General features: G+C 33.1%; 5 protein-coding genes and 2 pseudogenes across 7 annotated transcripts in view; 5 read left to right on the forward strand and 2 right to left on the reverse strand.

Moving 5' to 3' along the window:
* The first annotated feature begins 1,899 nt into the window (after window positions 1-1,899).
* LOC148601724 (pleckstrin homology domain-containing family B member 2-like) lies at window positions 1,900-12,337 on the forward strand. Its single transcript, XM_088555249.1, has 5 exons — window positions 1,900-2,009; window positions 3,417-3,562; window positions 6,152-6,261; window positions 6,737-6,847; window positions 10,243-12,337. Exons 1-5 carry the CDS (start codon window positions 1,943-1,945, stop codon window positions 10,304-10,306), a joined length of 498 nt encoding a protein of 165 aa, XP_088411375.1. The 5' UTR covers window positions 1,900-1,942; the 3' UTR covers window positions 10,307-12,337.
* Window positions 12,338-20,468: 8,131 nt separating this feature from the next.
* LOC148601725 (DDB1- and CUL4-associated factor 17-like) lies at window positions 20,469-67,201 on the reverse strand. 2 transcript variants are annotated; one of them, XM_088554380.1, is made up of 15 exons: window positions 67,046-67,201; window positions 64,115-64,176; window positions 63,473-63,514; window positions 62,481-62,565; window positions 60,516-60,655; window positions 58,474-58,543; window positions 56,634-56,711; window positions 54,045-54,152; window positions 50,408-50,507; window positions 47,852-47,988; window positions 45,944-46,059; window positions 43,321-43,414; window positions 37,613-37,696; window positions 35,450-35,605; window positions 20,469-20,667 (listed from the first exon to the last, which is right to left on the reverse strand). In XM_088554380.1, exons 1-15 carry the CDS (start codon window positions 67,148-67,150, stop codon window positions 20,476-20,478), a joined length of 1,569 nt encoding a protein of 522 aa, XP_088410506.1. In that variant the 5' UTR covers window positions 67,151-67,201; the 3' UTR covers window positions 20,469-20,475. The 2 variants fall into 2 exon arrangements, with proteins under 2 accessions (XP_088410506.1, XP_088410507.1); XM_088554381.1 differs by lacking the exon at window positions 67,046-67,201 and adding an exon at window positions 66,753-66,980.
* On the forward strand, window positions 25,781-30,117 carry LOC148601726 (uncharacterized; annotated as a pseudogene).
* On the forward strand, window positions 31,229-33,635 carry LOC148601727 (uncharacterized; annotated as a pseudogene).
* A 22-nt stretch (window positions 67,202-67,223) lies between the features above and the next one.
* Window positions 67,224-87,124, forward strand: LOC148601728 (uncharacterized). Its single transcript, XM_088554379.1, has 11 exons — window positions 67,224-67,525; window positions 69,526-69,654; window positions 70,073-70,258; window positions 73,103-73,325; window positions 74,097-74,213; window positions 75,701-75,880; window positions 77,280-77,486; window positions 77,771-77,917; window positions 79,391-79,485; window positions 81,977-82,119; window positions 83,035-87,124. The coding sequence occupies exons 1-11, from the start codon at window positions 67,310-67,312 to the stop codon at window positions 83,159-83,161; spliced, it is 1,770 nt and encodes a 589-aa protein (XP_088410505.1). The 5' UTR covers window positions 67,224-67,309; the 3' UTR covers window positions 83,162-87,124.
* Window positions 87,125-88,946: 1,822 nt separating this feature from the next.
* LOC148601729 (uncharacterized) lies at window positions 88,947-114,761 on the reverse strand. Its single transcript, XM_088554955.1, has 12 exons — window positions 114,193-114,761; window positions 111,813-112,001; window positions 106,593-106,676; window positions 106,292-106,366; window positions 105,347-105,587; window positions 104,435-104,535; window positions 102,912-102,999; window positions 101,100-101,207; window positions 98,561-98,696; window positions 97,308-97,367; window positions 93,509-95,335; window positions 88,947-91,812 (listed from the first exon to the last, which is right to left on the reverse strand). Exons 1-12 carry the CDS (start codon window positions 114,702-114,704, stop codon window positions 91,649-91,651), a joined length of 3,585 nt encoding a protein of 1,194 aa, XP_088411081.1. The 5' UTR covers window positions 114,705-114,761; the 3' UTR covers window positions 88,947-91,648.
* Window positions 114,762-114,970: 209 nt separating this feature from the next.
* LOC148601730 (condensin complex subunit 1-like) overlaps window positions 114,971-144,179 on the forward strand; it is a 34,104-nt gene continuing 4,895 nt past the window's right edge. Inside the window, exons 1-34 of one of the 2 annotated variants that reach the window (XM_088555211.1) lie at window positions 114,971-115,109; window positions 117,313-117,438; window positions 118,035-118,110; window positions 119,050-119,108; window positions 119,568-119,746; window positions 120,333-120,478; window positions 120,818-120,945; window positions 121,306-121,429; window positions 121,649-121,796; window positions 122,423-122,545; window positions 123,623-123,697; window positions 124,195-124,329; window positions 124,752-124,857; window positions 126,343-126,493; window positions 126,907-127,038; window positions 128,207-128,274; window positions 128,454-128,566; window positions 129,332-129,585; window positions 130,325-130,409; window positions 130,754-130,890; window positions 131,972-132,104; window positions 132,558-132,642; window positions 133,555-133,725; window positions 134,560-134,750; window positions 135,292-135,403; window positions 135,866-135,989; window positions 136,578-136,733; window positions 137,328-137,505; window positions 138,161-138,255; window positions 138,808-138,888; window positions 139,400-139,583; window positions 140,375-140,528; window positions 141,838-141,887; window positions 142,942-143,077. In XM_088555211.1, coding sequence (XP_088411337.1) covers window positions 117,321-117,438; window positions 118,035-118,110; window positions 119,050-119,108; window positions 119,568-119,746; window positions 120,333-120,478; window positions 120,818-120,945; window positions 121,306-121,429; window positions 121,649-121,796; window positions 122,423-122,545; window positions 123,623-123,697; window positions 124,195-124,329; window positions 124,752-124,857; window positions 126,343-126,493; window positions 126,907-127,038; window positions 128,207-128,274; window positions 128,454-128,566; window positions 129,332-129,585; window positions 130,325-130,409; window positions 130,754-130,890; window positions 131,972-132,104; window positions 132,558-132,642; window positions 133,555-133,725; window positions 134,560-134,750; window positions 135,292-135,403; window positions 135,866-135,989; window positions 136,578-136,733; window positions 137,328-137,505; window positions 138,161-138,255; window positions 138,808-138,888; window positions 139,400-139,583; window positions 140,375-140,528; window positions 141,838-141,875 — 4,059 coding nt within the window. In that variant the 5' untranslated portion in view covers window positions 114,971-115,109; window positions 117,313-117,320 and the 3' untranslated portion in view covers window positions 141,876-141,887; window positions 142,942-143,077. Of the gene's footprint in view, window positions 115,110-117,312; window positions 117,439-118,034; window positions 118,111-119,049; window positions 119,109-119,567; window positions 119,747-120,332; window positions 120,479-120,817; window positions 120,946-121,305; window positions 121,430-121,648; window positions 121,797-122,422; window positions 122,546-123,622; window positions 123,698-124,194; window positions 124,330-124,751; window positions 124,858-126,342; window positions 126,494-126,906; window positions 127,039-128,206; window positions 128,275-128,453; window positions 128,567-129,331; window positions 129,586-130,324; window positions 130,410-130,753; window positions 130,891-131,971; window positions 132,105-132,557; window positions 132,643-133,554; window positions 133,726-134,559; window positions 134,751-135,291; window positions 135,404-135,865; window positions 135,990-136,577; window positions 136,734-137,327; window positions 137,506-138,160; window positions 138,256-138,807; window positions 138,889-139,399; window positions 139,584-140,374; window positions 140,529-141,837; window positions 141,888-142,941; window positions 143,131-144,179 lie in introns of those variants that run through there. The other variant, XM_088555210.1, reaches the window with a different exon arrangement.

Below are 144,179 nucleotides of genomic sequence, written 5' to 3' on the forward strand. Positions count from 1 at the left end.
AATCCAGGGACAAAGACCAGACATGGAAAACAGACATACACAACATCGAACATAAAGTAACTAAAATCATACATACAAAGTAACAAAAGTAAATGAGCAACTCGGACTCCACTAAAACTGGGAGCATGGACCAGGTGCACCGGTGGGGTAAGCGTCCTCTGCTTGTCTAGAAACACCCGCCGAGTTGCTAATAAAAAGTTTAAATTTTTAAAATTAAATTTACACAAAAATTCAAGCACTAGCAATATGAACTCTCACAAAAAAGGGGGGTGACACGAAAGATGATCCGCCTGTGGTACCCGTCATATTGCAAGCAAGTGTGATCCGGTAACAGTGTAGAAACAATAATGTATTCCCGACACCTGTCAATATGGGGTCCCAAAGTTCTTTATTGCGCCAATTATGGTCGACGTCCTATACACTAGTGTGTAAAATGTAAGACCAAAACTATGAATGGCTCAAAAATATTCTGATGGAAGTGACGAAATGCATAGAAACGGAAGTACACGATTGCGCAAGTGGGGATGCGCTGTTTTGTCTTTTAAGAGACTGTCTATGTAACAATCAGGCAATTCCTATGATGTGGTTGGCCCATGGTAATTTTTATACCACTGATTTTTTTGTTCCACTGTAATGTCTATACAAATAATAAAAAGATTTTTTTAAAGCGACAATGGATGGATCGGATGACGATTTTTTAAGTACCCTAACAAAACAACAAAATTTTGCGCAAAATACTGAGTTACTTCCCTTTTTCAATGAATTTCAATGCTTTCTATGACATTCAACTTTGAAAAAGGATGCATTTGTGATATGAAATGGATGAAAATATTTTGAAAACGAAATTTGTCATTTGTCATTTGTCATTTGTCATGTGCAACCCACTGCCTGGTTTTTGCATTGACACACTCTTACAATACGTCGATGGATACGATTTCACATTTATTCAATTATCTAATAAAAATTTGGAAATTATTGGCTGTGTAGAAATGTATTGAAGATTCATAAACAAAATTATTTAAAGATTATTTTTTTTTACATTATTATACTTGGACTTTCTGTAGATAAGAAAGATCTAATGAGATCAAATTAATATTTTATAGTCTACTAAAGCGGAAACGTGATTCGTCACTAAAAATGACGCTCTGCCATCTCCTACGTGTCCAGTAATGACATGCTCTAGGCCACAGAAAACGTGCTAAGCGGTGACGTCTGGTAAGAATGGCGCCAACGACAGGACGACGTGATCGAAAACCAGCTGCTTTTAGTCTATGAATGAAACTAATCAGATGTAGAAACAACTTTAGGAATCAACAGAATACATTGATGATTTTTTTTCTGACAAGCAGTGGCGGATCCAAAGAGGGTACGGGGGGGGGCGGGTAGCACTGCCCTTTTATTGGAAAATTTGTCATTTTCATTTGTAAAATTGACGAAAGATGGCAAAAAATGTCCTAACACCCTCGTTTTATGAGGAACCTTTTCAAAGTGTCTTGATTCGGCCCTGCCAAGTAAGGCGAGTGATATCAGTTACCTAGCTCACTAAAATTTTGACCTAATATTTATTTTCCCTTTTTAACTGAGTTAGAACTATACTAGAATATAGGATTTTGGTACATTTATCCCAGTAAGAAACTGTGAACAACATTTTGTCCTTCGCTTGACAAACGATCCCTTAGTGATTTTATTTATCGACCGACCGTTTTTTAGAGTACATGGTCTATTAACATAGTCCAATAAAAACTGGACATTTAATATAGGTCTCGGCCTCTTCAGTATTACAAAATAAATTTAACAGTTCAAAACCTGACACAATGACCATATATTTGTTAATCCTTTAATCTTTTCACCAACGAGTTTAATCTATTATTTATAGCTTTTATTACAAGAATATATAGGAACAAAATGGCAGTTTGTTATTAGCAGAAAGAACCATGAAAGAATGGCGTCTCTACAAATTCAGGATAAGGATGTTATGATACTAAGAGCAGGGTATATTTACCGTCAACGTAAGTTTTAAATATTGATGACAGATAACTTTTTTGCAAAAATATACACCCCCTGAATATCTCATTTTAGATTCCAAACTCCATCTTTGTATGCAGTATTAAGAATACGAACACAATCCCAAATTTTACATGGATATGACTTGGGTTTTCTGGGACTGCCAGTGATGATAGGGTAGTAAAATAAAGAACCACGCACTTAAATAAAAAATCGAAGACCGAAGTCTTCACAGTTGCTAATCGTCAAATATCCTATGCCACTAATTTTGGCTTGCTTCCAACATCCGATCGATATGGCACGAATGCAATGTGCTATAATCGGGTGACTTCCGCTAAAATCTTGGTTCCCAAGATATGATTACTCTTTCGTAACCGTGATGATCCGATTTTTTTTTCAATAAAAACAACTGGTTACTAGAAAGTGCGTGTAATGTTTTCGTTCCACAAGTTTCTCATTTTTTTTAACATATAGTTATGCAAATCATATGCAAGTGTGAAGTACTGAAATTACCAGCGCAAGAAGTCGTTATCAATATTAGGGACTTAAAAATTTAAGAATGTTACATACTGTCTAAACCCATCAATAATTCGGGTTCACTCAGGTCAACCAATAGGTTGAAATGCATGCTTGTACATTTAGTATAAGCAACACAGGTAAACAGACTATTTTTTTTTAGAGTGAATTGTATTGTTTCTTATTCCGGGAGTCAACCGGTGATGACACACATTTTACCTTGTAGGCAACCGTAATCTAAGAATCGGGTACACTTCCAAATTTCACTTTTTACTTCTGTCGATGAAGAGAAACCTGGTCCCTAAACCTCCATATTTCAATTCAGTTAGGCTTCCGTTATCATATAATTTAGGAGTCCTTATATAAACACTCTAGTGCTTGTTTGTTTGTTTCTAGTTTTGTTTATTTGTTTTGTTTTGTTTTTTTTAACAAAAAAAAATGTAAAAAATAGAGAATCTATTATCAATACTTATTTCACATTCTATCATATTATGAAAAAAATACTTGGGGTACCGATTTTTGTAAAGAACATTTTCCCTCTAAGAAGCTAAGAAGGCATTTTAAAATTATGTTTGCAATTAAACAATGTACAGAATTATTCAAAAATTCTTTAAGTAATGACTGTTATATTTTGTTTTTGGTCTATGAAGAAATAACCTCAATTACGTGGTGCACGCTGAATGCCCTGCGCTGCAGGTTATTTTCAAATGTGCACCACATTCATTTTGTAAATGAATTTGCAAGAGGACTATATAGTTTTGATTTTACCTTAATCCAATGAAGATTTCCTCTGTGCGTATGTATCCCAGGGTCATGAGTAAAAATTGTCCTAAATTGCTGTTTCAACGACTACCAGAAAAGTGTATGATTTTACAAAACGGGATTATTTTTTGTAGGAACATTTTTTAAGAAATGGAAACGAAGCTGGCTGGTTGTATGTTTAGGAGGTTCAGTACGTTACTATAGAAACAGAAATGCTTCACGTCCACAAAAATCATTTGATGTAAAAAATGACTGCATAGCTGTTAAATCAGGGAAACAGGTAAGATGCCACTTGTCTTCCGGGAGTTTAGACGACCCGCGAAAGACGAGGTTACACGCGCTCGTCTTAACTCGTTCTCTCAACCAATGAAACATCTTAAAAGTGGCACCGTCATTGACATATTCATAATCGCGGCATTCCCTGGGAGAAGCTAACAAAATAGACATCTATATGTTTTCACTGAATAAAAGGTACTTCCACTCGTTGAAGATCAGAGATCTCTCGTTAGAGAAATTCTTGATCTTTTCACCACGCTCAACTCGTGAAAGAGACTTGAATTTCTCCAACTCGTGAAAGATAACCCGATCTCATGTAAGAATGTATCAGTTTACAGAGATCTGGAACACCACGGTTTTTATTTGATCATTCGCAAAGCATTCATTAAATGTCACCCGGCACATTGAGAGCTGAAGAATGTACTTTTTCTATATTTACAGCTCGTATGTCGGTCTAATTCAAGGCGGTTCTGGATTGAACCATAGACTTGAGCTTTATAGGACTATGATTGAACAACCCAACGCCTTTATAAACTTCTATATACACATGAAATATCTTATATAATAACTCTTCCGATTGGTCCGCGGTATTCCTCCTAATATGTTTCTTTCCTATGAGTGGTGACTTTCAAAAGTCAAAGTTTGTTCATTCCAGCAACACACACAAAAAAAACCGAGCATATTGAAGGAGTTTTATAATAAACTACTATAAAAATGTATTGATACTAACCGTCTTTCAAGTAATAGCTTTACCTAATGTTGGAAAAAAAAGAACGAAACTTTAAATTGGTATTTTGGTGGCCAAATATTTTTAACCAATGAGCATTTGGAACGTACGCAAAATTAGTCCTTCTCAGAAATTACCAGAAATTTTATATAAAAAAAATTAAACAGTTTCTGAAAGGAAAAACATCTCTGTACATTTTATAGATGCATTTTTGCTTCTTGTTATGTGTAGCCTAATCTTCATAATGATTTCTAAATATACCCCTATCTTGTGAAAACACTGGGATTTCCCATGCTATTTATAGACCCTTCACTTCTGGTGACCAGTACTGCACAGCAAGTCTGCTAACCTCACATGCCATTCTGAGGATTATGAGCTGACATATGTAGAATCATGCTGATATATAGTTCTCTGCAGGTTAAAGTTAAGGTAGTCAAGAGAAGCCATTGAATATTTAGAAATTAACATAGAAGCCTATGGGAAGTGGAATTAGTGATTTCTAGCCTAAAAGGATCTGTATATGCAGTTATATTTACGCCCATTGTAGAACATGTCCGCGAAATGTATATGTTTCTAAGGTTTTTTTTTTTCATCAGAAATATCTTTTAACATACACACGATAGTTCTGTCTTTTTTAGTTACTGTCTCCGCTAAGTAAATTACATTACTTTCTTCTTTTCTTTTTCTATTATTCTTGTGTGCCTCATTTAAGAGCAGACACCCCGTGCCTTGTGCGGATTCCAATCCACATTTCAGTCAAACCAGCGATTTGACCAATCAGCAACCGTTATTTTTTTTACGGCTACCCAAGTTACGTGTTTACCTTCTGATTATTCGTCTCGCTTGCGAGACGGGAATAACTAGTATTCGATCCATATCCCAGGAGACAACTCAAAAGCTGAGTCCGCACCCTCTTAGGCCTTCTTCGATTTATTCGGGTAATACATAGAATGAAACAATAAGAGGTTAGAGGTCAACTTTTTTTTAACTACTGAAAAGTTTATCAATTCAAACCTTATTAATCATCATATAAAGGTCTGTAAAATTGGTTCGTAAAATGACATAAATAGCATCGAGTTTACCTTGAAATTTCAGAAATGCATACATAAGGAATCTAAGTGTTTGAAGCTAAACTGGTTGTGCCTATGGAGCTATTTTTTTCTGCGGCTGTGCAGGTCTCGGTTAAACGGTTTCACAAATCTTAACTCTGGAGATTGACATATCATTTCCGATCTTCAATCTACAATGATAAGAGGATATAGAAAACCATGATGGTACAAACAGTACATTATACTGTCAGAGTGGTGATTTGGGCTATGATCTGTCTATGTTTCAGCCAATGTCCGATTCTCAGGATTCGTAATAAAATGAAGCATACAGCCATTTTCTAAATTTTCCCATTTCCGTACTATAGCCTTTATGATTTCAAAAATAATTTCACTCTCATTTTCAGTCAATCAGTCTTGTAATATTTGTTGTTATTTATTCTTTATACAAAATTTAATTTCGTTTTCGTAAGACAACGACCTGCGGAGGAACCAGAAATTTTGAAAGTGGCTAGGGGGCTCACCAATTGGCCTAATATGGATATGCTCTAATGATTTCCAGATGTTTTCTACATAATCCACACGGGCTTGCCACCACTATCACTAGTATATACTGTCAAATATGCACCCCCCTTTGACGTTAACGAAGAATTATGTTGGATTATGCACAGGGCTTGGGGACTTGCTCCCACTATCAAATATGCAGCCCATTATTATTCGATTGCATGATCCATACACAGTCATCTAATGACGGTGACCTATGACGAACTTGTTACTTGTTCAATCGAAAGTATAATTTTACAATTGTTTTGTTTTTTAGTGCAAAACCATGTTGCCACCGAAAGACATAGACACGGGATGCTTAATGGAGCTTGTGATGACTGGCGATAAGACATTAAAAGTGTGTGCAATGGACCCCGACCAAGCACGGTAAGACAATAGACTTTTGAGTAGATTACAGTCATGGCAGTACTATTGTGTAGAATTGTTGTGATTATTTGCATTCAGGGATCCGATCGGTTTAAAAGATGTTGATAAGGAGACAAAAATGTTTCATTTATACGTTGCAGATATGGTGAAAGGTTTTTGTAATAGAAACATTTTCTTGGAACGAAATTTATGTCTGAGGCTACATGCGTTGAATACTTGAGCGATGCTTTGAAAAAAAAAGCGGAGGACGCTTACCCTACCGGTGCACCTAGTCCATGCTCCCAGTTTTTAGTGGAGTCCGGGTTGCTCATTTACTTTTGTTACTTTGTATGTATGATTTTAGTTGCTTTGTGTTCTTTGTTGTATGTGTCTGTTTTCCATGTCTGGTCTTTGTCCCTGGGTTATATTCTTTTGATTACCGCTATAACCTTGGTTCCCTTGATTACTCTTTGATTGTATATTTTCCACATTTCAGAATGTGGCTCCACGCTATTAAAAGGGCTCAGTCAGATAAGGAGCTACCGACACCACGACACGAGAGAAGAAACTTGAGACCAGAAGAAATTGCAGAACTGGAGGAATCAAGGTGGTAGCAATTAATTATGGTTACTTCTATCCTCAAATGGGGACATTGTTCACAAATTAATTACAATGTATATTAATCCTTATTAAAACGGTGACAAACCTAAACTATGGCAAGCCAAAGTGGACAAAAATCAATATTTTGTAATATTAGAAATATTAGAAAATATATTTTAGCATTAATTTGTAATATTAGAAAATGAATTTATAACATTGAAAATATCATTATTTAATATTAGAAAACACATATTTTGTAATATTTTTTTTAATATTACAAAATCAATTTTTAACATCAGAAAATATTTTTTAATATTATAAATTCATTTTGTAATATTATAAATTTATTTTCTAATATTACAATTCCTGATTTAGTAATATTATAAAACATTATACATTTTGAAATATTACAAATTTAATATGTAATACTAGAAAATGAATTTGTAATATTAAAAAATCACTTTGCTATATTGCAAAATCAGTCACATTTTTTAATATTAAAAAATGAGTTTCTAATATTAAAAAATCGTTATTCAATACAACAAATCCATATTCTAATATTAAAAAGTCGTATTTTGATACTAGAAATTTGATTAATTTTTTAATATTAAAAAGGTGTTTTGTGATATTAGAAATCTAATTTGTAATATTAGAAAATGAATTTGTAACATTGAAAATATCATTATTTAATATTAGAAAACACTTATTTTGTAATATTCTTTATTAATATTACAAAATCAATTTTTAATATCAGAAAATATTTTTTAATATTATAAATTTATTTTGTAATATTAAAAATTCATTTTCTAATATTACAAATTCCTGATTTAGTAATATTATAAAACATCACATATTTTGTAATATTAGAAAATGAATTTGTAGTATTAAAAGATCACTTTGTAATATTGCAAAATCTGGCACATTTTTTGATATTACAAAATGATTTTCTAATATGAAAAAATCGTAATTGAATACATCAAATCCATTTTCTAATATTAGAAAATCAATTTTTAATATTAAAAAAATCGTTTTTTAATATTAGAAATTCAATTGAATTTTTGATATTTAAAACTGATTTTTTAATATTAAAAAGTGTTTTGTGCTATTAAAAATCTCTTTTGTAATATTAGAAAATGAATTTGTAATATTTAAAAATAATGTTTTAATATTAGAAAATACTCATTTTTGTCCACTTTGTCTTGCCATAATAAACTGTCTCCAAGCAACAGAAAACTGTCATTTGCAACAGTTGACCTTCAGGTAACAGTTCTTAGATTTGCGTTCTTACACATACGGTAAAAAGAAACAATTCAATATAAATGCGGAAGTTCCATGGACTGCTTCTGTTTTCCTTTTGACTAATTTATCTTTGCTGTTTGGTATGATTATTGTCTCATTGGCACATTCTCCATTTGCACTTTCATTTCTACATATTCCAAATTAAAACAAAAGTACATTAAATATAGAAATACTGCCTAAACCAAAACCCAAAATAACCGATAACTTGTGAAAACCAGACACTGTTTGAATCATTTTTAGCTCACCTGGCCGAAGCTATTGCCATCATCTGGCGTCCGTCGTCGTCGTCGCTAAAATTTTTTCAAAACTCTTGTTCTCTGAAACTATTGACCAATTGGAATTAATCTTGGTATGAATGTTCCTTTCTGTATCCTACATAGAACTGAAGTGGGGATTTTTGATCCGTCGAAAAACACGGCCGTCGTTACTAAAAATAGAACATAGGGGTCAGACAATAGTTTTTCGCATATATCTCCAAAACGGTTAGGTTTATCCAAATTCTTTCAATAGCTGAAATGATCCTTATTTTAGGTCTACAAAAGTCTTCTGGCATAAAATTTGTCAGACGCCTTCTTATAAGAGTTATTGCCTTTGACAGGGGAAAATGACAGTTTTTTTTTTACAGTTTTCAGCCAATGTCTTGAAAACTATGATAGATTTAGACTTCCATTTACTGAAATGATCCTTATGATAAGTCCTATCAAAGTTTTCTTGAGTCAAAATTGTTGGACAACTTCTTGTTTAATTTGTTGCGCTTGAAAGGCAAAATTCAACCAGGTGAGCGATTCAGGCTCCTGGGAGCCTCTTGTTTAGAATTACTGTCTTAACCAAAACCCAAATAAACCGATAAAGACAAAGGATACTGCAAACACTGTGAAGTCAGCCTCATATATTACCTACAATTTGAGATCGACAGGAAAACTGTTAACCAAACTATATGACAAACGCGATGACTTCTCATTCCGTATTTTCAAATTTCCTGTCATCTGTGGCAGCATTCCTTCTGCACTTGCGTATCGAATCTTCATATAATGACTCTTACGTTATGGCAGAGATTTCCGAAATTACGTAGACTTTTTGATCCGCGTTAGACTCCTTACAACTAGGCTTCTGTTGCAGGATTATATTGCTGCAAGATTTAACTCACCACCACAGAAGTCATGAACTCTTGGTCGTTATGGTGTATCCATGTGCACCATGAAACCGATTTATTCAATGTGTCATAGTTTTCCTTTCCTCTTTCGTTTACACTGGACGTGACCTTTTATTAGCAACTCGGCGGGTGTTCTAGAAAAGCAGAGGACGCTTACCCTTCAGCTGCACCTGGTCCATGCTCTGTTTTAGTGGAGTCCTTAATTTGTAAAATAAAACGTGAACTGCCCTTATAGACCAAATAAGCTTCCTCTAGTATGCTATTATCAGATATTTATATCAGAATTTGACTAATCAAAAGAGAGTGTTATACATTTTTAACAAAACTTACATATTTTAATACTTTATCTTTTATACCTATATGCTCTGAGTATATCTTGTATATAAATCTGGCCCGGCGACACAAAAGTAAAAACAAAATACTGAAGTGTCAGTCTCTGTAAGAATAAGACAGCGATTGAAAAAACACCGTTTTGAAAGTATTATTTGACTATTTGCACTATCAGAATCCTGAAAATAGCTTAGATTTTTTTATATAATTTTGTTAAATTGAGTTTTAATTTCATTGAAATGCACAGAAAATATGCATTTCAAGGGTAGATAACTCTGTCAAAAATATCATTTTTTAACATTCTATTGAAAACTTTCTAACCAAATCCAGTGATGAAGAGTATCATATTTTCAAGTAGAGAAATCATATTTTGGTGAAATAATATTGTCAGATCGGTGGATTTTTGACATGTATGTTCCTGGTTTTTTTCCTTTTTGGCTGATTCTTTCAGAGACTTACACAGAAGTTTTGTGGCACATGGGCCTGGTTTGGAACAAATTACACAATACTGATATTGGTTGCCTTTTAGAATTAGTTGTTTGATTACGAAAAGAAAAATATCCAAACCTCATTTTAAGAACTCTCGTATGATCTGGTCTCATAATTTTTTTTCTTTTCAGTTGTTGGTATTGTTGCTGCCGGAAAAATAAAATAGAGTTATTAAGAGATGTGACTTCTAAATAGTGTAAAATACGTGTAGTATTTACATAGACAATTTTTCTGAAAAATGCAGCAGCAATGTTGATTTTTGCTCGAATCCCCCGTCATTTTTTTGCAAGATTTTTAGCAGGAGGTAACCTACAGAAGAGGTTGGACAGTGGTTTACCATATATGTTGTTTAGGTGAAACCTGTGTGTCGAAAGACTGCAAGAAATCCATATAAAAACAAGTCCTGTGCAAAAGTTCCTCGATCTTTGAATTTCGACCTTTGATCTTCCAACGTTAAAATTAAGGAAATTCGGTGCCAGGCATTGTCGCAGCTTTTACTTTAGGAGTCGCACTATTTGTTGTTGCTGTTGTGGCTTAAGCTGTATCGATCACCTCACACCGTAGACTGTGTCGATCAGCCGTTCAGCGCCGTAATATAGACATTGTCAACTAGTAGTTGTCGATATGTGCAACTGTCGCAAGTGTTAGGCCACTCAAAATAAATTTCGTTTTCTTCCGACATTTTCGTTGAAACTTAGGTTGTGGGGCTATTTTTTAATTTTGTTTCTTATTTTTAACGATAATATATAATTAGGTGCGGTTTGATTAAGAAACATGCTAATTTTCTTTATAAACTTTGTATTTTTTAAATGAAAGTCAAGAAAATTTTAATGCGAGAAATCTTTTTGACTATAGAAAACCAGAATAAGTGAAGCTGGATGGATAAAAATTGTGACCTATGGAAAATTTTAATAAAAATTTAGTTCTCCAAATGAACAAGGAAATAATTTTGAGTGACTTAAGCGTTGGCTTAAAGATGTGAAACTCCCAAAGTGAATTGCTGAATGTAATCCCCGGTCACGGTGCCACATAACTTAAAAAATACTTATATATCAGGGAATATTCTTAACTAATATATTAAAACAAATCTTGATAGAATTAAACCTCTAACTGTCATGATTTAAACATTAGAAGTGCAAAACCACTGAAAATGAGGAACACTTCTTTCTTAAATATACGCTAACTAAAGAATTTTAAGACTAAATTTTTTCAATATACTTCATTTGAAATAAGAGGATAAAACTCTCTGTAGGATGTTTATTTTCTTCTATAAATGTTCCTTCTTGGAACATGTTAAGTTAATCAGCTCCTGTTAAGGATAAAACTCTCTCTAGGATGTTTATTTTCTACTATAAATGTTCCTTCCGGGAACATGTTAAGTTAATCAGCTCCTGTTAAGGATAAAACTCTCTCTAGAATGTTTATTTTCTCCTATAAATGTTCCTTCTTGGAACATGTTAAGTTAATCAGCTCCTGTTAAGGATAAAACTCTCTCTAGAATGTTTATTTTCTCCTATAAATGTTCCTTCTTGGAACATGTTAAGTTAATCAGCTCCTGTTTGATGTAGTCTTTAGGAATGAAGGCAGAAGTGCCATAATTTTTCATGTAATCTATAGACATATATGTATCTACTCCTATTTAGTATCATTATTTGTATTTTCTTTTATTCTTTTGTTTTTGTCTCAAACATAATGTGTTTATTTAAGGAATAATTGAATTATAATGAGTGTTTCTAATTTTTCAACAGGTTATACAATATAACCAGGTTTGCGGCAGTTTACACTTACGTCAACTGGTCCTTGTTAAAAAATTAGAAACACTCCTAATAATTCAGTTTCTTATATATTAAGAATTGATTCGTGATCCAACCGTTATTTCGAATGGGATTATTTGAATAGCAGAGTGCGAACCCAACTATGTTATATAACGACGTCATAGTACCAAGCCAGGTTATGTAGAATAATCTCGTTTGCTCAAAGAGAACCTACCAATCAGAAAGCTTGTTACAAATCAATTTAGATATGACATTAAAGACTTTTTTGTGACATCAAATCCAGGCGTAGTGGTCGCCTTGGAGGTTAAGAATGAACTCGGACTTAAGTATTTTTATAAGTTTCGTGGCGCTTATTTCAGTTCTTATAATTGAAACATGTTGCTATAACAGTTGTTCTCATTTGTATTTTTTACATCATTTTTACAGAAACTGTCAATGTTAGTTCATATCAATAGTGGTTTTCAAGAAAGATAAATTAATGTTGTGTATGTATATTGTATAGAATAATAAAATCACTTCAAAAAATATTTACAAGTGTTTTAATTCAATATAATGCCCTCACATAGATCGTGCAAAAAGGAGAAGGTAGTCCGGCTTTTCGTAATATATATAATACAAAATAAATGTAGAATGGGCGCATGTAAAAGACCACCAGATGACCAGCTATAAAAATTCAGCCAAGTGTCCTTTACTGCGAATTTTGAAAGTGCTCTGGCCCTATTAAACTGGAATATCCAAAGAATTTTACGTTTAACATTGATCTATTTTATTCTGTACCACCGTGGTCTTTCAAATTGATATCTAATTAGCTGAAAGGGGGAGATATTTTCCCTGGTGATAAGATTATACCGTTTGAATATTTAATGTTATAGCCACTTTTTCTATTTTTTTATTATTTCCCAAACGATTTGAAAAAAGTACTGAAAGTTCTCGGTACTTGACAATCGGAACTACTCGGCCATTTCCTCTACACTAAAATTGTGCAACTAGAAAGGTTGAGGAGTTCCGATTGGGTACTTGATTGTTTTTTTTTCTTCCGATGCGGTATATTTTCATTCTTTACCCTTTGACCTTAAAGACGCTCTTCTATGAAAACGCAAGTCACCTGATCGAAATTCTGCGTCCCGATTGGTCATAAACTGATAACTTCCATGAAAAAATAGCTATTATGGCGTTCGAAAAGATTGTATCGAGAATGAATTGAAATTGCATGCCATGTGTATTTTCTGTATGCTAGAAACCACAAATTCCACTTCCCATAAGGTACCAGTATCGTATTGCATATCCCTGAGCGGGTGTACGTCAAAACATGGATGCCATAAAAATATAGTGCATTTTCTTTTTGACTCTCTACAAACTAATGTTTTGTCAAAAGACATGAACAATGACTTGAAAAATAGAGCAAACATCACACTGTAAGATGAAGAACTTTTTTAAAAGAAAATCTAACATAATATCATAAAAATGTTCCACTGAAAAGGTTGGTTAGGTGAGTGCAAAACGAAAGTGAAAGTAGGGAAAATGGCTATTTATAGTTCAAGACTACTTTTCTGTCCAATCTTCGTGGACTCACCCTATTTTCTTTGCAGGAAATTATTTTTTCACATGTCCTTAGAAATGCTACATAAGTGAAAGTTTTATTGAATCAATTTACATATTTTTTAAAAAATCCTAAAAATATGCACTTCACTATAGAGGTCTATGGGAAAATTAATACGATACTGAGACCATAAGCTTCTATGCTACTTTCACAATATTCAATGGCTTCTCTGGACTTTACCTTAACTTTAACCTGCAGAGGACTATATATCAGCATGATTCTACATATGTCAGCTCACAATCCTCAGAATGGCATGTGGGGTTTAGCAGACTTGCAGTGCAGTGCTGGTCACCGGAAGTGAATGGTCTATAAATAGCATGGAAAATCCCAGTGTTTTCACAAGATAGGGTTATATTTAGAAATCGTTATGGAGATTAGACTTCACATCACAAGATGCAAAATCACCTATAAAATGTACAGAAATATTTTTCCTTTCAGAAACTGTTTAAATTTATAAAATAAAATGATAACTTTTTTTCACAGCACTATGAGGAACAGGGGGTAATTTCTGCATAGGACTATTTTTGCGTACGTTCCAAATGCTCATTGGTTGCATTGATGGTCTGTAACCTAAAAATGAAATGTAGAAAATTATAAGTAAAACGAGCAGAATTTTACTGGTTCTTATTTTAAAGATAGTACTTGTTTCTCCATTGTTGTTAATGAATGGTCCTTCCGCGCATGCATGATGTTTCATTGATATATATATATAGCCTAGCTGGCCGAGTGGTCTAGGGCGCTGGACTTAGTGCAGGCGGTGTTGCCATAGATGTCACAGCAGTACGAGTTGGAGTCCCGCGGAGGGTACGACCAAAAATTTGCATCGCAAATTTGGCAGTTCTAACATCGATGGGAATTTATACGTTTACATATCTTCCCTGTATCAATTTGATCCGATGGAGCAGTGTAGCGAATAGAGTCGTCACATTCTGAGACGTTTGTATAATATTAATTTGTTGTGACATGCATCATTAATTTGATCTTCTATCCTACATAATTACTTCTAAAATGAACTGTCCCGTACTACCATACATCCTGTACTAAGGTATAGCCCTAGATAAATCCTACGAGGAGGAAAGACCCGGCCAGCGAAAGCTATATTTTATATAGCCTAGCTGGCCGAGTGGTCTAAGGCGCTGGACTTTGTGCAGGCGGAGTTGCCATAGATGTCACAGCGAGTTCAAGTCCTGCAGAGGGAACGACAAAAAAATTGCATCGCAAATTTGACAGTTCTAACATCAATGGAAATTTTTCAGACCTTTCTATAGGATTACATATCTTTCCTGTATCGATTTGATCCTATGGAGTAGTGTAGCGAATAGAGTCGTCACATTCTGAGACGTTTATATATATATATTTATTTAAATTTTACATAGAATGATTAATTTGTTTCCTTTATTTTACGTATAAAGACGGTGCCAAAATATTCACCTTCAATAGGAACACAAGTAATGCAATCGGGTATACTCGGCCATTTCCGCTTCCCTAAAAATAACGTGGCATGGTTCTATCAGGATCTGAACAGTTTTATTTATTTCATTGTTAAATGCACAAAATAAACAAAAACGAAAGAATCAGATAGGATTTTTTGAAAAGTAAAAAGAATGCCATATTTTCTTTGACGAATAATGAGCAATTTTCAGATTTTTTAGTCTTTACAAGATAATAATTTGTCATTAAATATTCCTTTTTTATCAAAATGTTCTAGATGCTTGTTATAAAAACAGCATATTTCATGAGTAATGTTTTTACAAAAATTGTAAATAAAGTTATTTTTTGTGACACAACTGATCTGAGACTTGAGAACAAATAAATATTGGTCCAACTTCTTTATTAAAGAAATTACAATAGTTTCCTTAACAGTTGCTAATTTTTAATCAATTCCTCTTCTAACGGACAATTTCAGATTTAAAAAGAACTAAATAAATAATAAGCGAAAAAAAAACAAAACAAAACAAAACAAAAAAACAAAACAAAACAAAACAAAAACAAAAACAAAAACAAAACACACACAAACAAACAAAAAAATAAACTAGAATTTCTTAAAAAGTAACCTTATCTCACAGCAAATTTGTGATTGCATTTTTCTTTATAAATGGTCAAAATTCTGATTGGTTGGTAGTAAAAGCATCTACTTTAGGACTTCTCTTATTTTATTCTATTCATTAAGGATATTGTTGAGGATATAAATGCATCAATAAAGCTTTGTAGATGAAACAAGTATTTGTAACAAACCAAATGTGCCACCAAATATCTTAAACCGCGACTTCAACAAAATTCAGTCACTTAAATGTCTAGTTTTAGTCTTTTCTCTTTCGTCTACCCTGAGCCCGACTTTTTATGAGTAACTCTGTGGGTGTTTCTAGAAAAGCAGAGGTCGCTTACCCTACCGGTGCACCCGGTCCAAGCTCCCAGTTTTTAGTGGAGTCCGACTTGCTCATTTACTTTAATTACTTTTTATTATTTTGGTTATTTAATGTTCTTTGTTAAGTGTGTCTGTTTTCCATGTGTGGTCTTTGTCCCTGGATAACATTTTTTTTTATTTCCGCTAGAATCTCGATTCCCTTGATTACTCTAGTAAAGTTTAAGCCACAAAATTTGAGAAGCATGATCATTTCTATGAAAACTGTCCCCTTGTGTATCATCCATTATCTATGAATCGAATTGACAAGAAAATGTCATAAACATTGGGATTATATTGTCAAATGATCGTACTTGGCATGATTATGCAGAATATATTAAGAACACAAAATAATAAATGTCCAGTATATCATAATAAAGGACCCGACTGGGACAAATATTTCATTCTAGACAGGTTGAATTGTAGATCCTTTAACGAACATTTATTTTACGTAACATATTGTTCTTGCGGTTTTATTGAATCTACAACACATTACTTACTTTTTGTAACAAGTGCTCTGAACACAAAATGAGACCCATACTTTCAAATTTACAAAAACTTCTAAGATAAAGCTGGTCCAATTCAGAATATGTATGTCAAGGTCGCAGTATTTTCACTTTCGATCTAAGCGATTGCAGAAATAAGGAGTTTTAATGTTCAAATCATTGTGTTGATCTAGTTAGAAGTATTTGACGTATTCATTTGATTTACCATTTGTCCCGTGTCAAAAAAGGCAATAAATCCAACATGGCTTAATGGATTAAAACGAAAATTCGACCACTGGCAAATCCCATCATGCTGAACACTTTTACCCAGTCAGAAATTTTAACGGTTTTGGAGATATATGCGAAATCTACTTTCTGACCCCTGTTCTATTTTTAGTAACAGCGGCCATGTTTTTCGACGGATCAAAAATCCCCACATCCGTTCTGAGCAGGATACCCTAAGGAACATTAATACCAAGTTTGGTTCCAAGTGATCAACTAGTGTCAGAGGAGAAGAGTTTTGAAAAATTGTTAACGACGGGCGACGACGACTTCGGCCATGTCAGCTAAAAAGGCAGGATAGAAAATTTGATTCTACCCTTACTCCCCATAAAAATATAATGCTTGCTCCCTAAGTAGAGGAATTTAGAATGAATAGGGAATGGGTGTTTAACTAAGAATTGTTCCTTCTCTCTCATATTACTCTTTTCCGCATTTTATTAGCAACTCATTGGATGCTTACCCTACCAGTGTACTTTGGCCATACTCTCAGTTTTTAGTGGAGTCCAGGTTGCTCATGTACATGTTATTTTGGTTAATTCATGTTTGTTGCGTGTGTCTGTTTTCTGTGGGTAACCATGGAATATATTCTTTGATTTTCGCTCGAAGATTGGTTCCCTTGATTACACGTTGGTTCTTCAATCACTAAATAATTCATATTAATGCAAAAGAAATGGTCAAAGTCACTATTTTCGTACCAAAATGGCTACAATCTGAATTAAGTAATTATTTTCAATGTTTAACATTCATTTTGCCACATAAAACAATACACACAAATGAACACAATCAGCTAAATACTTTTCATGCTTTTAAAAAGATGATGTTTTGCAGCTGCAGGTTAGCCACCCGCTAGTCTGCCAAACATCTCATAACTAAAAACCAATTTTTCCATCCGAAAATCTAGATAACAAGAGGCTCCCAGAAGCCGGATTCACTCACCTGGTTAAATTTTGTCTTTCAAGGGCAATAAATTTTTGTAAGGAGTTGCCCAACAATTTTGACTCAAGAAGACTTTGGAAGGACTTATCATAAGGAACGTGTAAGCAATTGAAAGTTTCTTTCTATCTATTATATTTTTCTAGATATTGGCTGAAAACTTTTGAAAAATGTCATTTTCGGCGGGTGTTTCTAGAAAAGCAGAGGACGCTTACCCTACCGGTGCACCTGGTCCATGCTCCCAGTGTTTAGTGGAGTCCGAATTGCTCATTTGCTTTTGTTATTTTATATGTATGATTTTAGTTACTTTATGTTCTTTGTTGTGTATGTCTGTTTTCCATGTCTCGTCTTGTCTCTGGATTACATTCTTTTGATTGGTTCGCTTGATTACTCTTTCATATTTCAAGGGCAATAACTATTACCAGGAGTCATCTGACAACTTTGATCCCAGAAGACTTTTGTAAGCCTTATAATAAGGATCATTTCAACAACAGAAAGGATTTGGGTAAATCTAACGGTTTTGGAGATATAATATGCGGAAAACAAGAGGCTCCCAGGAGCCTGAATCGATCACCTGGTTTAATTTCGTCTTTCAATGGCAATAAATTTAATGAGAAGTTGTCTATTAATTTTGATTCAAGATTTTGGTAGGACTTATAATAAGGATCATTTCAGCAATTGAAAGAATTTGGCTAAATGAAACGGTTTTGAAGATATATGCAGAAACTATCGCCTGACCTTAATATTCTATTTTTAGTAGCAGCGGCCAGGTGAGCTAAAAATGAAGTGTAAAAGGAGTATTGGCTGTCTTTTATAGCTCTGCTGGAACAGACATCATCAATAGTAACAAGGATGTGCATCGAAGCCCTGCTGGAATAAATACCATCAATAGCAACAATGATGTGTATCATAGCCCTGCTGGAACAGAGATCATCAATAGTAACAATGATGTGCATCATGGCCCTGCTGGTAGATACATCATCAATAGCAACAATGATGTGCATCATAGTCCTGCTAGAAGAGACATCATCAATAGCACCAAGGATGTGTATCATAACCCTGCTGGACGAAACATCATCAATAGTAACAAGGATGTGCATCATAGCCCTGCTGGTGGAGTCATCATCAACAGCACCAAGGATGTGCATCATAACCCTGCTGGACGAAACATCATCAACAGTAACAAGGATGTGCATCATAGCCCTGCTGGAAGAGACATCATCAATAGCAACAAGGATGTAGATCTTGGATGAGACACCACCAATAGTAACGAGGATTTGCATCATATCCCTGCTGGAAGATACATCATCAATAGCAACAAGGATGTACATTATGGCCCTGCTGGAGGAGACATCATCAATAGCAACAAGGATGTGCTTCGAAGCCCTGCTGGATGAGACATCATCAATAGCAACAAGGATATGCATCATGGCCCTGCTGGTAGAAACACCATCAATAGCAACAAGGATGTGCATCATAGCTCTGCTGGAACAGACATCATCAATAGCAATAAGGAAGTACATCATATTCCTGCTGGTAGAAACACCATTAATAGCAACATGGCTTTGCAATCATAGCTCTGCTGGAACTGACATCATCAATAGCACCAAGGATGTGCATCATGGCCCTGATGGAAGAGACAACACCAATAGCAACAAGAATGTGCATCATAGCTCTGCTGATGAGACATCATCAATAGCAACAAGGATTTGCATCATGGCCCTGCTGGACCAGACACCATCAATAGCAACATGGAGGTGCATCATAGCCCTGCTGGAAGACATCATTAATAGTAACAAGTATGTGCATCATAGCCCTGTTGGTGAAGACATCATCCATAGCAACAAAGATATGCATCATGGCCCTGCTTGAGGAGACATCTTCAGTAGCAACAAGGATGTGCATCATGACTTTGCTCAATGAGACATCATCAGTAGCAACAAGGATGTGCATCATGGCCCTGCTCGATGAGACATCATCTATTGTAACAAGGATGTGCATCATACACAGAGGCTCAATAATAATGCTTGACATTCGTAAATCTATCAAAACAAAGTTTTACTTCCATGAATTTTCTTCTGAATTAGGCAGAGTATATTTTCTTCTCAAAGGAGGGGCGAAAATTTCATGTTGAGTAAGAATTTTTTTTCCATATGAAAATCTAAATTGTTAAGAAATGGGGAAAATATTAAATAATAATTTCTTTCTGTCAATGGCTTAGTAAAAAAAATCGTTTTTGTTCTAATTTGGAATAATTTTTTTCAAAATAATTCCAGCCCCCTCCCTCTAAATACAAAAATGCTTGGTGCCTTATAACTGGTGAATGAATATGTTTTGAATACAGTGTTTCATAATCTATACACATGTATTTCAACTGAGGATGCCTAATTTTAAATGTAACTCTTACTATTTGTATCATACATGAGATTCAACACAAATAACCCCTCACAGGAAACATTTCAAATAACTCTGCCCCTCACAGGCAACATCTCAAATAACTCTGCCCCTCACAGGCAATATCTCAAATAATACTGCAGTGAAACCTGTATAAACCTTAGGGGATGACCATTTGATTCAGAAAGGGGGGGTTGCAAATTTTGTGGGGTTAGAAAATTTATTTTCATCCAAATGTGGGCAAGATTATTTCCATAAATTTCACTGTATGAAGTATCTGGGCTAAGGTTAGAATATTTATTTATTTCCTAGGAAGTATAGGCCATTAATGTTAATTTTCAACTTTTTCAGGGCAAGTATATTTATTCCAAAATCTGCCAGGCTCCCACTTTAGAATCAAATGGTCAGTCTATTATGAATTTGGTTAAGACAGGTTTTACTGTACAAATTTAAAACAGGTTGACTAAGTGGGAGAAAAAAAACAACATTTCGTTTTATCTATTTCTTGTCCTTTGATAACAATGATTCTGTCTGTTTCTTTTTGACTGGTTTCCTGTTTTAAGTCCTTTCTCATCCTCATCAATCTCACAGGTAAGCCTGTACATGACACAGGAGTAATTACCTGACCATAGTTTATTTATTTGTATTATTGTATCTAAGTCAATAAACGTTCTGTGCTCATTCACCTGAAAAAAATCAAAAAATATTTAAGTGTCAGTCCCTGTAAAAATCAGGCAGTGGGTGAAACATGGTATGAAAAAAAAAAACCCATCATTTTGATAGTGTAATTTGACTATTTGCACCAAGGAAAACAGACAAGATTTTCCATATCATGCTGGACTACTGAGTTACAATTTCATTGAAATGCACTGGAAATGGACATTTCAAGAGCAGATAACTCTATCAAAAACCTTATTTTTCCAAGATTCTATTGAAAAATTTCTGAGCAAAGCCAGTGATGCAGAGATTAAATAGTGTTATTCCCAAACAGAGAAAGTGTCCTTTAGTGATATTACATTGTCAGATTTGTGGGTTTTTGTTTCTGATTTTTCCCATTTTGCCTGATTCGTATAAACACTTACACTTAGGGTGCACTATACAGTTACATTAAGGCGCACTGTTTTGCACACCAAGTTACCCCGGTCAAATTCTGTAAAACTTAAAATTCAAAGTTGAAATTCAGGGGATATATTTAAATGTAGTTAAGCATTTATACATAGACAGATGTAATATATGTAATGGTAAACAGGTGTAATTTAAAAGAAGAATGGTATCCGGAACGTTTCAGTCCCCTACCATATTAGCTTCTCTCCTCAGCATCAGATGGCTGATTTTCAAAATATCTTATTTCCCACGAACTTTTGGAACTAAAATTGTGAGAGAATGAATCGAAAAGGGTCTTATTATTTTTACCCTTTTTCCACCTACTCCATGCATGCTTTCATCCAGTGGTAGTGTCTAAGTGCCTGATATTTTATAAAACATAGTAATTGGCTGTTAGTTTTGGAAAGGTAACATTGAGTATGTTACCATGGCTACTGGATGTTATAACAATAATCACTAAATTACTTATTAATGACTTGAACCTCCACATACCAAGGATTTAAAAAATATGCACTTTTTTATGACAAAATACTAGAAATTTCTGAGCGAACTGCCTCAAAACAGCTTTATTTCAACAAAATGAGACCAAATTTTCAGAAAGACCTAACTGTATTGTACTACCTTAAGGAGGTAGACCTAGGGTAAGGGACATAACTCTTACAAATCATTGGAATGTTTGTATTCAGCATTTTACATCTATCTCATGTAAGCATCAAAGTAACTTGGACTGATTTCTGTTTCAAGTGAAAGCTTGGTAGGCTTTGGTGAAATTGAATATAATACACACATATCATTGATTTCAAGAGTTATGTCTCTTACCCTAGGCCTATCTCTTTAACTGTTTGGTTGACTTTGGTTTAATGTCCTATGGTAGATTTTTCAAGCATTTCAGGAAAATGACATTCTACCAATCCACTACCCTACTGTGTACTAGTCAGTCATGCTGAGTCACACTTTATTATGCTAGCTCACATAAGCAACAACCAACCATTAGGCACTGACCATTTTATTAGAGAGGGGGCCCAGGGATATTTTTGAGAAAAAAAAATTGGGAAAATAAATCATTCATCCATTGAAAAAAAATAAAAATAATGATTCTATAGTTTCCACTACTACTTTAAAAAGCAGATTTTCAAATACAAATATTAATTTAGGTTGCAGCTGAAATTGAAATATTTTTTGTTTGCTGACATCAAATCCATGCAACACTCTCAGGATAAAAATGGTCAGTGCCTTAGACACCCCACTCAAACAAATCATTTTGAATCCTAGTCAAACAGTTGTCACTCTGTCCCCCAAATACAGTGTGCTTTGCAGAGAAGTAGTGGCTACCAAGTCTTTGGTGTGAACCAGTCAGGATTTAACCCATGACCTACCCCACTGAAAGTGAACACACTACCCCAGGACCACTGAGGGGCATCAACCTGTTTACATTTTTATCTGGACTAATGTATCCTAAATTTATAGTAGTATGAAATACAGCTTGATATGACCACATAAATTAAACTATGAACAATTGGGGCAAAATATAAAGACCACAAGCTGGATAACATCTGATTGATTCGTGATTAAATGTGTGACAGTCCATAGGTTTCAGACACAGAATGAAAATGGCAAAAAAACTTAAAAAATTGGCATCTAATATCATGAGAATGGATATGGTAAAGAGACAACAACCTCAACAGGATGATAAATATCAGCTCAAGACCACCCATGGGTCTTCAATGAATGACAGGAAACCCTCACACCAAAAGGCAGCCTGCAGCTAGCCCCCAAACAACATTATACAAAAGTACAGCCAAAAAGTTGAACCATATACTCCGGCCACATAAAAGTGAAAAGAAAAAAACTCATACAGAGGCTGGAAATTCCTGACTTGGGACAGGCGCAAAAATGAGTTGGGGTAAAAGTACTTTGACATGATCACAACTCTCCCCCTTTCACACTGTAGAAAAAATATTACACAACTAAACACACCTAAAAATCAGTTCAAAGAGGTCCAAGTCCCTTGTTACAACGGAAATAAAGTAACTGAATATAAATTACACAAATGCACAAACTAAGGACAACCAGCAGTTAACTGATATGCCAGGTCCAGACCAGTTCAAACCTACAAAAAGTTATGTCCCCATTATATCTAAAATCAATCCCAGTTCTTCCTGTGCAGAGAATCATGGTACATCATACAATATGGGCACAACCCATGTCATGCCAAAAACTGCTTTTAATATAGTGTTTTAATTTCTGTGTAAGGACCCTATGAGCGAATCAATGTTAATACCAAAAAATGCTATCCTTAACAATTTGCAAATAATATCATAGCTATATCCCTTATGAATGAACCTATTCAACAGTTTAGTTAACTTATTATGTGAGTATCAATATTTCAGCACTTTCAGAGTATTACCATAAAACAAAGGGTGAGAGATACCCTCACGTTTTAATCCTTTACAAGTACATCTGTATTTGAGAGTGAATTCCTTGTATTGGTTGAACAACTTTGTGAATGTTTTTATGAGCTTGTGATATCGAAAACCTTGATGTAGTTATTTCTCGGTTATACACTGTTATGTAATGATTCCTTTCACTTAAATCTGAAATACTGTTACAAATAAGAGCAAAATGAACCAATTCTGATTAGTAAACACCATATGACGGTGACAAGGGAACGTTGCCATCTAAAAACGGATAGTTGACAAAAGGGAATGAAAAATCATCCCATTTATTGTAGATTGCTTGGAACATAAACCTATTATCAGCAGTTTTTTTTTCTGTCTATTTTGAACAGAATTATTAACATGGGCTTAAAAATAAAAATCTTTTGAGTGCAATATTGTTTCATGCCTGTATTACCTGTTTGGAAAAGAATGACCTTTGTTAATTAACAGCAATCTGATTCAGTGAGAATTTAAAAAAAAAAAAAAAAACAGTAATGTATTTCTTACTTCACACATTGATCATGTTTTGATATGGTTAGGCATTATGATTCTCACATCCTTCAAAACACCACTTGAAAGTCTCACTGCCAAAAGGTCACCCATCATGACATAACAACTAGTCCTTAACTGAAGTATGAAAAACAAATTTAGATAAAATCTGTGCACTAACAGTGAAGAAATACTGTGAAAGGTAATAAATAGATGTATGTCAATAGGACACAGATTCCCCCAATCATCCCTAAAATGCACAAGAATATATAAAACAAAACATAAATGAGGCACAGAGCACTAAGCCTCGCACACAATACAAAACTGAATACTAAATAGCTAAACAATAAAACTGTCCCAGCAAACAGAAAGTTGATGGACAACCAACCCACAAGATAACATAAGATACACTTGATGGGCAACCCCACTAAAAATATAACACACAATACACATGATAGGCAACCAGGCCAAAAATGATAACACAAGATGCACTTGATGGGCAACCTGGCCAAAAAGAGAACATGAGATGCACTTGATCGGCAATCAGGCAAAAAAATGATAACACAAGATGCAGTTGATGGTTGGCCAAAAATGGAAACACAAGATACACTTGATGGGCAACCAGTCCAGATGCACTTGATGGGCAACATGACCGGTAATATAACACATATCATAAGTGAGTCTCGCGAGATTTTGACAAATACATTCAGTTTGGCCGCAGCTACTGAGCAGGTAGCACAGACTTTTCAAGCTCTAGTAAGTGTATTAATGTGCATTGTAGAAGTATTTTTTGTTTTGTCTTGAAAGTTTGCAAAGGTGGCAACGTTTGTGTTGAACTAGCAAGAGGCAAGTTATTTTCTTCTTATATGGTTAGTAGTGACAAGTGTAATCATTTTAGTTTAAGTACAGTTTTTGAGAGACTGAGCATTTTCATCGAATTTCAATTTGTTTATATGGATTAAGACGGCCTGTTGTTAAACTTTTTTGTTTTTTCGATGATTGAAATACTCAGTTTTCATTGTGTGTCTTCTAGTTAGGGATTTTGTTTATCCATGTGTATGTTGAACCAAGGAGCTTAAAGTCTCTTGTTGGTCAAAGTATTTTTTATTTGCGTCAATTGCACTTTGTTCTGTTGTTTTTGTTGTTTTGTTTTTTTCTGAATTTTAAGTAGCTGTCTTTGTAAGAATCATGCAAAATCTGAAAAATGTGATACACTCTAAAAAAGGCTACATATTTTTATTTTTGTAATTAAGTTGTTTTATGGGTTTGTACAATGAAATGCGTAATTATTCATTCAAATCTACCTGCTCTTAAGAGATAATCCACATTGAAAATCCAGTAGATTCTATTGTATTTGAGTGTCATTTACAGAGTTATTTCCCTTAATTTTGAAATCTACAGTGCATTCTATACAATTTTTATCTCCTAAGAGCACGGGTTATATGAAAAACCATGTGTTAATTTCTATTTACTATGACATTTCAAACAAAATATCAAAAATAAAAATATGTAGGCTTTTTACCCATGAATCACATTTTGCATGATCCTTAGCTGGAGTGCTACTTAAGATGTTTACGTAGGTTTGTAGGTTATTTATGGGCGTGTTTTGCATATTATAGAAATGCAGGTAAATTAATTTATGTCTGTCAGTGTTCTCTTTAGGTGTATTTGCGAAATTTAAAACTCACAGGTCAGACCTGTGCCCTTGAAGTGCACATGTTTAATGTCGGAAATTTTTGTTTCAGAAATTATGCCAACAACAGTGGCACAAATGTTAAAACCTAACTGTACATTGGTTGGGAAACGCCTTATCCCTGCTATTAACCAGATGAAAGCGGTGGACGCCAATGACATACAGATTTTACTGGCAATTTCCAGATTTAAGAAAGATGAACCTTTGGAGAGTTATTCCAAACCAGCCTTAATAAAAGAATTAGAGAAATAGACTGGTAAACAGCTGTTATTTTGTTATTAACATAGTTAAGAACCTGAATTAAATGTGTGCCCAGCATGGGTAATTACAGCCACGAGTATTCAAAACATTAATGTAAATACATGTTTTTTGTCAATTATATATTTAATTTGTATTTTAAAACGAGATGTTTAGTGTCCTGTTTATCAAGTAAATATTTTAAAAATTGAATAATGTTTAAATGAAATGATAAATGTGTCAAAGAGAAATTAGACACAATGAGATATGCCCCAGCAGGAAAAACAACCCTAAAAAACCAAGTTAATTTAAGTTTTTTGGAGAGTACGGCTTGGTTGAACATGTGATATTTTGGCTGAACATGTGCTTTTTTTGGGCTAGTCATGTAATTTTTATAGTTTAATAAACTTTTTGGATTTGAAATTATGTTTAGAATCATAATCTTCATTTTCATATTAGGGTCTGCTCGTTTTTGTTTGATGGGTTGTTGATGTTCCTGGGTACACTAGTCTACTTGTATACCCCCTTTTTGTGCCCAGGTTCGGAATTCTTTATAAAAGCGTACACAGGACTCTCACTAGTAAGTCCTGGACACTTTCTGTAAATAAAGCAGTATGTTGGAACTTGACTTGGTCTCATTTATTTTTCTCAAGGAAGGCCTCTAGAGTGTATACGGGATTAGGAGGGAGAGTTATATCCCCATTGTGTTTCTTATCATTGTTGAATTAATTGGAGTCAAGGAAGGCCTTTAGGTCTCAGTATAGTATTAATTTTCCCATAGACTTCTATAGTGAAGTGCATATTTTTAGGATTTTTTAAAAAATATGTAAATTGATTCAATAAAACTTTCACTTATGTAGCATTTCTAAGGACATGTGAAAAAATAATTTCCCGCAAAGAAAATAGGGTGAGTCCACGAAGATCGGACAGAAAAGTAGTCTCGAACTATAAATAGCCATTTTCCCTACTTTCACTTTCGTTTTGCACTCACCAAACCAACCTTTTCAGTGGAACATTTTTATGATATTATGTTAGATTTTCTTTTAAAAAAGTTCTTCATCTTACAGTGTGATGTTTGCTCTATTTTATAAGTCATTGTTCATATCTTTTGACAAAATATTAGTTTGTCGAGAGGCAAAAAGAAAATGCACTATATTTTTATAGCATCCATGTTTTGACGTACACCTGCTCAGGGATATGCAATACGATACTGGTACCTATTACTAATAAACATTTCAATATAATCATAAAATTTGTTGTTTTTCTGCTAGAGTATTCATTTTCATACTGAAAATTCAGGACATCATTGCCCTGCTATAAACATGAGTTTTCTATTAAAATTTTTATATAGGTACCCTATTCCAGGCATGAGACTAATATCTCAGTGTTAGCCAGAAAATATTACTTTTGATAAAAAGCTGCTGCATTAGTCAAGCTAAGCAAATTTGGGGTTTATTCTGACATGGTAGATACATGAGCTGTACTATGAGTTCCAAATCATTATTTAATCCCCACTTGTGACTTCCATATATGGAAATATTAATATTCGAACCTCCTATTTTGTCTTTAACTCAAGGGAGCCTCTTGTTTAAAGTAAAGTATAATGACTGGTACAACCAACTGTTTTAAACTATAGATATGGTCATTTCAATTATAATAAATCCAAAAAAAATCATACCAATATCATAGTTTTAAAAAAATATAGCTTTTCATATGCAGAAAATACAGATTTTAAGCCATTTTGGTACCCCAGGCAGATACAAAAGGACCTCAATATGACAGGAAAAGGACTTTTTCTTTAAAACAGATAGCTATGATGCAAGAAAAATAGTTTATTGGTATAAATATTATAATAACAACTGTCTGCTTTAGATACTTTTTGAAAAAATTCAGTTTTTATATGAAAAAACAACTTTATTTTTCTTGCCGCATTAGAATCTGTCCATTTGAACCACTAAAAAAAGTCCACTAAAAAATTGGCTGTTGACTTTTGTGACATTTCTGTGTTTAAATCAACCACACAGTTATATGGCAACTCATTTTAGCTATTTATTTGAAAGAAAAACAAAAAATAAAAAAAATATTCATTTTTTCATATATAAGAGGCAATGTATGGAAAATGACTATTTTCAAGTCCTAACCACATACTTAAAATGTGTTGTAACTTGAAAACTATCCTTTATGCAGGAGAATTACTTGCTTTAGGTTACATGAATATAGATATGCTCATCATAAACAGTCAAGATAATAATTTTATTGAACTGATATTATACAAATTCATGAAAACAAAATGCATTTCCAAATTTGGTAAAGATTAACCATAAATGCAAAAAACCAGAGCTACCATAAAAAATCAGGTTCAAAAGTTGGCTAATTCATCTTAAAAGTGTTACCTGCATTGGGGTACTACTTTTTCAGCTGGTAAAGACCACTTGCTGAATATCCAACTTTACTTGAAAAACTGGCTTACTAGGTCTCAGTATCGTATTAATTTTCCCATAGACTTCTATAGTGAAGTGCATATTTTTAGGATTTTTTAAAAAATATGTAAATTGATTCAATAAAACTTTCACTTATGTAGCATTTCTAAGGACATGTGAAAAAATAATTTCCCGCAAAGAAAATAGGGTGAGTCCACGAAGATCGGACAGAAAAGTAGTCTCGAACTATAAATAGCCATTTTCCCTACTTTCACTTTCGTTTTGCACTCACCAAACCAACCTTTTCAGTGGAACATTTTTATGATATTATGTTAGATTTTCTTTTAAAAAAGTTCTTCATCTTACAGTGTGATGTTTGCTCTATTTTATAAGTCATTGTTCATATCTTTTGACAAAATATTAGTTTGTCGAGAGGCAAAAAGAAAATGCACTATATTTTGATAGCATCCATGTTTTGACGTACACCTGCTCAGGGATATGCAATACGATACTGGTACCTATAGAGTGTACGCGGGATTAGGAGGGAGAGTTATATCCCCATTGTGTTTCTTGTCATTGTTGAATTAATTGGAGTCACAGTGTTAAGTATATGTGAGAGTGTATCGTAAAGTGGTAGATTGTGTTTATTCCAGATAGAAATTTATAAATAACTTTTATTTTTGTATTTTGATACAGGTGAATCTGTGAAGGATGTTGTACTTCTTACAGGAAAAGAGGATTCCTTAAAGAATCTTAGGATTCTAGCTCATGAATCAATCATTTTAGCCCTTGATTGGACCCAATGAGCAGATGTTAAGCAGAAATGCCCAGAGTCTGGCAGACACAGCTGTTGCTCAAGGTATATTTTTAGAAAATATGTATGAAGTATTTGGGATTGTCGGTATAGAAGTTTTATATCATGCTTACAGATGTAATATGACCGTGACTTTCAGAGTACATTTTTGGCAGATGTAATATACTTAGTCAGGTATTTAGTATAAATTTTTGGAAAGTATCCATATTTAGTATTGTTTAATAAGGTTATCATGCAATTTTTTGTGACATAGCATTGATTTGATTCCGTTTTGTGATCAAGGTGTTATATTTGCAGGCAGTACTAGTAAAGCAGCTGCTGAGGAGCCCTGTACTAAAACAGGGTTGCTTGCAATGAGACAGGACCTAGATGAACTTAAAAACAATTCCAAAGACCTTCAGGTAGATGAGGCATTATCATATCATCAGAATATTAGCCACCAGACCTAAGCTTACTATCCCAGGAATACTTTTGGCCACTATTGAGATGTTAGTTGACGCTGCCAATAAGGTGAATCACAAAGATTCTATACTTATTTCAAAATCTTATGCTATGTGTAAAAAGTTTGAAGATCATACTGATTTTTGTGGGCTTGTTTTGAAATTATTTGGATCCCAAGAGGATAAGATTTCATCTTTAATTTCTGATTAGATTAAATTGAAAAAATATCAGGATGGTTCTAAAGAGAAAACTACTGTTCAACAGAATGATATGCTGGTTGCCTCAGGCTCTGGGTATCCACTTCTTGGATTTGGGTTTCCAAGTCCTGGTTTTAAATTCCATTACCCTGGATTCTATCCAGGCCCTGGTTATAATATAGTAGTTTCCAGCCTCCTATGCATGGAGGTGGAAAAGGTAAAAGAACCCCAGGCATTTGTTTTGGCTGTAAAGAACAGGGTCATTTTATTGTTAACTGCCCTAATGTGAAAAAAGAGAAATAAAAGTAAATTTAGGTGTTCTCGGTTTTTAAGTAGTAGATACTTTTCCCAGGAGCTTTGATCGCCAATGAATTATTTTATTAATGCAGGTGAGAGTTGAGTGTCTCCCCCTTTTCTTTGAATAAAATTTTTTCTTTGTTACTTTCAGAAAAGCAAACAGTTTTGTGAACCTTCTCATAAGAAATCCAGGTTTGAGCCAGAAATTCCAGATTGGAAATTTGAATCGGGTTTTAAACCATCAGGAGTTAAGTTAGGAAGAATTTTTGACATTAATTTAGTGAATTCAAAAGGAGAGGACACTCAGCCCTCAAATTGTTTACCTACTGCTGAAGACGTTGTTGATGGTAGAAATTTTAGACTTCAAGATCTTGCTTTTATAGATCCTAAATTTTTCATTGCTGGAAATTTGATTAATTATGTAAAACAATGGAAAATGATAGGCTGCCCTGAGCAGGTTTTGGACTGGTTTAAAATGGAGTTGATGTTCACCCTATCTTTAGGCATTTTAAAGGAAACTTTAAAGGTCATTCCTATGATTCTGATTTACCACCTACAGTATTTTTCAAGAATGCTGCTAATTGTAAAGAGTTTGGAAAATTTATTTCTAGCACTATTCTAGAAAATTCTTTGGAATTCAATTTGCTGGATGGTATATGATTCTAAACTCTCTCTATTTGGGATTTAAAGCAAGTGCCTATATTTATCACACTACTGGTCTAGTCCCAAAAAGCAATTGTCTGTCACTGGGCATACCCTCTCTACTGTACAAAGTGTGCGAGTTTATAAGTAGTACAGAAAAAGGTGATAGAGGTTCTATTGAATTAGCTGAAAAGAGTTTATATATTCTGTGTCAAGTACTAATTAGATTGGGATACTTTTTGAATTTGGATAAATGTTGTTTTGAGCCAGCTAGGTATTTAAAGTATTTAAATGTTTTGTGACACGATAAAGTCTGCTTTTATCTTGCCAGAGCAAAAGAAGGGATCGTTTCGAGTTTTAAGGGAATCTACCTTAAAAGGTACAAAGGTGGACATTAAGACTTTACAGCGTTTCACGGGTAAACTCCCTTTATCTGGCCATCCTTTCTGCCTGGTTGTTTTCCAGAGAAGCTAATATGGCTATTAGTACTGTTTCTAGGAATAGTAAACCAGTTTATATTTATAAGGATTTGAGAGAAGAGTTAGAATATTGGCGTTTTCTTGATACATGGGAAGGGTGTGCCTCATGGAGGTTAGAAACACATTTTCAGATAGTTTTAGATACAGACTCATCTCTGTTCAAATGGGGTGCTTGCATGGTCGCTGGAGAATCTTCAGTAGAGTTTGGAGATTATTGGAAAGCAGACCACAACTCGCCTATTCATATTAAAGAGGCAAATGCTCTCCTCCACTCCCTTGTATCCATTAAAGATAAGATTGTAAATGCTAGAGTAGATGCTTTTTGTGATAACCTGGCGGTGGTGAACTCTTGATCTAATCAAGGTGCTTGAGATCACTCTTTAACCAAGATCTTAAAAGAGATCTTGTTTTAACAAAGGCTGTCAATATGGATCTGCGTCTTGTTCATGTAAGTTCTGCTAAAAATCTGGCTGATCACAAGTCTAGAAAGTTAAAATTGTCCAATGCCATGTTGCCACGTGTTAAACGGAACTTTGTGGAGAGAAAGTTTGGCCCCATTCTACAGACTTGATGTCTTCAGATTCAAATAGCATGTTGGACAGCAGTGGTAGCCCTGCATTTTACCCCCTTTCCTACAGTATTATTGAGTGGTGCCAATGTTTTCTTCCAGAATTTGGAATTGGAGAAAAATCCATTTGTTTTCCAACCTTTCAATTTGATCTCTGCTGTCCTGAAATTTGTGCTCAGAGTCTTGTGAAGGGTTGCACATTCATTGTGCCGGATTTGGAACCCACACCTGTTTGGTGGGCTTTTTTTGGCAGCATGTTAAAGAGTGGCATATTTTGGCTTTAAAGGCGAACGCAGGTCACTTCTTTATTTTTTGAACAAAGGCTTTAAATTTGGTTCTTTTGGTTTACCTTGGCATCTTTTTGTTGCCAGACTTCAATTTTAGTATGTTTTTATTGAAGGCTGTGATTCCGTGGATTCGACTCCCAGCAAAGCAGTGTTTGGTCTGTGGTTATGCAAATAATATGGGATATCATTTCTGTCAGTAAAGTGATGAGAAACCAGCTCCTGTTCTTGATGCATCCAAAAAAAAATACATTCATGGATTATGTGGTAGATAGACGTTTGAACTTTTTGGATAATTTAGTTGGAAATACTAGTTACAACAGAAAGAAAACTGCTTTAGAACAGCAGCAACCCCTTTAGGTGTAAAACGTTTTTTTGTATTTAGAGATTTGAAAGGTAAAACTCATGAAAGTTCATGAATTATCATGTGAAAATCTTGGTAAATTTGGTATTCATCCTTGCCAATGTCCAACAAGGTTGGCGTCCGGTACAGTTCAATCTTTGCTGGGTCAGCTCAAGACAATTTTTGAAGCTATTGGTACAGGTATTTCTTGGAACGAACTGAATAATGTAGGAAACCCTGTGTGTAGTCAGGAAATTCAGAGATACTTGCATTCTATTAAATTAAAACAGTCAAAATCCCATGTCGTGTCTGAACAAGCTAAATTGTTATTTTTGGGCAAACTCCAATCAATCAGCTGGTACATTGATGATTTGTTGCAAAATATGATCCTAAAAAGTTCAGATAAATTTGTGTTATTAAGAGATCAAGCCTTTTTTAATGTGCAATATTTTTTCTGGAGTTAGGGTTGTGTCTCTCTCAAAAAGTAAAGTTATTACCTAACAGAGAGGGTTTCATTTTTTCACATACAGTTGGCAAAACTCTTGTGAAAGGAAAGATAAGTGAATTTTCTATTTTGAAAACAAGTGATGCTTTGTTATGTCCTGCAAAAGCATTGGAAAGGTATTTTTAAGGGGCAAAAGTGTTAGGAATTGATTTGAGATTCAGGTGACTGTTCCGTACACTAAGTAAAAATCGGAAAGAAGTAACTGAAAATACTTTTACGTTTAGTGCAATGTATGACCATTTGAAGAAATATTTAAGGGAACTTTGCTTGGATAATGGTGAAATGCCCCATGGGATTCCAGGGGCTTGTGCAATTATTTTAGCTTTGCCTGGAGGCCCTGTGAAGAGGTTATGCAACATACAGATTGGTCAACATCAGCTTCTTACCAACGGTATAAGAGAATGTCAAATATAGCGGGAAGAGGTTCTGTAAGTTCCATTTTATCGGATGAAAGGGTAGGCAATTCTGAAATTTACAGACATATTTTTTAATCTTTTGGGGAGACGTCTAACCTTTCCAATGGCTTTGCATGACAGAGGGTTTTGTGAATTGAGACAAAGATGTTAGCGCAAGGTGCAATTTAGTCCTCTTAAATCTGTAGCTTGTCAATGATTTTTGATATTGATATGTTTCAATGTTGTATAACATCACTTTTGCATTTCATGTGTACCTCGGCATTATCATGTTTGATATTGTAATTAAAATTAAGAAGTCATTTTGTTGTTTTTCATGTTTTGTGTGTATTGTATTTTCATGGTAACTGACGGGTCAACATTTTTCATAGTTGATCTAGAGATATCAACATACTGTTTGAAAGATCATAGGTAATAAAGAAGAGATATGGGAAATGTTCACAATGTTCTAGCATTGTAGATAACAACTTACTAAAATATGCATTTTACTACAACTCATATAATGATATAGCAGATTTATAAGGATCTGATGTCATGGTGGTCTGGTTATAATCTGGGCCCATGTTCAATAGCAACTTAAGTTAAGATTTTATCTGAATGGAGAGATTCTTCTTGTGATCCTACGATGATTTAGTACTCAGAAAAAAAAAAAAAAATAAAAAAAGACTGGGAATGCAATAAATTTATGATTAGCATATATTATTTAAAGGTTTCCTCAACATCTTCCACACAAAGGTATCGTATTCATTAGTGAGTTCTGAAAGGCTGAGAGACTTTGATTGCATATGATAAGAGCATAGTCCATTTTGGATTTGGGTTGTATATTTAGGGAGCAGTGTCTCAATATGACTATGTTTGAACCAAATTTTCACCCAACACTTACATAAACTTGGTCATATCGAGGCCAGACTTACTTAGGATAATTTTAAGATACACTTGATGGGCAACTGGGCTAAAAATGATCGCACAAGATAAACATAATGAGCAACCAGTCCAAAATGATTACGCAAGATACACTTGATGGACAATCAGACATAAAAAGATACCACAAGTTGCACTTAATGGGTAACCAGGGCAAAAAGATAACACAAGATGCACCTGATGGGCAAACAGGCCAAAAAAGATAACATTAGATGCACTTAATGGCAACTGGGCCAAAAAAGATAACACAAGATACACTTGATGGGAAACCTGGCAAAAAAGATTACACAAGATACACTTGATAGGCAACTGGGCCAAAAAGATAAAACCAGATACATAGTTGGTGGGCAACATGGCAACCAATAACAACAAATATATTTTTTGCAGTAAAAATTTGCAGTATCACATATATATGTAATACACTGAGGCTTCATTCCTTGTATTGCACATGGTAGAACCGAGAGGGATTTGGCTTTCTATTTTGATAATTTTTGTTTTGTGTACCTATTGTATACAATTAATTTATTTTTTAACTACTTCCACATGGCTTATCCAGAGAATTTGAAAAAAAACAAAAAAAAAACGGTAGGATTCCAGCATGATTCAGGAATCTAAAGGCTCAAGAGAGCCTGATTCACACTCCTTGTAAAAGTATTTTTACTCTAAAAAGGAATCATCATATAACTTAAACTCATGAGGAAATTAGTATGCCTTGCTATAAGGATCATTTCATCACTGAATGTTAATTTTTATCTACTATGGTTTTCAAGTAATAAGCTAAACACCACAAAATTCATCATTTTTTACCTTCCAAGGGCAATAACTCCAATAAGGAGTCATCACACAACCTGGATCCTATGAGGAACTTTGTAGGTTGTAGTGAGCTCTTCAAGCTGAAGACGAAAGGTCACATTTTAATTTTTTTCCCATAACTTTTATAGTTTTTAAGATATATGTAGAAATAGGTGACTTGACCTCTGTGGTTTAGAAAAGGAATGGTGGCCATGTTTTATGCTTGATATGCATAATTAATAAAGAGCTCACACAGACCTTTGATCCAAGTGAGCTAAAAAGGGAGTTCAAGGCTATTAATTGCCCAAACTTTGCACAGGATTAACAATTTTTTTCTGAAGATGCCATTGGTTCAGATTGTAATAGTACTCAATTTTTTTTTTACACCTACATCTAACTTGGGTTCTATTATATCTACTTCCTTCAGCAATCGCCCTGTGTAGTTGTCATAGAAACAGATTACACCCTTTGGGTCATCAAAGTTCTGGTAGACAGCAGTGACACAAATAATGTCAAGGTCATCCTCATAGTCAACATTATATATTGTCTGAAAATGATAATAAAAACAATTGATATTCTCTTGTTATTTTCTATATTATTAAGTACCAGTACATTTATCTCCCACTAAAATCAATCAAATCAAACCAAATCAAGAACGATAACTCTTGCAAAGTGCCAATTTCATGTACAATGATTGAATCTACATTATTTTTATTGTTTTTGAGTTACTGACCGAAAACTTAAACTTAATCAATTTGGTGAAAGTGAATTTGAGTTATTGTCTGAAATGTTGACTACGGACAGATGGACAGACAACGGTATACCATAATACGTCCCATCTTACACAGGCATATAAAAATTAAGACTGATTATGTGATCAGTAACTGTTTCTGAACAAAAAATAATACTAAATTAGGTAGGTTTTTGACATGCATGAATCACCTTCTGTCTGATTTTTTAAAAAGACTGATACTTAAGTACAGTAGGTAACTAGATGCTCTAAAGAGCATGAATTGCTCACCTGGAGAATTTGAAAACATGAGGTCATATCATTTGATCATTAATACAAAACTAGAAGCCCTGTTTGTCACAGGAGCACCGCATCATTTGTTAGTAGTGATTTTTCTTTTAGTAAATCAAATGTATCTGTAAGACACTAATGATGGCCCCGCTTGTTAGATTTGCCAAATTAAGAACATGTTTATTTTTGTATGAAGACATGGTTTGCAGATTCAGAAAGGTTATGTAGTGTTGGTTGATGCAGTAAATATGTGGTATGTCAGGCTAAACACTGCAAAAATACTTGTGATGAGAAAAAGAGGACTGATTGACGGACTGACGGACACATAAAAAATGTTAAAAACCCATATAACAAATCCCTAACTTTGTTGCTTGGGGTATATTTCTGACAAAAATTACAAAGTCCAATTATCACCCAACTCCGTAATATTCCACAAAAATCAAGAACCTCCATATATAATTCAAGCAAAATCACTGCAAGGTGAAGGAATAGTTGCATTCTACATTAATCCAATCTCAAATTTCATTTTTTTATTTTAAATTCTACAAAATCAGACCTTGTAAGCTGGGCTACTGAATGTGACTATATACTGCATCCTAAACCACTGAATGTTTTTTAAAATAACTTTTAGGAAATGGTAAATAGGACCATTTTCTTCTATGTGACAGATTTTCAACAGTAAATAACTTTGCACAACTGATTGATTGACATAAGTGACTGGAGCTAGGTCATCTGATTCACTAGGGTAATTTCTCAATAACAGTTATTAATTACATTACATGTACCATCATGTGATGACCTTGAAATTACACAAAACTACATTCATTTCCTTTGAGATCTTCAATTAAATTCCTGACACAATGTCATTATTTTGAGCAAGATAAAAAGCTAATGTTATATCAAGTTCAAGATCAAATGTTCCTGCATTATAAATACATATATTGTTGGTACTTTCCAATTGTTATGGTGAAATTTTATTTTTTTTAAATTTAGGTCTTGACTATTTCTATGCTCAGGGGGTTGGGGAGGGGCTGGATCTAGGATTTAAAAAAAAGTTATTCCAAATTGAGCAAAAACAATTTTTACTCAGCCATGGAGAGAAAAAAAATATTATGATTCAAATTCCCCCCATTACTTAACAATTATTTTTTAACCCAAAAATACAATCCCAGGCACCCTAACACCCCACCCCCCCAACGAGAAGGACATGGTCTGTGAATTTTGGATAATTATCCCACCTTTTCCATATTATTTACTTTATTTACATCACAACACTTTGTTGAATTGAATGATATGCCCAAGTGTGATTATTTTTGATGGGACCCCTTAGCGATGGGTGTCCCGGAGCTGCATTACTGTTGCTAGACTATAACTGGATTATAATTACTTGCAATATGAGAGGTGTTGCTGGTGGATCCCTATAGGATCACATGATGTCACTCCTGGTTTTTTTGTGGGGGGGTTCATATAGCTAGAGTTTTTGTAGATATTTAAGGTTTAAAATCCTGTCCAAACAGCAAGACCCATACTTACCACATTTTCATGAGCACCGTCAATACTGTCCTGACGATTAGGTCGATTCACTCGCCTCCCTGAGGATGTATATGGTACATATTCCTGAAACAAAAAGAATAGCTTAAAACAATACAAACTCAAGGCATGGTTATTACTATTCTGATAAGGATGGATACGTTCTAGGAGTTCATGATGACGACCTTAAAACTTCTGAAGTGATGACTACAATCTTATAGCAGCATAACCCTGTTCCAGAAGCCTAATTGTAAGAAGTCTAGCATGGTTATTGCAAGCTCTGGTATAATGTTTGAGTTGTGACATGAAAACTTCATACGCAGGTGCCGAAGGAATGTCACCACAGATGACAGGAAAGTTGAAATAACGGAATGAAAAGTAATTGGGTTTGTCATATGTTTTGGTAATATCCTTTGCAATTGATCTTTAAGTGTAGTAAGTCTAAAAAATACAAATAATGATTCTATATTTTCCTCATTAATTTAAAAGGCAGATTTTTAAATCAAATATGGATTTCAGTTGCTGTTGAAATATAAATACAAATTTTGTGCTTGCACCCCAAAAAATTTACATACTGCGAAAGTACTATTGTTTGTGGGGTACTAATTTATGTGGTTTTTGTGTGTAGGCCAAATCACAAAATTTGGTTACCAATGAAAAAGAGAATTCCATTGATCTGTATCCTGAAAACCTGAAAACCAAAAGTGAAGTCAGCCTCATATCTTGACCTACACTTAGAAATCGATGGTAAAAGAATTCTAACAAATAGGCTTCTGGAGTAGGGTTATGTTGCTACAAGATTGAAGTCACCACTACAAAAGTTTTATGGATGTCATCATGAACTTGTGGATTGTTACAGTGTATCCATCTGCGCCATGAAAACTGATTTGTTCAATGTGTCATAGTTTTCCTTTCCTCTTTCGTTTAATCTGGACTTGACTTTTTACGAGCAACTTGGCGGGTGTTTCTAGAAAAGCAGAGGACACTTACCCTACCGGTGTACCTGGTCCATGCTCCCAGTTTTTAGTGGAGTCCAAGTTGCTCATTTGCTTTTGTTACTTTGTATGTATGATTTTAGTTACTCTAAGTTCTTTGTTGTGTATGTCTGTTTTCCATGTCTGGTCTTTGTCCCTGAATTACATTCTTTTGATTACCGCCTTGGTTCCCTTGATTACTCTTTCAAGAATTCACAAACTTATTTTTCTTTTTCCAATGCATGAAAATTGGTATCCACGAATGAAAGTACTTGCACAGTCTCTAACATCAAATCCCAGCCCTCACTCCAGGATAAAAATGGCTTGTGCCTCAGTCAGAGAGCAGATGAACAAATCTCCATCATGAAACAAAGCAGTTTATGCTACCATGCTGTAGTACAGGGTATGTAACTCTTGTCATGTGACCCTGTGATTTCACGAGATTGGGTCCTAGTCTATCATTCAAAAGCATGGAGACTTGTCATTTAGAGAATTTTGAGTTCAGCGTTAAGGGCAAAACATCTTTTTGTGTGAAAAAATACCAATAAAAAATAACAAATATCTATTTCTACATGATAAAGGTATTAAGAAAAAACAAAAAATAGATTTTGCATTTTTATACAGCGTTTCAAGTACCCGGAAGTAAACAATAAAATGCAGATCGGTCTTCGGATTTCAATATGTTCTATGTTGTAAATTCCGGTAAAGAAAATGAAAATAGAACGAGCCTTACAAACCCTATATCAAAGATATCACAGATAAAGGGGTAAGATTTGTTATTATTAAGTTCCACACTGAAAACAAAGTCAAATTAGTATAGATATGGCATGATATATAGTAAAATATGTGTTTACTTTGCCAATAAAACTTTTTTTGCAGTTCATCGTGGACATTTTTAATAGTGCAAATCATACAAACTCTGCCAGATGGGAAATACACTAGATTTTCAGGAGATTTTGGCCACATGCAAGCCTATTGTGTCAAGAGAATTTTGACATAATATTTAGTTTGTTGAACATGTTGACTCTTAAATCTGGATTGAGAAACTACCTGCAAAACTCCTAATTTCTTAAAGAGTTTAATGAAAGTTGCATAGAAATAATACTTCATGACATCATTTTGACACATAGCATACCCAATGCAGACATCTTAATTGAAGAAGCTGAATATTTTATTCCTACTGGTGGGAGAAGACCTTTTTTACAGGTAAAAATATATCAATCAAAAATGGATTCTTCCTGGGCTCCTTAAGCTGTGTACTATAAAACCTAATGACATACTCAAATCTGACTCTTTTTATTCTAAGGCTGTAAGACAACTCTTCTTAAACTTATACTTATTCTGCTAACTGAGCATTTTATACACGACATCCGTATTCAATGATTACAATGTCCAATCAGATTCAAAGTCCAACCAACTGCCCTCTTAATCTAAACAGTAACCAGGAAGCAGATATCATGAATCTTTTCACTTCAGACATAAAAAATTTTTTTTTCTGGTTTCTCAGCACCGTATGTGCCGATTACAGTACTGACAGATGAGAAGAATGTTGACAAACAAGCTTATGACCCTAAAAAGTCTAGCAGTTCTGGGAACAGTTCTGGTAAAATCCTGAAAGGGAGTAGGGATAGTGGTAACTCCACTGCTCTGGTAAACCCCCGAAAGGGAGTAGGGATAGTGGTAACCACTGTACTTGTAAAATCCTGAAAGGGAGTAGGGATAGTGGTAACTCCACTACTCTGGTAAAATCCCAAAAGGGAGTAGGGATAGTGGTAACTCCACTGAACTAGTAAAATCACAAAATGAAGTAGGGATAGTGGTAACTCCACTGTACTGGTAAAATCCAAAAAGGGAGTAGGGACAGTGGTAACTCCACTGTACTGGTAAAATCCTGAAAAGGAGTAGGGATAGTGGTAACTCCACTGTACTGGTAAATTCCTGAAAGGGAGTAGGGATAGTGGTAACTCCACTGTACTGGTAAAATCCTGAAAGGGCGTCGGGATAGCGGTAACTCCACTGTACTGGTAAAATCCAAAAAGGGAGTAGGGATAGTGGTAACTCCACTGGTGATGCTTTCCAGTCAACAAGTAAAGCTAGTAAACCTATCTCTACAGAGGTTATGAAAACTGTAAGTCTAGTTGAAGACTCTTGGGGGAAGATGTGGCTGATAATATTGCTGAACTTGTAAGTTCAGTGGCCAGAAAGATCACTAATGTCACTGTAATTTTTAAATAAAATAAAATACCTGCTTGAATACCATAATATTGTCTTTTCTAAACAGAAATGTCAAGTTGCAGGATATTATATGGTATACAAAGGGCTTTACATCAAAGAATAACTCCCTAATTTCACATTACAGAAATGATCATAAAAAAGGATGTTGATATAAAGAATGTGAGATGTTTACTTTTACTTGCTCATTTACTTTTGTTACTTTGTATGTATTATTTTAGTTACTTTATGTTCTGTGTTGTGTTTGTCTGTATTCCATGTCTGGTCTTTGTCCCTGGATTATATTCTTTAGATTTCGGCTAGAATCTTAATTCCCTAGATTACTGTTTAACATAGTATGTCCTTACAATTCTATGCAGTGTATTTTTTTAGTTGATTTATAGTAGGTAGCTTTTGTTAAAACCACATATGTATTGATTATAAATTTCAAATGTTATGCACTAGGTCAATAGTGAATAGGAATTTTTTTATTCGGTGATATATCGATAACAGGGTTAAGGATATCAGATGCTCAACAGATTCAGGTTTTTTTTTAACAAAATGGAAAAAAACTGGGTAGTATTATCAGGCATGTATTTACAGAGGTCAGAGCCTGTCAAGAGGCAGAGGAAGAGGCCGAGGTCAAGGTTATAGAGGGAGGATGTCCCACAAGCAAGCAAAAGAAGCTAACATCTTGATGTACTACAGTTTTAAGTACATCATGTACTGATAATTTCCATGAGTCGTATGTTCTGTACAGATATCACAAACTCTAACAAGTCTACAAAATGTCAATAAGGCACCAACCATGTTCATACTGGGAAGGGGGGTGGGGGGCATGGGATAATATGGAAAAAAATTTCAAATTTGAGCAAAAAATCACTACTTAATAATATATTACCATAAAGTGACAAAAATACAGAGAAAATTTTTACTACCAATTCCATGAAATTGATAAATGAACATGCTGCTAAATTTTCTTGTGCAGTTTTATTTCAGTAAATAGAAATTTATTTTGCAGTTTTGCAAGGACAGATCACGTTGCAACTACTTTATTAATGCTGAACGGGACAGACAAAAAATGAAATAGGATTTTTTTTATTTGTCAAGAGGCAGAGGAAGTGGTGAAGGTAAAGATTATAGAAGGATAATGTCCTACAAGCAAGCAAATGAAGCTAAAATCTTGATGTACTACAGTTTTATGAAGATGTGGCTGCAAATTTAATCTACTAAGAATATGGATATTGGATAACATACACATGTGGGATTCAGGGGCAGATCCATGATTTGAGTTTAGGGGAGGCGTTAATTGAATTAAATGCCGTGCAAAGCAAGGCAAAAAGTATTATGGTGTGAAAATTGTGGTGAAATTTTTTTTCTTACCGATTTAAGGGGGGCGTACGCCCAGTACAACAGTCCTTGGATCCGCGCCTGGGATTTGTTATATGAATTTGATATGGTTATTCATTGTGGATTGTTCTAACTATTCTATTGGATTCAAATACTTGTTGATAAACTTATCACAGGATAATCAAGCAGTGATGTTTTAGACACAGAATTGTGTTCTATACTGTTATTGTTTGTGTTATCATGGACACAAGTGGAAACAGAAGCCCTGATTTTGTGAGGATGCCATTGACCAAAATAGTCCAAGTCTTTAGTATACTTTGGCTAACTCAAATCATCATTAAGACTGAGACTCTGAGTCAAATGCATAAACAAAGTACATTATGTACAGATAATTTCCAGTACTTCTTCAAATGTCAAAAAGTACTTAATATGACATTTGCTCTATATTTGGAATGGACAGTAGTTACCCTTTCAGCACAAGATGATGAACTATGTACAAATATGTACAAAATATCAATAAGGCACCAACAATGTTTATACTGGGGAGGGGGGCATGGGTTAATTTTGAAAAAAAAAATTTACACAGCTATGAAGAGAAAAAAATATAATTCAATATTTCCCCCACTACTAAACATTGTAATGTTTTTAATTAAAAAATTTCTAACAAAACAAAATCTCCCCACCCACCCCAAGAAAAAGTTGGCAAAAAACTTCCAAAATTAGTAAGGTCAAAAATAGATTTGATTAAAGCTGACAGAAGAGAGTTATGTCCTGTCACTATTTTATTATATCATCTTAAAGTGACAAAGAAGTAGAGAAAAACTAATGTCTTGGTTTCATTTAAGACTTTTAGAAAAATTACAACTTCAACTTTTGCCAAATGGTTTAATTTAGTATAAAGTCTTCAGGAATTGAAACTTAAGGCTCACTCTTTCATGGAGAACAAGCGTGATACTTGTTGATGAACTTATCACATGATTTAAATTGAGTGGAGATGTTTTAGACAGCGAACTGTGTTCTATACTGTTGATATTTGAGTTATCACAGACACAAGCGGACACACGAGCCCTGACATTGTGGGGATGCCATTGGCAAAAATAGTCAAGTACTTGTATACACTACCTCTCTGAAAAAGTCTTTGCTAAAAGATTAAGCCATCAACTAAAACAAACTTACCCTTTTGTCCCCTCTGTCCAAAGAAATGTCAAAACTCCATTTCAGCATTCTTTCATCATTTTCCGTACAGGGCACAGGGATAACTTCATAAAAACTGGAAAAATTATAAAATTCAAATAATATACTGTATACTGCCACTCTGTACTGGTATAAATGTTTAATTTTAATATTTTACACAAATATCATTAATATTAAAGCTACAAAAAGAAATGGCAATGAACATAAAATTGTCCCAAGTCAGGAATTTCTGGCCTCTGTATGTATACTTTCTTTTTTTTTAATTTTTTTATTTTATGTTGCTCGAGTCTGGAGTATATGGGGCCAACTATTTTGCTGTACTTGTGTATAATGTTGTTCTGGGGCAAGCTGTAGGTTTCCTCCTCATTCATTGAAAACTAATAGGGGCCCTTGAGCTGACATTTTTCATCCCGGTTGGGTTTTTGTCTCCTTGACATATTCATCATATCCATTCATGTTAAAGCGCAAAATTAGTCATAAGTTCTGACTTCATAGAGAATTTCCAATGTTTCCTTTTAATTGATAAAATCGTTATAGAGTTCTTGTATGAAACCTGGAAAACACTCCCCTTTTTATGAATACATTACCATAACTCAAAAATGAAATATTGGAATTTACAAAAAAACAAAAAGTAAAGGTAGCTTCCCACAATAGATAAATATTGGTACACTTTCTGAAATTTTCAATTTAATCATTGCAAGCATTTTTGGGTTACTGTGAAAGTACTATTGTTTGTGGGGTACTAAATTTGGTTACCAATGAAAAGATTTTCATTTATTTGTATCCTGAAAACCTGAAAACCGCGAATTCAACAATCCACAAACTTGTGTTTCTTCCCCAATCCACGAAAATTGGTATCCACAAATTAAAGTACTTTCACAGTACCATTCTATAAGATACCAGATGGACAAGGGTAAAATGATATGCCCCACCTCCACCCAACCTTAAGTTGTGTGGCATAAATAAAGATAAAAGTGTGATTGTTGTTTGATAATGGTAAAACTGTAAACTCTGTCCTTCAGAGTAGGGGTATAAATAGTCATGGTTTTCCATCAGCTGTTTTAGCATGGCAGGCCATGGTTGAAAAATCCCTACCATGGTAAAATTGATGTCTGCCATGATTAATTTTTACCATTATGAGCCCACACTTATGTTATGCCTGAGAAATCCATCAATTACTGCCTCAGAATGTATAAATATATATGTATATCAATTAACCATGACAAATTTACAACTGAAGCCAATCTTTGCATAATTATGACATTGCCAATAAATTTCTAAATTAGTCACCTAACAAAGAGTAATCAAGGGAACCTAGATTCTTCTGGAAATCAAAAGAATGTAATCCAGGGACAAAGACCAGACATGGAAAACAAACATGACAAAGAACATTCAGTAACTAAAACAATACACACAAAGTAACAAAAGTAAATGAGCAACTTGGACTCCACTAAAAACTGGGAGCATAAATCAGGTGCAATAATTTTAAGGGAAGTGTCAATCAGATGAAAATATTTGAAGTGAGCCAATCAAAACTGACATTGGTCAAAGGTAACTCAACCTTGGTCAAATGCAAATGGTAATTTTTTAATGCAAACTTGAATGAAGGTTGAATATTTAAACATTTTTAACATAAAGAAACTGATTTACCTAATGAAGGAACATAAAAAAATCTCCAAAACAATGTTTATTTTATCTGATACATGCTAAAACACTGTGAATTGAAAATAAAATGGCTGGCTATTGTTTATACTGCCATAATGTTGTTTTGTTGTGTATCTTCCTCCAGTGTCAGGAGATCATGTGTGATTGGCAGGAAAATATATAAGAAATAAAAAGTAAAATTTCCCATGTCTAAATATAGTCTCAATAATAAGGATGAAGTAAAATCGCCTGTTCAATACACCCATAATAGTCTTGATTTAATGACTGTAGATGAAGTTTCTGTCATGAATGACCTTTCTTATTACCCGTAATTCATGTTTTCCTCTCATTATAATCATGTACATGTATTTTTTGCACCTATATGCTTGTTTCATTAATGACTTCCTGAATATTGGCAATTGACACTATTTCTGGCATAATTTTTGTAAAGTCAAAGTAATACGTGCACATGATACTATTTAATTCTGAAATATTGAAACATAGAATGAATAGAAAAAGGTTAGGGAAGAATGCAATTTATGAAATGATCAGAATATCATATTCTAATGAAATTGTTGCATCTTGAATACATCCACTTCTGCAAAATTATGTGGTAAAATTTCCCTCCATATAGTTAATTCTCCTTTTATAGTTAAATTTGCCTCCATGGTAAGATTTGCCCCTACAGTAAAATTTCCTGCCACAATTAACTTTTCCCTCAATGGTAAAATTTCCCTCAATAGTTAAAGTTGTCTCCATGATTAAATTTGCCTCCATGGTAAGATTTCCCTCCATGGTTGTATTTTCCTCCATGGTTAAATTTCTCTCCATGGTTATAGTCATGGTTGGCTTCACTTTTTCTATTTTTTTTAAACACAACAATGATACCTGACGGTACATGTAGAAAAATGTCTACTGAACTACAAAATTTCTATTCTTACCAGTATACTAAAAACCATACCTAACAGTTGAGGTAGAAATGTGCATAACTCTCCCTGAATTGTCATCCCAGAATGCAGCTTTACACCGTTCTTCAGAATACCCTAATGTCCCTTTCTGTAATATACCCTCTCTTATCTGGTCAAAATAATAAAGACAAAACAACCCAATTATTAGGCATATGAAATTTTTTGAATGTATACTGTTAGACACAGTCCATTTCCTTCTCTACCGAGGGTGGACTGGGATTTTTTTTTTGCAAGGACAATATAAATAATTATTTCAGCAAATCATAAGACTTAAAAAAAAAAGAGAGAAAAAAAAAACATTTTCAAGGTTAAAAGTTACTTTTCATTATAATAATTCTTTAAAAAAAAAAATCTTCCAAAAGGGGAGGCAACTCATAATGTTCTCATGTTGGAATTAAAATTTTAAGGGAAGAGTAACCTGAATCAAATTTTTTCCCTCCAAAAAAATCCCAGCCCCCCCCCCACCCCCGATACTAATGAAATGGTTGGTGCCTTATTCATTGACAGTATGAATAGCAAATGAAATTTCAACTACATTTTGTACAATATCAGAGTATCATCCAATTTTTTAATTGATTTGTAAAGTAAACAAATCCCTAACTGCAATTTATACCTGATATATGATCTAGTTCATGACCCGATTACAGCCATTGATTTTTACTAATGGTATACATGACTTACTTTTGAATTTTGGTTCCAGTAAATTTCAATCATAATTAAGTGTCAGTCCATGTAACAATCAGGCAACCAGTGAAACATGGTATGAAAAAAAAACCCAGCATTTTGATAGTGTAATTTTACTATTTGCGCCATCAGAATCAAGGAAAACAGACAAGATTTTCCATAACATGCTGGACCATTGAGTTACAATTCATTGAAATGCACTGAAAATGAACATTTCAAGGACAGATAACTCTGTCAAAAACCTCATTTTTCTAAGATTTTATTAAAAAGTTTCTGCGCAAAGCCAGTGATACAGAGATCAAATAATGGTCTTTTCAAATAAAGACAGTATTCTTGAGTGATATTACATTGTTAGATCGGTGCGGTTTTGACACGCATGTTTCTGATTTTTCCAATTTTGCCTGATTCTTACAAACACTTACACTTAAACACTTCTCTTATACTTTCAATAGGACAAGTGAGACTCTAACATTCTTCCATGACAGACAGGTGCACGTGACCATGTCTGACATGGGCAAATTGCCAATCACAATATGCCATGTAAAAGTCCATGTAAAAGTAGTCCAGTAAAGTTCAGAGGGTCAATGAAAAAATGAATTAAACTTTTTATATGCAGATCCACATCTTTGTCTGACAATATATGTTAAAATATTCAAATATTAAAAAAACTTATGAATTAATTACTAAATAACGGAATGTTTGGAGTGATTACTGTTCATCGCACATTGTAAATCAACCCAGAGTAATACGACAAATTTTATACATATTACTCATTGACCTTTATTATAATTCTACATCTTTTGGCTGTAAAATATAAGAAATAGGTTTTGTTGAAGATCTTGGATTTGCTCCACTCATGTGAGAAATTCTTCATCATTTCACTTGTTCTGCTGCACTCCATTCTTCACAAGACAGAATTTCCCACACTTGTGGATGAAATCCCAGATTTTCAATAGAGATCCGTGTAAGAACCTATTACCTGGAATTCACAGAACATCTCCACATCAACAATTTGTGAATAGTATTTCTCTACTTTTCCATCCCAGACCTAACAAGAAATTACAGATAAGACTATACAGATTTTTTGTCCTTTATACCCATAGGACATAAATTGATGTAATTGCTAAAAATTGTTTTTACAAATGACATCAGGACTCTATTTGAAAACTCATAGTATGTAATACATATCTTGATAGATTTTTTTAAAAGATACTTACGAGGGCTCCATACTCTAATGAATGAACCTCAAAGTGCTCAGGTGTTTTGGCAGGTGAGAATATGTAATGGTAAGGTTTATCGCTGAATTCCAATAAGTGGTCATAACAGGAAATTTTAAATAAAACTGGTGGGCATTCTGTGAAAAATAAAAAAGATGTTCTCTGAATCTTCTAAAACATGAATACAGCGGATTCCTATTAATTGCATAGCCTACTTGTCAGAAAAAAAATATGCAATTAACATGAATATGATATTAACAGAAATTATCACTTCAAGGGAAAATACCTAAAATTTTCAATTTTTATGTGGGACATATTCTTTAATCATGTCTAATTAGATTCCTGCCATAGTGTCAGCAGAAAAAAGAGCAAATATTATTGCAAAAAAAACTTTCTTTAGAAAACTGAGGTATTTCTCTAAGGATGTATGGTTGTTTTGCCTATTTAGGTATATTATTAAGTAATTCTGAAAATATAAATGCAATTAAGAGGAATTTTCTAATATTTGGTCTTTTCTTATGCAAATAAGAGGAATTTTTTACACTGATAAGATGGGAAATGTTTTTGTTTTTAGAGTTTCAATGCAATTAACAGGTATGCAATTAACAGAAATATGCAATTAACAGGTATGCAATTAAGTGGAATCCACTTTATAAGAATATAATACAACATGAGAATATTTTGTAATTTTATAACAATTTGATTTGCGGCAAGGTTTCTGATGGATTAGTTCTCTATGGGTAGACTTTTCGTCTTTTATGAATAGTTTCACTTCATTTATTTTTGGGCCTTTCACAGTTTGCTTTATGGTATGGGTTTAGTCCATCATTGAAGAAAATGTTGTGACCTGTAGAAGTTTAATTGTTCGTTGCATGGCCTAGGGTAAGGGACACGACTCTTAAAAATCATTGGAATGTTTGTATTCAGCATTTTACATCAATTTTATGTAAGCATCTAATGAACTTGGATTCATTTTTATTCTGCTTCAAACGAAAGCTTGAGAGGCTTTGGTGAAATTGAATATAATGCAAACATATCACTGATTTCATGAGTTATGTCCTTTAACCTAGGTCTACCTCCTTAAAATGTACATGCAAATATCCATTTGGTCATTGTGATGAAAAAAGGATAATTTCTGTTCATACTTTGAACAAAAGTCGAACAAGAGAATTCTGACAGATGAAACTGAATAAGATTTTTTTGGTATTCATTAATATTATCTATAAAAGTGCCATTTTACAAACATAAAATCATTCTAATTGTATTTCAAGTCATAAAAGTCTTTTTTTTTAGTATTGCACATCCAATCTTACCTATTTAGTACTTGACTTATTACTACTCCAAATCCAGTCCACTGGAATTGAAGTGACCAATTTTTTCAAATGCTGTGAATTTGATGGTATAGGAAAGTTTGCCAATCTAAATTAGTGATGTCATATTCACTAATTTGCATATCATTATGTGTCAAATTGGTTGGCAAAGAAACAACTAAATAAAAAATTGACAATTTCATGATTAGAATCCCAATTTTCAAAACTTGTTATTTTATATCCAATTTTGGTTCTGTAAAATGTTTCATTTAGATAAAATAATTCATATTATGTATGTGAATTTATAACTGTTTTACATGAAAAAATAAATTTGTAGTGATATTTATATGTAAACCTCTATTTTTATATAAAATTATAATTAAAATCTTATGTACATATAGTCTAATTACTGAATATTTACTTAAAAAGAATTTTATTTGCAATGTTGGGAACCAAAAGAATTTTTCAATTATCTTTAAAAATGAAAAAGTTATGATGATTTAAAGTTGATACCCTATGCCACTCAATGCATTTTTCGCCAACCAAAACCAAAGCACAGGTAAGTGATGACATCACGAAGAACTCTCCTACTGTCATAGATTGCCTTCAGTAACTGCCAGCATTCTTTAAGTGGAAACTACATTTTGTCTATATGGTGTGTGTTGAGGTATCCCATGATCCCATGGAGAAAATGGAATTTTATTATTAAGAGAATTAATTTTCGTTTGTTGTTTCAGTTCCATTTTGACCTTACAATAAAGGGGGATGTTTAAGGTCTCATAAAACCAGTTTGACCCCATGGCAGACATGTGATATCATTAATGCGATTTTGTGTCATTTCGAAGAAGTGTCATCACTCTGTTACCCTGGATTTTATTACTTTTGTTGTCTGGCTCTTTTAGAGCTTACTAACAGGCATGTTTATACTTTCTTGGCAACATTTTGGTGAACTCTGAAAGTATCTACTATTCTATATTTAGGTGCATTTTTTGCATTCCACTATATCCATTTTTTTTCTATCATGATTGTAAGGTCTGTGGCATTCACTTTCACAAAATCAAATCATACTTGACACGTAAACTTGTGTTAGCAGGACAAATGGGCAAAATTGTGTAAAAAGCAAGTATGTTGGTATTAAACAAAACTGAATGAAAACAGTACCTGTTTTTTTTTTTTTTTTCACACCCATAACTTTTTTTTTTATTATCTATTCAAAATCCGATAAATAAAGGAAGTTTTAATATACCTGTGATAATAATGTTGAACTTTAACCCTATGGGGTGTTGACCAAGTCTGTTTCCAACATCATCTATAACATCATTTAAATCACAGATCTCTGTTCTGTACTATAAAAAAATGTTACTTAAACTCCATATAATCTGATTAAGAAATATATAAATCACAGAAACTCCATTTTATCGTTGTTTTAATACAGGCTAGCCATTTACATGTATATTGGACTGTTTACCCTGAGCAGTAGTGAGGGTATAAACAACAACATAAATGGCCAGCCAGTGGTAAAACAATGATAAATTGGAGTTTCCCGGAATTATTTTGATTCTAAAAGGACAAGTTTCTTCATATTGTTGGATAGATACAGCCTGTGTTGCATGAAATGTTGGTCATGTGTTAATCACTTTTTTACCACGGCTGTTGTCTAAAGAGCTTTGTAGCACATCATATTAGAATCATGAAACAAAACATAAAGTTGTACCTGTTGTCATGCTAGGTATACCCCCACATTTACAGGAAGCGGCTATCAGACAGCAACCCAAATAATTCACAATGTATGCCCTATCTGTATAAAGCGACATACCAAATTTGAAAGCAATCCATCCATTAAGAGTTGAGATCTTTGTGCAGAAAATCAGATTGATTGATTGTTGGGGTTTAACGCCTGAGCAGCAATATTTCAGCTATTTTCAGGCGATGAACATGAAATGGATGATAAAATGAACATAATGAACATCATAATGAAATGAAAAATGGGATGGGACACAAGGATAATAGGGTCAACAAATTTATATTGCCACTGGAAATAAGGAGAGGTTTGTAGGGTCAGGCAAGAGCAGCGGAGCCCTATGGTTACTACTTCAGGAGAATACCACAGAAGGGTTCTTTCATGTGTGAGGAACGTGACATCTTTCCAAACACGTTGCAGCACTATGGTTTGTGGTCATGTTTTCCATATTATGGCCTGACAACCCCAGCATGTAACATGCCAGGTGTACCCCCATTCCACCACCTGGGGCACACAATCCAGTTGCTCTGGAAGCAAAGGGCCCTAGCTCCCGGCCAGGGTTCTGAGCACTATTGAGTTGCCTTTTATGACAAGCTTAGCGTTGCTGCGGGACTATTCTTTTGACACCCGGACCCGCAGAGGGCCAGAAAATCAGACAAATGGTGGGAACTACAGATGGATGAACAGACAAGGTAATTCCAATATTCCAATCACTGAATGAGTTGAGGTATAAAATGTTAATGTTACCCAAGGAAACATTACACAGGCAAAATTCTTCACATGACTTTCTCATAAATTGAGCAAATAAACTTTGTGACAGAGTTCAGGTAAAATTTGAGTGAATTGTGCCTTCATATGAAATTCATGTGAAAATTTCGCATGAAAACCAAGTTAATTTCATGTGAAGCTTGATGAACATGAATTTCATGTGAAAAATGTTTGCATGTGTTTTGCTATAAAACTTTAGTTTTAGCAAAGTTCCAGTAATATTTACTGGGATGAGCAAGAATGTCAATTTAATTTCCTCTATTGATGGAGATGTCAGTAATAAAACTTTTATTGTCACTGACCTAAAAATGTCCAATTTAATCAGTAAGTGGGATACAGAAGAAACAATCTTTATGCCCCATGTTTTTTTTTTTTTATAATTGTTCTATCATCCATTATTCAACACTGCTATTTATTCGATTTTTTTAATTTGAGGTGTTAATTTGTGTGTGTTATCACTTTTAACATAACAAACAATTATCGAGTTCTTATTAATAAGTATTTTAACACTATGTGTGACTCACACATTTCATCCTTCCTACAGTGTAATTTTGTAACTAAAGTTGAAAGAAGTACAAATTACCAAAACAAATAATTTTCAAGAGCAATATTCACAAATTGTATTTGTCTTCCAACAAAAATGGGAAATTAATAACCTACCATGATATCTATTTTAAAGAGGTAGACCTAGGGTAAGGGATATAACTCCTGAAATCAGTGATATGTTTGTAACATATTCAATTTCACAAAAGCCTATCAAGCTTTCATTGAAATGAAACCACTCCAAGTTACTTTGATGCTTACATGAGATGTAAAGTGCTGAATACAAACGTCCCATTAATTTGTAATAGTTGTGTTCCTTACCTTAGGTCTACCTCTTTAATGATAAATTTGGCAAAAGGAGACACTGTTTTATAGTCTAATGTTGAATTAATATTTTGCATGGAAGAAATTGTCAAAACTGTTTTCTTCATCACTGTTTAAATGTTTCACACTAGAATGTTTGAAAAAAAATCATTTGTAAATTTGTGGTTATAAGTCATTTTGTGTTTTAAGATTCCACTTTTCTGTCAGTGGGGAAAGTGTTATTCTGGTGTGGAAATGTTGTTTGTTTAGTTCTACTTTTCCTTTAGCAGGCAGAAAACCTTAATTTCTGAAAAGAATTTGTTAAGTTTTGAAAGCATATTTTTAATGTGGGAAAGTTAATCTTCAATTGGAATTTTCCTCTGTGGAAAGCTAATTCTAAGAAAAAACCTGTAACACAGGTCATAATTTATGATTTTGATTATAATGCTAAAAGGTTAGAAATTTATGCCACCACATTTGTGTATTCATAAGTACATGCTTAAAATCTGCTATTACAATCACACTTTAAGCATAAAAGGGGGATGGCTAAGGCATTATAAACCCAGTTAAACCCCACAGCAGATTTCATACGTCTGCCCACAGTCAGCAGATGTTGGTCAATTATTGTCTTTATCATACTTTTTAATTTTTTTTTGATGAATTGTCATCGTTTCTTTACCATGGATGTTATTACTTCTGTTGTTGGGATTTTCAGAGCTTACTTAAAGGTGTGTTTACACTTTTTGAAGACATTTAGGTGGTTTTGGAGTGCAGCATGATAGAACTGCAGCAAGTCAAATTCACTTGGTGCAAGTGGACACAATATTAGTTTTTGACACACACTAAGCATATGGACACAATTTATTATGGTAAAAAAACAACTGGTTCAGACACAATATAGCACAAAATTTGAAATCTAATTAAAAAATGATTGAAATCCAATCATAAATATAAAAGTCTATTTTTTGGCATGCAGCCTTTTTGACCCCTTTTAACTGAAAAACTATTAGAGATATCTGAAATCTGATTATAAAATAAGTACAAGGATTTTCATTAAGATTCCAATAAACAAAAATTTTAAATTCTAAATCAAACCAAATAAAAAAATATATTTTTTGGGGCATGGCCTAATTTTATACCCTTTAAACTCAAAAACAGATAAAGATAAGCCTACCTTGTAAAAAACAGAGTTTTAAAGAGAACAGTCTGACATCTGACCCATAAAAATTAAATAAACTTTTCCTATCAATTCTAATGATAACATCCATTTTCCATCTTAGCCCCTTACTTCCAAAAAAAACGAAGGGGCAAAAACATCCTAACATTATTGGGCCCTCCACTCTGTTCCTAGGAACAATGTCTTAAAATTTCAAAAAGATTGGATAAGTTTTATTCAAGTTATTGTAAATAAACTCAAGTTAACAGAAACAAATAACAATGATAAGTACGATACAGTGATAACATTATATGACTGAAACTTTTTTTTTGTGGATGTATAAAAATCAGTTAATTCATAACATCTACAAACCTGATCAAGAATATAAGGAAAGCTATACATTTTGACGCCACATTGTTGATGCATGGTTATTAAAAGATTTGAACTAATTATTACATCTGTTGTGTCTTTCCCAAACTCCTGAAGAAGAAAAAACAAATACATTCAACCATAAGATGCATAAAAATAAACATGAAATTGCAAACTGTGCTATGCATACCCCCATTCGTACAGGAAGTTGATATCGTAGAGCAAACAAAATTGCTTCCAACATATGCCCTATCTATATGATGCTACAAACCAAATGCTTTTCGGCTGTTTTCAAGATGTATTTAATACATGTATATATATTGGGATTATGGTGTGTTAATCATTGTCTAATTCTTACACAGAATGATACTTAAAACACTATTATACCAGTGAAACAATAAGTAAGGCAATGCATTTACTAACAGTGTTTCCTCTGTTAGGTTAATGGTATTTGCCAGATCAAAAATCAAAAATCCACACAAATACTTTTGAGGTACATTCAAGCCAAGTTTTGCTACAATCCACCCAGTAGTTTAGGAGGAGAATATTTTCAAATTCGGAAATACAAAAATTCTGGAAAAAAATCCATTCTGTGAAAATTCCCATTCATTAACACTATATTATATATTAACATTACTATGTATGTGTGAAAAAAAAAGGAAGAATGGGGAGAATTAACCTTCAAATTCTTCTTGTGACATCTTAAAAAATGGTAATTGCAAAGACTTAATTATTTATACAATAAACTGTGAAAGTATCATTGTTCATGGTTTTCGTTGGTATGATAAACTACAAAATTTGGTTCCCAATGAAAAAGAAATTTCCCATTCATTAGTATGATCTACGAACTGATATTTTTTCCCTTAACCATGAAAATTGGTACCCACTAATAAAAGTACCTGGAAACTTAATAAAGAACTCATGAAAAAGAAAATAATAACTATATCAGCTACAACAGACAATATTCTTTCAAGTCACAGTATGTTTTATAAATATGCAATAAAGTGCATGTGAATGGGTCTTTTAATATCAATTAAAAAACTGTCCGCAATGGTCACTAACTTGGTACCCTCACTCCCCCATTTGATAACATGCACATTTTGACCTCAAAATTGTTTTGGATCAAAATCATACATAGGAAGTATTTAATAAAGATTTTGTGAAAGTTTCAAACAGTTCTATTCAGCAGTGTGAGAGGAATAACAGATAAGAGATGGGCCCTCAATGTCCCCATATTCAAAAATGATAAAGTTAATTTTTTTATGTGAGTGAAACCCAAAATTCATTTGGGACAAAATCTGAAATGAAGGTACACAATGGGAGTACGTAATTAAGATTCTGTTAAAGTTTCATTATACAGTCAAACCTGCTCTGCCAGTCACCTAAATTCACCGGTCACCTTTACTTAACGGTCATTACAAAACCCGCCCAACTGTTTTCTCTATTTAATATGACTAAAATCAGCGGTCACCTCCCTAATGTCACCTATTTTTCAGCCAAAATCGTCTTTCTGACTTCTTTCACCGTCCATTTTGTAAACATTCGGTTTATCACATGACCCGATAACAGTACCGTGTCACATGATTTTAATTATATTTAGAACATGTACATATAGATAATTAGGTTGCCGAAGAGATTAAATCAGTATTGCAATGAAAACAAAATTAAAGATTCAACAGTAAAGGTGTGAAATGTACTCACTGGTCAGTGATTAAGTCGTAAAAACTTCAGTCCTCAGTTTAATTATGAAAGTTTGAATTGTGACAAAATGTCTCAGAAACGGAAAATGGAAAGAAATGAGGCAAAAAAAAAACTAAAAAATGGAAAAGGTGCCTGTGCCGTTGTAAAAGAAATGGATGTCGGAAAAACACAAATTACTTAAATTGCCAAAAGAAAAGCATAAATTATAGTGGACAATGAAAATAACGTAGACGGTGAAACAACATAAAACGGGAAATGAGGAAATACTTGTCATACATTTTTATCTGAATGATATTTTGAATAAAAATATTTTTAAATATAAGAATCTATTTCTGAAAATTAAGAAGATAAATACATGTAAAATTATGACAATCAGAGGTAGTACAATCTAAAGGAATATGGGATTATATGCTGACATTAAAGTTTTTCTTCATCACAATTTGTAACCTCATTCCAAAGGCCACCTCTCTATAAAAGTCACTTTGAGTATTCCCTAGAATACTCCACTCAGTATTCCATTCAGTTGTGTAGGAGGAGTAACTGATAAATGATAGCCCCCCCCCCTTCCGTGTAAGGAGGGAAGTACACAAAAAAGGATGAACATCCCTATCATATATCCCCCACTTTGTAAAGTTGGGGTATAATGAATGTCAGTTCAGTTTAAAAAAAAGTTCATATTCATAGCCTTGTTTTAGCACTCAGAAAATACATTTATACAACATGTACCATAAAATGTAACTGTTTTGTCAAGAGCTGATTTATGTAAATATTGTAGGCATGTAATATCATAAATGGAAAATTTTCTAGAGAAAACATATGTGAATATAAAATAAAATCCACAAAATTAAAACTAAACAATACCATCAGAAATCTGAAAAACATTTACAATACCTTATAACAGATCTTCATCATTCCTATGAACGTCAGAGGTTTAACATCAAATACTGCCAAAACTTTGACAACATTAATCTAATACAAAAGACAACAACATTAATTATAACATGCAATGTATTTATAGGTCAATTGCAACCTTATAACTAGAAAATTAGAGTAAGTTTGTTTTCTTTGCTGTTGATCTGTTGATTTGCAGGGGTTGATCCAGACACTTTGAAAAGGAGGGGTGCCAGCCGTGGTTCCTCAGAAAAGGTGGATGCTATGACATTATTTACTTTTTTGTAAGTTTTACATATAAAAATGACAAATTATCCAATAAAAGGACAGGTGCCCACCCCCTGCACACTCTGGATCCACCACTGATCTTTTTTTAACACATGTCATGAGGGTTTTTTCCGATATAATCCCAATTACATACAAGCCAGGCTGCATATTTGATAGAGAGAACAAACTTCTGTGCACAGTGTGATTGTGTTTATAGAACTACAGTTAAAAAATTTTCTATTTAAGATTTAGAGATCTTATAAGCTACGCAATATTAAACATGTCAGAGTAAAAATCTTCTATTGTTATCAATAAATATTCAAAAACTAATTTCAATCTTCTAAGTTCCATTTATCATATGGCCAAGTAAACTTAAAATGGTAGATTCTCATCCACCCTTCACAAAAAATATCGGGCAAGATGGAGGATTTTATTTTTTTATCTTTATTTCTTACCAAATATTTGCTAATTTAATTTTAACTATTTGAAGTATAGATATGTTCTAAATCCATACCCATATAAGTTTCAGTTTGTTTGTTTGTTTGTTTGTTGGGGTTTAACGTCCGAGTAGCAATATTTCAGCTATATTCAGACGATGAACATGAAATTGATGATAAAATGAACATGAAATGATGATGAAATGAAAAAGGGATGGGACACAAGGACAATTGGGTCGACAAATTTTGATTGCCACTGGAAATAGGGAGAGGTGGGTAGGGTCGGGCAATTTAGCTTCCTGTGGCGGAGCCCTATGGTTCCTACTCTGGGAGAATACCACAGTAGGGTTCTTTAACGTGCGAGGAACGTGGCATCTTTCCCAACACGGTGCACCACTATGGTTTGCGGTCAGGTTTTCCGTATTATAGCCTGACAACCCCAGCATGTAACATGCCAGGGGTACCCCATTCCACCACCTGGGGCACACATCCCAGATGCTCTGTAGGCAGAGCGCCCTAGCCCCTGGCTAGGGTTCTGAGCACTATTTAGTTGCCTTTTACTAAAGCAAGCTTAGCACTGCTGCAGGCCTATTCTTTTAACACCCGGACCTGCATGGGGCTATAAGTTTCAGAGAAGCAACATCGTTTTAGTCACCAAGAAATGAAAGATGTGTTGTTGTATCTCAATACAATGTACTAGAAACTGATGAAAAAAAATCCTGATTTTGAAATCCCCAACCCAATTTTTAAAAAAAAATCATATGCTATCCATATGATATTAACATATGAAAGTCATATGATTATCATGTTAATTTTTGAAAACATATGATTATCAAATGTAAACTGAAACATGATTAAAATATGGCGCTTAATTCATATGATAATCATAAGATGCAAATCACATGATTCTCATGTGTGGCACATTTGTCTGTGTAAAATGGGAAGATTTTGGGGCATAAAAGTATGTGAAAAATGTTGGCAGATGCTAGGATGGTGAACTAAATACTTAAAAGCTTTAAGTTAATATTTCACAGAATTTATTTTTGCTTTTTCACCAGACTGCTTAAATAAGCCAAAAGAAGCACCCTGCAAAAATTACCATGGTAACTGGAATCAAAACAATCAGTAAGCTTTACCTCCCTGTTGGAATGTACTTTAGTTGATCTTACTACAATGGATGAATTAGCTTCATTCCAAGATATGTCTCTGAAAAATACACAAAGAGGGATTGCCGTAATTGCATAAATATATAAAAAAATTAATATCAGTTTTCAAGGCCTAAAAATGTTTACTAAAGAAGTCTCTTGAAAGTCATATGTTTTCTAGCGTGAAAGATTGGAATTTATTTTCCCGACTTGTTAATACACAATAAAAATAAAAATAAAGACCATTTAAGGCCTGAACTGCTCATCTGGAATTCATTTTTTCAGTTCATGACTATTTGATAAATAAATACATATAGCAGCAATTGAAACCCTTCTTTACATTTCTTAAAATATAAATGTGCATGTATGTTAGACTGCAAAAATGGCTAAGCTGAGCAATATCAAGCATGTCAGAGTAATAAATAAGCAAAAACTAGTTTTCATCTTCTAAGTTCCATTTATCGAAAGGTCAAGTAAACTTAAATGGTAGATTCTCATCCACCCTTCACAAAAAATATGGGGCAAGATGGTGGATTTTATTTTTTATCTTTATTTCTTAACAAATATTTAGCTATTTGAAATATAGATATGGTCTAAATCCATAGCCACACAAGTTTCAGAGAAGAAACATTGTTTTAGTCACCAAGAAATGAAAAATGTGTTGTTGTATCTCAATACTACAAACTGATGAAAAAAAAAATCCTGATTTTGAAATTCCCATCCCAATTTTTTATAAAATCATATGCAATTCATATGATATTAACATATGATAGTAATATGATTATCATGCTAAATTTTGGCTAAAAACATATTGCAGCAATTGAAACCCTTCTTTACATTTCTTAAAACATACATGTATGTTAGACCGCGAAAATGGCTAGTTCTGACTTTTCATCTGCTGTGATTCCTAATAGTAATCTGTTCTTTCTACAATTCAGTTAAATCTTTTCCAGGATAAAAAATCAATTGCAATTTTTTGTCAAAACTAACAATGTTAAACTGCAATAAATAAATCAATCAATCAATCTGCATCTGGTTTATATTTCCTCTAGTTATATTCACCTCCATGTTCTATTTATAGCTACAGTAGCCATTTTTACTAAATAGCTACAAACATACGAAACATGAAAGATAGTTTTGACTTAAGGAGGTAAACCTGGGGTAAGGGACACAACTCTTAAAAATCATTGGAACGTTTGTATTTAGCATTTTACATCAATCTTATGTAAGCATCTAATTAACTTGGATTCATTTTATTCTGCTTCAAACGAAAGCTTGAGAGGCTTTGGTGAAATTGAATATGATGCAAACATATCACTGATTTCATGAGTTATGTCCCTTACCCTAGGTCTACCTCCTAATGAGCAACAAAAGATCTATTGTTTTTCATTTGAGAAAATTTCTGTAAAATGTGAACAGAGAATGCATGATTATTGAACAAAAATATGTCAAAAATGTTCTGTAGTAAAAGAGAGTCAATACAAATTAATCCAGTATTTATAGTCGATTTAAAAGTTCAAAGAACAAAAATTCTGTCAAAATCATCATCAAAACAGAATGAAATACAACACCAATAAAGACTCACATACCTACAAATCAGGTCGAGACAAGCAAACATTGAGAGCAAAATCTTGAATTATCAATATCATTTTTCAGTAACTTTTTACCATATTCCAATTGAACATGTAATATTTTATTAACTTTTCATATATCATATAAAAATATAAATGGCAAACAATACTATCAAACTAATGAGATTTCAAAAATGATATGTGAATTGATTGTGTGTATGTGTGATATATCAGTTTTTTTTATTTTTGTTATACTTACTTTGGATAAATTTATATATATTGTTATAAAATTAAATAGTCAGTGTACATTGTAATCTTTGTTCTCTTTGTTCATATTATTTTTCCTCTACGTTTCCCTGAATACCCTTGTCAGGTGGTAATGTACAGGGATATGTAAAATCCTGACTATGATATAAACAAATAAAAAAAAAATATCTTGAATTATCTTGTCATAAAGCCTACCTAAATCTGTATGTGGACGGTGCTAAAAAGACTTGCTGTAGGATTCTTCCTGCCGTTAAATGTACTCTCATCAGAATATTATTCTTCGTAACACATATGATGCAATCCTTTTCACCTTCATATGGCAATCTTGTGTAAGGCTATCAAAATTTAAAAAAAATGAAGTAGCTCTCTTTGTAAGAATCATGCAAAATCTGAAAAATGTGATACACCCCCAAAAAGGCTACATATTTTTATTTTTGTAATTAAGTTGTTTTATGGGTCTACACCATGAAATATGTAATAATTCATTCAAATCTGCCTGCTCTTAGGAGATAATCAATGTTGAAAATCCAATAGATTCTATTGTATTTGAGTGTCATTTACAGAGTTATCTCCCTTTATTTTGAAATTTACATTCTAAATAATTTTTATCTCTTATGAACATGGTTTATATGAAAAACTGAATGTTAATTTCTGTTTACTATGGCAATTCAAACAAAATATCAAAAATAAAAGTATGTAGGCTTTTCACCCATGAATCACATTTTGCATGATTCTTAGCTGGAGTTCTACTTAATAAATCTTCCAAGATTTTTGTTTATTGAAGTTAATTTATTTTGCATCTCATAGGAAGTATTGTGGTACTTACATTGGTGGAGATTTTTATTCATGATTTTACAAAAATTAATTGTATCAGTGATTTTTTTTAATATCTCATGAGGCATGGAAAAACCTGAAAAACTGTAAAAATTGTGACCACTCAACTAATAATCTTTTCATAGTATTTGAACTGCAAAATTACTGAACAAGATGAATGAAAAGACAGATTGACTTTGCAACTACCAGATTCAGAAGGGAACATAAAGCGAAAACATTTTCTTTATTTTTTTCAGCCTATTTAGATTGCCGAAAGTTTCCAACAAACACAGCTTGTCGTTTGTATATAACTTCTGTTTTGATATCGTGTTGCATTAGCAGCCATCTTAGATGCAATGTTGGCACTGGAATGTTTACTGTAGTTATAAAAGAAGCAACCATTTTACATATAATGTTCCTAAGCCATACCCAAGGTTACTAGAACAACATGTAATCAATTTTAATCCATTCTGAGTAAGAATCAGGAAATGGGTGGCACATCATTTTCACGAATTAAGTCATTTTTGCCAAAAAAATATTCAGTACATCTAGAAAACAACCAAAAAGCTATTTAAGTTTATCCTGAAACATCTGTGATGTAGATATTGTTTGACTGCTAATATAGGGAAAGAGTGTGGGAAAAATTTCCCACCATTTTTCCGTAGTGCATTTCAACTAAATCTGACCTATCAATATCTTAAAAAAGACAAATTTTTCCAACACTTTCATGGTTACTTCTGGTGGTTATCAGGTATAATTAATTGGTTAATGCAATAAAATCTCTGTGTTTTTATTTCTGCATGGTTATTTCTGGTGGTTATCAGGTATAATTAATTGGTTAATGCAATAAAATCTCTGCATTTTTATTTCTGCATGGTTATTTCTGGTGGTTATCAGGTATAATTAATTGGTTAATGCAATAAAATCTCTGCATTTTTTTTTCTTTCATGTGCCACACCTTACATACATTTTGCCGGATTTTTAGACAGAGAAGTACTTAAATTCTACTGTAAAGTATTCAAGCATTGCAGATATTAAAACCATACACTGTCAAGAAGCAAAATTCAGACAAAGATCAAAACACACATATCATTGGGTAAAATCATTAAAACTTTCTTAAAATTGCAAGATTACTGTATTCTGTAGGTGCATATTCAGGTTGGGGTGCACTTGGTATTTGCCAACCCTCCCCCAAAAAAGAATTGGGACATGAAATCTTGATTTTTTTCACAAATTCTACATCCAAAAATATGTTTTCATTGTTTTGCTTAGCATTTTATTCTTTTAATGCCCCTGATCTGCACAGTATAGTGAAAATTCCATTGTTAAAGCGTAACATATTATTACCATTCTACTGGCACAGGTCAATGCATTTTCTATCTTGTCTGCCCTTAGTGTATAGAGAAGTTTAGGTCCATTATCTAACTTATATCTGAAATAAAAAAAATATTGATATTAACCCAAAAGACATTATACATACACATAAGTTTTCACTTTCAGTTTACATTTATATTGCTTGAGTATATAGGGGCAAATATTGCACTGTACCTATGTATATTGTTATTTTGGTGGCTTGCCGCAGCCAGCCCTGTGGTGTGAGGGTTTCTTTCACAGAAGAGTGAAGACCCATGTTGACATTCTTCATCCCTGTGGGGTTGCTGTCTCTTTGACGTATTCACCATATCCTTTCTTGTTATACATCAGTAGTGATAGTTAAATTTATGAAAGCTGTGACATGCCTTTTTTTAAGTCATTACTGAAATCCATTGTGAAATCCATAACATGTTTCAGTTATAATTTATCCATCTAATAGTTAACGTAATTGTGACAAATTTTGGAAGGATGGAATGACAGATGTACAACATGATGGTATTACACTCCTTGAAACATCCACGTTTCCCATTTTAGAGTTTGTGCATCGTTTATCGTGCATTTACACATTGTTTTGTGTTTGTTTAAATGCACGATAAATGCACAATAGAAGCATGTTTAAACACAAGATAGGAGCGTTCATTTAAATGAACGATAGAAGCGTTTGTTTAAACGCACGATAGAAGCATTCGATTAAACGCACAATAGAAGTGTTCCTTTAAACGCACGATGGAAGCATTCGTTTAAATGCACGACAGAAGCATTCGTTTTAATGCATGATAAATGCATTTGTTTAAATGCACGCTTGGAGCGTTCGTTTAAATGCATGATAGGAGCATTCATTTAAACGCACAATAGGAGTGTTCATTTAAAAGCACGTTTATCGTACATTTGGTGAGCGTTTAGCGTGAAACCTAAACGTCTCAAGGAGTGTATACTGAAGAGGGGGAATATTATATTATACTTACCCTCCAAATACTTTAGTGTAATTGTCAAAATAGATTCTAGAACTGAAAATTATATAAAATAGATATGTTAGATTATTTCTATCAACTGATTCTTTCAAACTTGCATGTACATGTATATAATCTTGTCTTGCATATTCTGAAATTTTTCTTTTCAATACCAATGTTTTGACAAGAAGCTAGTGGCTAAATCTGATAGTCTATCCCTAAATAGTATATTCCTTCTGAAAAAAGTATACATCAGGGAATTGATACAGTATTTTACATTTTTGACAAAATAAAGCCTAAATTTTAAATACTGTGAAATCTTTTTCACTCAAACCCATTTTGGACTATAAAATTGGTTTGGTTTAGAAAGGTGTTTGGTTTATCACATTTAAATCAATATAGAGGAACTTATAATAATAAGAGAGGGGCATTATAAATGTCTGGTTTAAACAGATTTTCATAATATTCAAAGTTTGGTTTAGACAGGTTTTCATGTTATTCAGTTTGGTATAGACAGGCTTTCATATTATTCAGTTTGGTATAGACAGGCTTTTATATTATTCAGTTAGGTTTAGACAGGTTTTCAGATTATACAGGTTTTGGTTTAGACAAATTTCACTGTAAAAGTTTTTACACCTCTTACAGTGATGTACTTACTATTCACTTGTAATATTCCTAATACTTCCTGCTGACCATACCTTTCTGTACTTATACTCTTTCTGAAAAGAAAAACAACAGTCTTTACAAAATAGATTTCTGACATATCTGGCGGAAACCCGAATTTGACCTTTTTCAAAGGTATAAGCAGTCAAAAACTTCCAAAATTTCTGTCTGACCAACTGAATTCTTGTCTGAAATTTCTGATGGTCATACAGTGTTTCATAATGACTGCCTGTTACAAACAAATTAATAAAGTCTAGAATACATGAGTTTATATTACACAGATATCCCTACTCGCCTACACATTTCATAGAACGTTTATAAAAAAAAGCTGATGTGTGTTCAACCCAAAAAATTACATACTGTGCTGTACAATCCACCAAGCTGAAGCTTCATACCTAATTTCATTAGTTAAGTTGCTGAGTTTAATATGATGAAATTTATGGAAGCCCCCCACCCCACCCCACCCCCCTCCCCAAAAAAAAAGCAATAAAACACTTAAGAACGGAAACTGGTACTCAATCTAACAAAAACATAAAAATGTTATTAGTTTAGAGCAATATTAATTAATTTAATTATACATTTTAAAGAAAATATTTATTTATAGATGTGCCTTCAAGAACTTGAAAGTTCTATTTATTCAAACTAATGGTAACTACAGAAAATTTCTGAAATAACATGTTTAAAATATTGTAGTAAACAGAAAGTAATATGCGTTTTTTCATATAACCCTTGTTCTTAGGAGATAAAAATTATACCGAATGCACTGTAGAATTCAAAATAAGGGAGATAACACTGTAAATGACACTAAAATACAACAGAAACTGTAGGATTTTCAATGTGTATTATCTCCTAAGAGAAGACAAATTGGAATGAATAATTATACATTTCATCATACAGACCTATAATGTAACTTAATAACAAAAATAAAAATGTGTAGCCTTCTTTGGGGTGTATCACATACATATATTACAGAATTTGCATGATTCTTACCAACACTGCTACTTCACATTCCAAGAAAGAGAAAAATAATGGTCACATAAGACAGCCTTTATATAAACATGTTCATTTTCCCTTCAACAGTATAATACAGGTGTATCTTAAGGAGGTAAAGGAAATAACTCTTGAAATCAGTAATATGTTTGTATCATATTGAATTTCCACATAGCATATCAAGCTTTCATTTGAAACAGAACGAAATCAGTCTAAGTTACAATGTTTACATGAGATTGATGTAAAATGCTGATTACAAACGTTCCAATAATTTGTAACAGTTGGGTCCCTTACCCTAGGTCTACCTCATTAATATGTGAGAAAAGTCAGGACAATATTATTATAATAGTTGGTAAAGACAATTTAAAACATTTTCTTCAATCCTAAGTCTTCAGGATGAGTACTGAAGCAATTTTGCATATATACAGAACTTGGTAATACTATGTACATGTGCAGTAACTGGAAGTTGTGCAGGATATGGTCTAACCAGAAGAGAGTGTACCGGTATATTGTTTGCCTTTCCTTAAATTGTTCAAGAGCTCCCTCTGGGACCAAGTGCTCTGGGGACTGGTTCCAAGTGCTGATAGCTGGCTGATGGGAAGGAATACTATGACCTGTTCAACACAAGAGAAACGGTGTATAGGAGTGAGTGAACTCCATTGATGAGCGTAAGCCTTCCAGAGCTTACTTTAAGGTGTGTTTACATTTATTGAAGACCTTTAGGTATTAAGTATTAATATTTTGTTTTTAGGTTATACACTGGTGCATTTGTTATGTTTCACCATAACCCAGTGATTTTTCTAGCGCTTGTCATTTTTGCCAATGACGAAAGACTTTTCAGAATGACGAAAATAATCTAGTCTCATTTCGTCACCTGAAATCTTTGAAAGTACAAAAAACTTCAAGAGCTGTAAGCCCAACATATTCAAGTGGCAAAAGTGACAATTTTATTACCCCAGGTAATTACAACTTTCAACTGGTGTCAAAATTTTGTGTAAACAATCAACTAATTTACCAATTACACTAATCAGGCATGTGGAGGAAATGTCGATCTCTGATCACTCAAGTGTGAAAGTTCAAATGCCATTAACAATTGCTGCTTGGATAATTCCTTTACTTCTTATTAAGTTTGTATCAAAATGACATAAAAAATGATTTATTATTTATTTTTGTACATCAAACTTGAGTGTAAACCAAATGTGGGTAATTTTGTCACTACCCCGGTGTCACTACATTTTGTAGTTGCATGTCAGCAATATTTACGATTGTGAAAACGTCATTTATGCTATCAATGAATCCATCAGTGACCAATACTAAATATAACTGAAAAATAATGACATAAATTTGTCATCAACTCAGTCTGGTTCCCAAAACTAAAGTTAAAAATTGTGCTAAAAATAGAACATCATGAGGCAACAACAGGGTGAAACCTATTTGAAAATCTTTATATCTGTCCAATGTAGCACTGGTGCATGCTAAGGCAGTTCTATATCTACAGTGTGCTAGATGTATTTTAGTGTAAATGTACTAATTTTTGCTACTTTCACAGTGGACAAAAAACTGTGAAAAATAGTACACAAGAAAATTGATTTTTAACACTATACAATGCTAATCATTTTTTTGAAACCGCAAAAATTGATACCTGCGAATATGTTCACTTGACAGAATCCGCAAAACTCAGCAACCATGAAAATTAATAGGTTTACAGTACTAGGTATCTGGGATGTCAGTATTGTTATATCCAATTTCCAATTAGTGATTTTTTGATTTTTCTACCATTATGGCCTCATTGAATATTCCTTCAAGTGAGAAGTCTGAATTTTTTCCAAGTACTACATATAGGGCATTTTATTTTTAAGGGATTCGGAGGTGTTCAAAACAAAAAAATATCTCCAGCGCCGAATCCCAAAAGTCTGTGAAGACTGGAGTGGTTACCTCTAAACAAACGGCTTTAAATGCATGCAAACTGTATCTGCGTGCAAATTTGCTTGTATACTCTCTTTGTAATACATTTCTGTAGCTGTTTTTCTCATTTTTCATTCTCGTGTTTTTTCATTTACGGATATTTTGATGACTACGGTAAAAACCAGACCAAATCAGGTCGCATACAAATTCCGGGTGTATTCACCAATGAGCTTTGCATTTCATCTTCAGCGAGGGGCATTTAAATGAAACTTGTTTATTTCCTGTTCTACTGAGATGTTTTGCAGACTTCTGTTATTATGCCTATTTGTGTCTGTTGTTGGTTGCCAGGTTTTTGACAGAATAAAAGGATGGCTGTTTGGGCCGAAAGAAAATATAGAGGAGACTTTGAAGAGGAATGTTAAATTTGAGATTGTGTCAACTGACAGAAAGTTCCTTAAGTTTGCTCATGAACTCAGTGAGATGTCCCCACTTGATACCTGTTATCACATTGTAATTCTTTATTATTTAGATTTATGAACATGACAACTTTTATTCAAAGGGGATAATCATGACATTGTATACAGCACTTCATTTATTTCACTTCAGTTTTTACCAGTATGAGTCCGTCTGCCCTTGATCCAAAATTTTCCCCTTGGGGAGGAAAGGAAGACAATATTCAAAATGCTTAAACATTGTGATGGGTTGCTACAAATACTAGAAGGGCATGTTACAATAGGGTATGTAAGTCTCATCACGTGACTCTGTGATTTCATGAGAATGGGTCCTCATCTCCCATTCAAATTTATAGAGATTCGTCATTATCATAGCATGGAGTTCAGTATTAAAAGCAAAATATATTTTTGTGGAGAAAATACTGATAAAAAATGACAAATATCTAGTTCTACTGAATAAAAATGTTAAGAAAAGCATAGAAATAGAAGATTTTGCATAGTGATTCAGCGTTTTCATTTCCTGGAAGTGAACAATAAAATGCAGACCGGCCTTCGGATTTCAATACCTTCTACATCTAAAAATCCGGAGGGAAAACTGAAACTAGAATGAGACTTACAAACCCTATAAGTCCCCAATGCTAAGCAGTGAATCATGTTATTCTTGAATACTCATCTGTTTCTTATCATTAAAATATGTCATAGCTAAGGTAAATTACTTTTTTGACCATTTAAGTGAAGAAAAAAATCATGATATTATATTTTGATCATCTGACATTCCTTGAATTAATGCTCAAGGATGAAATTGTTACCTTCATGTGTATTGTGTATTCATGCTTGATTCATGAATTGACGAATAGAAAGGGAATAAGGAAACTTAGGTGAAAACACTTGGGGAGAATAAAAACTAGTGTTTTACCTGTTTCATTCTAAAATTTTCTATGGTGCTGATATAAAGTAACAGCAGCATTACCATGTTTTCAAATGTATGCAAATAAGTGGAAATAATTCAGCACATGCTGTACATGCATGTTTTTTTTTATTAATGATTGATTTCACATACCGATGGAAACATGCAAAGACTATATGCTTTTCAAGGTTTTTTATAGTTTTTGCAACAACAAAAAAAGTTTAAAAAATATACATGTATTTCTCTTCCTTTCTGTCATGTTTATTCACTATCCCATTAAGTAGATAAGATATTCTTATTTAAACCATATAACTGGAAATTATATATACAAAAAAATGTATAGGGTGAATGGATTCAGGGTGAATTAGTAAAACAGGTACTTTGGCAAACAAGATTCAGGGCTAACTGTCCTGGAGTTATTGCAATCTTGGGATATGGTCACTGTTCAGAGGTTCCCTAGTCCATCAGTTATTGATTTGACAGTCATTGGTCTGGCATTCACATGATTCATTAGTCCACCATATTCCCTGTTATCGATTCAGTGTCTGAAGCTATTTTTTTGGCTTCTAAATCAGAAAATAGCTTCAGAGAAGCCAAATCAGAATAGCTTCAGACACTGAATCCCTGAAGGAATTACAGTTAATAGTCCTACATGTTCTGAAAATAATATGATTTTAGAATTTGTCTATGAGGGACGGAGCTATTTTTAAGTCGATCAACATTTGACATTATTGATGATTCACTGCCATGTGTCTTGACCAGACTTCTTGAAATGCACTCCGTGGATCTGGTTTAAATGTTCAATCTCTTCGTAAAGTTCTGCATACATGTATGTCACTTCTTATTGAAAGATTTTGAGCCTTTCATGTTTAAAGAGCAGTAATATGATGCTCGGTCCCTAATACGATAATTACAAATACTGGTACATCGACCTATTATGGGTTTTAAACCTTTGTAAATATGCATATAATAGACATATGCATTGAATGTATTTGGGAGCTCCGAAGTTGATACTTGACTGGAGCCATGTGCCTTTCATTATTCAGCTTTCGACTGAAAAATGGTTAGGTGTATATACTGTAGAAGTTGCCACCAATGTCACACATCATTGGATTGATGTCTCACAGAATTGTTTCTTTTGAATATTGTAGGTAGTATTTAGTTTGAAGAAAAGATGTGGGGAACTTACAGAAGAGGAGTTGAACAAGCTTGCAGTTAAGCTTTTAAATTGTCAGTCACAGGCAGAGGGTAGACCTGTATTTGCATGTACCTCAGAAATGGTAAGGTGATATAGACAAGTGGTGAAAGATTATATTCAATTAGAAAGGAATAATCGTAAACCTTTAAAAAAAGACACCTGCTTAAACAAACCAAATCTTCTGTCCAAGAATAATCGTGTTTAGACAGTACTAGTATAGACAGTTCTAGTTTAGACAGTAATATTGTATTACTATTTCAATTATTTTGTGAATATGGATATGATACTCAGATTACACAATTTAAACATAGGATACTTGCAGGAGGCAATAATTTATAAATGTAGGTACTTGTAGGTGGCTATTAGGTTGTATAATATATTTTTAGGGTACCTTTTCTGTGAGTGCATACTATAGATGCTTTTATGAAATTCATTGGTATCTATCAATAAAATAATTTTATAGTCACAATAGAAATAATAATTTTCATCTGTTGAAAAAGACTCTAGCTGATTGTACCCGTGAGATGGATGGGCCTACATGGAATGCTTACCAGATTGTTGGAAACAGGGCTAGAGCCATGTGCTATGCTACTCAGCAAGACCAATTCAGAAGGCTAACAGAAATGACTGTGAATGACCTAGTTTCGGCTGCCAATGACCAGTTACACAGCATGGAACTCATCAAGGTATAGCACTGCAACAATGCTTCGGTTCAAATGTGATGACCTTGAATTTCCTGTCATAGATCTGTTAAAATATTGGTATAACCAGTCTACAGACTCTACTACATATGATTATTTATACTGCAACTGTTCTATTTAAGCAGTCAAAATGCATTGGCCGTATGTTTACAAGTGGTATATGGTCACTGACTGAATGTAACCTTCTGTTGTGACATCACAAATGTAACAGGATATCGGCCAATTTGAATGAAAAAAAAAACATTGTTTTTCTTAAATGAAATATCATTTTTTTTCAAAATTGTGTTGCAGTATAATGACAATAACAGTGCACTGATTGGGCAAAAATTTGGTATATGAATTTGGCTCAAATCTTTGAAATTGCTTTGCACAGGCTCGCATTTTTCTGCAGTTCTAAGCCTCATCCACATATCAGTTTTATGTCAAGTTAGTGCTCTTTTATTGTCTATGTATCTCAATACAATATAGTTCCATAAATATAGGTAGAGTTAATATGGTTTCCTTTATATGATACCTATGGATTGAACCCAAGACCTCCTGCTCTTGAGGCAAGCATGCTAACACAAGATCACTGGCAGCCTTATATAAATAATCTATTTGGCTATTTATGGTAATTTATAAAATAGTTTTTTTTCAGTTTTACTGCTCAAAGGGAAGTAACTCTATAGTTGACAAACATATTGGACAATCAAAAGCTTTGTGGTAATGTTTGGTTTCTTTCTTCCATCTCTCTCTCTCTCTCTCTCTCTCTCTCTAAAACATAGAGATACATATGTGGTCATAAATATTGTATACACTGTTTTTTTTCTTTCTTTTCATATTTAAAGTAAATTAACCATATCTAAAGTTGTGAATAGTTCAATATTATGATAGATAAGTATTGTTTCCCATCACTAATGTGCCAAAACAATTTAAATTCTTGTCTCAAATGCTAATAATCAATACAAATTTAACCTTTGACCTTGGAAGAACTGAGTGCCTGATTTCAGTCTGACAAGAAGTTAACTTATGGAAGGTATACTGGTAACCTAAATGGTTAACAATAGTATGTGTAGTAAAATCCCGGTCAAGAACCAGTACTACTTTAGTATCTCTAACAAAGCAAAATGTTTTTAACTCACACTTTAAAGTTTTATAAAATTATGAAGAAAAATAAATCTTAGTTAATGTAAAACTGTAACAGGCATGATTATTCTTTAAAATATCCTCTTACTGGTTACACCTGCATCATATTAAGCAGTTATAAACTGGATAACTTTCTAAAAATAGTGTCACTTCTGACATCTCTGAGTTGTCGAAAAAATAATACTGTCTTGTTTGACTCTTTTAATAAAATTTGAATAAAGGAAATCAGTTTGTCCTACTATGGAGTTACTCCCCTTTGAGCTGTTTAACAAAAAAAAAAACAAAAAACTACAAAAGTGAGTGAAAGGGTTAGATATTATATATAGATGTTCCTGAAACAAAATAGCAAACTTATTTAATTTTGTAAGGAAAATTCAGTACACATTCATGTAATAAATAGACAGGTAAGTAGGAACAGAAAAAGATTTTTTTGCTAGAGAAGAGGAACATCAGTTTTTCATCATTATGTAGTATTGGTTTATACATTTCAAAAACTGTTTCCTTTTTGAAAAACATCAAATTAATCAAAAGTATTTAAGTTCTAAAATTCTGAAATTGATGCCATTTTTATCAAGAACTGTTTTCAAATTAGACAGTTTAGTACTCAATTATTTTCATTTTTGAAAGATTTGATGATATTTTTTTCACATATACAATACTGGTATCTAAATCTTTTTGCAACAATCACTTGACTTGTTGCCCTATATGAGGCTGTTATCAGTGCTACAGTTGAATAAATAAAGTCCATTGAAGCGCACTAGCATTTTATTGTAAAAAACTGTGTGGCTGTTCAATGCTTTTACACACTGATGGAACATTAAAAATAAAACATTCAATTCTTATATGTTACTATTCAAAACAAAGGTGAAAGAAACAGTTTTTGTCAAAATTTGAAGTTATGTCCATTGTGTTTCTGTACTCACAGGCAGTGATACATTTAAACATGTTTTTGTAACTTTTTACTGCATGAACAGTCATTATACAAATAAGTGTGCTGAAATAACATAGCAACAGGAGCAATATTTTTTTACTTGTAACATAAAAGGGAAATTACTCCAAGACTGGAAGATTCTTATTGTAAAACATTTTTAAATATAGGACATCTTTGATAGATGTGCATAAATCATGGTTGTTATTGTTTTATTTAAGAATTGAATGTTTCATCGGCATGTTAAAGCATTGACCATAGCACATTTCCAATGAAGAGTACTAGTATTTTGTTATTAAAAAAAATGTGTGGCCATTGAATGCTTTTACATGTTGATGAAACACTCATTTCTCATATTTACATTTGAGATGTTTCTCTTATTTTATTTTATCTGTATCTGAAAGTGTCTATGCTGGCGAACAGTGATTCAGTATATTTATTTTAATTGTTGAAATGCAAAACATATCGTTAAATAAAAGTAGTCCGGTAATTGTGGGCTTGGCTTTAAAAAATAGAAATATAACTTCAGCTCTTGAGACATCATGTATAAAGATGTTTACCCAATGAGATTAGCATATTTCAATGAATTGCATAGTAAATGTAATTATTTATTGCCAATACTCAGAGAAAATGTGTACTTAAGGGTTTTACAGGATAGAGTTAGGTGGAGCAGTTAGTATCATAGATACATGTCATACAATGTTAAATAGCTTACAGGTTTCTCTGCATGCTCATGTTTTTCAAGTTATTTTCTGAATTTTATTTTTGCTTTACAGAACAGTCAGGAGTCCTTACATGGTATGGCAACAGATACTATCCGCAAGTTATATGAGAGTCAAAAAGAGATGCTGGGTCATCACCAACAGTTACAAATCTCACAAGAGGGAGTCATGTCACAGATCACTGATAATATGGAGTCATTAAAGACAGAGAAAGCTCTTATTGCTACAGGGAATAAAGAGTTGGCAGACCAGACAAAAAATATTAAAAAGAAATTAGGTATATTTTGTAGTTTGTTATTTTTTTGTTAGTTCTTGTGAGTTTCCTATTCATTGAAACATTTTATTTCATTATAAATTAATTTGAGATAAATACTGTAATCTGATTGGTTAAAATAATTTTGTTATATCTCATTGGATAAAAAAATATTGACACACCCCTATTAAGTTAAATTCAGAGCTACTTTTTTCATGTTTAAATATGAAAATATGTTTAAAAGTAATTCATAAGAATTGGTTATGATAAAAATGTTGTCTATTGAAAAATAACATAAACTTTCCATGTGCATATTTTGTTTATTGCACTTTGCACAATAAACAATATGCACATGGAAACTTTATGTTATTTTTCAATAGAAAACATTTTTATCATAGCCAATACTTAATTGAATTTGAATTTGTGGTTTGACTGATTCTGCAAAAAAATGAAAATTGGTACCCCATGAACATGGTATTTCTAGTTATGTATATGATGGTGAACTAAAATGTTCTTTCAATAGCTTTATCAAGAAAGGTTGTCTAAAAATAACTTGGCAAAAAGAGACGCAAGCCTGTACTGGCATGAAAAAAACAAAAAGGGGGGTGAAACCCTGCAGTAGTGTTTAATTATTTTTTTTGTATCTAAACATTCACTATCACCTAAATGTACTAAGCTTTAGTCAAGTAATTGGCCACTGCATGGCTTTCTTTTTGGGTTTTTACATGACCACAACCCTTCATTCAAAAATCCACTTCTCGTAATTTGATGTTCAATCCATATGTTCTGTTTTAGAGGAAGCCATGAAGACACTAGAAAGTCAGAATTATGAACAGAAATCAAATCATGAGAAGATTATACAAGATTTAATGGACATTCAGATGAAGGCTCAGGACACCATTGACAAATTAGGTCGGTAAAAGTCCATTAGGCCAAGTAAAATTAAATGGAAGATTCTCATCCAACATTAACTAAAAATTTGGGGCCAGTGGGAGTATTCATTTTTTTATTTCTTTCCAGATAATTGCTAGCCTAATTTTAGCTATTTGAGGTATAGATATGTTCTAAATCTCAGTCTAATTAAAATTAGACCTTGCATTTTTTAAAATTTTTTATGTTAAAAAACAAAAATCAGAGGGGCTAATTTTAATTAGACTGTTCTAAATCCATAGAACATCAGTTTCAGAGAAGAAAAGTCGTTTTAGCCACCAAGAAATGAAAGATTTGTGTGTTATAGTATCTCAGTACTAGAAACAAATGCAAAAAAAATACTGATTTTGAAATTCCTATCCCAATTTTTAAAACTTTTTGTCAATTTTTTTACGGGTGGGAGGGGATGAGAATCAACTTATTCATTTTATTTAGCCTTATCAGATGATTTTATTGCTATAAATAAATATAATTTTTTTCACTTCATTGACATGATTCATTTTCAAACCCAACTCATGGTGGTATAGATTTTACTAGTAATAATTTCTAAGATATGTGTTGTGTTCATATATTTTGTCTGAAATATAATTGTTTCATTAAAAGTATTAAATCATATCAGTTTTGTCAATTCTTCCAAATCATTATCCTTTGCAATTGTAAATTTTCATAACAATATAGATTGGCTAGATTAACTCATAGAATCTATATTAAACTCCTTGCTAAAAAGCAAGAGGCTTACAGTGATCATGCTTGTCCATTTGCCCATCAGTCAATTCATTCATCCGTTCGTCTGTCCCCAGTTTCTATCCACAACTCCTCTGAAACAGCTGAATTGAATTCGTTGACATTTGTACACATTTTTCGACAGATTGCCATTGTGCACCTGTTTTTCATTTCAATCTGAATGACTTGTGGGGTTTCCTATTTGGATTGTGTTTAGGGAGCAGGGGTATCACTTAGTGAGCTTTGCCGACCATTTTTCTAGTTTAATTTATCATAATTCAAAAGTTCATTAAACTTCTAAGTTTTAAGACCTTGAAAGACAGTAGTCATGATTGAAAGTGTAATCAAGGGAACCGAGGTTACAGTGGTAATCAAAAGAATGCAATCCAGGGACAAAGACCAGACATGGAAAACAGACATAAACAATAAAGAACATAAAGTAACTGAAATCATACGTACAAAGTAACAAAAGTAAATGAGCAACTTGGACTCCACTAAAAACTGGGAGCATGGACCAGGTGCACCGGTAGGGTAAGCGTCCCCTGTTTTTCTAGAAACACCTGCCGAATTGCACATAAAAAGTTGCTCATTTCTTCATATTGAAGAAATGAAGTACCTTTAAAAAAGAAGATGTACAAAATAATACAAATTGCATGAAAATTATGTATCAGAGTACATGTATGAGGTTATATGAAAGTTATTTCTTATTGCTGATTGAGAAACATTGGATTCTGTTACATTTACAGATCAGAGCACCCAACATTTACTGGAAAACCATCAGGAATTGAAAAGACAATATGTTGTGATGCATGATAATATGATCAAGATAAATATTACTGTGTCAGATCTGATGAAATCTATCAACATCATGCAGGAAAAACTGGACAAGAAAATTTCCTGGTTTTCACACCTGCTTGGTACTACTGGTATGTTGATTTATAAAGCACTAATTGTACCTTTTTGCCAAAAATATGTCATAATGAATTTAGCTGTGGTAAAGAAAGAGATTAATTCCACAGAATTTATTTATTGATATTAGTAATATTTAGACCACATATTTTTTTGAATAAGAAGATGAGATTGTGATTTTATGTTCTACTAGTGACGTTTTGATTTGATAAATAATTTTTACATTGTGGTTTTAGAGTTTTTTTGTATAGAAGTGTCTCATAAGTCTAATATGGCTGGATATTTGATCTTTAAACATGTAATGTTTTTTTGGTATATATATATTTATGTATGGTCAAATATGTGACACTAAAATGAACAAATTATTTATTATTTATATTATTTATTTATGTATCTATTTGAAGTGGATTTATCGTAGGAAGATATCTAGCCTTCTCGTTATTTGTAGGATTTGATATACCTGTTATAAAATATTTTATTTTTGTTCCAATTGTTTCATACATGTATAAGTACATGTTTTTAGGTGATGGAACTAAATCTTCAGACTCCATGGACAATGGGACTGTTTTCTTTACCATCATGAAACAAATGTTTTGTTTACTTAAATCCATAGTCAGGTTGTTCTGGAGACAACATCTTGCATACTGTTAGAGTACTATTGTTTGTGGGGTACCAATTTTCATGGTTTTCGTGGGTAGGTCAAAACAGGAAATTCATGAAATAGGAGATTACCATTATTTGTATTCTGAAAACTTCAAAACCAGGAATTCAAGAATCCACGAACTTGTGTTTCTGTCCTGAAAATTTGTATCCACGAATTATAGTACTTTTACAGTAGTTAAAGATATGGTAGCTGTTTCTTTTGGAGATGTAAACTTTTTCATCTTGGCTTACACAGGAAAAATTGCAATATTATATGTTTTCATATATTTGAAAACATATGTTTGGGACCAGTATGGTAAATACATGTTTACATTCTTTAAAAATACATGAAGTCATATGTTCTTTTAAAAAAAACTAATGGAAACAGTCCTCTTTTCATATATGAAACTCTTCTGAAAACTTATAAATTACATATGATTTTTATTTAATTGTTTTTCATGAAATAATTTGTTGGTCCGAAACATGTTTTTTTCAGGTGTTTTCTAAACATGTAAAAAACATATGATAAATAAATGTTTTTTCAGGTGTTTTCTTAACATGCGAAAAATGTATGATAAATTAATGATTTTTCAGGTGTTTTCTAAACATATGAAAAACTTATGCAATATTTCCTGTGTACCAAATACCTTCCTGTTGGTAAAATACTGCTTATAAATACTTTATACATGTACTTACCGATATATCTAAGATCTGTCTGGTGTATTGACCTCCGTTACATTAACTATACTGTATACTTTTTTTTTGCTATTCTAGAAGAGAAGATTACCATGGTATTAGTTTTTGGTCAGCACATCTTGTTCCTGCTAGTGACCATGTTTCTGACAGCCTATCTCCAAGTCCCTAGGATGTCTCGGATTCTCATCTTATTAGTCACATTCATTAATTCTGTGGTAGAGATACAAACTGGAAAAGGAGCAGAATTCACAAGAATGGCGGGTGTCAACTTTTCCATTATCATGGGTATTTGATTTTTTACCTTGTACATGTATCTTGTATATTAAAAAAAAATATTACATTGCTTAACAGTGTAATATTGCAATTCTTTAATTTAAAAATAAAAATTATTTATTGATATTTTATTAGTATGTCTATTTCAAAGTTGATTCATAAATTGGAATGTAAACTGTACCACAATATGTAACAGGTACAGTATATTTTCAATTCAATTTTTTTTTTTTTTTTTATAGTTTTAACATTTTAAATTTTCACAGATAATTTTAATCAAACTCTAATTTTTATGACAGCCAATGGATTATATTACGTATGGAAGGTTAAAGGTCATGTTTTCGGAAACCAAACGAATTTAAATAACTCAGCTATTGAACCACAGAGGTTAACCCAAGAAGAGTTACAGAACCTGACCCAAATGGTTGGCAGACTGCAATATTCTTGTAAGATAACTTAAAACTTTACAGACATTAATTGTAATTATTATTTAGATAACAGTGATTAACCAGATGTTCCCTGTGTAAATATTTTCCATAATTCACACTGAAATAAATTTGGTAATCATACTCTTGGACTTTCTCCTGCCATAAAACACCACAACGTGGATATCAAATCATTCAAAATTAAAAATTTATGTTGAAAATAGCAACGAATAATGGAGAAAACCTATATATGTATAATAAACGGGATAATTGATTGGTTATCATGAATAACCAAAATATAATCACATGTGCCCAAAACATATGAAGATTTAACTTGTGCAAAGAACATGTTCCACACTCTCGTTAAATCTTGGTGTTCTTCGGCACTCATAATCATAATTTTGATGATTCATGATAACCAATTAATTATCCTGTTATTATCTGATGGGTCTTTTCCTCTTCCCTATCGTAATCAATCAAAACTTGCAACATTTTAAGATGCTTGAGATTAAAAATTCAAAATGAAAAATGACCACCTACCCCCCTCCCCCCCCCCCCCCCAAAAAGAAAAATTAAAAAAAAAAACAAATTTAAATAAGCTTGATCTCTATCTTCAAATGTCATCATTACAGGTAATTTTTGGTCTCTGAAACTCTGATTTGGTTGATTATCTAATATAGTCACACAAATCACCTAGTACATATCATATTGATGTAAGGCCATCATAAAAAAAATTCCTGGATTCTCATCCCAGCCATCCTGATTTTTCAAGCCTGCCCCGATTTTTTTTCTTCAAAAAGCATTTTCAAAAGTACTAGTACCCAATTCAAAGTTCTGGAAATATTCCATGTTTAATGTCCGGACCTTATTTATAATGCCAGTTATTATAATTTAGTAACTTCCAGTTTGTAAATCATGGTTTTTTGCTGCTTTTTCATTGAAAAATGGTTCCAAACTGATGAAAACTGGTAGAGGTGTAGCAGTACAGACACATGCACTTTGATAGAGCTTTTTTGATTTGTTTGTGCTGATAAAATTGATCATGGGATACACACAGATGATAATAACGCTTGTTTTACAGTATGAGTGACAGTACTGTAGGAAAAATAAAAATGAAATTCATTCTTCCATCTTATTTTTGTTAAAAGTTGGATGAGAATATTTTTTATTGTGGCCTATACAAAAATATTTTGTTGATTTTCCTGACCAGAACAATACATGGTCCTACAGACACTACACAAATTTACTTCAATATCCATAACATCAGAGATACAGGAAAATATATGGGACCTTTTTTCAGCTGAAAATGTTTTATGAGAGATTCAATCTGATTAAAATCAGCTTTTTGTTTGCCTCGGTGTAGTTCATGGTAATCAGAGCCAAACAAACAGTTGATTTTAATCAGATTGTGAGAGACTTGATCCTTACAGGATGAAATTTTAAAGTATGTTCAGATTAGCTTTACTATTGAATGAACATGTTTTTCTATTTCAGTAAATGAGAGTGGTATTGGTAATGATACTGCCATCAGAAACACACCAAATATTACACCATCAGAGCCTCAGCAAAGACCTGACTCATCTACAATGGTACGGTAATGATAACCCTGTAATATGAGTTAGGCACCGCCCACAACCAAGCATGGCACTTTTTCTTATGTTTGTTAAATCATTTAGAAAAAGGGATAATAGCTGAGAGGGGCAAGATAGGATTAGTAAATGGTTGTCCATAAAAAAAATATAATTAAGCGTACTGGATCAAAATACTGTTAATATGTTTAAAAAAAAAATTCTTTGTTTATGAACTGCAAAATTTGATTTTAAATCAGTTTTAAGGATACTTTCACTTTGAATTCATTCACATCCCTGACACATTTCTGCAGACCTATCTGATACCAATTCTGGTTAGCTGGACGTATATCACATGTGATACACGGTATAAAACCAATAAAGCATTATTGTTCAGGGGGTACCAATTTTCATGGTTTTCATGGGTTGAGTAAACCACGAAATTGGGTTTCCAACTCAAAGGAAACTTCCCATTCTTTTGTATGGTGGAGTTGTCAAATCCACAAATTCAAGAATCTACGAACTGACAATTTTTCCCTAAAGCATGAAAATTGGTACCCACAAATAAAAGTACTTTCACAGTATATGCAGATGTATGTAAAACCTAAATTTAAGGACCAACATAAAGAGTTAGATCATAAGAATTCAAAAAAAAAAAAACCTTAAGTGAATTTCTGGACGGGTTCCACTGTATATTTCATTAACGTGTATGTTTTATGCTACATGCATTATCTTTAACTATTAATGATCCAGGTTTAAGCAACTCCTGCTTTTCATTCCAAGATTTTGCCATTATAATTCTTTTTTACTGTATTTTTATGTGTACTTAAAGTTTTTCCTTAGTTCTGTTCTTTGTTATAACTTACCCTTGAGTTATATAAAAATTGTTTTATTTTCATTACGTGGATTAATACTTTAATAAATTAATTGCATCTGTCTGTTCATATATAGACTGAGGTATTGCTTCTCATGCATTGGTATCAGTGTCGACATTAAAATTTTAAATGTTACAGTTTTCTGATGTACCTACCCGGTAGTTAGATATTAACCACTTGTGTTAGGTCAATCATATTTGGTGTGCAGTTGCATTAGCATTACATGTACTACATCACAATTCCAAATATGTTGCATGCATATGCCACCAGTGTCATGCTCCATTGAAATTTCTTGCTAACATTTTGATGTTAAGTTTTTTTTTTATTATGTTAGTTGAGCATGAATCACTTGTGCCTCGTCTATCATATTTGGTATGCATTTGCATAAGATCACTACATCCCAGTTTTTTTTTTATCAGTTTCATGCATATGCCCCGTAGTCACAATCTATTGACTTTGAAATTTCCTTTCAGGATTTAAATGTTAAGTTTTCGGATTTGGCCAGTTTGTTCTAGGGTAATAGCATTTAGTGTATAGTTAAATTAGGATAACTGCATTACAATTTCTTATCTGTTTCATGCATATTTCCCCCTACAATGTCACTCTCAAATTTTTAATTACAACAACCATGTGTAACAGGGACACATATCTCTGTGATAACAGGTTATTTTTTATATTTCATTTGTGTAAAAAAAATAATTTTTTTATTCAATTCAATTCAATAATTTATTAATTGGAAAGAGCAGCACATAAGAGACATGATCCATTAACAAACAATGATATAGATCATGGTAACAATGAACATTTATAGTCATATAATATGTTAGATATTAATTCAACCATATAATTTATTGAGGTAGACCTAGGGTAAGGGACACAACTCTTAGAAATCATAGGAACGTTTGTCTTCATCAATTCACATCAATCTTATGTAAGCATCAAAGTAACTTTGACTGATTTCATTCTGTTTCAAATGGAAGCTTGATAGGTTTTGGTGAAATTGAATATTATACAAACATATCACTGATTTCAAGAGTAATGTCCCTTACCCTACCTCCTTAATCATGTTGTGGGTTGGTTCCTGCTTTTAAAGGTCATCTGAAAAATTGGCTTCAGTATAGATAGAAACAAGTCCTTTTCAACCTGAATGATCATGTCTTTACAACCCTTATGGTTTTTAAGTAGCTGTCTTTGTAAGAATCTTGCAAAATCTGAAAAATGTGATACACCCCAAAAAAGGCTACATATTTTGATTTTTGTAATTAAGTTGTTTTATGGGTTTATATTATGAAATGTGTAATTATTCATTCAAATCTGCCTTCTCTTAGGATATAATCAACATTGAAAATCCAATAGATTCTATTGTATTTGAGAGTCATTTACATAATTATCTTCCATAATTTTGAAACCTACAGTGCATTCTATATCATTTTTATCTCCTAAGAACATGGGTTATATGAAAAACTGAATGTTAATTTCTGTTTACTTTGGCAATTCTAACAAAATATCAAAAATAAAAATATGTAGGCTTTTTACTCATGAACCACATTTTGTGTGATTCTTAACAGTAGTGCTACTTAATTACACTACTATCTTCGTTTGACAAAATATTTTAGTTGTTTACTTTTTCGCTACAGCCGGATGATAATGATAGAATTCATAGATTTGTACTAAACAGTTCGATGGAAAGATATTCTACCCATTCCAGGGAGACAACTCCAATTTTCTCCAGGACCAGTACACCACAACCCTCCACATCAATACAAAGAAGAAATATTAGGTATTACCTGTTTGGTTGGAAAAAATAACAATGTTGACATTTTTGCCTATTTAATTTATTACAAAAACATTTCCCTGTCAAAGACAAATGGGTGAAGTGAGCTCAAACATGGAGAAGATTTTTTTTCATTTCTCCTTCTAGATTAGGCCCTGTGGGTTTCTAGTATGCAATTTTCTGCATATTTCAAATAATCTTAAGGAGATGTCTGTGTACTTATTAATTATCTCTGCTTAGAAGGTATTGTAGTAATGTTCTTCCCTCTGTAATGTTTATGTATTCATAAAAGATAACAGTTACCTCTCTTTTCATATTAATCTGCAGGAACTAATCGTAGAAGTATTTTTATCTGTTCACTGTATGTTTCGGATATCATTTAGGTCAAGACAACCAAGGCCGTACATCCTCATCAGGTACTTTAGCCTTTTGAATGGATAAAGTCTCATGTTTTTTGGGTATCATCAATCAAATTTTTATATGTTGTAATCTGTCAAAATTAAACCCTGAATAATCTTAGAACCTGTCATAACCCAGACACTTTTTTAAATTCCTTTTACATCAATTTACATGTATTTTAACCCTTGGTAACCCAACACCAGTCTAAACCAAACAAGATTTAAGTACTTCTCCGTCTAAGAATGGGGCAAAATGTATATAAGGTGTGGCACATGAAGGAAAAAACGAGATTTTATTGCATTAACCAATTAATTATACATGATAACCACCAAAAATAACCATCAAAGTGTTTGTAGAATTTGCCTTTTTAAGATATTGATAGGTCATATTAGTTGAATGTGCTATGGAAAAATGGCAGGAAAATTTTCTTGCATTTTGTTATTATATAACCAATTAAAAAATATTCTCTTTGTACGTTAAGGTTTTTCTGTCTCCTTATAATCCTGGTTTCACTGATTTCAGGGAGTCAACACCTAGCAGTAGTGGTGGTTCAAAATGCCATGGAGTCACCAGGACAGGAACACCGTGTCGCTTGAGTTCTGCTAGAGGCTTGACTTTTTGTAGCAAACATCTTAGCCAGGCTGACTAAATTGGATCACAGACATTAACATAAGCTAAAATGGACCAGGCTTCAGCACATGAAACCATGAATCACCTTAAATTGGAATATTTTTGGTGTTGGGTTATTTTTATGGTTTTCTCCCAAATGAGGGGTGTTTTATTTTGGTCTGTTTAATTTTGGTGGTTGCCAAATATTTTCATTGACAATTCTAGCAGTCACCATTTTTGGGGTGTTTAATTTTGGCACTTCAAGACAGACGCCAAATACGCCAATATTAAAAATACCACAAAAATTTCCCAATTTGCAGTACATGTATTATCCAAGTTTGAGAATGTTTATAACATCTCAAAATCTCAAGACTATGATGGATTTACCATACAAGTTAAGAGTAATCTCAGACAGAAGCATTTTTTTTTAAGTTTACTGGTGCTAAGCCCAAAAGATATACTGTTAAAGTATTGATTTTTGTGGTGTACTTATTTTTGCTATTTTCACAGTGAACATAAAAGTGCGAAAAACTGTACCCGCAAAATTGATTTTTAACACTATATCAGGCTTATAATTTTTTCATTCCGTGAAAATTGTTACCTGCGAATATGTTCAGTTGACAGAATCTGTGAAAAATCAGCTACCGCAAAAATTATTACGTTTACAGTATTAAACACAAATCAATAGACCCTATACTATTATCCCTGTGAAAAAGGTAAGGGTTAAACCAAGACTGTCCAAAATCAGTTCTTGCATTTTAAGCAGATCATTTAATTCATTTTTTTGGTGGAAAGAATTGTCCAGTTTTTAAATAAACCCATGCTCAATACTTTGTCAATGAATCAAATTAGATGCATGTGTCTAGTTATTTATGATGACACGACCGTGTTATTTATATCCTATGCATATGATATGTATTTAGTGCTATATTATTTGGACTGGTGTGCTTGCTGTATCATTTGTAGGCTTTGATTTCTTATATCCCATATATCTTAAGGAGGTAGACCTAGGGTATGTGACACAACTCTTAGAAATCATTGGAACGTTTGTATTAAGCATTTTACATCAATCTCATGTAAGCATCAAAGTAACTTGGATTGATTTCATTCTGTTTCAAATGAAAGCTTAATAGGTTTTGGTGAATTGAATATTATGCATACATATTACTGATTTCAAGATTTGTGTCCCTTACCTTAGGTCTACCTCCTTAAACATTTTAAAACTGCAGTGATTTATAAACATAACAATTTATGACTATCAAAATTTATAAAATGCAGAATGAGTTGTACTTGAGGGGCATTTACACATGATATTATGTATAAGTATGAGTTCACTTAGGCCTTCATAAAAAAAATTCCTTGATTCTCATCCTAGATTTTTCAACATTAGGAGTGGGTAGACGAGTTTTATTATTTTTTTTTTTTCAATTTAAGTGGAAATTGATGTAATTTTGAAAGAAATTTATATAAATTGAGAAAAAATTCAAAATAAAATTTTTTGGGGAGGATGAAAAAATTGGGTTATGAGGGGATGAGAATTTAGAAATTTTTTTTTTTATTATTTTGGCCATATTTTTATTTCTTCTTCATAGTGATTATTGTTTTTGCACTTGTTAATTTTTCTGTAAAACCTTTTCTAAAACTTTATTTATTTTAACATCTCTTTTTTATTATCACATAGTTAAGGACCCCATCAGAAGTTCAATGTAGGTAAAAAATATTTTAATCATATAGTTTTTCAAATACCCTTCTCTGTCATTCAGTTTAAATGATATTAATAAACTAATATATAGATAATGTTGTTTGAAAATTTCAGTTTTATGGAGGCATTTGAATAGATAGCTGGTACTCGGCAAATCTCCTCATTCCAGCAAGTATTTTTTTAAATACTAATGTTGGTCAAAACAATCTACAGCGACCTTTACTACCTCCCCAATACTGTATGAATGAAGTGTTTTTTTTTTGTTTGTTTGTTTGTTTTTTTTTTGTTTTTTTGTTTTTGGTTCTACAATGTATATTGAATTATTGAAAGGGTCCTTAAGGGTTGATTTATTGCATTTTGGTATTCTAGATCTCTGGAACATTATTTTATCATTTCATTATTTACATACATGTACTTGCATAATACCTGTAGTTACTAATTACCATTTCCAACTGCATATTTTAGCTGATGCATTTTTATATAAATACATTTTGTAAGTTCAATACAGTGAAATAGTTAGATATTGTATGTTAAATTTAGTTGGTATCTTATGGCTCAATGTGATTATAAATTTGTATTATCAGGGGAACACTAGAATTTATAATTGTAGTAGTTTCTAAGTGTGAGATTTGATAGAATAATGCATGCTACTTTTTTTGTGTGCATTACTTGCAGTAATGAAATATTGCAACAGATCCTTAAATTACAGTGAGTGACAATGTTTTCTGAAAATTCAATATAAACTGATTGCAAAATATTTTTCTTTAACATTATGCCAAATTTGCACCAGTTTATCACATCTAATTTCCTTTTAGTCTTGACTTTGGATGAAATGGTAGTAAATGCCCATGTTTATGACCAGAATTATCTTTATGGTGCTCTCTGCTTTTTGAGTCTGTTTTTAAATATTTAGTCATGTAAATATTTTGTGTACATATTGTTTGCTAAATAATGGTGCTCAATCTTGAAGTGTGGACAGAGGTATGCTGCTGTGTGTGTGTTTGAAGTAAATACCTGGGTACTTTTATTCACTGCACATGTCTTTGTATCTAAACATGTTGTAGTTATCGTGAATTTGTAAACCTTTTGTATAATTTAATGTCATTCTTTATATCTGCCATATATAATTTTGGGTTTGTATCAAGTTAGTAAGAAACAAACAGTCTAAGGAAGATTGTTAAACTGTAAAATCTGCAAAAAGACTGTTTTCATCATTGAACTCATTGGGAAGTTCCGATATCAGTTTTGCTCTTTTTTTTATCATTATGAAAGTGTCGAAACTTTCCTGAAATACCTAAATTATATTAGTAATGCACTTAGCCTTTAGATACATGTATCAATCATGCAGTGATTTCTGAAATCATTATTGTATTAAGTTTGAGTGTTTTTTGTTCTGCACTGAAATCAGAAATGCTTTTGTTTGCCAAAAAGTTATTTTTTATGAAAGTTTTTTTTTCCAACTCATACCTAGTTTTAATGCTGGTTATTACATTAATATGTGGTGTGCTTTTTCATTGAAAACCTCCATGATACTATAACACTATTTTGTATTATAGCGCATACAGTGATGATGTTCATTGGATTTTACCTGTAATCAGTGGAAGACCAAGTCTATCCCCTGAACCTCATCATTGCATGAACTTTAAAATGAATCAATTTATCTTCACACATGCTATGTGTATATGGATGAAGGTTAAAGATATTTGTTTATTATTCATATTGAAGCGGTGATTTGTATTTAAGTGGCAGTCTCTGTAAGAATCAGGCCGTGGGTGAAACATGGTATGAAAAAACCCACCATTCTGTTTAATCTGACTATTTATACCATCAGAATCAAAGAAAGAAGACAAGATTTTCCATATCATTTTGGTAAGTTGAGTTACAATTTCATTGAAATGCGCTAAAAATAAACAAGGGCAGACAACTGTCAAAAACCTCATTTTTCTAACTTGAAATATTTCTGAGCAAATCCAGTGATGCAGAGATCAAATGAAGATTTTTTCAAATAGAAAAAAATCCTTGTGTGATATTACATTGTCAGATCGGTGGGTTTTGACATGCATGTTTTTGATTTTCTCCCATTTTGCCTGATTCTTACAAAAGCTTACACTTAAAAGATTGTGTCAGGCATGGATTTAGTGACCGTAATATAAAATTTATTATGTTAGCCAATGAAATTCAACATTACAATGAATATTGCATTTATAGAGTTATAAATTTAATTATTTATATGAAGCTATGCTCATAAGATGATTGTGTCTCATGATGATGAAATGTGTTCAATAAAAATTGTTATATGTAGACTCGCGCTTTTCCTTCATTTAGTGTACTGTAGTATTGAATCTGAAAACTTGAATTTACTTGTAGGATACAATGCAATGTAGTCTTAATAGCAATACTTCCCAATAACTTATGAGTTTGGTAATATTTATTTCCTTTTAAGACTAGCTATTGTGGTGGATCAAGGAATTCCTAAAAAGGGTTTTATCTACTCATCCAAAATTTTGCCCCGTGCAGGTCCGGGTGTTAAAAGAATAGGCCTGCAGCAGTGCTAAGCTTGTCGTATAAGGCGACTAAATAGTGCTCAGAAACCTAGCCGGGGGCTAGGCGCTCTGCCCACAGAGCAACTGGAATGGGGTACCCCTGGCGTGTTACATGCTGGGGTTGTCAGGCTATAATACGGAAAACCTGACCGCAAACCATAGTGGTGCACAGTGTTGGGAAAGATGCCACGTTCCTCGCACGTTAAAGAACCCTGCTGTGGTATTCGATAGGAGTAGGAACCTTTGCGCTCCGCCACAGGAGGCTAAATTGTCCGACCTTACCCATCCCCCCCTTTTTCCAGTGGCAATCAAAATTTGTCGACCCTACTGTCCTTGTGTCCCATCCTTTTTTTTTTCATTTCATGTTCATTTTATCATCCATTTCATGTTCATCGTCTGAATATAGCTGAAATATTGCTGCTCGGACGTTAAACCCCAACAAACAAACAAACAAAACATCCAAAATTTTCTAGCATAAGGGTAGGTGGTCTCCATCCGCCTATGTATACATGTATTTGTGGTTCTAAAATTGTTGGTCAGTCTAATTGAGACATTAATTTTAGGGTTAATTTTTGCTGTTTTTAAATCCACTGCTTTGAAAGCGGGTTTGTTATAGTAATCATAGTTTATGTCTGTCTGCACATCTCTCTGTTACATTTTACTCTGCAACTACTTATCACAGACACTTAATATCTTGAAAGAAGCTTTATATAGGCATGCCTATTACCAGTTTAGATATTTACGCCTTCCCATAAATTCATTTTCATTGGTAAAAGCGTTTTTGAGTACTGTGAAAGTACTAATGTTCGCGGTGGACAGAAAATCACCAAAAAAAAAGAGTACACGCAAAATTGATTTTTAACCCCATATAATGCTTATAATTTTTTGATACTGCGAAAATTGATACCCATGAATATGTTTACTAAACAGAATCTGCGAAAATTAGCAACCGCTAAAAATAGTACCCGCAAAATTGATTTTTAACCCTATGTAACGCTTATAATTTTTTGATATTGCGAAAATTGATACCCATGAATATGTTCACTTGACAGAATCTGCAAAAATTAGCAACCACGAAAAATTAATACATTTACAGTTTGCGCAAAAAGTTGAACCTGCTTTGATACAAATAAATTTCTGAAACCTGAAAACGAATCCTTAGAATTAAAAAAAAATTAAAGGAGAGCTTACAAAATAGATACTTACACATTAACATTCACCACCTCAGTTCTTGGCAGAATACCCTTGGAAACATTCATACTGAATTTGGTCATAATTGGACCAGTAGTGTCGGAGGAAATGAGATTTGAAAAATAGTAAATGAGGACAACAGACGTCAAGTGGTGGCAATGGCCTATGTGTACCTTTGGGCCAGGTGAGCTAAAAATGCAAATTAAAAAAAAGTAAAGGGAGCTTAAATTATTGTGTGAAAATATGCTAGAATGACTGACAAACAAGGGTAAAAAATATGAACCCAAACTTTTAGTTGCAGGGCATGATGTTAAGTAATTTCACATTTCAGGGACATGGAGCATAAATTTAATCCAACTGAGGCTCATGTGCTTGCCACATTAAAACACTTTTTAAGAATGGCTGACGGAGTTTTAATACATATAAATTGCACTTACAACAAGAAAAACAAGATACATACATGTATACTCATAGTTTTATGTGACAGAATTGCAATCACACCAATAACATTGTGAAAAAAACATACTTGTAGAGACAGTGGTAAGTTTTTCTTTAAAAAAAACCTAACAAACCTGACTATATACATGTAAAGTAAGGCTTGATAACAAAGTAAGCACTTCAAGGCCAAATAGTCCATACAAATTTGAAAACAAAATATGGTGTACATATACCTATTTTTATATTTATTAACACTACCATACTAATAGCTGTACGATATGATCAATTATACAACAGTTGCTTATATACAGGGCATCATCATGATCAACTGACAGTGATATTGCCTGAAATGTTGTTAATGCCCTGAGCTGCAGGAAAGGGTGTTAATAACCTTGAAGGCAATATCACTTCCCAAGGGCAGTCAACTTATCATGATGATGCTCTCCATATGTGCAACTTTTGTGTTCATTACATTGAAGAATCTGAAGAGGGCATGATTGCGTAATAATGACCCATGCATTATAACATGATAATGCCCTCATGACAATTGAACACACATTGATGAATACTACATGACCATGTTTTAACCAATAGCTAGAATAACAAGAATAGCTTATTCTTCTCTGATATGAAATATTTTACAATAATGTCCATGCATAGACACAATCACAGCCCAAACAGAATGCACTTGACCTGCTGTCAACAAGAAAATAAAGGAGGATTATTTTCACAATACAAGAACCTCATATTCATTAAATTTATACCTTTGAAAACGCATATGGCATAAACATAGTAAATTCCTGTTTAACATTTGAGTGGAATTGGTAAATTTGACACACGTTTGTGGTACAGTCTCAAAGTACGGGAAACTAATCGGCCAATTGTGAAAATCACCAAAATCTACGGATGTAAAAAATACAGCATTTCACAATATTTCATTCTAGTTAGAAGAATTCAAAAAGCACAGCCATTAATAGTTCCATGTTTACACATGTTTTACAGCAAGATTTAAGTTAACTTTAGGGAATAGAGTTAGTCTTCTCTTGATTAAATGACAATCACCTGATGAATTCTTTATCAAAGGTAGATACTGGACAATTGACAAAGAGATTTAAGTACCATTCTGTGTAAGAATCAGGCAATGGGTAGCACATAATTTTCCCCAATTTAGTCATTTTTGCCTAAAATATGTTCAGTATATCTAGAAAACAACCAAAAAGCTATTTAAGTTTATCCTGAAACATCTGTGACGTAGCTATTTTTGGACTGCTTATACAAGGAAGAGTACAGGAAAATTTTCCAGCCATTTTTCCTAAGTGCAGTTCAACTAAATTTGACCTATCAATATCTTAAAAAGGCAATTTTACAAACACTTTGATGGTTATTACTGGTGGTTATCGGGTATAATTAATTGGTTAATGCAATAAGATCTACTTTTTTCCCCTATATGTGCCACACATTACATGTACAATGTATATACATTTTGCCCGATTCTTAAATGGAGAAGTACTTAAACTTTCTATCAGATTTAGATTACAGTGACAGAGAGGAATGATAGAAAATTTAAATCTCCTTGTTGACTGTCCAGTTAACTACTGGTAACTAAAACATTTCATGTAACTTAAGGGGAACAGTAAATATGGGAGATTCTCTTTAATTGACACTTTATCTCACGTGGGAGATTTGTTTTGACAAAAAAGCAAATTTTTGTATGTAAATATGTAATTATTAAGTATTTTTCACAGAAAATGTGGTAATTTTAACAAATCTTACATTTTTCCAAATTTTTCATTGATTTTTGTGGGAGTCTAATGTGGGAAAGTTAACATATATGATTATCATCCAATCATAGGAAGACCAACTCTTTCCCCTGAAATTTAATATATAACTCACTGGAATGTTATCTTATGATTACAAATTATAAAGGAAAACAACCATGACCTATCAAAGCTGGATTTACATCTTCAAATCGATAAAGACTGCAACTCCTTCCAAATAACTAAACAGGAATTTACTATAATTTTTTATACTAACTAGACACAAATGTCTACAAACATTAACAGAAAAATGTCCAGGATCCATTTACACATCACATTTATGACACCGCTCACTGATAACACAAACACTAAAAAATAAATGCTAATGCTTTAAGCAGGGGGTTTAAAAAATGATGTAGGCCAAAAAAATAATAATATCTGTTTCCTGCTATCCTACCTACCCAATTTTTTATGCATACCCTCAACATTTTATTGCCATTTTGGCTCAAGTACGATTAGAAAATAGATTGATACCCCTTTAACTTAATGCAAGACATTTTTGAAAGATAATTTCCCTACAAACCTATCCTATTTTTTCTTGATGGTAGCAGGAAACAAGACTAATTTTTGTTTTGGTCTATGAATTTTGAATTAATCTGATTCTAAACAAACCATCATATTTTGTCATGATCTCTATGATTCTGTCAATGATTTATTTATAAATGATGAGTATATGTCTACCTCAGTTTTCTTTTTACCCATTGTGTAAGGTGAAACTTAAGTTTTTGTAACATATTTGAAAAATCAAAAAAAGCTACCAATCACATTTCTAGAACTTCACATGCTGAACATAGTTTTCATCAAATTCATAATTAAGTATATAATTCATTGTCACATCATCTTGGTTTAGTCCCTCTTCTCCGTCCGGCTCTCACAGCACTTCTAGGTTTGGCTGGTATACCAGTAACTTCTGCATTAAACATATTAGGGGCTCCACCTGCTGGTGTTCCGAACTGAGGAGCAGGTAAACCAGTAGGAGTACCAAAACTTGCATTGGCACCTGTAAAAAATGGTTGACATTTATCCAGTTTTACAATATAGGTAGCAGTGATTTACCGAATGTTCCTTGTGTAAAAAAATTCAACATTTCAGACTTTCTCCTGCCAAAACGTCACAAAATGTCATGACACAAATATCAATCCACCGTTCACAAAATTTAAAACTTATGTAGAAAATTGCAAGGAATAATAGAGGAAATCTATATAATAAATTGGATAATCAATAGGTTATTGTGAATAACCAAAATATGATCAACCGTGCCTAGAACGCATTAAGATTTAATTTGTTACATCTAGGCGTTCTTTGGCACTTGTTATCATATTTTGGTTATTTACTCTTTCCAATTAATTATCCTATTATTACCACATGTTATGAAATGTCACCTGTCTTAACTAAACCCTTTTCAACAGCTGATTTTATATGACAAACAAAAGGCTCACAGGAGCCTGAATCGCTCACCTGGTTAAATTTTTGCCTTTCAAGGGCAATAACTCTAACAAGAAGTTGTCCAACAATTTTGACTCCATGAAGACTGGTAGAACTTATCATGAGGATTATTTCATCAATCAGAAGTTTCATACAGACTATTCTAGTTTTCAAGATATTGACTGAAAACTGCAAAAAACTTCTTTTTTTTTTTTTGCCTTTCAAGGGCAATAACTCTTATATGGAGTCGTCTGACAACTTTGATCCCTGGAGACTTTTGTAAGCCTTATAATAAGAATCATTTCAGCAATCGCAAGTTTCATTCTATTTATCGCAGATATAGGCTGAAAGCTGTAAAAGAAATGTCATTTTTCACCTCTAATGGGCAATAACCTTTACATGGAGTCTCCGACAACTTTGATCCCTAAAAGGCTTTTGTAGGCCTTATAATAAGGATATTTCAGCAATTGGAAGATATTGGTCCAACCTAACGGTTTTGGAGATACATGCAAAAAAGCTAGTGTTCTATTTTTAGTACAGGCGGAAATGTTTTTTGAACCAAAAATCCAAACGGTTATTTTTTTAAGGATACCCTAAAAAACAAAAATACAAACTTTTATTGAATTCTGTATAGTAGTTTCTGAGAAGAAGACTTTTGAAAGTAATAACATCAAAAACAGCAAAAAATGTCCAAAAAGGGCAATAACTCCAACATGGGTCAACAGATTTTCACCAAAATTTGACCACAGATAGAGTTCTCATCATGCTGAATACTATTACCCCCATGTCAAAATTTGGCTAAACCCAGTGGTTTTGGAGATATATGCAAACATCTGCTGTCTGACCCCAGTGTTATATTTTTAGTAATGGCGGCCATGTTTTTTAACCTAACAAAAATCCAAACAGTCATTTTGTGCTGGATACTCTAAGGAAAGTTTCATGCAAATCTATTAAGTAGTTTCAGAGGAGAAAACGTTTGAAAAGTTGTTAACGACGACGACAGACACCAAGTGATGGCAATAGCTCACATGGCCTATGTTTTCATGGTGTTTTTCTTATGGAAATATTGAGAGAGTAAATTTTTCATGAGCTATCTATTTGTCCCTGTTTAATTTTGGCAGTCTCATTGGTCACAAAATACACCAAAAATAAAGTACAACCAAAACTTCCAAATTTACATTGTGCCATAAATAAAGACTTTTCTTATGGTAAGAAATTACCAAAAAAATACTAGCATTAAATAAAGAGAAAAAATCTATAACCTAACTTACTGAAATTAAATCCACCACCAGTATTGTTGGCAGGAGTAGAGGCAGCTGCTGAGAAGTTGAAACCAGTCTTGTTGTTTGGAGTTGACGGTGCTGCTGATGAGGCTCCAAAATTAAAAGTGGTACTACTGGCTTGTGTGGTTGTTGCAGTGGCTCCACCAAAAGCAAATGTCCCTGTACTTCCGCCAGGTTGAGTTGAAGCTGCTCCAAATGTATTGGCTGAGGGTTGGCCAAATGAGAAGTTTGCTGCCCCAAAGCCACTTGGTGTTGGTGCTGCTGTTGTTTTTGCAGTACCAAAGGAAGGTTGACCAAATGATGATGGTCCAGTTCCCCCAAAGCTTGGCTTTGTTGTTGTTTGAGACGCTCCAAAACTTGGAGCTGCCTGGCCAAAGGGAGTACTACTTCCTCCTGCTGCAGATGATTGGCCAAACGGATTAGCTGAAGCAGCTGTTGTTGTTGCTCCAAATCCAAATGCATTGTTTGTCGTTGTATTTGTTCCTGCACCAAATGATGAACCTTTGGTGGTCGTTGATCCAAAGCTTCCAGTAGAATTAAAAGGATTTGCATTTGGAGCTGGAGTTTGTCCAAATCCTACAGCCCCCTGGTTTCCAAAAGATGAGGAACTAGCAGAAAAATTAAACCCACCAGATGGGGCTGCAGATGTGGTAGCAGTAGTACCTGAACCAAATGAGGTAGCACTTCCAAATGCAGGGGTTCCTGATGATGTACCAAAAGACGGGGCACTGGTAGTCGCACTGCTTCGGAATATAGATGGAGCTGGTTGAGATACTGCACCAAATGATTTGAAACCAAATGTTGATGCAGAAGTATTTGTTCCTGAAGCTAAAGTTGAACTAGTTGTTTGTTGTCCAAAAGCAAAATTTGTTGGCTGTTGTGCAGAGGTTGAATTGGGTTGCGTATTAGCACCAAATGAAAACGTAGTCCCAGTTGGTGCAGTTGTTGTTGTTGCAGGCTTTGTCTGTTGTCCAAATGAAAAGGCAGATGATAGCTGAGCTGCATTTGAAACAGGCTGAGATGGCAATCCAAAAGTAATGTTTGTCTGAGGCAAAGTACCAAGAGAAGATGAAGGCTTGTTGGCACTCATGGTAGCTGATGCAACTGCAATGCTGTAACTTGGCAAAGCTGATGAACTTGTGGTTGTTGAAGCAATATTTGTTCCAAAATTAAACGGAGCTGCTGTTGCTGTTGTTGTTTTTGCTACTAAGGTAGGATTTCCAAAACCTCCAACAGATGATGAGCCTATCTGATTTTTTGCTACTAAGGTAGGATTTCCAAAACCTCCAACAGATGATGAGCCTATCTGATTTTTTGCTACTAAGGTAGGATTTCCAAAACCTCCAACAGATGATGAGCCTATCTGATTTTTTGCTACTAAGGTAGGATTTCCAAAACCTCCAACAGATGATGAGCCTATCTGATTTCCTATAGAAAATCCTCCAACAGAAGATGAAGCTACCTGATTTCCTCCCACAGCAAGAACACTAGAGGAAGTCACAGAAGGAACTTGTTGTGTTGTAGCTGAAAAACCAGTGGAAATACTGGTCCCAGAGGAATTCACAGTAGATGTGTTACTACCTGGAGCTGCTGCAGAAGATACAATACTAGATAATAATCCAGTTTGTACTTTGGAAGCAGGACTTGAGCTTTTGACAGTTGCAAAATTAAATGACAAAGGATTGGAGGTAACACTTGCTGTTGTTGAAACTGAATTTACCAATGATGATGTTGTTGAGCTTGATGTTGGTAAGGTGAATCCAGCAGCAGAAGATACAGCTAATGATGGAGCTACTGTTGTCTGTAATGTCACACCTGAAATAATAAAATAATGGTACCATTAAATAGATTTCTTTGTAAACACATCTTGTTGTGACACAATCATTCTGAGAGTATTGCATGGCAATACCAAGTCCTGTAAAAAGAAAAGTGTGTAGAAGGGAACAGAATGCATAATTTGTGAACAAAAAAAGTGTGGAAAACTCAAGGACCAAAACTCATAAAAAATCAATGGACAGGAACAAAATCTGTACTTGATCTGTAAACTGTCATGGCAAAGAAATGTACCAAATATAAAATGTATGTCTGCAAGCATTAAAAAAAAATGTGTGGTAAATTTGGTCTTGCTTTGAGTGTTAAGTCCCAAATGCAATAGCTCAGCAAAACAAAAAACAAAAAAACAAAAAAATACAATGGAGTGAAAAAAAACTTCTAATTTGATCTGCAATATGATAAAGCAATGTACCAAATACCAAATGTATATCTACAAGGATGACCCCTAAAAATGTTGAAAAGTGATTTGCCAGACTGATGGACAGAGTGCAAAGCATAATTCCCCTTTGACGAAAGTTACTAAAGAGCCTAAATTGCTCGCCTGGATTAATAAGTCACATTCTTTTTTTTGTAAAAGCAGCCATGTTTTTTTTCTCGGATAAAAATTCATAACATTCATACCTTAGGATTAATCATATCAACCTTCATTGAATTCTATCCTGTAGTTTCACAAGAGAAGATTTTTGATTTCCTTAAAAACTTACAAAGACAACAAATATTTTCAGTTTAGTTTGATTTATTCATTTTTAAAGCAATTCTTTAAGGATGGCAAAATGTATAAAATTTAATACTCTGTCATGATGCTGGCGAGTTTTTGAGTACTGGGATAATTGGTAAAGCACTTAATGAAAATAAGTGTTTTTGTGGGGATATACGATTTTTTTTATTACGTTTAATAACCATAATTTGAATATAACAAATGTTTCCTTGACATCTTTAATGGAAAACAGACAAATTATTAAAAGAAATATAAATTACTAATAAGGTCAATGAATTTTGATTGCCACTGGAAATAGGGGGCAAAATATGGCCATTATCAGTGCTTCTCCTTTAGGGCTTTCATGAGTTCATTCATGGAAGTGCTAATCAGTGTACAAACACCATCGTAAAGTATTTAATCACCTACGTTAACTGTATTTATGTTGTTAAGTAGCTGTCTTTGTAAGAATCATACAAATCTTAAAAATGTGATACAACCTAAAAAGGCTACATATTTTTATTTTTGTAATTAAGTTGTTTTATGGTTCTATACTATGAAATGTGTAATTATTCATTCAAATCTGCCTGCTCTTAGGAGATAATCGACATTGAAATACAGTAGATTCTATTGTATTTGAGTGCCATTTACAGAGTTATCTCCTTTAATTTTGAAATCTACAGTGCATTCTAGATAATTTTTATCTCCGAAGAGCACAGGTTATATGAAAAACCACATGTTTATTTCTGTTTACTATGACATTTCAAACAAAATATCAAAAATAAAAAAATGTAGGCTTTTTACCCATAAAATCACATTTTGCATGATCCTTAGCTGGAGTGCTACTTAATTGCCATGAATTAGTTTTATGTCAGGAACACTGCAAAGGTAACTTAACTGATGGGAACTGTATCAAGATGTTTATAACGCAAACAAGTATCTGAATACTTTGCCTTCCAAACTAGTACTTGAGAACTCACTCACATCTCTACTATATTTAGTTAGGATATCACAGTGGCGGATCCAGAAGGGGCTGCAGGGGGTTGACACCCTTTTTTTATTGGAAAATTTGTCATTAGTGTGAAATTGACAAAAAATTGCAAATAACGTCCTAGCACCTCTCTTTTTCCGAGAAACCTCGGCTGGCACCCCTCCTTTTCAAAGTGTCTGGATTAGGGCCTGTATCATGAGATTTGAAGTTTCTCTACATGTATTTTTTTTTTTTTATGAAATTAACTATATTCCCATAAAATTAACCTGTTGTAGTAGTACTTGTGACAGCAGCTGCTTTCTGAGCTTTTTCTTTTTCTTCAGCTTCTGTAAAGATTGAATAAAATTTTATATTAGTCAAATTAAACTGGTTAAATATGAAAATGTACATCATGATATGAAAAGATTTTCAAACTGACCTCAACAGAGTGAGTTACATCCAGCATCAAAGAGACTGGGGTCACATCAATGAATATTTTTATTGTCGTAAATGATATGTATCTAATTTACATCCAGTTAATTTTACCATATAACTGGTATCAAAATATAAACTTTTAGAAATTCATAGCAATTTATTTCTATCACTTCTAACCATCTGCAGATATTAGCAACATGCATTTTGGAAATACATATAGAAGCAAAAGAAAAGTTGGAGATTTCACTTTCTCCAGTGAAATTAACGTTAACTAGAAAAAACTGCAAGCAATGCTCAATAACTTGATACCCCACTCCCCCATTTGATAACATGCATCTCTTTACCCCCAAAAAGATTTGGATCAAAATCTAAAATAAGAGGTTCACAAATGGAATGTGTTAGATTCTTTAAAAGTTTCATTAAATTCCAATCAGTGGTGTATGGATGAAAGACGGTACCCCTCTTTGTTATGGAAGGAAGAGTGGATACCCTTATCACTATCGCTAAAAGTGGGGGTATAATAAAGTAATATGCCTAATTTAAGAAAAAATGCCACTTCCACCTTCAAAATCTGTTTAAATGTTCTCCAAACAACTCACTCAGAAAACAAATTCTGCCTTTAAAAGTGCCTTTTTAAACAATCATAACTTATCTCAATTGAGATTTGTATTTTTTCTTCATCATAATTTATATCATCTTCATTGTATAAGTCATTTTCTATAGCTTCTTCTGATTATTGTAACTTATTTTGACTTTGAAAGTCTGAATCATCATAACTTTTTAATTCAGTTTCATTTGGATGTTTGATTTGATCATGATCCATGAACTCAGGTTGGGAAGCAGACACATCCTGGTATATTTTTATTTTCTTCTTTAAGAATAACGTACTTGAAAATTGCCAGGAAATATTGCCACTTTGGTAGTATTAATTGATCTGTAAAAAAGCTGAATCCCAAAGACAAATTTGAGAAATAAGCCTTAAATCAAAACAGATGCCAACCCCTTTTCGATACTGTCAGCAAAGACTGTATATTCTTCCTCTATTCGTAAAAATTATAGACAAATCATAAAGGTCGGCATCTAAAAAATCAGCGGGACTATTAACCTTTCTTTTGCTTTTCTTTCTCTTTTTCAGTCTCAGCTTTATAAATCTCCTCCAACATATCTTGTACCCTCTTCTTCTCAGCCCCCTGGTCACTTTCATAGTCCTCCATACTAGCTATCACATTAGCATGAGGCACCTATTAAACATTATAAAAAAAAATACATTATATTTACGGCTCGAAAAGTTGGGTAACACATACAGTTTAAGTTTTTGTAAGAATCATGCAGAAACATGCATGTCAAAACCCCACCAATCTGACAATATACTGGTAGTTTCACTAAAGGATGCTTTCTCTATTTGAAAAGACCATCATTTGATTTCTGCATTACTGGATTTGCTGAGAAATTTTTCAATAAAATGTTAGAAAAACAAGGTTTTTGACAAGAGTTATCTGCCCTTGAAATAAGCATTTTCAGTGCATTTCAATGAAATTGTAACTCAGTTTACCCAAGTGGTATGGACAATATTGCCTTTTTTCTTTGATTTCAGATGGTACAAATAGTCAAATTACACTTTAAAAAAAGTGGGGTTTTTTTTATATCATGTTTCACCAACTGCCTGTTTCTTACAGAGACTGACATTTAAGTACCAGTCCATATAAAATTCAGACACTACCCATAGTACAGGTGATTCAAGGTGTTGAAAAAACCCACTAAACAAATGATGTTTTTCCTTTCAACATATGCTATATTTTAATGTAATGATAGTCCTTTTTGTATTTAGATTGGTATTTTTGAGAAAACAACACATTCATCTCTCACTAAAATCAACCAAATCAAAAATAATAACTCCTGTGAAGTGCCAACTTCACACTGTGAAAGTATTATTGTTCGTGGGGTACCAATTTCCATGGTTTCCGTGGGTTTGGAAAACCACGGAATTTCGTTCCCAATGAAAATTAAATTTCCCATTCATTTGTATGATATAGTTCTCAAATCCACGAAATCAAGAATCTATGAACTGATCATATCAACCTAAACCACTAAAACTGGTACCCATGAAATAGAAGTACTTTCACAGTATATAGTTTATATAATTTTTATCTCAAAAGTGCAACAACCAAATGAAAAAAACTTAAGACTGGTTATGTTGTCTGTAAATGTTTCTGAACAAGAAATAAAAAGTGAATTTGGTTTTTTTTCTTTTACATGCATGTATCATCTCCTGTCTTAATTTTATAAACTGCTACTTAAAAACATAATTCTTTACATTAATAAGCTTTGTATAGGAATGAAGCATTTGCAAGATGTGTATATTGTGGATAAAAATTCTCTTTTTTTATTATAATATACACCGAGTCCTTGAGTCTTGTATGGTTGCTTAATGGTGGCATTTGTTAGGTAAAGCTGCAACAATGGTTACAACAACAAAAGGCTCCCAGGAGCCTAAATCGCTCACCTGATTATATTTTTGCCTTTCAAGGCCAAAAACTCTAATAAGAGTTGTCCAACAATTTTGACTCAAAGAAGACTTTGGTAAGACTTATCATAAAGACCACTTCATTAATTGAAAGTTTCTATTTATCTTTTATAGTTTTCAAGATATTGGCTGAAAACTGTTAAAAACATCATTTTTTGAATTTCAAGGGCAATTACTCTAACAAGGAGTTTTATGACAATTGTGACACAAAGTAGGCATTATCATCAGAATTATTTCAACAATTGAAAAGTTCTTTGTATCTATCACAGTTTTCGAAAGAAAAAAAAAAAACATCATTTTTTACCTTTCAAGGGCAATAACTCTAACAAGAAGTCTTCTGACAACTTTGATCCCATGCAGACTTTTGTAAGCCATATAATAAGGATCATTTTGGAAACTGAAAGAATTTGGCTAAACCCAATGGTTTCAGAGCTATATGAGAAAAACTTCTGTCTGACCCCTATGTTCTATTTCTAGTAGCAGTGGTCATGTTTTTCAACAGATCAAAAATCCCAACTTCAGTTCTATGCAGAATACCCTAAAGAATACTCATACTAAATTTGGTTCTAATTGGTCGAGTTATGTCAGAGAAGAAGAGTTTTGAAATTAATAACATTAAAAATGATAAAAAAAACACATCAAAAAAAGGCATCAACTCCGACAAGGCTTCACAAATCTACATGAAAATTTGACATTAGATAGATCTCATAATGCTGACCACTTTTACCCAGTTAGAATTTGACTTAACCTAACAGTTATGGAAATATATGTGAAAAACTTCTGTCTGACCCCTATGTTCTATTTTTAGTAACGGTGGCCATGTTTTTTTTGACAAAGCAAAAATCCCCACAACAGTTCTATGCAGAATACCCTAAGGAAAATTCATACCAAGTTTGGTTCTAATTGGTCAAGTTGTTTCAGAGGAAAAGAGTTTTGCAAAATTGTTAATGACGATAGACGCCAAGTGATGGCAAAAGCTAACATGGCCTTTGGCAAAGTGAGCAAAAAAAATATTCACCATACAACCTTATAAGAGGACAAAAATTGCCATTTTCATCTCCTTTCTTTATAACGAAGCTGTAAGTGTATTCCTATTATTCATCCTAGTTAACAAATATACCTTTTGAAAACTTTTGTTCAGTGTTGAGTATAAAGAGTTTTGTCTTTTCCTGGCGGAGAAACTCTGATTAAGGGTAATCTTCTTGTCTAATTTAGGTTTATCTACCGGCTGAAATATAAAGTTGATACGGCTCAATCTGTTACATACAAAATAATACATATATATGGTGTTAGAGTAGTTTGGGCACTTAAGAATACTCAGGATATTTCAGGTAAACTGTAGCACCGATTATTTCAACCCTGGTACATGTGAGCTAAAAAGCCATATATCAATCTGTTTATCACATATTTTTAAACCAGAATTGCATCATTTACCAATTTTTCTTTTTCAAAAATCAAAAAGGCTAGTGTAAAAAGTGGATACTTTATGTTTCTGATGAATTGGATGGATTTCCCTGGTGCTTATAACAGCATCGCTCTTCATTACAACAGGTAATTTTTATCAGCAACTAATCCTTCAACACTGACCGATATTTTCTATCTTGTAATAGTAAAAACAAAATTTGCAATTTCAAATGACAACATTACATTTAGTCGACCGTGAGATCTCTGAAAAACAGAACAGCTTCTCACTAAGTTTTAAACTGTTAGGCTGAAGTGATATCAGTGAAGCTTACCAGATGGCTGATAACATGATATCTGCCCTCCTAAAATGTTATTGCCATAGGGCAGATAATATACAGAAAACAATTTTTTTTTATCAGATATACAGAAAGTATGATTTAAAAAAAAATACATGATAATTGGATTTATTCCTGGTAGTGAACGATTTTGTTTTATGCTCCTGGAAACAGCCATTTTATTAATAAAGCCAACCCAGATCAGCACAAAATACCAGCTGTTCCTGAAATTTAGGAACAAACTCTGTACTGGAAACATATTTTTTTTCAGGAATTTGAATCAAAGTATTTGGTTTTAGAAAACATTCCAGAAAACTTTTCTGCCTCGGAGTTGTCTGGATCTCTTACCTTGCATTATTTATTCAGCTGTTTTAAGGAGGTAGGGTAAGAGACATAACTCTTGAAATCAGTGATATGTTCGTATCATATTCAATTTCACCAAAGCCTATCAAGCTTTCATTTGAATGGGTCATAGTTTTCCTTTCCTCATTTGTCTACCTTGGACTTGACTTTTTATGAGCAACTCGGCGGTGTTTCTAGAAAAGCAGAGGACGTTTACCCTACCAGTGCACCTGGTCCATGCTCCCAGTTATTAGTGGAGTACGAGTTGCTCATTTGCTTTTGTTACCTTGCATTATTTATTCAGCTGTTTTAAGGAGGTAGGGTAAGAGACATAACTCTTGAAATCAGTGATATGTTCATATCATATTCAATTTCACCAAAGCCTATCAAGCTTTCATTTGAAACAAAGTGAAATCAGTCGAAGTTACTTTGATGCTTACATAAGATTGATGTAAAATGCTGATACAAATGTTTCAATGATTTGTAAGAGTTATGTCCCTTACCCAGGCCTATGATGCTATTTTGGAACCCTAGTTATGTTGCACTTATTTATTTTAACGTTCATAACCATGTAGTGTAATGGATTGATCTTATAAATAAGGCCAAATAAAAATAATAGTTTTTTTACTGTTACCAGCAAGAAAGAAATAGGGTAGGTAGGTAGGAAATTAATTTTATATTTCAAAAACGTGTTACATTACGTTAATGGGGAAGCAATCTTAACTTAACGGTGCTTGAGCCAAAATGGCCATAAAATGTTTTAGGGTAGGTGCAAGATACTAAGCTTGGTGCAGTAGCAGGAAACATACATATCAGTTTTTGGGGCCTAAACAATGAGTACAATTCCTTACCAGAGGAGTGCCAGTTGATGTGTTATTGATAGATTTCTCTTTTTCTGGAGAATTTACTGTCTCTGTAGGTAGAATAACTGTATCTGATCTGTAATAATTTGATTGCCATATATGATTTTCTACATAATTCATCAGCTATACAATATGATCATAAATCTACATGAACCTTTTTGTTCATGAAGTCATCACTACAGAAGTTTTACGGTCGTCATCATGAACTTGTGGATCGTTATGGTGTATCCATCTGCACCATGAAAACTGATTTATTCAACAGGTCATAGTTTTCCTTTCCTCATTTGTCTACCCTGGACTTGACTTTTTATGAGCAACTCAGCAGTGTTTCTAGAAAAGCAGAGGACGTTTACCCTACCAGTGCACCTGGTCCATGCTCCCAGTTTTTAGTGGAGTCCGAGTTGCTCATTTGCTTTTGTTACTTTGTATGTATGATTTAGTTACTTATGTTCTTTGTTGTGTATGTCTGTTTTCCATGTCTGATCATTGTCCCTGGATTGCATTCTTTTGATTACCACTATAACCTTGGTTAGTCCCTTGATTACTCTTTTTAAAAGCACAATTAGTCAATTTCATGTTTGAGAAGAGTGAATGACATATGCATCTTTACTATTATTGCATGTTTATAGCTTTACCATTATTGCATGTTCATAGTAAACATTTTTTAGTTATATACTGTAACCATCTGTCAAAAAGAGGGTACATTAAGCAGGGATGATTTTACAAGGTCTACAAACAAAATGGAAGTTAGCAAAATTGGAATTAAGTATACAATAAAAAAGAATCTTAATGGTAAAATCAGGATTTGAAATAGAGGAATTCAGCTAAAAAGCAAAAAAAAATCATCCCTGATTGAGAGCTGAACAATCAATACCTAAATCCAAGGCATGAACATGGAGTCATGGACTACAAATTCATATGCCATTTAACTATTTAGACAGAGCTTTATATTAGTGTACACCTGGTATCTAGTGATTGAAGCAAAATAAAAAAAGAACTGTGAACAGAGCTCAGTGGATTATGTCCCCACTCCCTTCCAAAGATACCATATAGGAAACACAAAAAGTCATTCAGGTGGAAAATCAAAACAGGAGTTGCACAAGGCCACACTTAAAATAATGTTTGTTTCCCCTTACTCGACCCTAGCTCCTGGCTTTGGTTAGGTAGGTACTAGGTAGAATAAATATTTTGTTCCCTAGAACTCATAGGATTCTATGAAAACCATAATCAAAGAAGTGAAAATGCTGCTTTGAAAATAAATAAAAAAAACTTGTCAGAGAATGGCAAGAAAATTATTTGGGAAGGACCAATTTTTATGGGTAGGGTAATGGGAAACAAACTCAATTTCAATTCTGGGCCAGTGACATCATATGACATTATATCTGAAAAAGTTTCATCTAATTTCCTTTAGTGGTTTCAGACCTGTTGCAGAGGAGAACTGGGGATGGACAGATATAAGGGACAGCATGATCAATATCTACACATGTACCTCCCTCTTTGCAGGAATATACCTGTTCAATGGTGATCTGTCAACATCTTTCTTGGCTTGTTTAGTCTGTCTGTCTGTATTCTCTTTGTTTTCATTTACTGATACTTTTCTCTTGGCCTGTTTCTATCAATTATATCCAAATAAAATTACAGAAAATCATTCATAGCAAATGTTTTGGTATAGATTTTACGATATTAAATTCTCCATTATAAAAATTAATGGAATCTTAGGAAATATCAGAAAATTAACTAAATTTGATGTAACTTTATGTATTCTATGTACACCAATGATTGATTTATTTATGGTTTAACACCCTGTGCCATATATTTTGTGAATTTCAGGATGAGAACAATTTGCCAATCAAACAGACCCTGTTTTGTACAAGTCCGACACACTGAGCTATATCTTTATTGTGCTAGCTCATGCAGGTAGGCATGCCAACCCACTCGGATACATCATTCTGACTATTCGAACATCATTCAAACAAACCAGTCAACACTCTATCTCCTAAAATACGACGTGCATGGCCCAGAAACAATGATTACCAATTTTAAAGTCTTTGATGTGACTTGTCCCGGATGGAACACATGACCTCCGACACTCAAAGTGAACATGCTACCCTGAGTCCACTGAGGCAGTGTGTACAGCAATGAACTAAATAATTCTAGAGAACAATGATGAAAAAAAACAAAAAAAAACACCCAAGAAGTTAAGGAGGTAGTACTAGGGTAAGGGACACAAATCTTAAAAATCATTTGAACGTTTGTATTCAGCATTTTACATCTATCTCATGTAAGCATCAAAGTAACTTGGATTGATTTCATTCTCTTTCAAATGAATGCTTGATAGACTTGGGTGAAATTGAATATGATACAAACATATCACTGATTTCAAAAGTTGTTTCCTTTACCCTAGGTCTAACTCCTTTACTTACATCTCTTTCAGCAAATCTTTGACTAGAACTTAAAGAACTAAGTATGGGATTTATACGGCCATCCTTTCGAAGTTTTTTAGCACTGCATGAATCATCCCAGTCATCGACCAGAGCAGATCTCTTCAGTGTTGGTGTTTCCAATCGAGGAATGGTATATCCTGACGATGCTAAGTCTGGGAGACTGTCAGGAAGGGGAGGTAACGAAGAAGAGGATGAGTTTGATTGCTGACTGTCTTGTCGCCTGAAAAGAGTTTACACTGTTGAGATACCTCTGTATATTTTTTTAATAAATACTAGTACATGTATACAGTTACTTTTCACTGGCTCAAACTTGAATGACTTGAACATCCAGAACTTCTCTAACAAATTCAGATTAAAATGATTTCTTCTAAATAATCAATGTAAATAAAAAACATTCGACTTTTCAAACATTGAATTCTCGACCACAGGAACTAAAGTGATAGTCCCCTTGGTGATAAATCTTAACAGAATAACCTTGGCTAATTCTGATTGGTCAGCCATTTTGTCAACTTCAGTAATAAAAGGTGTGCAAATCTAAAGCCCTATCATTAATCACAGTGCCATTTCAGGTAAAGAACTGAAAAGGTGTTTTAATGTCATGTGCTACTTATTGAGGTTGAAGGTAGAAGAATGTTTCAAAGTCGTCAAAGGAGTTTTTATAAAAACAAATATAAAAAAAAATGTCATAGGAAGTGAGGAATTTCTTACAATGCAAACTTGGAACAAACAATTTCAGGGGATATCCAAACTACTGGTTCTGGAACACCTATTAACACATTTGAATGGTCCTTTGGAGTTCAATCTAGTGAGGTTTCACTGTATTTGATTAGATTATCAAAGTGGAATTTGACGCTTATGCTTTAATGATAAAACTTTGGAAGATTGCAACAAGAATGAACTGTAGAATCGTCTGTTGATACAAACCTTCGTTTGGCCTGCTGAACAGAATAATCTGTGTAGGATGTATCAAGGTCATAACCAGCATATGTTCTCTTTAAACTGTAAAAAATATATTTAAGGAGGTAAACATAGGGTAAGGGACACAACTCTTACAAATCATTGGAACGTTTGTATTCAAGATCAATTTTACAAAGTTTTTAGAATTAGCATTGCACAATGACAACTTTATCAAAAGGATATAATGATAATCTCTATCTGTACTTTTCTAATTGTTTAAACCACAAACAGTGAAAGTTCTAGAAAATGTGTTTTTATGACATGTTACCTTTTTTCCTTAAGTGCAGATATCACAGCCTGAGTATCTGGAGGTCTTCTAGTTTCTGAAGTGCCAGTCTGTATATGAAACAATCTATAACAAATGTGAAATACTGTTTTCACAGAGAAATGTCTTGCCGATCTCACATGGATGCTGTTAATCAAAATTTGATTGATGGTGACACTGTCACTAATTTTATAGATTATGGACACTGTATAATACTGATTCATTTCACAGATTCCTCAGATTGATGCTGAGACTAAGTGATAATCTCAAAGTCAATGGAATATGACATTATGGGGGCATATGCACGAAATGGATACAGAATTGTGGTAGAGTGATGCTAATACAACTACATATGAAGTATGATAAAAAATAAGTAAATATCAAAGACTTAAAAAATTAAAATCTTTTGAAATTGGTTGAGAAACAATCAATTTATATCAAGTTACTGCACTAAAATCAATGAATGACATGGACAGTCATACCATTATAAGACTGCAACATTTTTGTGGCCATATACACTGGGGTAAAGTGGATGACCATAGCTGAAGGATGGAAATTCGGGTCAGAATAGTTTTCTTTAGTAAAGTTGTCTATTCAAGTTATTCAACAAAATAAATATGATAAATAATCAGCCATTCATCGATGCTTGATATTTGATTGATTGATTGATTGATTGTTATCTTTTAATGCCGTTTCGGCGACTAGGGCCATATCACGGCAAGAACATTGAATGAAATGGAAATATTAAAAGCAAGATCAAAGTCTCTTCATAAAATAATGAAATTAAAACAAGCAGCTATTTACATATAAAAAGGTACATAAAAGGTGAACCTAAGACATAAAATACTTATAGAAACATAACTTCGATAAAACATTTAAAATATTGAAAAACTAAGGAAGGTATCAAATTTAGATTTTATTAAATAAACCGATGTCCCGCAAGAAATCGATGATGTTTTTAGATGAAACGGTCTTGAACAAATCAAACATATTGGCGCAGTCAAAATAATTTTGCCTGGTGTTGGCAAAATCAACACAATCTAGAAGAACATGTTTGATAGAGAAAGGGCAATCACATGGGATACACTCAGGTGGAGGATCACCAACAAGCAAATGGCCATGTGTAAATCTAGAATGTCCAATGCGGCATCTAGTCATGACCACTTGCTCTTTGCGATTGCCCGACCCGGATTGATGAACGCCTAGATCGGGTTTTATGGAATTGAGTTTGTTGTGTTCAAGACCGTCCCATCGGTCCTGCCACATCTTTAAAATATATTTCCTTATTAAAGGTTTAAAATCGGTGTATGGCAAACTAACGTCCTTTATTATTTCATTTAATGCCTTTTTGGCAACCCTGTCTACAACTGAATTCCCCTGAATACCAACATGACTGGGTACCCAGAGAAAAACAATCTCTTTATCAAATTCCCGAAGTCGATGAATAAAATACAAAATTTGTAAAATAAGAGTGTTTTTCAGTTTGTGATTCTTAATTGCCAAAAGACAGCTCAAAGAGTCAGAACAAATAATAAACTGTGACAGATTAGATTGAGTAATCAATTTAAGTGCTAACAATATGGCTCGAGCTTCAGCTGTGAATATGGAAGCGCTCGATGGCAACCGTTCAGTTACAGTTCTGTCACCATGGACAGCAGCACATGCAACGCTATCGCCATCTTTTGAGCCATCTGTATACACCGTCGAAAAATCCGGATAATTTGCTTTAATTTCAGAAAATTTTTGTTGTAAAAATAAAGGATTGGTATCGGACTTTTTTAATTCACGCAGATCAAAAATGAAAGAAGGGTGTGGAAGCTCCCATGGAGGGCATTTCGAAGTAACAACAGGTGTCACTGCATTGGTCTCCAGATGAATTGCTTCCAAATGTGGTTTTATTCGAATTCCAAAAGGAGGGGTTTTGCTTTCATGTTTTCGATAAATGTCGACATAAATAGGATTAATGACACAGTCGTAGGCAGGGCTATCTGGGTAGGCCATAAGTTTACTTACATATTGAAGACCTAATTTCAAACGTCTGTCTCCAAGGGATGGTTCATTTGCCTCGGCATAAAGGCTCTCAATAGGAGAGGTTCTGAAGGCACCAAGGCAAAGTCGCAACCCCTGGTGGTGAACAGCGTCTAAAATTTTAAGGTAAGATTTTTTGGCGGAACCATAAACAATAGATCCATAATCAAGTTTAGACCTAACCAAAGATCTATATAAATTTAATAAAATTGAGGTATCAGCACCCCAATCGGTACTGGACACCATTTTTAAAATATCTAGTGCCTTAAGACACCTAGATTTAAGTAATTTGATATGGGGAAGAAAAGAAAGTTTACTATCAAAAAGTAATCCAAGGAATTTTGTTTCTTCTACTATTTTGATTTTATTACCATAAAGAAAGAGATCTGGGTCCGGATGCAGCTTTCGCTTTCGACAAAAGTGCATACCAACAGTTTTAGATGTAGAAAACTTAAACCCATTCTCCAAAGCCCATTTCTCAATTCTTTTGAGGCAAAGTTGTAACTGTCTTTCAATATTACTCATATTTTGTCCCCTGTAGCAGATCAAAAAGTCGTCTACATACAAGGAACCGTCAATATTGTCCTTCAAAACTTGGGCTAAACTATTAATTTTAATACTGAAGAGAGTGACAGAAAGAATACTTCCCTGAGGAACTCCCATTTCCTGTTCCTTCTCCTCAGAAAAAGTAGAATTTACCCTCACATTAAAATGACGATCTGACAAAAAATTAGACAAGAACAGAGGAAGTCTTCCTTTCAACCCCATATCAAATATATCTTTTAAAATACCATATTTCCACGTCGTGTCATAGGCTTTTTCTAAATCGAAAAAGACCGACACAACACGTTCATTTTTAGAAAATGCATTTCTGATGAGCGTTTCAAACCGGACTAAATGGTCAAGAGTACTTCTGCCTTGCCTAAAACCACACTGAATATTAGTGAGTAAGTTGTGCTTCTCAAGGAACCACACAAGGCGATCATTGACCATTCGTTCCATAGTCTTGCAGACGCAGCTTGTCAATGCGATCGGGCGATAATTTGAAGGATCCGTATGATCCTTTCCTGGTTTTGGAATAGGGACAACTGAAGCCGTTTTCCAGATGGACGGAACGTTACCAGAAGTCCATATCTCGTTCATTAACGCAAGAAGTGTATGTAGAGATGGATCAGGAAGATGTTTCAAAAGTTGATAGTGAATATTATCTAGCCCACTAGCTGTATCGTGGGCTTTAGCCAGTGACGATTTTAGTTCCTCTATAGAAAATTGAGAGTTGTAGGATTCAGCATTATTTGACTTGAAGTTTAATTTTGTCTTTTCTGCAGATGATTTAATTTTTTGAAAATCCGGTTTGTAGTTAGTTGAGGATGAATGTTTAGCGAATGTTTCAGCTAGCTTATTGGCGATATCTTTTTCGGTGGTTAGAGTGGTATTACCAACTTTAAGGTGTTTCACTGAAGAATTCGAATTTTTTCCTTTTACTTTTCTAATAAAATTCCATACTTTATTGAGGGGAGTGTGAGATTTAATACTAGAAACAAATTTTTTCCAAGAGGTTCGTCTGGCTTGTTTACATGTACGTCGAGCTTTTGCTCGAAATATTCGGAAGTTTGACAGATTTGCTGGTGTAGGATTTTTGTCAAACCGGCGATGAGCCTTGTTGCGTTCTTCGATCGCTTTGTCGCACTCATCAGTAAACCATGGTTTACTAGGCCTTTTTGGATTTGTCGAGGTTTTAGGTATTGTTTTATTAGCAATTGATGTCAGTCTTTCATTAAATAATAAAATGGGATCTTCAACATCCTTCATCGTTTCTAATCGTAATTCTTCAAGACAGTGGGCTTCAAATGAAGCCCAATCTGCTTTCTCAAGTTTAAAACGAGGTTGACGTTCCTCCGTTTTGGAGGATAAATGCTCCAAAATAATTGGAAAATGATCACTCCCGCACAAGTCATCATGAACTCGCCATGTAAACTCTGAAAGTACGAGAGGATCACAAATGCTTAAATCAATAGAAGAATACGATCCATTGCCTGAATGAAGGAACGTTGAAGATCCGTCATTAAATATGCACAAATCTTCTTGCAGAAGGAGCTCCTCAACTTTTTTACCTTTATCATTCGTATGATTACTTCCCCATAAAGGATTATGAGCATTAAAGTCACCCAAAATAATAAATGGTTTGGGCAACTGCTTAACCACATCAACTAATTTATTTCTGCACAAAATTGAATTTGGGGGAATGTAAATGGAACAAACGGTTATGGTTTTATCAAGGGATAACCGAACGGCCACTGCTTGTAGATCGGTAGTTAAAGGAACTGAACTATGTATTACTCTGTCCCTAATAAAAATGGTAGATCCACCAGCAGCTCGTTCATTTGCCTCAGCAAATGTACTATACATTGTATATCCTTTTACGGAAATTTGATCCGTTTCTTTTAAATGAGTCTCCTGGAGACATAATGCAACTGGTAAAATAGACTGAACAAGAAGAGTTAATTCCAAAATATTAGCCTTTAAACCTCGACAATTCCATTGAAGTAATTTGGCCATTTTTATGGGTGACGAATGGGGGATATTTTCTCTGACTTGGATCCGCGACCACGACTCGATGACCTTCTAGTACGAGTGCCACCATTAAGGTCAATTCGAATTGACTGAGCGCGCTGTTCCTTGTATTTTTTCATGGCAACAGGATCTGTTTGGTCAATCTGATCAAGGTCGGGACCCAGCCAGTTTTCACCTGGACAAAGTCCATGATCTGTTGTTTCCATGTCAGATTCGGAATCCGAGTCCGACACCACAGGCGACACAATCTGTCGCCTAGACTTGGATTTCTCCAAGTCCTCCACGCGGAAATTCCCCAACTTTTTTGGGGGTTGGACATTCTTCTGTTGAGATTTGGAAGACGATGACTGTTGTGATGATGGAGATGATTTTGAAGATGATCCGGAATTTTGGGATGACTGAGTCTGGGAACATTGGTGAGATATTTGATATTTGAAGCGTGAAGCATAACAGTAAAATGTAAGATTAATGAGAAATTACAAGGTAAAAATACCGCAGCAATATAAAGGTTCTTAACCTGTACAACCTTTTCCTTTACTCAAAAATCAAACTTTCGTCTTTTACAAAAAAAAAACAAAAAACCTCCAATAAATATGTATCAAGTTCATCACATTTGTATACCTTGGACTTGACAGTCTGTGGAGATCAGGTGGTGCAATTTTTACAACATTTGGGCTCCTTGGTGTTGGTGATCTTGAATGAATAAGATGAGATCTTTCTCTTTTTGCCAACCTTACTGCTGGGATAAATCCTGCTGATGGTTGTGATGGAAAATCTGTCTTCTGTGGTGAAACAGGAAAGCTATTTTCCCTTTAAAGATTAAGCAAGTTAATTTTAAGTTACAAAATATAAAATACAAAAATGTACCAAGTGCCATTGCTAATAACAAGTAAAAAGAAATATGTTAAAATAACATTGTGTAACATACATGTACATGTACAATTAAATATACTCCTACAATGTTTAGAAATGCTCTTAGTTAACAAGGAATGAATTACACTGAATGCAGTCACTATTAGTATCCTAATGCATTGTAGTAATAGGATTTTTGTCAATTATGCATACACTTAAAATCATTTCTTGTCAAGCATGCGACTGTGACATTACATTAAAAGATGACTGAATTTTTTTAATCATAACAGAACTTAGTACTACATGTATAGTATTACATGGGTGTTTTTAAGCCATTTGCAGCTTGAACATTAAGAAGGAGCAAGTAAATTAAAATAAAAAGTAAAACAAAACAATAGGAGTGAAAAATACTAAAAAAAATTATTCTGAAAAAAGACCACTTGAATAATTATCTCAAAGTTATATATGTATATTATTAGAAGAAATTAGGAAGTAATTACTAAACATATACATGTACAGTCTTTCAATGATTTCTATTGGATTACAAGTTGGAATTCATTTTAAATGAAAATAATATAGTGTTATTAATGTCATGCTTCTTACATTAATGATATGCAATGTTTACGTACAGCACAGTGATTGAAAGAAACCACCTCCTTTTCAATTGGTAAGATTTATAGCATTTTTTTTATGAAATAGGGATATTTTATCCAAATAAATACAAATTAATACAGGGTTAATATGGCATATTTTGGGCTGTATATCATTCTTTGAAAACCTCTTATGCGCAAATCTTTGGCAATATTCCTCTGCAACCTTCATATTTGTTGTCTTTCATGGTATTGGTGACAGAATTATGTTAATACAGAACGATAACTCTTACTTTCACCATGAATGTTCTAAAACTGACAATCAGCGGACCAGCAGCAATTTTTCATACATGTAGTTCAGGTATTTCATTGTCCTGGTAATTTCATTGCATTATAATTGAATTATAATATAACTTTATATACTTTAATTATATTTAAAGATGATAATAAAATTGTTCTTGCAAATTAAAGAACATAATAAATGTAACATAGACATAAGAATAATCAAGGGTTCCAGTGTTATAGCGGTAATCAAAAGAATGTAAGCCAGGGACAAAGACCAGACATGTACAACAAAGAACATGAAGTAACTAAAGTCATACATACAAAGTAACAAAAGCAAATGAGCAACTCGGACTCCACTAAAAACTGTAACATTGCATTTAATAAAATCGATGTCCTCGCTTATGATTTTCATTGCATTACAAAATTTCAATTCCTTCTGCTTTATTTTCAACAGAAAGATTACTATTGGTACATTAACTAACTCAGTGTGGGAAACCATTTTTTTTCCAACTTCTCATACTGGCTAGTGGAATATTGATCTTGCTAGCCAAATAGAAATTCAACTAGCTAAATTTTTTTGGGTTTTTTGTCTGTACTATCATCTGCCTTTCTTTTTCTTTCTTCAACTACCTTTTCATTTGTTTCCAAATTTATCAAAAACTTTTCCATTTTCAAATATTCCCTACCATTGAAGTTTTTCAAGTACTTAAAGTACTCCATTTCTGAACTCATATTTTAGAAATAAAGTTTTATTTCAACATATTCATCATTATGAAACAAGAAAATGTTTATCATTTGCTTCTTGTTCATTATCATTTTGACAATAAACAACTAATTTGCAAGGTAACATTTCATAAATTACCATGATAATTTCGTTTGACTACTAATACGAGATCGGGACCGTCATGTAGGTTTTGGCACATCCTGTTTACCAAAAATTAAAATGGCAGATCGTAAACAATGCTTTACAAGTCAATAAAATTGTGCAAAATTCACTTGACATATTCAAGCTAAACTTCGTAATATGTAGGGAACATATTGTTAATGTATGATGTTAAGGGATGTTTAATTAAATAACCTGTTGGCTGTTTAACTTTCCTTGGAACTCGCCAGTCAAATGACGGTCGCCATATTGATGAGTGTAAGCTAATGAGAACTCACCAATTAACACATCTACTCGTATCTGCGAGCTGGCGAGCGGTGGTTTCCCACACTGCATTATAAATTATTTGTATATCAGTAAATTGATGTATACAACTTAAAAGTATATTTACCCAGAGGAAAATTCTGTAAGACCAAGTGCTCTTTTAAAACTGGGTAAGAATGCTGCTGACTTCGACAAAGATTGATTTTTTGGTGATAGTGTCAAAGTCTGGTTAAAAGAATTATTACATATTGAAGAATTCAAGAAGGAAGTCCTATGACATCCTGGTGGAGTACTGAATGTCTTTTGTAATACTGGTGTCTTTCTGCTGGGACCAGGTGTCAATTTCACAGTTGATGGCATGTTCTCTGATCTAAGGCTTTCATCTGAACGTTTGATGAAAATGCTTTCTTTGTTTTTCGACTTGAATGGCTTAGTTTTTTTGTTTCGTGTCTTTCTTTGGGTTGCAAAAAGTTGCTTCTGAAAACCTTCGAAGTAGGGAGAGCCGTTTACGACATTGATTATCAACCAGACTGCTATAGCTAAAATTACAGTTAAAACCACTGTTTTAAAACTGAAGTAGAGCAATATCACAGACGATGTAATTAAAACAATAGGGTAAAATGTGTTAAAATCATCCATAGCTTTCCATTTTAAAAATTCTCACGCCGGGAACTTTTGCTTTGAGATTATTTTGTATATCCGCCAACCGCGCGGAGGCGATTAAGGTCGAAAATGATTGGCAAATAAAATTCATAAAATAAATTTTACATTCTTTATAGAATAATTTTACATTTTATTTATTTCAAAAATATTTCAAAAGAATTGTTTGTATAATATCTCAGATATTTACTACTTTTTCTTGTGAACAGAATTAATTGCTGTCTTTTCATTGGTCAAAAGAAGACTTGAATAAAAGGCGGAAAGTCTGAAATTCGAAAGTTTGTAAACAACGCGAAACACATGAATGTTGTTAAACTGTAGCTTTCATATATTAAGCATCAGATCAAAAGGAAAGAATTAATCTTGAAGCATTGAATCTGTAGGGTAGGTACTATATGCACTTTAAAAGTCCTTAGCCATCCTGCATGCTGCAAAAGATAAGGGAAAAGGGGGTTCATTCTCTTCAAAAAGCCGAGATAGCGAGCTTTAGTTTATATCAAAGGAGGAAAAGACCCAATTGAGAGCTACATTCTATCTGTGCCGGTTTTATTTCATAACAGTACTTACTTGGGATCCAAACACAAGACCTTTGTCCCCATACTATAAAGCAGAAGCTTGCTGATCATGCCAAAGAGTACCCCATTTCAGACTACTGTATTTTAGTTTTGTATGTCTGTGTAAGGAAGCTATCCCCACATATCTCCAACTCAACTAGGAGTCATAAGCAAAAGTAGCATTCAATCATGATCTTATTCCTATCACAAACACCGATAATAACTGAGGGAATAAATTAAATTTAACTCAATACCATTCAGGTTACTCCTAAAACGTAATAGGTTGGAATTCTGTTCCTCCATACCCCAACCTCTTCTGGGTGCCATATTGCACAACACTTGTTCCGCCGTTCTTAGAAATCCGCAGAATTAAACTATTTACCATTTAAAACATTTTATACAGTTTCTTTACCATAATACAGTAGAAGGTGGCTAAACTGAAGAAAAACAAATGACCTACCCGATGAGAAAATCCAGCTATCCTGGAAATCCTTTGTAAATTCAGTTAAAATGTACATCACATTTGGTGTTTGGCTTTTTTGAGTGCATAATTCCGGTTGATTAAATTAGTGAAAACTTATTAAAAAATTATTAAACTTGTGAAACGAACATATCAAATTAACAAACGAATTGCCTTTACCAACTTCAAGTTCGTGTTGTCAAAAATATGTTGTATTCCATATAATTAGTGACCTAATTCAAAATTGCTTGTCAATTTGACAACTGTCTTCATTACAAATGTTTTTTAGGTATTTAACAAATTTTTAGGATTTTTATTGCTTGATTTCGGGTTAAACTTTTTATGTAAATAAAAGACTTAAAATGTTTTAGAACAAATGTTAAACTAATTCACATTTGCTGTGGCTTTCAACATGTCAGATGCTAGAGGTTAGGATGGCACCAAGTCAGAAAATAGGTTGCCAGACAACCTCTAGCATTGCTGGAGTACCATTCAGGTTACATATAATTCATTGTTTTTAATTTCTCAATAATTCCAAAATACAGACCTAAAGTGGTGAATCAGCATGCCCATTCATGTACTGCAGTACTTTGTTCGTGTACAGTAAAAATCATGTAACATGTATGTAAAATTTTACTACATAAAACTTTTGTGCATGTACATTAACAATATTCAATTTGAATTTTAATCTTTATTTTTTGGGTCTTCCATTAGTTCTGTCTCTTAGAACAAAATGTTTCTTGCCACAATGTGTCAATATTCAGAAATATCTAAAACATTATAAGTGAAATATTAGTCTGCTTACATGTTTGTCGAGTAACTTAGCAGTGCTCGCCTTTATCCACTAGCCCAAAGCCCAGGGCTAGTAAAAATTGATTCAGGATAGTGAAATGATGTGTACATTTCTTTTGTGGACTATTTGAATCCTTTACAGTCCTCTATTATTTGGGCTAGTCATTGAGAATTTTGAAGGAAAGGACTGTTTAACTTGTACCATTAAAAACCCCATTGTTCACCCAAATACAAAGCTCAGGGGGTGCATGAACCACCAGATACAATAATTAGTGTGTATGCTGGTCAATACTGGTCCATAGAAATTTTGCAAACAAAATCCTTGTCAGTAATCATTATTTTTTTGTCATGAAAATAACAGTAAAACCATTTTTATTTATCACATGCAAGACAGAACAAAAGTACAATGACTCAGGGAGCTTATTTAAAATAAATGATCATACTGTAAATATAGATATCTATTATTGATAGGAAGCAACTTAAACAGTACACTGATACAAATTAGCCATCTTTGGAACCAATATTGACCACCGGCCAGGTGATATTTTTAACACAAATTATTTTCCTTCTTTCGTTGCAGTAGATTTATACTGGAGTATGATGCTCAACAATGATTTCAGTTTGAACTACGGCTTGCATACACATAAATGTACCACTAACACTGTATAATTGAAAACTTTAATATACATGAAGCTGTATAAATATTTCTTTGTAATTGTATGAAAATGAACTTCAAATTCTAAAGTGTTTAGATACATGTATTATGTGTCTTTATTTTCAGGAAAAAATATGAGTTTTGAGTTTGTTATCCCATCATGTCGTGATGACTTGCTAAACAGAACAGGCATTGATCAATTTGTTGTAACAGAAATAGCAACTCTTAGAGAACTTCCAGGAGCTCTTCAGGGTAAGTATTGAATATGTTACATGCATTCAGGATGCAAAGAAAAAACAAAAGCCCAATAGCATAGTAATATCTTTGTTTGTGGTTTCAATCATGTCATCATTTTATACAACCTCACTACATTTTAAGACCTTAAGTAGCTGTCTTTGTAAGAATCGTGCAAAATCTGAAAAATGTGATACACCCTAAAAAAAAGGCTTCATATTTTAATTTTTGTAATTAAGTTGTTTTATGGGTCTATATTATGAAATATGTAATTATTCATTCAAATCTTCCAGCTCTTAGTAGATAATCAACATTAAAAATCCAGTAGATTTTATTGTATTTACATCATTTACAGAGTTATCTCCATTAATTTTGAAATCTACAGTGCATTCTATACAATTTTTATCTCCTAAGAGCACAGGTTTTATGAAAAACCACTTGTTAATTTCTGTTTTCTATGACATTTCAAACAAAATATCAAAAATAAGAATATGTAGGCTTTTTACCCTTGAATCACATTTTGCATGATCCTTAGCTGGAGTGCTACTTAAAAATATGCCTTACATGGTATACAAAAAACAGACGTTTTACATTTTTACATATGATATTTTCAGATCTAAAGACTTCTTTAAGAAGCCAAGGAAGTAAATGCTTGCTGCAGAAGTTTGATACACTTTTTAGTGTAGTTTGGTAAGTGAAATAGCTCAACCTGATGTCCATTGATAGGTTAAAAGAATTTGAATGCTAAGTACATGTAGGAGTCATCTAGGCCTAGCTCGAAAATTAAGAAAGGAGGCACTTTGGTAGGCTAACTAATATCAAAAGGGTACACCTGAGTGACCTTATACATTTTGGGTGTAAACAGATTTGAATGTTTTAATAATTTGTCTATTTCTTGGATCATGCAATGATTTCATTGTTAAATCAACTGTAACAGAGGCACCAAGTTAGAAGATAATAGGCTGAAATGACATTTCATGTTTTTTAGAGTTGAAAAGGACACATCAAAAGGAAGAAGAGACATTAGGCCCTTTATTTATACCAGTTGAGACACTGCTGTATATGGATAATTGTTGGTTGAAAAATTGAAATTAAGTTCACTAATGACACTTGACATGTTTGCCCTTATTATCTGCTAGGTGTTAAGGTCATTGATTCTCCAGAAAAATAATTCTTCTGAGAGAAATGAAACCAGTCTGAGTTATTATTAAGCCGATAGGGAAAGAAACAAAAAATTGTGGATTCTTGAATTCATGGTTTTGAGGTTTTCAGTATACACATCAATGGAAATCTGCTTTTCATTGGGAACCAAATTTCGTGGTTTGGCCTACACACCAAAACCACGAAAACTGATACCCCACAAATTATAGTACTTTCACAGTACATAACTTCAAACTATTCATAGTTTTTTTTGGGTTTTGTTTTGTTTTTTGTTTTCTTTTTTTGAATTACAGGAGAAGTGATCAGTATGACTTTGAGCAATGTACTTTTTGAAATTGATGTTTGGTCTTTGTTGATATTCTTTGAAAAACGTACCCTACATGTATTACTGTATCTAGTCTTATGTTCTTAATAAGGGCCTCATTAATTAAAGTTCACCATCCAATTATTATTTTCATTACATTTCAGTCTTCAGAAAGATGTCAATGGTGATTTGAAAGAAGAAGCATGGCAGTTACTGATAAAAAGTATGTAAATATACTCTACATTTTACCTTAGAAAAGTTTCGAATATGAGTTTGTACATAGAACTAGTCATTGTAGTCATTGACTAATCTAATCTTACATGTATCTATCTGAATGTGATCTTATACCAGTGATTTAGCTAGTACTAGTCATTGTAGTCATTGACTAATCTAATCTTACATGTATCTATCTGAATGTGATCTTATACCAGTGATTTAGCTAGTACTAGTCATTGTAGTCATAGACTAATCTAATCGGCCAAAAAGATACATTAGTCACTTTCCATATGATTTTCATTAAATTTAGCAAAAGTGACTAATGGTTTCAAAATCCTTGGTAAACCACTGTTATTCTACTAGCCTTATTTTCTATCAAGGTTTAAGTGTTGTAGATTTTCAATGCTTACAAAAATTTATATGAAGCCAAAATACTAAAATGCTAATGCTGTATTTATTATTGCAGTTGCTAATGGTTTCATTAACAGTATTGCCACAACACTTGATGAGACTAGCATTGAACCGGAGACAAGGAAAGAATGTTCAAACATGATTAAAATGATTTGTTACTTATTGTGCCAGTTCTCTGAAATCTTTGAAAATGAAGATACACAACCAAGCACCAGTCAGGTTGTAAATGCAAAGGTATCTAGTCTACAGATGTGTTTTCTTTTTCTTTCCTTTTCTGTTTTTATTTTTAATAATTAAAAAGTACAAACATCCTTTTTAATTTTTATGCTAACTTTACATTTATACATTTGTATCATATTTGACTTATCACATGTGAAAAATTGTGAAAATTGTAGAAACTGAAAGTGTAAACTTTAAGGGGTATTAATGTTAAATTATGCTTTTTCAGTTTGGTTATCATTGGGTAAGTTATATAAGTTGGCGGATGTTTCTAGAAAAGCAGAGGACGCTTACCCTACCAGTGCACCTGGTCTATGCTCCCACTTTTTAGTGGAGTCCGAGTTGCTCATTTGCTTTTGTTACTTTGTATGTATGATTTTAGTTACTTTATGTTCTTTGTTGTGTATTTCGGTTTTCCATGTCTGGTCTTTTTCCCTGGAATTACATTCTTTTGATTACCACTATAAACTTGGTTCCCTTGATTACTCTTATATGTCATTCTTAGATAGTTTCCTAGATCAGAATGAGACTTTCATTGTCTGTTTTAGTTTCAGTTTTAAGGTCGTTATCTTATTCAAGATAATTTCATATTTTTTTATAGGGAAGAAAAATAAAGAAAAAGCCAAGCGATACAGGAATAGATTGGGACAAGGAGAAAGAAGTGGGAATCAAAGCTTTACTACATCTGGTTACGCCTAATATACACAGACTATGGGATCCACCTATTGTAGAAGAAGAGTTTGTCACGTAAGATATGGTGTCACTTAATTGTTTGGGAGTTTAGACTCTTTCTTTGGTGGCATCTGGTATAGTGATTTTCTTGACTTTTTCACTCTTCCAACATTAAAATTATATTGAGATATAATGTAAGAGATATATATAGATAAGAGATATTGTCAAAATTTACTAATGGGTTTTCCAGAAATAAATGTATAGGTAGGGAGAGGTGAAGAAACTTTTTCCTACCCCAACAAAACTAATTCAAAACAAAACAGTTCTAATCTCTGTAAAGGTATAAAATGTTTTGTATTATTTTTTTTAATCTATACAATTTATCTTGCTTAAAATACTGCTGTATGTTTTTAGTTTGGTAACTAACTGTGGATACAAGCTGTTAGAAAATCCCAGCATCACAAGAGTTACATCTAAGGAAACTAGAGATGCTGTTAGTCATCTAATAGGTGTAATGGCTAAGAGATATAACCATGGACTCAGTATGTAACATTTATGTCCTTGTTTTCTGTAGTCAATAAACTTAGTGTGTAGTCATTCAGACAATTAGCAAGTAGATTGGTCAGACAGTATGCATTCAGTTTAATGCTTGATTAAAAAAGATTGATGTTTATTCAATTTTTAATCAAGTAACTGTTTTGAATTTTGTCTTTTTTGTGGTAGTAAAGTCTTTCTTTTAATCATCCAGGAAAGTTATGTCAGAACAGTTTAGACTTTTTGGATAGCTCTTGATTGATTAGGACTTACATGTACATGATATTGTATGCAAGACTAGAATTTCTTAAAAATTTATGAGACTTGAAAATTTATCATAATGTTGTAATGTTTCTTGGCATTTGTAGGTGCCAGTCTAAAGATTCTACAGTTGATTCAACACTTTGAACATCTTGTGTCACCATTAGCTAATACCATTGAAATCATCACTAATGAACTTGGGGTCAAAAGTGTTATTCAAGAAATTATGAGGTAATTTAATACTTATTATGAGTCTTGTACCATACAGACAGAGAATAAATAACAATTCCTATATTTCATTATTGTATACATGTATTTATTTGTAGGCCTTGACAGATCATGCCTTTATAGATATTGCAATGATTGTTTTCTGCACTCAGACCAAAGAAGCTACAGTATATTGTTCCTTCCATAAAATTGTGAATGAAACAATTTTTTTTTATTTTGTAGGGAAGTTGGTAGACTGGACCCTAAAGATATTGCAAGAGATCCTTCTGGTACAAGATGTATAGCTGCTTTTCTTGTTGAGGTGGCAGAAAAGATACCAATGGTGATGTTACCCAGTATAAGTGTTCTCATGTGCCATCTTGATGAGGAGGTTAGTTTGATAAAATATAATTATATCCCGCTCTGAAAGAGAGGGTGGTATACTGTTTTACCCTTGTCTGTGTGTGCGTCAATTACAATTTTTTCCGTCACAATTTTCTCAGGAACTACATATCACAATGGCTTGAAACTGTAACACATTTTTCCTGTAAGTATGCCATATGTTGGGATCTATTTTTGGAAATATTTAAAAACTGCCTATTTCCAAGGACTTTGTTTATTTGCTGTATATCATGATAGCAAGGGTATTACTAGTGAGCCATCGCTCACAGATTTCTTGTTCCATTCTTGCTATAATTTGCTCTGGTAAACAAGAGTATCCCTTGCATTGTACTACATGTACGTACAAACACTCTAGTAAATAGAATTGAAATGAATCAAAAATATGCTTTTTAATGTGGTGTGTTAGAGAGAAAAATTGGTTTGTTTCTTTGCAAATATTATAATATGTAAAAATGATATTCCCACATAAGTATGTATTGAAAACAATAAAATAAAAAATAGTCTAAGCAGTCATACTTGTCAAACTGCTGGATAAACTCAGCCTGAAATGTATTTTTTCTAATTGTATTTTATGAATAGAAGTTTTTTTACTTTGACTGTACTGTAATATTTCAGTCATACACATTAAGAAATGGAGTACTAGGTGTCATGGGAGAAATCGTGCTGAAAGTCCTCAGTAAAGATGACTTGGACAGTAAGATGAAATCTACAAGAGAACAGTTTTTGGAATGTTTAACGGTAGGTTTATCTTGCTATATATAGAGGAAGGTCAACAAATTCTTCAGTGTAATTGTTAGTTTAAGCTAAAAAAAATGGGGAAAGCTTCTCAAATCAGTAAAAGAGCAGATTTTATTGCGATTTTATGATTTTACTCTTTTTGGAAGTCTACATTTATGCAATGTAAAAAAGTCTCTTTAGCTTTGAAAAAAAATTGCTGTAATAGAAATAATGGCATCAATTTCAGTACAATTTACTTAAAATTCCATTAAATAGTGAAAAATAAAAATGAGAAAACTTTATTTCACTTTTAAATCGCAGTACTTGTATGTCTTCTCTTGTTTGCTCTTAAGGAGGTAGACCTAGGGTAAGGGACACACCTCTTAAAAATCATTGGAATGTTTGTATTCGGCATTTTACATCAATGTCATGTAAGCATGAAAGTCACTTAGACTGATTTCATTCTGTGTCAAATGAAAGCTTGAGAGCCTTTGGTGAAGTTGAATATGATACAAACATATCACTGACTTCATGAGTTATGTCCCTTACCCTAGGTCTGCCTCCTTAATTGCACTTATAAAGGAGACTATCTCACCATTATCTGAAATTCTATTTGAATATAGTGGATTCTACTTATTCCTATACTTGTTAATTGCATACAAACTCAAAGAACAAAAACATCTTCCATCTTATCCATGTAAAAAATCCTCTAAATTGCATAAATATTTTTCATTATGTACAACAAAAATGTACCTAACTGGATAAAACAACAATACATCGTTAGTGAAATACCTCAAGAAATTTGGTTTTACAACTATATTTTCTCTTTCTTTTGACTAGACACTTAAGCAGGAATCTAATTAGACATGACGAAAGAGTATACCTCATTTGAATATTGTAAATATGAGGTATTTTCCCTTGGAATGACAATTTCAGACAAATATGCGATTAAGAGAAATCCACAGTATAATGAACATTTCGATTTAGCTTACATGTATTTCACTGATAAAAAAAAAAGGATTTCATCAATTTTTTCTATCAATCTCAACAATTAAGTGTGCTTGATTCAACATATATAATTTTTCTTGTACATTTCAGGAACATATCCATGATGTTAACGCTTTTGTTAGAAGTAAAGTTTTACAAATATGGTTGAACATTGTTAATGAAAAGGTATAAAACATACATGTTTTTCCTGTTTTTGAAAAGTACATATATTTTGATTGCTTTGTCTATTAATTATATCAATGTTGAAACTTTAACTTTGAATGATCTGTTGAAAGAATTTTAAATGTATATTGTTAGCTTATGGTATACATTTGCTGGGTTAAATCTAATTTTGTACATTAGTTTTTAGTTTAATAGAAGTTTTAAGTCTTACTTATATAGAATGATGTAGAAATTGATCAGCCAAGATTGCCTAGAAGCAACGATGAAATATTTCTTTAAAATTACTGAGTTCATCTTTCGATACAAATGCGCAATAAATATGTTGATTTAGATAATTTCATCTTGGTTTTTACTTTATTTCATGAGTGCCAATTTACTCATAGATTGTACATATCCATCGCTGGTGACCTGAGTCTATATTTTAGCGATCCTAGGGTCGACTATGATATTGACCAGGGAACCAGATTACTTTAAAGTATGTTATGTAATGTTATTTTTAGTGTTGCCCATTAACATGGCAAGAAAAAGTTCTGACTTTAGTAATTGGAAGATTAGCGGATAAATCCAGTCAGGTTAGGAAGAATGCCATCCAGCTTGTTACAGCTTTCATCAAGTGCAATCCATTTGCTGCTAAGGTCAGTTTTTCATCATTCTCTTGCCAATGAAGTTGCAAAAGTGAAGATAGTAGCATGTTCTTTGATACTTCTTTTGAATAATTAGAATGAGCAATCTTGTATGGAATTCAACTTAACTTTGTGTGTGTATGTACTAAGTTCTTAGTCTTATCTAAAATCTTATTAATTTTCAAGGTCTAGTCACGGTGTATGTTAAGAGTGTGTCACACTTTGCATGGCTTGTGTTATTGCCATTATCGACGATGAATTAAGAATCGACCAAACTAGTATTAAGGGAACAATGTTTTTAGAAAATTTGTTGAGATTGATGTTAGTTTATTGTTGAGTTCTTTTGACTTGCGTCGTGAATTTTATTCCTTGTCTGGACACTTTTATTAAACATTATATTCTAGAGATTATGATGATGATATTATTACTTTTAGCTATCTGTTGAGGAATTACAGCAAAACTATGAAAAAGAGAAAGAAAAGTTAAAGGAAATGAGAGGAGGTGTTGAGGAAGAAATGGAGACTGAATCCTCTCAAGCAGGTATGTTAAAAATCCTCTTTTTAAAGTGTCACAAACACATAGATGCCTAAATTCAATTTACCAAAGTTCCATTTAAAACTATACATTTGAATATTAATCTGAAATAGTTAATTAGAAAATTATCATTTCTGTATTTAGTTTGCATTCTAAGTACTGAAATACTTTGTGAGTTTTTATTTTTAACCAGATTTTCCGAAGGAAATAGTTCATTAGTTATGGGATATATGCTGGGCTGGTGGCTGCCAAGCTTTGTATGTTCAATGGCTTGAAAAGAATTTAGCTAGTTGCTTTATGAATTTAATATTATATTTGGTATGACAAATTAACCTTCAAGTTTGATTTTGACAAATATTGGTTATTTTGTTTCAAAGTGCTGGTCATTTTTGTTGCAGAACTTTGAACCTTATCCTTTCAACAACTTGAAAAGGATTTAGTCAATTGGCATGGGAAAGGGATGGGGACATTTGTTTTGCATTAACAAAGTTTAATTTACTAATTGGTTTTAGAAGATATTGCATCTGTATGATACAGACTTACCATTATTATATAGATAGCAGTGATTTACCGAATGTTCCCAGTGTAAAAAAAATCGATAATTCACTCTGTGAATTCAGTTCGGTAATTTTACCCTCACACTTTCTCTTACCAAAACTTCACAACATGAATATCAATCCACTGTTCTCAAAATATAAAATTCATCTTAATAACAATGAATAATTGAGGAAATCTATATAATAAATAATATAATCAATTGGTTATCGTGGTTATCTTCTACCCTCGTGATCATAATTTGGTTATTCACTCTTTCCAATTAATTATCCTATTAAGTACTTCTGCGTCTAAGGATCGTACAAAATGTATATAAGGTGTGGCACATGAAGGAAAAAACGAACAGATTTCATTGCATTTACAACTATATTATACTTGATAACCACCAGAAATAAAAATCAAAGTGTTTGTAAAATTTGACTTTTTAAGGTATTGGTAGGTCAAGTTTAGTTGAAATTCCCTTTATGAGCAGTCAAAAAATATCTACGTCACAGATGCTTCAGGATAAACATTAATAGCTTTTTGGTTCTTTTATAGATGTACTGAATATATTTTATGCAAAAATGACAAAATTGGGGAAAATGATGTGTCACCCATTGCCTGAATCTTGCACAGAATGTTACTTAATATTACAAATAGTTTATCAAGGACACCATTCTAGGCATGTAACACAAATATGAACATTGGTCAACTGACTTACAGGGGAAAACATATTTGTGCTGGAAAATCCAGTGTGCTGTCTCTTTGACAGCCACTTGTTAAAAGAGTTCATTGGAATACTAAGTGAAAATAAAAACTTGCTTAATTTTAGTCCAAATGGAAGTTTGTTTATATACAGGTTTTTGAAATGTGAAAATTTTAAACCTTAATTTTTGGTAAACTGTGATTTCAAGCATCATGAATATCAATATCCTTATCTTTTGAACCTCATTACAGATAATATAACTGAAAAAGTTGATGAAGAATGGAAGCCATTGAAATCTAAGATCAGACGAGCAATCAGATCAGCCCAAGACAATGAATTTGAAGAAGAAGAGAAAGAAAATGGCAATAATGGGAAAATTCCTGAGGATGAAACTTCAGAAAGGTATTGTTTATTGTGAAATCATTTTTATAAACTGCAAAAAAAAAAATTAACTATCGTATAATGGTACAACACTGTCACTTATTTTATTTAAGGAAAGGTATATTATGTGCTTAAAGGCAAGATTATTGACATAATTTTAAAGAGACTTGTGATTAATACTTAATTTCATAACTTTTTTTAAGAGATATTTGATTTTCAGTGTTCTAAGATTCCACATTGCCTTCACCTGGGGCAAGTGCAATTTTGGTATGGGAAAGATGATGATTATGCCCCACTTTCCCTTTGTCAAATGAAAAGTGAAGTTCTTAAAGAATTTGTTAAGCTTGGAATACAAACCAAGTGTTGGTAATTTGTGCTTTGTTAAAAAATATTGATCATTCCTTCTGATACATTTACTAACTATTTGATTGCAGTGTGATACAAAGAATCAACACATTGATAAGTGAAGAGAAGTTTCAGGAAGCTGTAGTGCTGACATGGGCCATGCTGGATGTCTTTCCACAAATACCTGTGTTTGCTGGGAACAATAAAAAAGACGAAGAAGAGTAAATATTGAGTCATGATAAGCCTTATTAGTTTTTTAATGCTTATTAAATTGGATAGTTTTCAGTGAATGACACTGAAAATTTATCAAATTAACACTGATTTGCTAGTACTTAGATATTGTTCATTTTTAGCTCACCTGAGCTATTGCCATCACTTTGCGTCTGTCATCGTTAACAATTGTACAAAACTCTTCTCCTCTGAAACTACTTGACTGATTGCAACCAAACTTGGCATAAATATTCCTTGGGGTATCCTGCATAGAATTAATATGGGAATTTTTTATTCGTCGAAAAACATGGCCGCCGGTACTAAAAATAGAACATATGGGTCAGACAGTAGTTTTTCGCATATATCTCAAAAACATTTAGGTTTAGCTAAATTCTGACATAGGTAAAAGTGTTCAGCATGATGAGATCAATCACTGATTAAGTTTTGGTTTTAATCTGTTAAGCCATGTTGGAGTTTTTCCCCCTTTTAATGATTTTTGCTATTTTTAATGTTATTTCTTTCAAAAATCTTCTCCTCTGACACTACTTGACCAATTGAAACCAAATTTGGTATGAATGTTCCCTGTGATATCCTGCATAGAACTGATGTGGGGATTTTTGATCCATCAAAAAACATGGCCCCCATTACTAAAAATAGAACATAGGGGTCAGACAGCATTTTTTCGCATATATCTCAAAACCATTAGGTTTAGCCAAACTCTTTTAGTTGCTGAAGTGATCCTTCAAAAGTCTTCAGGGATCAATGTTGTTTTCTTTTTTTTTTCTTTTTAATTATCAGCCAATATCTTCGACATATAATAATAGATAGAAAGAAACTTTCATTTGCTGAAATGATACTTATGATTAGTCCTACCAAAGTTTTCTTGAGTCAAAATTGTTGGACATCTCCTTGTTAAATTTATTACCCTTGAAAGACAAACTTTAACCAGGTGAGCAATTCAGGCGCCTCGGAGCCTCTTGTTAACTCATGTGAGTCACTGTAAAACAAAATAAACACTTGATTTCAAATTTTTACAAGTTTAGGCCACCTGGAGCCTCTATTTTGGGCAGTTAATTCTCATTTCATGTAATACAGTATCAGATGGTATTTGTCAAAAGATAGATTTATAATTATGACATTCTATTCAGCATTAGTGTAATATAATTTTAACTTTTCCAGAGAGGACGAAGAACCTGATGTGAAAAGCCCAGAAAAGACTATGGAGTACATGTACAAAATATTTTCAGGTATTAAAAATTTATATCTGTTGTCTGTAGCAAAAACTTAATTTAATTGGTCATAAGCTATCATTTACATAGTTACATATGTATTATTTATGATCTGCTGTTTTAAGAAAATTGAAACAGATTTTTAAAATTTGTAACTGAAGAAAAAAACTATTTGGTTATATAATGTATCTTTTCAGAAGGTAGAAAGCCTGTCTTTGCTTTATCAGAAAACCAACCGGAACAAGAACCAATGGAGACTGAAGTTGTCAATGAAATATCCAAACAACAGATTGTAGTCCAGTATCTCAAGGTTTATAGATAGACATTATCATTGTTTTAAGTGTGAACTTTTTGGTTTCAACATATCTTACTGATTTTGAAAACTATGAAAGCGGGAGAAGTATAATGATCATGGTGTCTGTTTATTATCTGCACCTTTTTCATAAGAGTAATCTCTGCAAGTACTTATCAGTGTTCTAGGATTTTTCAGAAATTGGGGTTGCCACGGGAAAAATCCATATAAAATCAACTTTCCCACAGTCAATGACTGCTTTCCTAACAACAAATCCTTACAGCATATGAAGTTTTCTACTTGCCACAGGAAAGTGTAACTAAGTACCTAACTTTCCCTGACCCAAATTTCACTTGCCCCAGGTAATGGGAAATAGGAATCCTAGAACACTGATTTATCATTGCCACTTTTTTAATACATCTGTTCTGCTGCATCTTCAATATCACCTTACCATATATGAAGGTTTCCCTAGACCGATTTAGCATAGAACTGCATTGTGCTGCCTTCATCATGAAATTTACATGTGCCCCCAGTTGGCCAAGCCCAACATTCAAGTTAGAAGATTGCATGTTAACATGTACTCCTGTTGTGTTTTACAATACCATACTAGGGTAAAGGATGTTTATTGCAGATTTCAGTAGATAAATTGCCCTCATGTCAAGGTGGGGTGCCCCCAATGTAATCTTCTGTGATGGTTTAGGGCCCTCAATACTTAAATGACAATTCCTTCAGAAATTTCTGGGGAAAACACTATTATACTATGTATATAACTTTTTATTGCAGGATTCTCTGGTGTTTGCAACTCAGGTACAAAAGGCTGTACCCCTGATCTGTCAACTGCTTGGTTCCAAGTCAATCACAGACGTACTGGAAGCAGTTGAGTTCTTCATCACAGGGTTTGAATTTGGTTTGGCCATAATGATGATGGGTATTCGTAGAATGTTGCCTCTGATTTGGAGTAGAGAGTCAGGCATTAAGGATGCTGTAGTTGGAGCTTACAAGAGATTATACCTCAGTCCATCAGACGCAAACCAAAGGTTGGTTGTTTTTTTCTTTTTTCTTTTTTTTTTACACTGAGGAAGTAAGCATTAGACAATTTTTCTATGTGGAAATTATTTTCATCAAATTTCTATACAGCTTGTCCAGGTGATTAAAAATGATTTAATTCTGTAGGGGTTAAAAAGTCTCATACAGTAGATTTATTTAATTGGTTACATATGAGGTCATGGCCTTGCAAATTCATCAATCCTGCCCGTCATTTATCAACTGAACAATCATCTTTAGAACGCATGTAAATATAGTCCGTAAGAATTGTGATTTATTATTCGATGTATCAAATGTGGAAATGTTCAAGTTTATTGTTTTGATGATAAAAGGCAGATTAATATATTAGTATTAATTATTTCATCTTCCTGTGTCAAAAAGACCAATTGTTGATATTTGCGTAGGAAACTATCTCAAGCGTAGAAATATTATAATCCACTTGAAACTGAAGGAGAATCTATATTTAACTTTCATGGGGTTTTCAAGGCATATCTTTGGATGTTGATACAGTAAATAATAATATGAAGCATAAATATATACAAAGTGTTGGAGGTATTTCTTTATTGTGCAGAAAACTTAGATGTCAGTTATTTTGTATGTAGTTTTTCTGGAAGTGTTATTAGTATCATATATTGACAATTATTTTATTCACAATTTTGAATTCTATAAGGTATTGAATATTTCATTTGATTTCAAATAATGTTATTTGGCTACTATCAATTTTAATTTTAGATCTAGAGCACTGACAATAGTGAAGAATTTATCTGCATTGGTTGATGGGGCTACCATTGGTGATTTGACATCTTTGGAGGGATTGGTAAGCATCAAGCTTGTTTTTAATAATTGGGTTAAAAGAATCCTCAAGTTCTTATCATTTGCTGTGGAAAATTATAAGATATCATTAAATTTGTTTTATTTTTTTAGAGCATCCTGATAGTATTATATAGTATTATATGAATTCATCTTACCAAAAGATATCATTGATATAGAAATGTTTGAGCAGGGACTAGATATTGATTAAAAGGAGAAGTTTTAGTCAATCGTGCTTAAGACAAATGGGAGAAGTGAGCACTAACAAGGAGAATTTTCAGCTCATTTCTCCCTCCAGGTAATGCTTTGGTTTTAGATATTTTGGTTACTTAAATATATGTTTCATTACAGATTGTAGAATTTGTGAAGTCTGAAGAATTAGACCAATCAGTAATACAGATGCTATGGGAAAGATTCACAATGAAGGTTCCAAATACAACAGCTGAAGACAGCAGAGCTGCTTTGGTCCTTCTATCCATGGCTGCAGGGTGAGATATTAACTTTTCTGAAACACCAACACACTAATTATGCCACATTTTCTGAAAAAAAAGGACCACCAAAAAATAATTCAGTTGATTATTTTGGGCTCTTGACACACTGCTAATGTCTACTGTTGATGTCTTGAGAAATTTACAAGTTTGTGTTTCTTCATACCCGACCCAATGGATCTACATATTACATTTTTAAAATAGCATACATGTATGATTAAATGTGTAACTTTTAAAACAATTGTATTCTATAGGATTTTTTCATAGATTTACAGATGACTATTGATAACACATGTGATATACATGTATATAAAACACATTTCTAATGTATATCAATTATATTTATACCCCTAAAAAGTTCAGAATTTAGTGACTGTTGGAGAACTCCAAAGGGAGATAATCTAAATAAAGTGTTTTATGGTCTCACTAACCACTTCTAACGTTTCCATTTCTTTACATGTTAAAAAAGTAATTTTCAAAGTTTCATTGTGAATTCCCAGGACAAATGACATCTTAAAGTTGCATACCATTGCAAAGCTTGGAAGATAAGGCTTTCAAAATCATTATTCTAATGGTAGGATGATTGAAGAAATTCTTCACTTATTTACTTGAAAAAATAATACTGAAAATCCACATTTTTACCTTTTCTGTTAACTGACAGCATGGAGGCAAATTACTCACACATGTAAACAATATTCATATACTTTTGTAGTAAAGTACATATATGTTTTTAAAGTACACATTCTCAGCTTTATTTTGACTACTTTTGATCAGAATACACTGATTAGTGCACTTACAATGCATAGATCTAGGTTCAGTGTGTTTTTGTACTACTTAGGGGGATGGCCATTTGACCCGGAAGTGGTTAGTGAGACCTTACACATTAACACCTCATAAGCCCAACTCCTCATAAACTGCTCTAGGAAATATGATGACATTTTATAGAAAGGCTGGCCATCATATGTTTATGTTCATGAAGAAATATAGTTAATGTCGGGAGATAATGTAACTTTATTTAAGGCATGGTTTTTTTTCTTTGTGAGCTTCCTCACAGTATGTCTAGTTTAAATTGTGTTTCCAGAGCTAATTCAAAGATAGTGCAGAGTAATGTTGAGATCCTAGTTAAAGAAGGACTTGGTACCAGAGCTGCAAGTGATTTTGTTTTGGCCAAAGATACATGTGTGGCTTTACTGAGGCTGGGTACAGACAAGAAGGTATGATGTTAATGATAAAATATTGATCATGGTAGTAACATGAAAACTTATTTACAAATATATTCAATGTATTTGCTAAAATTGCATGAAACTATGACGTGTGCAATCACTTCATGGAGATGCATAAAGACATAAAGGCTGTTCTAGTAAAACATATGAGGGATAGGGGAAGGCACTTTTATCCTTTGTATGTGGGTGGATGTTCAGGTCTCTTGACCAAATATAAAGGTTAATAAAAAAAAAAAAAAAACATCAATAGAACTTCAATGAGTGGCTCCCCTGGTGAAAAAGTGCCTTCCCTGGGCACTTAAATGTAACAGCTCTAATTTCAGTTCTTGGAACCATTGAAATAACATCCAGTAGTTTTTTGTTTCTTTCTCTGATACAAAATATGTTGTATTTTACTTTATCAACAGTTGTACAATAATCACACAGTTTTTTTGTCTGTTGTAGGCTAAAGGGGCTGTTGCCAACAAGCCTTATAGGTTACCTGAAGACAATGATATGTTTTTAAGGCTCTCAGATTTGCTAATAAATGGTAAGTTGTATACTGTCAAAGTACTATTGTTCGTGGGGTAGCAATTTTCATGGTTTTCCAAACCACAAAATTAAGTTCCCATCAAAAAAGATTTCCATTGATTTGTATACTGAAAGCCTCAAAAAGCACAAAGTCAAGAATCCACGAACTTGTGTTTCTTCTTTAATCCACGAAAATTGGTATCCATGAATTAAAGTACTTTTACAGTGTACAAGAAAGCTTGGGTTTCATTTTATTACACAAGCATGAGTTTTGTAACAAAATAGATAAGTGAGATGGGAGAATATGGTAATTTTGGCCCTTATAATTATTTCATAGTAAAGAAATCAGGATAAAAAAAACAGAGAATAAATTCTTGGTATTCAGTCCATGTTTAAAGCTACTAGACTGTTAAAATTTAAGTACAATGATGAAGAACAATATATACAGAAAAAAAAATTTCATGGACTGTTCTATTATGTAGCCGAAAAATATAATGACACATGAAAGCATGTGAAAGTGTTTCATAAGTTATATGCGTATACTCCTTCATTTTAGATTTTGACATTACTATATAACGAAAAATATCCACGTCCTGTATATAGTTGTTCGTCGTCAATACACCAATTTGGAAAAAAAAAACAAATTACAACAAAAATAGTTACACAAAATAAAAGTGAACTCTGTATATATCCTTTAAAGTTAACAAACAAGAAAAAAAACACCAAAAACATAAAGCATAAAGCATATAAATTGTATAGTGCTTTACATAGTTTCAAAACAAAACAAACAAACTTACATCCAAATACTCGAATATTAGATGTGTTCCTATCCATAGGAAGCTAGTACAAAGAAGAAGACACTGACAATATTCTAACTTAATTGATTTTAACAAGCATAAATGTTTAGTTCCCTTTTTTGTAATCTTTACAGGTGTTTCTGATGAGAAGAATGTTTACTGGGTTCCCCTGGCAGAGCAGGCTGTGAAAGTCATCTACAAGTTATCTGAACATCCTGATTCTATATGTGGCAGTATTATCAAGGCCATAGCAGATAAACTGATACAGATTGGACATTTAGAACAATCGATTCTATCAGCTGCAGGTAAGCTGTTGCATAGATGTTAATCTTCAAAAAACTAAAGCAGGTCTCCCCCTCAAAATTTATTCAAAGTGGGAGATTTGCCAAAGTTTAGTTTTACAACATGTTTTACGTTTACATATAGACTTTATTTGAACTTAAGGAGGTAGACCTAGGGTTAGGGATATTACTCTAGAAATCAGTGATATGTTTGTATCATATTCAATTTCACCAAAGCATATCAAGCTTTTATTTGAAAAAGAATGAAATCAGTACAAGTTACTTTGATGCTTACATGAGATTAACATAAAATGCTGAATACAAATGTCCAATAATTTGTAAGATTTGTGTCCCTTACCCCAGGTCTACCTCCTTAAATCCAATATTTTTCATGACGTCCTTTCCTTTGAAAGATGACACACATTGTTTCCCTATACAAGGATAGTGAATTTGTTTTGACAAGAATTGAAGTTTAATTGTTACTACAATTGTTAGCTGAAAATTCAGATAAGACAGGAGAAATTTGCAAATTTGGCTAAATCTCCTGCTTTAACACATGTATGTTGGATGAAAGTTGAATTCTTTTATGAAATATTGGGAGACTTAACACTTTTTTTTTTTTATGAAATATGGGGAGACTCCTGTCAAAAGCTGGAGAGATATCATTTATGGCTATTGATTTAGCTTAGGGCTAAAGTTTATGTCTAGGTTGATGAATTTTAAAATCATAATGAGTCTCATCACTGATCAGCCTGAATATGGACCTAATCTATACAATAAAAAACCTACTTATTGAACAACTTGAAATCTACGTCTAGTAGAATAAGTGTTTACACATATTGTAAATCTCATTTTCAGGGGATACTCAAGATACCAATGGTCATTCTGAGACTGAGGTTACTGTGTTACTGACCAGACTGGTTTCCTTTGCTGGTAATGTTGCCTTTGGACAGATGGTACATCTTGACAACAATGTCCTTGGTGAGCTGAAAAGACGAAGAGCTGTTCAGGAAGAAAAGAAGAAAAAACCTAGTAGGAAGCAAGATAGGGTACTTATCCTTGATTCATTGACACTTTAATCATAAATGCCTACCTTTATGATTTGTCTGTAATTTTTACAAATTTCAAGTGGAAAATAGGGTCTTACAGTCAATAGTCTATCATATACAGATTTCCAATCATTTCTGATCCAAGCCATTCCCAGTTTGGAAAATGTATTCTGACCATTTCCACGCTTTGCAGAGACTTTTCAATAAGCGCAATTGGGATTTGGATCATGCAGCACATTGAGGTTTCGTGAATATTATCAATCCTGGTTGAAATAAATCTTATTGTTCTGAAAAGTGAACGAAACATGTTTTCATGCGAGACAAACTGAGGTGTCAATTTCAGTTTTTATAATGATTACTGACAAAAGTGCCAAATTATGGACAATTCAATTTTTTTACTTTTGTATCCATGTGTTATTTGTTTTGCAAGGCTTCCCAGTTTTTTTTAACAGATTGTTAGGCTATTTAGGATTAGTTTACAGTATCCAGTGGTCTGGTACATTGGTGACAGGGTCCCTTAAATTCTTTTTTTTTTTTTCAGTCAAGGGTAGAAAGTGAAGCAATAGAAGATGAACTGGGTCTTGCTGGAGCTGCAGCTGAAGATGCTGAGGTGGAATACATCAGGAAAATCTGTGAGCAGGAAATTGTCACTGGTAAGTCAATGTCAGGAAAATCTGTGAACAGGAAATTGGTACTGGTAAGTCAATGTCAGGGAAGTCTGTGAACAGAAAATTGTCACTGTTAAGTCATTGTCAGGAAAATCTGTGAACAGAGAATTGTTACTGGTAACTGAATGTCAGGGAAGTCTGTGAACAGGAGATTGTCTGATAGTTAAATCTTTTCTATGAGCCAGAAATTTTCACAGGTAAGTCAATGCTGGGAAATATATGAAGAAGAAATTGTCACTGGTATGTCAATGTCAGGGAAATCAATGAACAAGAAATTTTCACAGGGAAGTCAGTGAACAGGAAATTTTGTTACTGAAAAGTCAATATCAGGTTAATCTATAACCATGGTATTGTGACATTGTTCTTGAGATTTTAAACTTGTATGATTGATAAACAAAAATGTCACTTGGGGTGATTGATCAAACTCTAATCCTTTTATTTTCACAGACAACAACTTACTTGGAATTCTAGGACCACTGCTAGTTACCATATGCCAGAACCAGACAAAATATTCCAGCCCTCAGCTAAGAACAGCAGCTGTGATGGCCTTATCTAAGTTCATGATGGTGAGGTAGGTATTTCAAAACCAATGGATTTAAAAAAGTATTTGTTTACCTTATTTCAATAGACCAATTTTAGTCATGAATTAAAATCCAATTATCATTAACGTACAGACCAGAAGAATTGATGAGGTATCATAAGGACCATGTTTGGCCCTCTATTTTACACGAAACAAGTTTGAGGTAAATGACAAAAAATGTGCTATGTATTGTTAAATTTTTATACAACCACAGAAACAATTTTTGGTCATATAGTGGTATCATTTTGTTGTGTTCATCATTGACATCTGTTAACTTTTAGTTACCTACAATAACTTGAGTAAAATTTATCCAATCTTTTTGAAATTTTAACATTTTGTTCCAAGCGACATGATGGAGGGCCCTAAAGACTTGGATGTTTTACCCCATCCCTTTTAAAAAAATATGGAGCTAAAAGAGGGAAATATATGTTATAATTAGAATTGATAGGAAAAGTTAATTATTGATCAAATTGTCAATGTGTTTCTTTTGAAATTCTGTTGAAAATGTTTTTCAGAGGGTAGACTTATCTATTTTCTCTGAAGTAGTGTGTGATATAGATACAATACCTTATATTTCAGTTCATCGTTCTGTGAAGACAATCTACAGTTGTTGTTTACAATCCTAGAAAAGTCTACAAACCCAGTGATTCGAGCTAATACCATTATAGCTCTGGGAGACCTGACATTCAGATTTCCTAATCTGATAGAACCATGGACTGCTCATATCTATGGCAGGTTGGTATGAAGTTGGAAAAAGTCTGTTTAAAAAATATAGATTTCTTTAAGGTGCTGTATTGTTAATTCATGCAGAGTAAAACTTTTTTTTTCTGGAAAGTTTTGTTGTGAAGTAGAACATTAACTAACTTGACAAGTCAAAAAGTATGAGAAAGCTTGTGGTACAATGAAATCCTTCTTAACTGAACCTTGAATAAACTTGAAACTGGTCCAAATCAGATAGCTTTTGAAGTCCCTTCATATCAGTATTCTGGATAAACAGAAAATCTGTTTTAACTGAACTTCTATGGATCTCAATGAATTTATTTTTGGCAGGCTTCTCTACTTATGCAATATTATTGGCTAAATTTATTGGTGGACAGGAAAATTATTTTAGTAACACTTTTTTTTTAGCAACTGTTTATCACGGCCTCTTGATATTTGGCATCCAACGTCAGGTTCAGGTCCAAATTGGTGGAATCTGATTTCAGGCCTATTGGAGTATTTTCAGTTGAACTGAATTCCGCCATTTCTATTTTTGAACCTTTTTTTTTTGTAAATGACCAAAAAAATGATATTTTATATTTTTTAAACTATTAATCACTATCACTGTAGACTGAGAGACACCTCCACTCAGGTTAGGAAAAACACCATGCAGATTTTGACACATCTGATCCTGAATGACATGGTAAAGGTCAAAGGTCAAATTAGTGAAATGGCCTTGTGTATTGTTGATGCAGATGACAGAATAAGTGGACTTGCCAAGCTGTTCTTCTCAGAGCTAGCTAAGAAGGTATACCTTTGTTCCAATAATCATGGAAAAGTGAGATTAGATTCATCTATCATTTATTTGACAAAATGAGAGGAAAAGATAGATAATGCCATGTTTATACCTTACCTATCATTATACTAGTTAATTGTTAGCAGGATTGGCTGAAATATGCCTTTGAACCCTTTTTAATTCCTATTCAATAACTTTATGATTCCATTTTCCCAGTTTTTGGTGGAGTTAGAGTAGCCCATTACTTTTGTTACTTTGTATGTATTATTTAGTTATTTTCATTCTTTGTTATGTGTGTCTGTTTTCCCTGTCTGGTCTTTGTCTCTAGATTACATTATTTTGATTTCTGCTAGAATCATGTTTCCCTTTATTACTTTTTATGTATTATTTTTACCTTACAATTTTCAATACAAAATATAGATAAGCAGGGATTTTCAAGCAGTGATTCACAGTTCTTTTTTTTTGTCTAGTTAAGAAAAATGATGTTTGATACACATTGCACATTTCCAGTTGTGATGTCATGATATTGTGGGAGTTAGTGAAATTTCAAGTGCCAGAAACAACTTTATAATTTTTGTAACGAAAGTGTGGGTTATTGTCGATGAATAATTTCAGAGCACCTCATCACTAGTTTGTCTCATCCTGATGTGAACATTTCTATTTTTAGGGTAATGCTGTGTATAACATCATGCCGGACATTATCAGTAGGCTGTCTGATCCTGATATTGGTACTGATGAAAACAATTTTAGAACTATCTTGAAGTAAGTAGACACCATTTCTCTCCAACCTTATGAGTCAAACAGTGTTGTCAGGGTGAATATTGTATAAAACCAATTTCTGTGGTGTTTTTGGACCATGAAATAACATCTGAAATCATTCACACTGAATATACAACAAAAAATTGCATTTTGAAGAAGAAGAAAAATCATGTTTAAGATGGCTTTTTTAAGCTTTAAAAGGAATAAAAAGTGTAATTATGATGAAAGATATTTAAATGATGTTTCCCCCCCCCCATCAATTTGAATACTATTTATACCCAGCCAAACAAAGTGGCGTGGTCTCTGAAGAGTTGTATGTGTCTATTCGTCTCTCTACAGTTTCCAAGTGATAACTTAAGAATGGATGTATGAATTTTTTTAGTCTTTGTACAGTTGTTAAGTACCATAAAGTACAGGTTAAGTTCAATTTGCAACTAAATCCAAAATGTAGTTTTCAAGTTAACCCATTTTGAACATTTTGTCATTCCCCCTTTTTTCACCATTATGTGGCAGAGTTTCACTTAATGTTTCATTAATTCCCCTCTTTTTTTTCAGGTACCTATTCTCATTCATACAGAAGGACAAGCAGTGTGAGAGTTTAGTAGAGAAACTTTGTCACAGATTCAGGGCAACAACGTAAGATGACTAATATATTACTGAAGCTGTGACATTATTGTATCAATGCTTAATTTACCTTAAATCACACACAATATACTGATATTTTCCAGAGTAGATATTAGTGAAACACTTTTGTATTAGTTTGGATTGTTTCAATTTGCTTCTTTAAGGAGGTAAACCCAGGGTAAGGGACATAACTCTTGAATTCAGTGGACTGTTTGTATCATATTCTATGTCAACAAAGCCTATCAAACTTTCATTTTAAACAGAATGAAATCAATCCATGATACTTTGATGCATAAATGAGATTGATGTAAAATGTTGAATACAAATGTTCCAATGATTTTTAAGAGTTGTGTCCCTTACCCGAGGTCTACCTCCTTAAATCTTCACGTGTAATCAGAATTGATTAAATCAGTTTTACAGTTTGTGCTGAATTGTCAAACATAGTTGAGAAAGTAAAAAGGCTATAGAAGACTACATACAGATAATATCTCATCTGTCACATGTTATATTTGTACTATTGCAGAACTGATAGACAGTGGCGTGATCTGTCTTTTTGTCTGTCAATGTTATCATACAGTATCAAAGGTCTACGTAAACTTCAGGAGAACTTTACATGTTTTGGTGACAAATTGGCTGATGATGACGTATATGGAATGTTCAGTCAGATCATCTCAAAATCTAAGAGCTTTGCTAAACCGGAGACTAAGGTAAATTTAAATCATTAAAGTCTATATATGTTTTCTAAACTACCATCAGTAGTTATTGCTATCATGTTATAGAATGAAGAGAACTGTTGTTCTGGTCTTGTTTTGTCTTTAGTGGAACAAGAAGTGAAAAGACTTAAAACCAAAAGTTGACAGTTTTTCTCATTCATAGTAATTGAGAAGATTGATGTCAGATATTCAACTAAATTAGAGACATGCAAACTTTTTTTGTGGTGAGTCTTTGTAAGAATCATGCAAATTCTACAATATTTGAAACACCACAAAAAAGGTCTACACAATATTTCTTTGTTATTATTAAGTTGTTTTATGGGTCAGTATGATGGCCTGTTTTATTATTCGATCCAATCTTTCTGGTCGTAGGAGATCACATCCACATCCAACAGTTTCTATTGTATTTCAGTGTTATTTACAGAGTAACTTAATTTTGAATTCTGCAATACATTCTTTATAATTTATATCTTTTTAGACCAAGGGTTTTATGGAAAGCCACATGTTAATTTCTGATTCAATGTGACATTTTAAACAAAATATCAAAAATGAAAATATCGAGGCTTTCCAACCACTGTGAAAGAACTGGATACCAATTTTTCGTGGATTAGTGAAGAAAAGCAATTTCGTGGATTCTTGAATTCGTGGTTTTGAGGTTCACAGTATGTATCACATTTTGCATGATTCTTATCTAGAGTGCTGCTAAAATAGCAGTGTCATGCATCAGATTTGTAACTTTCCTTAGCTATGGGATTAATGTGCATTTACCATTGTACTTTGTGTAGGCCTTGTTAGATGAACTAGAACAGAGGATAGAGCTTTGTCACCAGAAAGGATTAGAAGAGGAAGAGATAGCCATAAAAGCTAGCCAAGCTTCTGATGTTGCCAGTGATGCTCAAAAGGGCAAAAGGAAAGGCAAAGCTGGTGGGAAAACGCCAGGTACATGTATATTCTTTTACACTAGAGACGTGTTTTGTAGTTGCTGTTTTATAGTTCATTGTTGAAAAATTGATGTTGTAAGAAAACCGATGGAAACTAATGCTCTTCTAGAGAATGTCTTTCTTTTATGTTTAAAGGTTAAGTACAAGCTGTATAGTACATGTACCAAGTTACTGTCATAAACTTCTTCATCATTTGTATATTTACATTAAGTCAGTAAAATTCCCTAGTATCCCTTTTATCTTGTTCACTCTTGTAATGAATCACAAAGAAAACATGTTATTCAAATTTGTTAAGATTATGTTTCACTGTAGAATTCACCTCATGTTTGTTTTTTTCCTACTCGTGGAATATGAATTATAGTTGTTTTCTGCTTTTTTGGACCACGAACATTTGCCTATACCTAAGCACCTTATTTACTGGTATATGTACATGCATTTCACTATATTTCTTCCTTATTCTAATGTATATATGTCATGTAAAGTTAATATGTATCATCAAAATCCATGTCTAAGTTTGATGTATATTTTGTCTTGAATATTTTAGAGGTGTTAACCTTAAAATTTTTTCATAATTTGTCTGGATTTTCACTTTGAAATTATGAATAAAAGAAATATTTGAAGATTGGAGATTCTCAAAATTCTGGATGATTTTTTATTTACAAATATCATGCATTATCAAAATTATGAAATGTTCAGATGTGATTTTTTTCTGCTTTTTAGTACAATTCTGCTATTTCAAATCTGGATTTTGCCATTACGATTCTGTTTTTACCCTATACTTACCTCCGATTTTGCCAATATCTGCTTTGTTTTTTGACCCTGAATGTTAGAAATGGGCAAACATATCTATTTAATGTGGTATTTAATTTGACTCACACTTTGGAACCAATTCAAAATATTTTTTTGGTTACATTTTATAGTTGTATCAAAACAGGATTTATAAAATGTTGCCATGGTGATACTTGATAACTAGTCAATATATAGCTATATTTCTTTTACTTGCATGTTGCTTCTGCTTTATGTCAGTTCTTACCCTTCAAAAATTTCATCAGCTGCACAAATAGAACTTGTATTGGGTCTTTGAAAAATGTGAAAATTTAACTAAATTTATTAATTTGTGTGCTTTGAGTAAAAATTTATTTCTGAGTGATCTGCAAAACTGGTGAAGTTTTTGATATACACTGTTTGAGAGTTTATTTCTTTCTCTTTTTTAATCACCTAAAAACCCATCTCTTTGAAGAAACACTCATTGCACATTTTGATTTTTACAAAAAATTCAAACACTTAAACCATTATAATTTTTTCAGTTAAAAGGTCACGTCCTAAAAAATGGTACGAAAGATGAAATTCCAGAAGGGTAAGCGCACATGACTCACTGCATTAACAATTTTTGTCTACCAATGCTTTGTACTAACTTGTAGTCATTTTGGAAGTATGCTAGCTATGTTCCCTGCTTGTAATGAAAGTGTATGATATGATGTCATATTTTTTTTTTATAAAAAAATGCATATCAGTTTCTTCAATAATGGTCATGCTTGTTGCTGTTGGGTAGATGTTTGCAGACATTATTTTTTTTTTCAGCTATAAAATAGAAAATTTCCTCTTTTTCAAATCCATAGTTGACCAATTTGTTTCTTTTTTTACTGTATGTTTACTTTTTATTTTGTATATTTCTGCCTTTTGTTGGATTTGTAAAATCATGCCTGGGGTTGTTAATGACTTGATAGTTATATTTTGCTGCAATTAATTTTCTCTCTTACTTTTCCTTCTCTGCTCCATCTCTTGAGGCTTTTTTTCCTCAGGCCACACTTAATATAATGTTTGTTTCCCTTAACAAACCATACCTCTGGCTTTGGGTAGGTAAAAAACCATCATCATAGAAGTGAAAAATGTTGCTTTGAAAATTTAAAAAAAGAAAAAGAATTTGTCAGAATATGGCAAGTTATCGGGTTTTGCCAATTTTTATGGGCATTTAGGGTAAGGGGAAGCAAACATAGTTCTAATTTTGGCCTTACACTTAGACTGTATTTCCGAAGTGATGCAATATTCTTGTCTACTCTATACTTTTTGAATGGGTTAATACAGGTTTAGCTGCATTTGTTAATTGATTAGCATAAATGTTTATCTCGAATGTTGAACATGATTTTTGCTATCCTAATAGTACTATACATATTTAAAAAAAACAATAAGTAAATAAAAGCAAATTTGTAAATGATACATAGTTGTATTTCTTTAAGTACATGCACCAGAATAAATCATTCATAATTTTAACATCTGTAGACTTAAATTTCAGTAACAGAATAAGTAAATACTAGTTAACATCAGGAAAATCTATTTGGATGAGAAAGTAGCAGTATTTTTTGTTCATGTAGTATTTGTTTATGTTAAATGTTATATTTTTCTACTTCTAGCCAAGGGGCTGAGGAAGAATAGACGACATCAGCTGGACAGCGATAGTGAAGATGATGGTGATGATTTCAAGGAAAACAGAACTCCGGCCCCACGTCGACCAACAAGACAGAAACCAAAGCCAAAACTTTCCTTTAGCTCTGACGAGGAAAGTGAAATTGAAATGTTCGATATGGACAAATCTTCACAAGGTAGTTACATTCTCGATACTTAATGTTATAAGATACATTGTATATGGCAACTATTTTAGAACAGACCTGATTTTCTTCCATTAAAAAGCGGAAATCTTCTTTTTCAAATTCAGAATTTACTAGTACGGCCTTTTTTTTTTTCCATATATTTACTTCCAATTTCAAAAATGTCCGCTTTTTTGATTGGCTCCGTAAAACCATATCTGTTTAGAATTTGCTGGGAAATAGTGCTATTCACACTGTTTACATGCTTTTATGATTGTGCATCATTTCAAAATAATTAAACATGTTAGAAACATTCCATATACATAAATATATATGCATGTATACATATACATAATATGTTTGTACTAACAAAAATTCTCATCAATTAGTTCTTTTTGATAAGCTGTGGTTGTATACCGGATATCTTCTTATTCTGTTCAAAACATAACTCACGAAATCAGTGATATGTTTGTATCATATTCAATTTCACCAAAGCTTTTGTTTGAAGCAAAATAAAATGAATCCAAGTTAATTAGATGCTTTCCCCGTGCAGGTCCGGGTGTTAAAAGAATAGGCCTGCAGCAGCGCTAAGCTTGTCGTAAAAGGCGACTAAATAGTGCTCAGAACCCTAGCCGGGGGCTAGGGCGCTCTGCCCACAGACCAACTGGGATGTGTGCCCCAGGTGGTGGAATGGGGTTCCCCTGGCGTGTTACATACTGGGGTTGTCGGGCTATAATACGGAAAACTTGACCGCAAACCATAGTGGTGCACCGTGTTGGGAAAGATGCCACGTTCCTCGCACGTTAAAGAACCCTACTGTGGTATTCTGGAGTAGGAACCATAGGGCTCCGCCACAGGAGGCTAAATTGCCCGACCCTACCCACCTCTCCCTATTTCCAGTGGCAATCAAAATTTGTCAACCCCATTGTCGTTGTGTCCCATCCCTTTTTCATTTCATCATCATTTCATGCTCATATTATCATCAATTTCATGTTCATCGTCTGAATATAGCTGAAATATTGCTGCTCGGACATTAAACCCCAACAAACAAACAAACATAGTTA

The sequence above is a fragment of the Perna viridis genome, chromosome 12, assembly GCF_037379345.1.
Source record: "Perna viridis isolate PV_CMFRI_1.1 ecotype Kerala chromosome 12, ASM3737934v1, whole genome shotgun sequence".
NCBI lineage: Eukaryota > Metazoa > Mollusca > Bivalvia > Mytilida > Mytilidae > Perna > Perna viridis.

Bases quoted from the DNA above. Each gene is read 5' to 3' on its own strand.
- LOC148601729 (XM_088554955.1), bottom strand. From the start codon at position 114,704: ATGGATGATTTTAACACATTTTACCCTATTGTTTTAATTACATCGTCT. The intron at 97,368-98,560 runs GTTAATAGTCCC...CAATCTTTACAG, and splicing joins GAAAGAAAAGCAAAAGAAAG to AAGCTGAAGAAAAAGAAAAA. The intron at 91,813-93,508 runs GTAAGTTAGGTT...CATTTTTTACAG, and splicing joins TGGTGGTGGATTTAATTTCA to GTGCCAATGCAAGTTTTGGT.
- LOC148601725 (XM_088554380.1), bottom strand. From the start codon at position 67,150: ATGAAAAATGAGAAAAACAGCTACAGAAATGTATTACAAAGAGAGTAT. The intron at 62,566-63,472 runs GTAAGTATAATA...TTTTTATTTCAG, and splicing joins TACACTAAAGTATTTGGAGG to ATATAAGTTAGATAATGGAC. The intron at 35,606-37,612 runs GTAAGTATGGGT...TATCATTTTCAG, and splicing joins ACGGTGCTCATGAAAATGTG to ACAATATATAATGTTGACTA.
- LOC148601724 (XM_088555249.1), top strand. From the start codon at position 1,943: ATGGCGTCTCTACAAATTCAGGATAAGGATGTTATGATACTAAGAGCA. The intron at 6,262-6,736 runs GTAAGACAATAG...TCCACATTTCAG, and splicing joins ATGGACCCCGACCAAGCACG to AATGTGGCTCCACGCTATTA. The intron at 6,848-10,242 runs GTGGTAGCAATT...TTTTCTTTTCAG, and splicing joins GCAGAACTGGAGGAATCAAG to TTGTTGGTATTGTTGCTGCC.
- LOC148601728 (XM_088554379.1), top strand. From the start codon at position 67,310: ATGTTTTGCAGACTTCTGTTATTATGCCTATTTGTGTCTGTTGTTGGT. The intron at 69,655-70,072 runs GTAAGGTGATAT...CTGTTGAAAAAG, and splicing joins TTGCATGTACCTCAGAAATG to ACTCTAGCTGATTGTACCCG. The intron at 73,326-74,096 runs GTATATTTTGTA...GTTCTGTTTTAG, and splicing joins AAATATTAAAAAGAAATTAG to AGGAAGCCATGAAGACACTA.